Source organism: Myxine glutinosa, chromosome 1, assembly GCF_964187855.1.
Source record: "Myxine glutinosa chromosome 1, kmMyxGlut1.1, whole genome shotgun sequence".
Classification (NCBI taxonomy): domain Eukaryota; kingdom Metazoa; phylum Chordata; class Myxini; order Myxiniformes; family Myxinidae; genus Myxine; species Myxine glutinosa.
Window position 1 is genome coordinate 210,145,718 of NC_136261.1, and position 144,179 is coordinate 210,289,896.

Consider the following 144,179-nt stretch of genomic DNA (forward strand, 5'->3'; position numbering starts at 1 on the left):
ACTGACTGTTTTAAAGGACGTTATAAAGGATACAAACAACAGGGACGAAGAACTAATGTAATGTGTTAAATAAGTTGGTGTAAAAGAAGCTGCATCAATGGTGGTAAAGTTAACAAAAGTTTATTTTTAACAAACTTTAAAATCTTTATTTCATTTCAAATTAATTATATACATGAACACGTGGAACACAAATCACCTTATTGGCACTTTCAAAAACTCTCCGTTTAGCAGTACTGGCCAACATAATACGGAATTTTAAATCATCACGATCAATCAAATTTTCCACTTGCAGGCTGGAACACAACAAAATGTGAAAAAAAATCAAGGGGTGTGAATACTTTCTCAAGGCACTTTTTATGAGTCTCACTCCTAATCTTTCCTTTCCAAATTCTTCCTTCATTAAACCAAATTTCACTTCCTCTATCTATATTACAATCTCCAACTAGAGCGGCACTCGGTAGACAGCATACCTCCCCCAGGTGAACAGTTTACATTTTGTATCCCAGAGTAGAACAGAGAATCGCAATACACAATCACATTTAATCAAAATCATCCGTCCACAACTTTTTGAGATATCCTGCTATATTTATAGGTATATTTTATTTATATATATATATATATATATATATATATATACATACATATATATATATATATATATATATATATATATATATATATATATATATATATATATATATATATATATATATATATATATATTGTTACGGACCGCGGATAAGATGTTCGTTTTGCCGAGCGGAGGCTCCGCGGTCGTACAGTTACCCCGACTAACCCGATTCCCGAGCGTTGGCCAGATCGCGCCACAGCTATTCAATAGGGAAAAGACTAAGGCGACACGGATGTGAAGAAGAAGCAGACAAAAAGGTTGGAAATACGAATATAATTTATTTGCTATTTACAAGCTCAAAATAACCAAGGAAGAAGGAAAGATAAGAAAATAATATACAGAAGATATTAGAGACACAGTGAAAATACTAGCTTATCTAACAGGCTTAACTTATTCCCAGGGACAAGACAAAAGACAGACTACGAACACACTTACACGGGGGATGATGATAGGAATGGCAGGAGGTGGATGGCTGGGGGGAGAGGGAGGTCCAACGGGTCCTGCAGCACGACCGGCGCATTGGGCAGCCGCCGTTCCTTCGCGGCCCTGCTCCAAACTGCCGTCCAGGCCCCAAGCTGCTGTGGCTGCAGTTTCGGTGGCTCAAGCTGCTGTGGATGCAGTTTCGGTGGCTCAAGCTGCTGTGGATGCAGCCGCCACTCTTGTCATGGACCTCTCTTTGTCATGGACCTCTCTTTGTCATGGACCTCTCTTTGTCATGGACCTCTCTTTGTCATGGACCTCTCTACGCAACTTGCGCACTTCTTGCGCGGGCGCCTTTATAGCGCCTCCGGCGATTAAGCCGCCGGCCTTCAGGACACGCCCATCGGTGTGCTCACCTTGGCCATGGTTGGTCGCGCGACCCTCTGGCTCCGCCCTTGATGACGACGGGCGGGCACGCCTTTCTTCCCTGACCCGAGCACATGTTCAATGGTGGTTTTGGAGGGGATGTAATTGGCAAATTGAGGCTTGGCCATGGAAGTGTTGGGAGTGGGAATGAAGAATGACGGGAATCTATCTTATTTCACTTGGTGCAATGGAGTATTTCAATTAATGGGAGACACAGCCTTACCCTAACACACATAATAAGGATATAAGCTACTGAACAAGGGTATTATAGTGTCCTTCAATGTATGCTTTATGGAATTAACTACCGGAACGCCCTTTGACCTTTATACACACTGGAGCAAGGAGGGCTCAGACTAAACAATAATTCATAACAATTTACAATACAATACAACACAATCAAAAAAACACAATCCTCATTTCAGCAACACTGCACCCCCCTCCTCTTAGGCACGTCCCGGGCCTATAACTTTAATTTAGTGTGACACGTAGGTGTAGTTCCCTCTACTTTTAACCTGACCCTGAGTGCGACAGTTTTAAAACATAAATAAATATGTCCCGCTGCTCCATTGCACCCTACCTAACAGACTCACGCCCACAGCTAACCGAATTGCAGAATGGTCTTCAAACTATACACTTACGGTGGGGAGCATTATTTACAATGACGCTACTTTTATTTACAAAACACAACCCAGGACCTGTGCTTGTTCTTTCTGGGGGGGGAGACAGTCTGCTCTGCATCAATGCACCCTGGAAGCACCCAAAAACGCACCAAAGCACCCTCAAGCACCAATTGGTGCACAGTCATCACTGGTCGTCAATAAAAATAAAAACAACAACCCCTAACCCTGCAGGTGGTCTCTTGCTCTTCGGCTCCCTCTGCTGGCTATTATTATTTTCCTGGTGTTGTCATCTTCCTTTGCTGGCGGCCTATTTGCACTATTAAAATGCACCCAACGTGTCCATTTTTATTTATTTTATTTATGGCCCACAGGGGCCGACTATGTATGGTTCACCTGTGGGGCATCGGTGCCCTGTGGCCAAGGTCCGCCAGCAAGATTTCGGGCCTTCATGGCCGGTTCCAGCAGAGGGGCCATGCCCCAACCCATGGGGTCCATCAGTGGTGCTCAGCCACAAACATGTGGTCCATAATGTGGTGCATCGATGCAGACAGCTGGTTCTGGGAGTTCCGGGCGCACAATGGCGGACTCACGCACGCCCCCTCGGCGCCCAGTGGCGCACAGGTCCTCATGTGGGAGACAAAGGGGGGGAAGGACAGATGAGCGAGGGGTAAGGTCACAAGGGTACACATCAATAAGGCAATGCAAGGTGAAGTGCGTACAGAGAGCGAAGTGAGAAAGCTCGTCCCTACCGTACGTCACCCCCCCCCCCCCCCTGTCACCTACACTACCCTTGCCCTTACCCCATATGTACAAAATCGACACATTTACAAATTCGTCACTACTGTCGCGTCTTCCCCCTATTTCCCCTATACCAAATTCGTCACCACTCCCTCTATCCAAAATTTGCCATCACCAATTCATCATCAATCCTCATAAGGAGGAAGAGATGGAACAACAAAGCACAATGTCACACCCACGTCATGATGCGTCTCACATTCCAAACATTTGCATCATAAAAATAACAAAAACCACCTGGCATGGTGTGGAGGTACGTCATCTCAGGTGAGTGGATGCAGATGGTGCGAGGAGACTTCAATCCTAACTATCCTCTAAATGACTTTAACACACTTTACACTACCCGGGGTCTTTCCCTGCAAATCCATTGGCCTCTTACACTATGGGTTCTAAAAACCAATTCCCATTGCCCAAACTTTGGTGCTTCTCAATTTGGGGTCTCACTCCCCCGATTCATCTCCCGGTGCCCTTGCACAATTTCTGGGCTGAGACGTGTAGCTCTCCCAGCAGGTCTACCCACCTGCACACCTCCACCACTGCAGTTGCCACCCGAGCTTACCTAGCTCCTCACCCTAACCTATCTAATTGGGGGAAGGCCCCTCCTGGCTCTGTCACCCCCTGGTGCCCTCTGGCACTGGGCTACCCGGGTCCGTCCTCCGGATCCTCGGGCCCCATCCACAACAACTCTACCGGCTCCCAGAGCCCACCTGCGGCCTCATCTGGCCGACATCCTCACAGTGGTGGAGTGCCCAAACCAACTACACACACTAACAGGCTACACGCCCAGCCATTTCCACAACACTAATGCACCCATCCAATCACCATTCTTCCACCCGCACCACAGATGCCAATATCCATCCACAATTTACCTGTACCCTCTACCTAACTCTTATACTACCCTCCCGGGTATTCGTGATGGGGTCCATCCTTCCCCCACTCACACCTTCGCACCATCCACTCCACTCCATAGTTTCCACCATACTCACTCCACGACCATCCATTCCAATACTCCATATACTCCAGACCATTTATTCCACACAACCATTCTTCATGCACCTGTATTTGCACACCTGTGCCATCACTCCTGGTGCTGCCTGCACCCTCCTTCCTCCCAGGCTTCTTCATTCAATACAATGCACTCACCCACACTTTTCACAATACGCTACTGAATACACTTTTACACACACACACAGCATCATCTGATCTAACTACTCCCCTCTGAAACTTGCGCTTCCCAGTCGCCCCTTATACCATTGCGCTCCCTCGTTGATATAATCCAAACTAATCTACCTACGTCCCCACTACAGGTGGAATGTCGCTACTTACCGCTACCGTTACCTATGGTCATCTTCTGTAGATCCCGATCATTTTATCCTAACCCTGCCTCGGCGAGTTTACACTGCCATAATCCCCATAAAACTATAGCTCATGTGCCCTTTTATGCGAGGGATGGTGGATTTGCCATCCCACCACATCGGGCATCTTCTGCTATCAATTTGGCCCATCCAATTTCCTGCAAATCTAAATTTGCCAATCACTGCCAATCATTCCACCAATCATTTGCCAATCATCAAATTTTGCCAATCACTTCTGCCAATCCTATTCACTATTCTAAATTTCGGATCAAAACACTATTATCATCACAGTCCGCTATATCTGAGCCTCGGTGCGTCGTTACATCATTAAAACTCGGCTTCGCAAAGCCGAGCAATGAATTCGGGTGGTTTGGTCGCCTGCAGGTTGAATCCGTCCAGCATTCGGTTCAGGGGAGGCGGTTTGGTCGGGCCGAGATTCCACGCACCATCTCGGCGCGGATCCTTTCGGTCTCTGGCCCGATGGCTCAATCTCGCCCGGTCGGAAACCCGCCCCCGCCAGGGGGGACCGGTCCGCTTCCTCCTACCTGCCCTTGAACCGGACCGGTCGCCTTGCCCGGCAAGGCCCGGACTCGACCGTGCAGGGCGGGGCCAGGCCCGAATCGGCAACGACGCTTCGAAGAGAAGCGACGCAATACCGACCCGCGCCGGGCCTCGCATCCAACAAAGCGCACCGCGCGCCGAGTGTTCGCGTCGGCTATCTGTCGCCCTAAACGCTGCCCCGTTTAACGTCGATGCCTTACTCGCATGCTCATACGCATACGCGACCCTTTTCACACTCCCAAAACCCATCGTCTCGGCACCTCCAGTGCATCCCACACACTCCGTCCATTCCACCACCGCACTCCCTGTTACACACCACACCTCTCGCGCACCCTCTTGCACACACTCGTCGTTCGCACACTTCTCCTCCGTTACGTCCTCCGTAACACTCCCCATGGGCGTTCACTCTCGCAGCCACCCACTCACGCGCTTCAATGGGCTCTCCCACACCCGCGCCACAACCAACTCAGGTGTGCTTTCTCGCACATTCTCGCCGTTCATCCCAGGTGTGCATTCTCGCACCCGCTCCTCCACCAACTCACTCTCCGGGTCACTCTCACCCTCGCACGTACACTCCGTATCGCTCTCACTCTCTGTGTCACACTCCGTACACTCTGACGTGCATTCCCGCTCGCACTCGGTTTTACTCCCACACTTTATAACACACCCACTCGCCGACGCACACTTTTTCCTCACAAGCGCGCCATTTCCACTCACACCACTCCCAACGGGCCTTCCACAAACGCCCGGGTGCCATATCGACCCCAATCGCGCGACAATTCTCTTCGCGCCAAACACTTTGCCGAAAAACCTCTTAGCACCATATACAGCGCGACTCACCTTTGGGGTCCTCCTCTCCACGCGCACCTGCAAATCTTTATAAGGATTAGCAAGTACGGCATCAGGATGTGTATTCAGACTTTGTACATTATCCATTCCCTCCTCCAACTGTTGCTCTTCTAAGTCCCCGGTCTCTACAAGCCCGATTTTAACTATTGCTTTTTCTTTGACGCCCGCTGGCTTTATTAAAATTCCCTCTACTTCAGCGGCCGCTGGCTGCCCCATACCCTGGGTCGCGATCTCCATACCCGTCATTTTACCCACGCTTTTCTCCGCCTCGCTCAACCAGCGCTTCTCGACCCGCTTTACCTCGTTGTGCACCCTTGGGACCCTCTCGCCCAACATGCGATCCATGGTCTCCCCACATTTTTGTGCGCTCTCCCCACATTTTTGTATGCGGTCACCCATTCTGTCCCCAACTTTACCGATTCGCTCCAATTTGCTTCCTAGCCCCCCGATTCGATTTCCCATATTACTTAACCCGTCTCTCAATCCCCCGATTTGGTTTCCCATGTCATTCCTCAATTCCCCAATTTGGGCACTAGTACCCCTTGCTTCATCCCTCATTGCTCCCATTTGGTCGCCCATTTGCTGCCCCATTCCCCTGAAATTATTGTCTGTCTTTAACATAAAGGCTATCATCTGCTTCATAAACAGGTCCAAATTCATTGGTGGTGCGGGCTCAGCTGCCGCAACCACGTGCGAGCCGCCATTTTGTGCGCCTGAAACCTCGTGCGCGAGGGCGCCATCTTGTGCACCTGCAACCCCCGCAACCACATGCTCATTGCTCTCCTCTCTCTCCCCCATATACATTTCCCTGGGGTCCTGGGTCGCTTCTAAACCCTCTTCTATCTCCCCCACCGGCACCCGATCGCCTTGATTATCCATGGCATGATTTTAAAATTTGGATGTTAAATAAAATTTCGACCACTCGTAATTTTGAGTGCGCTAAGCGCACTTCAGGTCCAAATGTCGCTCCTGACACCAATTTGTTATGGATCTCAACGTCGGCCCCTTTTCCCCTTACCAAGGGGGGATTAATCCCCTTGTCCGTGACTGACCGACGTGAGTCCTGGGGGTCCCAACGCTCCTTCCGGTCGGGAGCAGCCAGGGTATTTGGTCTACGAAAAGTCCCAAGGACCTGAGTGCCACTCCTGACCGCGAAGCAGGGGAGGGACTCCCCTGCTCGAACCACAGTTTTAGATGGTCTAGTTGCCGAGCGGTTTTTAGCAACCCGAAGTTCAAGTCATTAGCATTCACGAACCAGATTCCGAAACGTTGGCCAAAATCGCGCCACAGGTACTCAATCGAGAAATCACTAAGACGAAACGGATGTAAAGGAAAGAAGGCAAGGTAGGAAGAACAGGGATTTATTACTAATATTTACAAGACCAAAGAAACCAAGGAAGAAGGAAGAATATGAAAATAATGACAGAAGCAGAAGGAGACACAGTGCAATACTAGCTTACCTATATAGTCTTACCTCTTCCCAGGGACAACACAAAAGACAGACGACAATCAGACTTACACGGGGAATGAAGCAGAAATGAATGGCAGGAGGTGGATGGCTGGACGGACGAGAAGGTGGGATCACAGGGCGGGAAGGATGCGGGCCCGGTTGGTGTGATGGCGTGGCTCGAGGTGAGCAGCCGCCGACCCTCCTCAATCATGTTCGCACGGCGGCGTTGCTTCGTGGCCACAACTGCCGTCAAAGCTCAAGGCTGCGGTGGTCAAAGCTGCGGTGGATTCAAAGCTGTGGTGGATTCAAAGCTGCGGTGGACTCAAAGCTGCGATGGACTCAAAGCTCATCGGAGGTCTCTCGCTTATCTGTGGTTCATCTGCCGCATCTCCCGCATCTCACTCCACAGTCCTTCCCCACCTCCTTTTATGAGGCGCGTCGCGATCAAGCCGCCGGCCTGTTGGAAACGCCAATCGGTGAGCTCGCCTCGGCCTTGATTGGTCGCGAGGGCTCACCGATCCCGCCCCTTGAGGAGGTGTTGGCAAAGCCACGCCTTGTTCCTGGTGCTTTGCTGACTCCTCCCACCTTCTGCTCCGAGATGATCTCGTGTTCAATGGAGTCTTGGGGTGAAGGTGATGCCAATAACCCCACCCAAAGGGCAGCGAACGCTGCCGGCAATTGCGTTTTATGGTGGCAATTGAAAGGGGATTCTATCTTATCTGATTCGGTGCAATGCAGTGTCAATTAATGGGAGACAGAGCCTTAACTGATACACATAATAAGGAAATAACTATTTAGAAGGGTATATGATTTTCTACGTGCATGCGATGGACTAACTAAGGGGACGACCTTTGATCTTTACACGTAACGGAGGTATTTGCAAGGATCATTACACTATTTACAGAGGGTGATATTTACAACAATTACAGGATTCTCAAATCCGCAACAATATATATATATTTGAGATATCCTGCTATTGGCCCTATCTCCCAATGGTGAAGAATCACTTTAAAAATTCTACGAGCTGGATCCGGATCAGGATCTTCACAAAATTGAATCGATTCGTTCTTGTCACAAACACAACCTGTCCAACAAGTTTCGTCCAAATCTGTCCATAACTTTTTGAGATATCCCGCTATGTATAATTTTTGGCCAAACCACTCAATGGTGAAGAATCATCTAAATTAAATAAATCTCATATCCGAATCCATTTTCAGATCTTCACCAAAATCGAATCGAATCGTCCTTGTCAGACACCCAACTGGTCCACCAAGTGTCGTCCAAATCCGTCCATAACTTTCCGAATCTTCACCAAAATCTAATCATTTCGTCCTTGTCACATACGCTACCTCTCTGAACAATTTCGTCTGAATCCATCCACAACTTTTGAGATATTGTGTTGACAAGCAAGCAAGCAAACAAACAAACAAGAAGACGTCATGCAGAGCACGATACTTGCAAAATACGCCCCCCCCCCCAAAGTTTTCCATTGATACAGCAAATTGTCCATTTCATTAAGAAAAAAAATTTTTTTACATTTACAATGAAGATTAAAATTTACAATCTTGATCAAAGCTCGGGTCAACAGGATGAAAAGTGACGATTTTTCAGATGAAAAATGATGATTTTGGAAGGTTGACCTTGAGTTGACCTTTGACCTTTTGACCTCAAAAATAGTTAGTTTCCCTATTTAGTGACTCAATGTGCAAATGCTGTTCAATTTTCAAGTCAATCGGATGAAAATTTAGGATATTAAAAATTTGGCCTATGTTGCCCTTTTGGCCTATGTTGACCTCAAAAATAGATGGTGGTTGAATTCAGTGACCATCTATCTATAATTCCAGTAATCTCTGTCTGTACGTTTGTACGTTTGTCTGTCTGTGACCGCTGTTTCTCGACAACCACGGGTCCGATATACTTTTAACTTGCCAGGTATATTGCTGGGGACCCGAGGATGTGCCTTTTCAAGGTTTCATATTAATCGGACAATTACTTACCGAGCTATGTCCAAAAAACGATTCAACCAATCAGAGAGCAGCGAACGATCGCGTGTGCCGGCGTTGCGAATGGACCAAACCATTCCATGTAAATAGAGGGGGGGGTTCTGTGGTCGTTGCGAATGGACGAAACCATTTCATGTAAATAGAGGGGGGGGATTGTCACTGTACTCGCAAGCCGTTCGCCGTTCGCTTTGGCGTTGCGAATGGACCAAACCATTTCATGTAAATAGAGGGGGGGGATATAATTTTAGATAGATATATAGTACGGGCATATATATAGTACGGGCATGCCCTAGTATATATAAATCCTCTTAGAAGTTCAAGTCAATCAAATGAAAATTGGTGATTTTAGAAATGTGGCCTATGTTGACCTTTTGGCCTATGTTGACCTCAAGAATACTTGGGGTTTGAATTCAGTGACCAGATATGCAAGTCCTCTTCAAATTTCAAGTCAATTGGATGAAAATTGAGGATTTTAGAAATCTGGCTTATGTTGACCATTTGGCCTATGTTGACCTCAAAAATACTTGGTCGTTGAATTCAGTGACCAGATATGCAAGTCATCTTCAAATTTCAAGTCAATTGGATGAAAATTGAGGATTTTAGAAATTTGGCCTATGTTGACCATTTGGCCTATGTTGACCTCAAAAATACTTGGTGGTTGAATTCAGTGATCAGATATGCAAGTCCTCTTCAAATTTCAAGTCAATCGGATGAAAATTGAGGATTTTAGAAATTTAGCAAAGTTGGTGACCTTTTGGCCTATGTTGACCTCAAAAATACTTGGTGGTTGAATTCAGTGACCAGATATGCAAGTCATCTTCAAATTTCAAGTCAATTGGATGAAAATTGAGGATTTTAGAAATCTGGCCTATGTTGACCATTTGGCCTATGTTGACCTCAAAAATACTTGGTGGTTGAATTCAGTGACCAGATATGCAAGTCCTCTTCAAATTTCAAGTCAATTGGATGAAAATTGAGGGTTTTAGAAATCTGGCTTATGTTGACCATTTGGCCGAAGTTGACCTCAAAAATACTTGGTGGTTGAATTCAGTGACCAGATATGCAAGTCATCTTCAAATTTCAAGTCAATTGGATGAAAATTGAGGATTTTAGAAATTTGGCCTATGTTGACCATTTGGCCTATGTTGACCTCAAAAATACTTGGTGGTTGAATTCAGTGATCAGATATGCAAGTCCTCTTCAAATTTCAAGTCAATCGGATGAAAATTGAGGATTTTAGAAATTTAGCAAAGTTGGTGACCTTTTGGCCTATGTTGACCTCAAAAATACTTGGTGGTTGAATTCAGTGACCAGATATGCAAGTCATCTTCAAATTTCAAGTCAATTGGATGAAAATTGAGGATTTTAGAAATCTGGCCTATGTTGACCATTTGGCCTATGTTGACCTCAAAAATACTTGGTGGTTGAATTCAGTGACCAGATATGCAAGTCATCTTCAAATTTCAAGTCAATTGGATGAAAATTGAGGATTTTAGAAATTCGGCCTATGTTGACCATTTGGCCTATGTTGACCTCAAAAATACTTGGTGGTTGAATTCAGTGACCAGATATGCAAGTCCTCTTGAAATTTCAAGTCAATTGGATGAAAATTGAGGATTTTCGAAATTTGGCCTATGTTGACCTTTTGGCCTATGTTGACCTCAAAAATACTTGGTGGTTGAATTTAATGACCAGATATACAAGTCCTCTTCAAATTTCAAGTCAATCGGATGAAAATTGAGGATTTTAGAAATTTAGCAAAGTTGGTGACCTTTGGCCTTTGTTGACCTTTTGACCTATTGACCCCAAAACAGTAGGCTTCTTGCTTTTGACCAACTCTACCATTTGGTGAAGTTTCGTGAAGATTGGTTGAAAATTGTGACCTGTGGGCCGGTGACAAACAAACAGACAAACAGACAAACAGACAAACAGACAAACAGACAGACAAACAAACAGACAGACAGAACCACACACACAACCGACCAATATACTTGAAAAATCTTCGATTTTGCAAGTAACAAACAGTGAGACTCCCATTTATACATTTGCTGTTGGTATAGAATACATTTAAATCTATCCTTCCCACAATTATTTTTCCTTCATCCTGTCGCTTGTCGTTTTTTTTTTTTGTGGTTTCCTTTTGTAATTTTTATCTTGCATCTTTTAGCCCAAAAAGCCTTTATTCCCCTTTCCTCCCCCACCAATCAATCCACACTGCCTTCCTGCACCTCGTTTGTTTACACGAAGTCTATCCTTTGGAAAACACTCCTTTTGGCCAGAAATGTTTCCCACTGTTTCCCAAATGCAAAACCGAGTTTATTACTTTCATAAATCGAAGATTTTTCAAGTATATTGGTCGGTTGTGTTTGTGGTTCTGTCTGTCTGTCTGTCTGTCTGTCTGTTTGTTTGTTACTTGCAAAATCGAAGATTTTACAAGTATATTGGTCGGTTGTGTTTGTGGTTCTGTCTGTTTTTTTATTTATCTGTTTGTTACTTGCAAAATCGAAGATTTTACAAGTATATTGGTCGGTTGTGTTTGTGGTTCTGTCTGTCTGTGTTTGTTTGTCTGTCTGTTTGTTTGTCACCGGCCTACAGGTCACAATTATCAACAGATCTTCACGAAACTTCACCAAATGGTAGAGTTGGTCAAAAGCCAGAAGCCTATTGTTTTGGGGTCAATAGGTCAAAAGGTCAACATAGGCCAAAGGTCACCAACTTTGCTAAATTTATTAAATCCTCAATTTTCATCCAATTGACTTGAAATTTGAAGAGGACTTGCATATCTGGTCAATGAATTTAACCACCCAGTATTTTTGAGGTCAACATAGGCCGAATTTCTAAAATCCTCAATTTTCATCCAATTGACTTGAAATTTGAAGAAGACTTGCATATCTGCTCACTGAATTCAACCACCAAGTATTCTTGAGGTCAACATCGGCCAAAAGGTCAACATAGGCCAAATTTTTTAAATCCTCAATTTTCATCCATTGACTTGAAATTTGAAGAGGACTTGCATATCTGGTCACTGAATTCAACAACAAATTATATTTTAGGTGAACATAGGCCAAAAGGTCAACATAAGCCAAAAGGTCAACATAGGCCAAATTTCTAAAATCCTCAATTTTCATCCAATTGACTTGAAATTTGAAGAGGAGTTGCATATCTGGTCACTGAATTCAACCACCGAGTATATTTGAGGTCAACATAGGCCAAAAGGTCAACATGGGCCACATTTCTAAAATCCTCAATTTTCATCTCATTGACTTGAAATTTGAAGAGGACTTGCATATCTGCTCACTGAATTCAACCACAAATTATATTTTAGGTGAACATAGGCCAAAAGGTCAACATAGGCCAAATATCTCTAATCCTCAATTTTCATCCAATTGACTTGAAATTTGAAGAGGAGTTGCATATCTGGTCACTGAATTCAACCACCAAGTATATTTGAGGTCAACATAGGCCAAAAGGTCAACATGGGCCACATTTCTAAAATCCTCAATTTTCATCTGATTGACTTGAAATTTGAAGAGGACTTGCATAACTGGTCACTGAATTCAACCACGTATTATATTTTAGGTAAACACAGGACAAAAGGTCAACATAGGCCAAATTTCTAAAATCACCAATTTTCATTTGATTGACTTGAACTTCTAAGAGGATTTATATATATGGTCACTGAATTCAACCACCATCTATTTTTGAGGTCAACATAGGCCAAAAGGTCAACATAGGCCAAATTTTTAATATCCTCAATTTTCATCCGATTGACTTGAAAATTTAACAGCATTTGCATATTGAGTCACTAAATAGGGAAACTAACTATTTTTGAGGTCAAAAGGTCAACTCAAGGTCACCCTTCCAAAATCATCATTTTTCATCTGAAAAATCATCACTTTTCATCCTGTTGACACGAGCTTTGATCAAGATTGTAAATTTTAATCTTCATGAAATGGACAATTTGCTGTATAAATGGAAAACTTTTGGGGGGGGGGCGGATTTTGCAAGTATCGTGCTCCGCATGACGTCTTCTCGTTTGTGTATTTGTGGTATCCTCGTCTATCATAAATCTATTTTCTTCCTTTCCAGCCCTGAATAAAAACATGTTAATTTCTGATAAACATGGCCGGCATGCTCTCTATTTCCGCAACGTGACTAATTTTCACTGAATCTAGTTGCAAATTCCAGCACAAAATTGCTAACCTAGCGGTCTGAATTTGCTGCCCAAGGTAATGAAAATATGGTTGAGTTACCTGTCTAAAGGATCACAAGGTGCTGATGTTCTGTAGCTTTACTCTTCATCAGAGCAAAAGAAGAAAAGAGTAAAAAGGGCACATGACGTGTTACCAGCGAAAGAATATTTTAATAGTTCGAAATACAAGAGAAGAAAAGAATATGGTTTTGCATTGGGGATGATCTGAGATGGTTGAGAATAAGTGTCTTGAAGACCTGGAGGGAAGAATGAAATTGAAAAGAATGTAGAAGTTGGTTCCATAGGCAGGCAAAAGAGGAACAAATGAATGTAGGTGAGCAGTGATCCTGGATTTAGGTAGTTTCACCAGAAGGGGGTTGATGGTGGACCATGTGAGCCCTGTAGTAACCTGGGAGAGGGGGGGGGGGGGGGACAAAGCATGGAGAGAGAAAAGGGTACAAGACCAGAAAGAAGGCGGTAGACGACACAGAGACCACCGGCCAGTCTGCGATGGTGAAGTGGGAGGCCCATAGCCTCAGCTTCATCCACAGGAGATTCCAATAATCCTGAGGGCCTTGGTTTCCACGATGTGAAGCTGAGCAAGATGTGAGGCAGGGCAGCCATCCCAGAGGGACTCTCAGAGCCAGAGTCAGAGTCATCAGAGCCAGAGAGACAGCCAGGGCAGTCATCCAGAGCAGGACTACATCATGCTGCAGATGAAGGCCTTGCATGTGGATCAAAGTTCAGGAGTGCCAAGGAAGGACTGTGTACGATGGAGGATGATGCCCAGTCAGCGGCTGGCTTTGGAGGCCAACTTAGAAAAGACATATTCCAAGTGTTTGACAAGTTTGGGATTTTGGGAAGAATCACATTGGGAAGTGATTTTGGGAGTCTGAAAAGACGGGAGAAGCTGCAGCCTGTCTTTCTGAAGGATGAGGGACGTCACGGTAGAGGGTGGAGTCATCAGAAAATAGATAAAGGGAATTTTTCAGAATAAGAGAGATCATTTACGAAGACCAGGAATGGGAATGGGCCCAGAAAACTGCATTGGGGCACCCCAGCCTTGACACGGAGAAGCGATGAAAGGATTCCAACAGAGGCATGGAATTATTTGCTGCGCTACAACACAAATTGTCATGGATTGAGTTGCACAATTCCACAACTTTCACTCCCAGGTCATTGAGAATTTTTTTTTTTTTTTTTGAGAAAAACAAAACGAGAATTTTTGGCCTTTGTTTGAACAATTTATTCTTCCAAAGGTCCCCAGAAAACATAATCACATGGATTTAATGCAACAAGTAAGCAGAAATCAGTGATTTATCTTTGTGTCAATGTTTGATGCAGATTACTCGTCAATAAAAACAGTTTTACAGGCTCTTCCTGTCATTTATGTTGTACAGGAAATAGCAATGGAATGAGTAAGACTGTGCCAGTCAGGCTAATCTGCAGATAGACCACAATCAGCATAGTGGTGTAAAAATGAAGGGCACAGTGCAAATCCAATGCCAACAACTATTCCGAAACCATGAGATGGTTGAGTGCTTGGAGCCATGACATTCTATAGCTGAGAGTTTTTGATGCTCTGAAGTTGTAGATGGTCCTCATCAGTAGCAGTGAGTGAGGAGCTTCGTTGTCAAATAGACTGGCATTCTGGAAGTTTCATCGAAAACCTTCTTAAAACTTCCTTGTCTTGTTTTGTCTGATGTCAGACACTTACATTTCTTTGGGGCGGTTATATCAAATTATTTTAGGTCACCTTCCATTTGGTCACCTTCCATCCATCATCGCAGGTCTTTCTTTCCCCAAACTGCCTGATCTCGAACCATCAGTTTGGATTTGGTCCCTGACACTCAACGTTGAATATGCTGCTGCTTCTCTCGAAGGTCTTGACAATGCATAGAGACAATGAATCTCAAACAAGTGGTCGGGGATAAGTCTCTGGACAGATCTTAAGCATTTGGCGCAGCCGAGAACCCTGTTTTGCTTGCCAAGCCATCTGCCCATGGAATAAAAGGCTGCCTTCTTTCCTGGCTTCCTGATTTCCTCCACTCACACAGACAGTGTGTAACTCTCAAGTAAATTATCTCATCTCCTTCCTTCTCTGCTGACCTGCAAAGGATTGATTATAATGCTTGGGACAAGTCTTTTTTTGACGGTTTTGAGGGAGTTCATGGGGGTTACGCATATGGTGTGAGGAATGGAGAAGGTGAAAGGATTTTGGAGTTTGCTGATGGAGCTGATTTGTTGATTTGTAATACTCAGTTCCAGAAAGAGGATAATAAGCTTGTTACATACACGTCAGGTGGGTCGACGACAACCGTTGACTCCCTGATGGTGCGTAAGCGAGATAGAGGGCACCTCCGGGACACAAAGGTGATTCCGGGGGAGGAGGCTGTTTCACAGCACCACTTGGTTGTCTGCGACGTAAGGGTGAAAGGTGCGAGGAGAGCTCGGCGGGTGAAGTACCAACCGAGAATGAAGGTGTGGAGGTTGAAAGAGGTGACAGTAATGGAGGCATTAAAAGAGAGGCTGAGTCGCGTAGAGGATGATGTCGTTGAGCTTGAAAGTGGTTGGATGTCAATGAAAGATAGTCTGTTGGGAGCCGTTGGTGAGGTATGTGGATGGACAAAAGGACCACCGAGGCACTCGGAAACATGGTGGTGGGATGATGAAGTTGGAAAGAGGATTGACGAGAAGAGGAAGAAGTTCAAGGAGTGGCAGAAGACGAAGGGTACGTGGGCAGAAAAGGCAGAGCATGAAAGTTATAAGGCAGCCAGGAAGGCTGCAAAGAAAGAGGTAGCAAAGGCACAGGAGGCATCCAGGAAAATGTTCGGAGAACGCTTGGATTCGGAAGAGGGTCAGAGAACGGTATTCAGGATTGCAAAGCAGATAGCGAAAGAGAGGTGTGATGTGATGGGGGTGAGTTGCTTGAAGGATGAAGTGGGACAAATCGTTGTGGACCCAGATGGAAAATAAAGGAAGATGGAAAAGATATATGGAAATGCTTTTGAATGCAGAGAATGAATTGGACGGAAACATGTATTGACATGGGCATTGAGGAGGTTAGGAGTGGAGGAATGGTTGATCAGAGTAGTGATGGCAATGTACAAAAGAGCGCACACAGCTGTAAGGACGAAGGACGGGAACAGTGGTGAGTTTGAGGTGAAGGTGGGAGTGCATCAGGGGTCGGTCCACTACTATTTGTAGCTGTGATGGAGGTGCTGGCTCAGAACGTAAAGGAAGGTTTACCGTGGGAGTTGTTTTATGCAGATGATCTGGTGTTATTGCGGAGAGTATGGATGGACTGAAGGAGAAGATGAACAAGTGGAAGGAATGTATGGAGACAAAAGGTCTGAAGGTGAATATCGGAAAGACGAAGGTGATGGCAAGTGGTAAAGCATGTGGTGAGGTGGAAAGAACTGGGAAGTGGCCATGTGCTGTGTGTAGGAATGGTGTCGGAGTGAACTCCATTCAATGTACAATGTGCGCTGAGTGGGTTCATCAAAAATGTAGTGGTCTGAGAGGGTCATTAACCAGTGTGGCAGCTACATTCAAATGTAAGGTGTGCACAGAGGGAGCTGCAGATGGAGGAAATGTTGAGTTGGATCTTGGAGACGGAGTGAAGCTGGAAGGTGTGAAAACATGTTGCTACCTCTGAGACATGCTGAATGGAGAAGGTGGATCAGACTCGGCAACGGTTGCTCGAGTGAGATGTGCATGGAAGAAGTTTCGGGAACTGAGTGGCGTGCTGATGAGGAGGGGAGTGTCGTTGAAGCTGAAGGGAAAGGTGTATGCTGCATGTGTGAGAAGTGTTATGATTTATGGGAGCGAGACATGGGTAATGAACGTAGAGCAGCAACGAAGGCTGGAAAGGGTGGAAATGCGAATGGTTCGGTGGATGTGTGGAGTATCGTTGAGAGAGAGGAAGACAAATGATGAATTGCAAAAGATGATGGGAATATTGCCTGTGATTGATGCTGTGAAGAGGAACAGGTTGAGATGGTTTGGTCATGTGTTGAGGAAGGATGAAAGTGACTGGTGGAGAAGAGTGATGGAAATGAATGTAGAAGGAAGTAGAGGACGGGGAAGACCGAGAAAGACTTGGCTAAAGATGGTGGAAGAAGAAATGCGGGCAAGGGGGTTAACAAGGGGAGATGCAGAAAATAGGGCAAAATGGAGAAGATTGTCATGGGGCCCGCAAGGCTAACCCCCGCTCTCGCAGCGAAAATGGCCTTAAAATGCCTGTTGTTGTAGTTGTTGTTGAACAAATCTTTTAATCCATACGTATCTTTCATTCTTACCCTATATCCGAAGAAGGACCTTTAAGTCAACACAAGTATTTCTTTATTTTCACAAACAACCTTTCAAAAAGGTTCAGCCTCTCAAACTTCTCGGCGTCATCAACTACAACTATTCACAACTATTTAAAAGGCAGCCACAGACTGGGCATTCAATTCAATTCATGATTTTGTTGTCAAATCATCACATACAGTGGCTGAATTGTGAATGACGTACAATATAAAATAAAAAAACATAGGGGCAATACCCCTGGTGCTCACCTGGTGGAATAAATAGTATACTACACTGATTTATACTATACTATACTACTGTATTTTATAGAAAAACAAAAAAATACCTATTTTGGGGGGCAACCCCCCCTCCCACCCCGTATACCTCCTCAGACCCCAATTTTTCTAATGCTTTGAAAAAGCATTGGTACATCACGGGCTATTAAGGTTGTCGTGAAGTTTCATTGAAATCGTGTATGTCGTTTCAGAGAAAAGAGCAAATACCTATTTTGGTACATCACGGCTGCTGAATGGAATGTTGTGGTCAAGTTTCATCGGAATTGTATGTGCAGTTTCTTGGAAGAAAGCGAATACCTATTTTGGGGGGCAACCCCCCTGTAGACCACTCACGGCCCAATTTTTTTTTTAATGCCGTGAACAAACTTTGGTACAACACGGGTGATGAAGGTGGTGGTCAAGTTTCATCGAAATTGTGTGTGAAGTTTCAGAAAAGAAAGCAAATATCTATTTTGGGGGATCAAACCTGGACCCACTTTGACCCCCCATCAACACCCTTGGACTTCGATTTTCTTCGTGCCATGAACAATCTTCGGTACATCACGGGTGGTGGTGGTGGTTCGTGTGCAGCCACCCAGCTGCTGGTTGCATCATTTTTCTGTTGATGCGTCTGCCGCTGATGCAATGCCTCTCTATAACCAGTTGTCTGGTACTCATTTTGCCTACCTCGGAAGGATGAACAGGCTGAGTCAACCCCACCCGGTGTTAATTCAACGGGCTTCGTACTCAGGACCTTAGGATCCCAAGCCCGCCGCCCTAACCATTAGGCCAACACCAGGTAACATCGCAGGTAATGAAGGTCTCGGTGAAGTTTTTTGTTTTTTTGGATAAAGTAAAGGCTCGTGTAAGAGCTAATTAGTCAGGTTCACTATGTTAACAAATATACTGTAATTTCGTTCAAAATTTTGGGATTAGCAAACCTGTACATTTTTGGAATCTTCAGAGCATCGAGAATCTGAAAATCAATGTTGGCATTTGCACAGACACCTGCATGGCCGCCATTTTGGATTTTCAAAATGGCCGCCATAAAATACATATTTTGCGCGATCTCGGCTTCTCGTCAACCTAGAGACTTAATTAAATATGCTAATCCTATGTTTTATGGGTCAAGGAATCCAATAAAGGCCTCAAAATAGTGCTCAGGATTATAGAAAAGCAACAAACAAAGGTAATTGAAAACCATTGTCTTTATATTTGTGATATAACTGTATTACATAATACATGATATTGCAAGTCCTTTGAAGTTATAGGTATGGGTTTATAAAGCAAGAAAGCAGCCTTGTTAGTATCAGATTGAACTATAAGTCCTATACACAGGATCTACTAGGTCTATAGCGTTTAGGAATATGCTTTGACAGATCTTCATCACTGTCCTGAGTGTCACATTCGCAAAGGTGTTTACGCAAATGCCAATATTAATTTTTGGATTCCTCATGCTCTGAATATTCCAAAAATGTATAGTTTTGCTCATCTTCAAAATTTTTTAACGAAAAAACATAGTGAACCTGACTATAATACATTACACACGAGAACAAGCACGGACCCATAAAACATACCATAAATAAAGGAAGCGGGAGACAGGAGGGGGAGAGAGAGGAAAACAAACAAGTACAACAGCAGTAGATAACTGTGGACGGGAGTGGTCCGGTGAGGGGGGAGGCGTTGGAGGGGGTGCTGGAGGGAAAGGGTACATGGTATAAAGCCAATGAACACGACTAGGAATTTCAGGACAGATTGAAAGAGGTGGATTTGAGGTGTTTAAACAGGGATAGAAAAGATCAAGGTTTTGGATGGGGGAAGATAAGAGATGGTGGTGAACAGCTGTTTTAAAGACCTGGAGGGAGGAGTGGGACTGAAGAGAGTGAGGGAGTTTGTTCCTGAGGTGGGAGAAAAGAGGAATGAAGGAGTGAAGGTGAGCAGAGAGTCTAGATTTTGGCAGTTTAACCATAAGAGGGTTGCAGGCAGATCTTGTGCGACCTGTAGGAATATTTGGGGGACAGAGCACAGAGAGAGAGCTGGGGGAGCAAGGCCGGAGAGGAGTCTGTAGAAGACAGAAAGACCATTAACCTGCCTGCGGTGAGTAAGTGAAAGGCCCTCTGAATCAGGTTCATCGCAGGAGATTCCAATAATTCTGAAAGCTTTGGTTTCTACAGCGTGAAGCCGAGCTAGGTGTGAAGCAGGAGCACCGGCCCAGAGCAGAGAGCAGTATTCCATTGAGCTGCAGATGAAAGCTTTGTATGTGGTGAGGAGCTCAGGTGTGCCAAGGAAGGACTTCACACGACGGAGGATGCCCAGTCGGCAACTGGCTTTGGAGGCCAGATTTGAAATGTGTTTTTTTTCAGGAAAGTTTTATTGAAATATTGTGTGTATTTTCAGAGGAAAAAGCAAATTCCTATTTTGAGGGGTCAAACCTGGATCCACTTTGACCCCGGTAAATCCCCTTAGACCCCAATTTTTAAAATGCCGTGAACAAACTTTAGTCACAACACAACAAATATCATTTGAGCCAAATTTGGTCGCAATCCCATCAGCGGTTTCCGAGAAGAAGTTTCAAGTGTTTACGAACAGACTGACGGAGGGACTGATGGACGGACGACGCACCATCGCATAAGCTCCCCTGAACTTTGTTCCAGGTGAGCTAATAAAGATAATGAAAAATTAATTGCAATGACTGTAATAACATCTACAAATAAGTAAAATAAAATAAAAAGTACCACCTATTTAAAAAGAAAAATACAAGTTACAAGTTAATTACACTAGAGTGACTCGGCGCGCTCCGCGCGCCTCACCACACGTCGTTTCAGAGGGTTAGGCATCTTTGACCATTTCGGTGTCTTTTGAGTCTTCATGGTGTTTTAGGTCTTCATGGCCATTTGGGTCTTCACGGTCTTTTGGATCCTCTGGGCCTTTAAGGGTATTTTGGGTCTTTGAGGTGTTTTGGGTCTTCAGTGTCTTTTGGGTATTTGGTGTCTTCAGAGGCTTTTGGGTCTTAAGGGTTTTTGGTGTCTTTTGAGTCTTTGTGGTCTTCAGGGGCTTTTGGGTCTTAAGGGCCTTTTGGTTCTTCTTGGTCTTTAAGGGTCATTTTGGGTCTTTGGGGTCTATTGGGTTTTCGGGGTATTTTTGGTCTTCGGGGTCTTTTGGGTTTTCTGGGTGTTTTGGGTCTTCAGGGTGTTTTGGGTCTTCGGGGTGTTTTGAGTCTTCGGGATGTTTTGGGTCTTCTGGGTGTTTTGGGTCTTCAGGGTGTTTTGGGTCTTCTGGGTGTTTTGGGTCTTCAGGGTGTTTTGGGTCTTCTGGGTGTTTTGGGTCTTCAGGGTGTTTTGGGTCTTCATGGCCATTTGGGTCTTCATGGTCTTTTGGATCCTCTGGGCCTTTAAGGGTATTTTGGGTATTTGAGGTGTTTTGGGTCTTCAGTGTCTTTTGGGTATTTGGTGTCTTCAGAGGCTTTTGGGTCTTAAGGGTTTTTGGTGTCTTTTGAGTCTTTGTGGTCTTCAGGGGCTTTTGGGTCTTAAGGGCCTTTTGGGTTTTCTGGGTGTTTTGGGTCTTCGGGGTGTTTTGGGTCTTCGGGGTGTTTTGGGTCTTCTGGGTGTTTTGGGTCTTCAGGGTGTTTTGGGTATTTGGGGTGTTTTGGGTATTCGGAGTGTTTTCAGTCTTCAAGGGTGATTTGGGTCTTCAGGGGTCTTGTTGGTCTTAAGGGTCTTGGGGGAATTAAAAGGCCGTCAAAGGTCTGAGGGGTCAAAGCAGTCTTAACGCAATTAAAAGGGTTAATTATTAATTAAGAGGGTGGTAATTTTATTTGAAGAAGAAGAAGACGTTTTCGTCGCATATAAACATAGCGACATACATAACCATATACGCTTGCTCTATTATAATAAGATTATAATAAGATATGCAGACAAGTATAACATGTGGAAAATAAGGATCGATACAATAATATGAGGTTATTACAAGTTACAAGTTATATGGGGTTATGATGTGGGTTACAACAATAATAATTATTATAAATCAAGATATAATAAGATGCAAGTTATGAAATGTATAAACCAATATCAAGTTATGTCAACATAAACAAGACCGAAATTCTAACAGCGGCTTGTTTGATACTTTAGTGTCCTATTGCATGCACTGCCATTGGTGGCACTGTGTTAGAGAGGTGTAGGGTATTTCTGAACTTCATTCCACTGACATGAAGCCTGTTTGGGTCTAATTTTGATGATTGTTCGCTCTTTGCATTCCAGGGAGATGGGGTGTTGAAAGTGGTCTGAGAAATGACACTGCAATGAACATTAAACTGGGAAGCAACAACAGTCTGAATCATTCCTTTGATCTTCCTGATAGCATGAGTCATCAACTCATTTGGTGTGAAACCATTCCAAAATGGACCTGAACCACATCGGTAGAAAATTTATAGAGCACATTGATGTGGGTCGTGTGCAGATGCATGAAGGTTTGTATGAAGAGATGTGATTTGCACATGAATTTCCATGAATACTCAGTTCAAGTGGTTATAATTACCTCCGCCGCCAAAGGTAGACGAAGTTACCTTTTTACCCCTGTCTATTTGTCCTTCCGATTGTGAGCGGGATACCTCCAAATGTTAGGGATGGATTCAGACGATATTTGGTGGACAGGTTGGGTGTGTGATAAGGACGAATTGATTCGATTTTGGTGAAGTATTGGATCCGGGTCCAGATACTAAAATTTAAAAGTGATTCTTCACCATTGAGAGATACGGCCAAAAGCATGATTTCTTAAAAAGTGTCGGATGCATTATGATACAACTTGGTGAGGAATTGGGTGGGTGATAATAACAAGCTGATTATATTTTGGTTAATGTCCGAATGAAGATCAGTGGGATACAAAACGTGGACTGTTCAGCCTGGTGGAGGTATGGAGCAGGAGACACCTTGACTGACCTTTCCACATAGGAACATGTTGTCTCCACCTTTAATCTATTAGAAATGTAAGAGGCAATTGTAAAGCTGAATTTTCAAGTAGATTCATTCATTAAACTAGAACGCCACTCAGTAGAGCGCATACTCCCGCCGTTGGTCAAGTTGGAATAGTACGATTTCACAAAAGTTTGAGGGAGTAGTTCAGTGACAACACAAGACAAGACAACACAAGACAGACACTGCACAGATATATATTTAGAATATATAGAAGATAATGTAAAAAAAAAACAAGGCAATTTCACTTACATCTTCGGATTCAGCGTTCAATTCTATATAAGTGAGTGTATTTTGAGGCATGTGTGACTTCAAATAAAATTGTAAGCCAGGAAAACGTTCGTTTCATTCCTTAGGGATACAACATGTAAAACTGGCCCAAACGTCAAAACAAAACTCGCTCATTTTAAGTCGTACAAGCTAAATGCGACCACTCATTCTTCTGGGAAGAATCCCGTGCACATGCTTCTCACACTTATAACTCACCTAAGTCTTTATAAGTTCATCAAATACTGACACCGCGATTGACATTCGCTGAGGTAAATGTTGATATCTCTTCTGAGGTAAAAAAAAAACAAAAAAAAACAGTTTTAAAGCATTATACGTATCAAACGATACAATTTATGAAACGGGGAAACCTAATACACACTTTGGTGGTTTTAAAATGACAGAATATGTCTTTATTAGAAAAAAAAAAGAACCTTGAAGACGACGCTGCTAACAAAATACACCGCTCTAACGCATAACCAGGAGTTTAAACTACATTTACAACAAATATGAAAACTATTTTCATATCACAATGTTAAATATAGAATATATAGAAGATAATGTTAAAAAAAAATGAGCCCTATCTTCCAATGGTAAACAATCCTTCAAAAGATTCCTGGATCCGGAATAATATCCTGAGCTTCACCAAAAACTAATCAATTCTTTACTTATCCCAAGGGCAATCATCCCACCAACTTTCATCCAAATCCGTTAGGAACTTTTCCAGATATCTTGTTCACAAACACACACGCACATACACATGCACATGATCGAAGGCATTACTCCCTGGCGGGAGTAACTACAAGTCTAGAACGGTACTTGGTAGAGTTCACATCTCCACCAGGCTGCACAGTTTACGTTTTGTATCCCACTGATGGGCTGGATCTGGATTCAGACCTGATCCAAAATCTAATCGGCTTGTTCTTATCACCCAACAAACTCGTCCACCAAGTTTAGTCATAACTCGTCCATAACTTTTTGAGATATCATGCTTTTCCCGATCTCTCAATGGTGAGGAATCACTTAAAAATCAAATAATTCTCATATCCGAATCCATAATCAGATCTTCACCAAAATCGAATCTATTTGACCTTGTCACAACCACAACCGGTCCGCCATGTTTCGTCCGAATCCCTCCATAACTTTTGGAGATATCCTGCTTTGTATCGTTTTTGGCCCTATATCTACCAATGGTGAAGAATCACTTTAAAATTCTACGAGCCGAATCCGAATCTGGATCTTCACCAAAATCTAATCATTTCGTCCTTGTGACGTACACAACCTCTCCACCAAATTTCGTCCGAATCCGTCCACAACTTTTTGAGATATCTTGTTCACAGACAAAGAAACAGCGAAACAAACAGACAGGGGTGAAAACATAACCTCCATCCACCTTCTTTTTTTTTTGGTATACAAGATCGAGGCTCGTGTAAGAGCTAACATTAATGACAAAAAAACATAAACGGATACATAAGACAAAATAAAGGGAGCGGGAGACAAGATGGGGAGAGAGGGGGAAGCACACAAACACAACATTTGAAGGCAGGGACATCGGGAGATCTGTGGGAGGGAGAGGGCTTGTGGTGAGGAGGCGTGGGAAGGGGGTGGGGGTGGGAGAGGTAAAAAAAACAAAAAAAACACATGGACAGAGCTAGGACTTCCAGGAAAGAAGTCGGTATAAAGGAAGCCACCTTCGCTGGCGTAGGTAAAGTTAAGCATCAAACTTGCTTAAATTTTTTTATATACTTACATTTTTGAATACTATATATGACCTTTTAGAAGCCTGGTGTTGGCTTAGCGGTTCGGGTGCTTGTGATCCTGGGTTCGAATCCCGGTCGATCACTGAATTAACACCACGGGTTGACTCAGCCTGTTCATCCTTCCGAGGTCGGCAAATTGAGTACCAGTTCACTGGTAATTCCCTGTGTGTCGCAAGAGGCGACCAACAGGGTTGGTGGCAGGAAGGGCATCCGGCCATAAAACATTGCTTCAAAAAGGGGACCAAGGTGCCCGAAAAAGGCCAACCCCTGCTCTGTGGGGGAAAAATGGCCTCTAAAGGTGGTTCTATATATGACCTTTTAATTCATTTTTGCTAATCTGTTCACTTAAAAGCATGCCATTCCTATAGCACCTGCTTTTTGCCTAACTTTTGGCCATGCATCAAACTCTAGTCCAATCGTATGAAGGTAATCAATTGATATATTTCTCTGGTAGTTCTGATACTCCTTAAATAATTTCGTACAGTCTTTGCAGTTTGACCATACATTAAAATGCAGTGTAGTGTCAAGAATGAAAGAAAGTATACCTGTATTGCTTCCAAGTAAAGTTTTAATCATTTTCTAATTCTTCAGAGATGCATATAAAAGGCATGCAACAAGCTGGATATGACTGTGTAAAGCTACCACAAAGCAAAGTTGCATATAAACCATCCCTATGATGCAGTTAGACATACTGATTATGATGTAACAAAATCATTTGCGTAACTTCCACCTACAAAATCAGAATAAAATTCAGAAACAAAGGTCAAGAAACTGATTAAGGGTCATTACAGAGGAATGGGGTGCAAATTGAAAAGAAAAATCATCATATTCATACTTTGACTAACATCCTAAAAGACAAGTTTGTAAAAGCAAAAATGACGGAGCCTTTGTGCTTCTCCCTTTGCATGGATATACGATGTGTGGCATCACTGCTCAACCACCTCGGACGACTCGGACACGACGTGTCCATCTTTTGTTTCAATTGTCTTGATCACGACTGTCTTCTTGGACTGGGCAGAGTGCGGACTTTGCACTGCTTGAGCGAAAGAGCTGCCGTGACTGCCGAACGCATTGCCTGCCAAGGTACAAAGAGAGCACATGAGCTTAAAAGGAGCACAATGAGTCATTTTCCCCAAGTATTCCATCTTATTCAGCATGATTTGAAATTTATTCTGAAGCTGCTAGAGAGACGTTTGACCATCTGATATCAAAAACGATAAATTGGGAGTAGAATGGCCTTGTGGTTCATTATGTCATTATGTGCTCATCCAACTAAAAGATGGATGACAACCTACGTATAAAGTCAAATAATCTGACGAATAGACCCAGAGAAACAAGCATTCTGAGTATTGCGCTGCAATACCTGTCCCCTACCAAAGTTCAAAGTGCCATAACTTTGTCAAAAATGATCGAATATGCAAATTTATGCACGGTTGATGCTGGTTTTCAAACTTGATCTGAGGTATGCTGAGACACGTGTGTCACGCCTCGCCTCATTGATAAGCCCGCAAGGTCGCTCCGTGGAGCGGCCTGCACGTATTGCACTGTGTGAATTATATAAATTATTACCAACTCACGGTCTGAGGTACTAGCGATTCAAGAGATATCCATTTTTTTATGGCACATTGGAGAAGCCAATGTGAGGTTTCTTCTTCCTCAGCTTGTCACAACTCTGTCAAATGCGATCGAGTTAAAAAAGTCAGAATTTGACCAAATCTGTTTTATTCGTTTGTTAATATACCTCAGCTATTGACAAATCTTAAATTAGAATTTTATTTGAGGTTAAAATGACCGCGACAGGTCGTGTCCAACGATGCTTTCAGTTTCTACATGTGATAAATAATTAAATCCGCACACTTGATGCCTCTTCTTCTTCACGCAATAACAAGTTCTAGCTTCCAGACCGTACATCCAATCATCTTGAAATTTTGCACACTTGTTACTCTTCATGACTTCTACTATAGTATGAAGTTTCACGTCGATCAATAAAGCGATTCAAGAGATATCCATTTTTAAAATATTTTCGTTTAATTAACGATATCTGCCAAACCACGTGAGCTAGCACAAATTCCAAAAGGACATTTTAGTAGACTGACATGCGGAACAGATCTGTGAAGCTTCCCCTCGATTGGATCAAAAATGAGGGAGGGGCTCGGTTTTAAAGGTTCATTCTTAAAAACGTCATAACTCTGAAACCATGTGACGCATGACGTCATGCTCGCTGACTTTTTTGTTCGTCATGGGTATGCGATTTTGCCTGCAAGGTTTGGCCTCGATCTGTTCAGCCGTTGCAGAGAAAAAGGGGTTTTCGTGTTTTCACGAAAAACAATATGGCGCCAGAACCACGTGACCTGTGACGTCATAATTACCATTAAAATATTCTACAGACCGAGTCCCTCCTATGGTGAAAATTTTATCTCAATCGGTCCTATTATTGGAGAGAAAATCTTTTTTAAAGGATATTAAAACTTAAAATGGCACTGAGTTAAGGATCATCAGAATTATCAGAATTCCCAAAGTTCAAAGTGCCATAACTTTGTCAAAAATGATCGAAACGTCGTGAAGTTCGAACTTGATCTGTAACTTATCATGAGGAAACGATGTGCCAAGTTTGAAATCATTAACACTAAGCGTTTAGAAAAAAAGTCCGGAAAACTGTTCTTTGCGTGACGGACTGACGGACTGACAGACTGACAGACTGACAGACTGACGGACGGAGGGACGGCGTGCAAACCTATAGTCCCCTCCGGTGTACACCGGTAGGGGACTAATAAGTGACGGAGCTAAAATACAGTAAACTCAAAGCATATTCAACAAACTTATTCAACAAACTTTCATGATTGGTTGTCCAGTAAATTGATTTGATATTAAACACAAATCAACTTTATAATGAACATAAACATACCTGCATAATATTTTACCAATCTCAACTGATTATTTCGTTTATCTATCTATAATTCCAGTAATCTCTGTCTGTCTGTCTGTCTGTACGTTTGTTTGTCTGTGACCGCTGTTTCTCGACAACCACGGGTCCGATATACTTGAAACTTGCCAGGTATATTGCTGGGGACCCGAGGATGTGCCTTTTCAAGGTTTCATATTAATCGGACAATTACTTACCGAGCTATGTCCAAAAAACGATTCAACCAATCAGAGAGCAGCGAACGATCGCGTGTGCCGAACGTGGCGGGCACACTCTGCCTCGGATGGCACATTTGAGAGCGTATTCATTTATTTCACGTTTGCAAACTATGTTGGCGTTAAACTATGTTTTACAACTAATAAAAACGAATTTGCGATTCATTCGCTTTCCTGCGCGTTTGTGTACGCGATGGCGATTTCTTTACCAAACTCCGGAAGCCGTTCGCTTTGGACCGAACCATTTCATGTAAATAGAGGGGGGGGATTGTCACCACTCGCAAGCCGTTCGCTTTGGACCAAACCATTTCATGTAAATAGAGGGGGGGGGATATAATTTTAGATATATATATAGTACGGGCATGCCCTAGTCTATCTATAATTCCAGTAATCTCTGTCTGTCTGTCTGTACGTTTGTTTGTTTGTCTGTGACCGCTGTTTCTCGACAACCACGGGTCCGATATACTTTTAACTTGCCAGGTATATTGCTGGGGACCCGAGGATGTGCCTTTTCAAGGTTTCATATTAATCGGACAATTACTTACCGAGCTATGTCCAAAAAACGATTCAACCAATCAGAGAGCAGCGAACGATCGCGTGTGCCGAACGTGGCGGGCACACTCTGCCTCGGATGGCACATTTGAGAGCGTATTCATTTATTTCACGTTTGCAAACTATGTTGGCGTTAAACTATGTTTTACAACTAATAAAAACGAATTTGCGATTCATTCGCTTTCCTGCGCGTTTGTGTACGCGATGGCGATTTCTTTACCAAACTCCGGAAGCCGTTCGCTTTGGACCAAACCATTGCATGTAAATAGAGGGGGGGGGATTGTCACCACTCGCAAGCCGTTCGCTTTGGACCAAACCATTTCATGTAAATAGAGGGGGGGGATATAATTTTAGATATAGATATAGTACGGGCATGCCCTAGTAGTTATAATCCAACAATTTTTTATGATCTCTACCCTGTGCTCACGAAGCAAAAAGCAGGGTTAGACATTCGGTTACGTACGTGTGGCGTGTCTGCATTTAAAAAATTCATTTTATTGGTAACCGTTGGTCCGATTGAAACAAAATTTCACCATAGGAGCACCTCTTCCTGTAGATTTTTTAAAATCATAGTTATGACGTCATAGGTCACATGGTATGGCCGCCATCTTGGAAAACGTTACACCTATTATATTATCTGATAATATGGACCAACTTCTATCTACCCATCCCAACTCTCTCTTCCTCATATGTGGTGATTTCAACTGTCACCATGCCAGTTGGCTGGGGGTGGGTACCTCTCTCACCAGCCATGGCTCTTCAGCAAAGGACTTCTGTGACTCACTGGGACTGACACAATCTGTCAATTTCCCAACCCGGATCTCAGTCAACGGAGAATCTTCTCTTCTGGACTTGGTTATGACTAACTTCCCTGAAAATGTCTGCTGCTCTTCTTCTGCTCCAATCGGCTCTTCTGATCATGTGCTTGTTAAAGTGGACATCTCTCTGACCATTTTCAGAGAGCCTCCTCAGCGTCGACGAGTCTGGCATTTCACTCAGGCCAACTGGCACGGTCTTCAAGCAGCCATCAATCGTCTGGATTGGTCTCCCATCTCCACTGCCTCTGACATCAACTCATCCTGGGAATTCTTCCAAAGTAAATTGCTGTCTCTCATGCACAGATTTATCCCTTCTCGTCTTCAGTTGTCATACCCTTCCTCCCGTCCATGGTACACGGAATCTTGTGGTGAGGCTATTGCCCAGAAACAACTTGCTTTCGTCTCCTGGAAACCAAATCCAACGGAAGGAAATCTCATTTCCTTTCACAAAGCCCGAAACAAGTGTGTGTCCACCCTCAGGAGAGCCAGGAAACAATATCTCTCCGTCCTCAGGACCGAACTCTCTTATCTGTCTCCCTCTTCCAAATCCTGGTGGCGTCTGGTAAAATCTGTTTCTGGTGTTTGTTCCCCCTCCATCCCCTCCCTCACCTTAAATGGCCACACGGCTGACTCCGCATGTGAAAAAGCTGAATGCCTCAACTCTGTGTTTGCCTCTAAATCTTGTGTCCCAAACCCATCCCTCTCTGTACCCACCGTACCCAGTCGTACCCAGCTGCTCCTGGACTCTGTGTCCTTTCCTCCTGACAAGGTGGAAAAGTTTCTGTCAACCCTCGACTCTGATTCTGCAACTGGACCTGACGGCATCAGCCCACGGGTCCTAAAATCATGTTCTTCCGCTCTTTCACTCCCTCTCTCTGTTCTCTTCACCCTCTCTTTTGCTCAAGGTCATCTTCCATCTGCTTGGAAATCTGCCAACATCACCGCTTTGCACAAAAAAGGTGCAAAAACAGATCCCAGCAACTACAGACCAACCAGCCTTCTCCCAATTATCAGCAAAGTCATGGAATCCATCATTGCTTCAGATATGAAATCTTTGCTCTTCTCCAATGGCTTGATCTCTGATCATCAATTTGGTTTCAGACCTGGACACTCCACTCTGGACATGCTGCTTCTGCTTTCTCAACAATGGATGGAGGTCCTCAATGCCAAACAGGAAATTAGAGCAGTCTCCCTTGACATATCACGTGCCTTCGATACGGTCTGGCACCCCGCTCTGCTCACCAAACTCTCCTCTTTTGGTATTCATGGAAATCTCCACGCATGGCTGGCGGACTTCCTCTCTAGTCGTAGTCAACGTGTGGCCCTGAATGGGTTTCTCTCATCTCCTCTTCCTGTTCAGGCTGGAGTTCCCCAAGGCAGTGTTCTGGGCCCTGTGCTTTTTCTGGTCTTCATCAATGATCTCTCTGACTCTCTTGAAAATCCTCTCTATCTCTTTGCTGACGACTCTACTCTCTGTCGCTCCATTCTTCATCCCTCAGATCGGCAGTCTGCAGCCTCCTCACTCTCTGCAGACCTTGACAAAATCACAGACTGGGCAAACAAGTGGAACATGTCTTTCAATCCTGACAAATCTCACACTCTTACGATGTCTCTCCGAAAAGACCGACTGGACAACCCTCCCATCCACTTTCTGAATAATCCTCTCCAAGAAGTTCTGTCACTCAAGCTTTTGGGTCTCACTATCTGCCATGATCTTTCCTGGAAAAACCACATTTCAAATCTGGCCTCCAAAGCCAGTCGCCGACTGGGCATCCTCCGTCGTGCGAAGTCCTTCCTTGGCACACCTGAGCTCCTCACCACATACAAGGCTTTCATCTGCAGCTCAATGGAATACTGCTCTCCCCTCTGGGCTGGTGCTCCTGCCTCACACCTAGCTCGCCTTCACGCTGTTGAAACCAAAGCATTCAGAATCATTGGAATCTCCCGCGATGAAGCTAACTCCAAGGGCCTCTCACTCACTCACCGCAGGCAGGTTGGTGGTCTTTCCGTCTTCTACCGACTCCTCTCTGGCCTTGCCCCCCCAGCTCTCTCTGGGCTCTGTCCCGCAAATATTCCTACAGGTCGCACAAGATCTGCCTGCAACCCTCTTTTGGTTAAACTGCCAAAATCAAGACTCTCTGCTCACCTTCACTCCTTCATTCGTCTTTTCTCCCGCCTCTGGAACAAACTCCCTCACTCTCTTCAATCCCACTCCACCCTCCAAGTCTTTAAAACAGCTGTTCACCACCATCTCTTATCTTCCCCCATCCAAAACCTTGATCCTTTCTACCCCCGCTAATTTCACCCCAATTCCACTTTTTGAAATACCAACTTCTGTCCTGGAAGTCCTTGGTGTCCTTGTGCTTTATACTTCTCCCTCCCCCCCCCCCCCCCCTTCCCATGCCTCCTCCCCCCGGGCCCTCTCCCTTCCACACATCTCCCTGCTCTCGGATGTTGTGTTTGTGTGCTTCCCCTTTTCTCCCTATCTTGTCTTCCGCTCCCTCTTTTTGTGTATTTTGTTTGTCTGGTCGATTTGTTTGTGAAGTAAATGTTAGCTCTTTCACGAGCCTCGATTCAGTATACAAAAAAAAAAAACAAACAAAAAAAAAACAACCTATATATCTCCCAAACTGCTCAATGGCAAAAGTTGAAATAAGGCTCATTGTGAAGTACTCCCCATGGGGAAAAAGATATGTTAATTATGACGTCATTGGTGCCGTCATTATGACGTCATAATTCGACAAGAATAATGCTTCATCCTATCAGTATGATTTTTTTTCTCTGCAACTGTTAATCTACTGGACACTAAATTTTCACCATAGGAGCACCTTCTCCTGTATAATTTTTATGGCATAGCCCATAGGGCAAAGCCGTCTCGAACAGTGTTTGTACATATGTATGTATTTATGTATGTAAGTATGTATGTATGTATGTATGTATGTATGTATATATGTCCCTCAAACGTATACCAATCAGAGCGGAGGATCTGATCACATGACAGGGTGATGTGATTACGTCTGATGTCATTATGGTGGTACGGCGGCTGACTCTCCACACTCTGCATTTTGATTCCAATTTCGTTCAGGCCGAACATATCGTCGAACCTGTCATATATCACAATCGCCATGCTCTACCTTTACGTTTTTCATTCAGTGTGAAGCACAAACAAACCGATTGTTAAAATGACCATCAAATATTGAAAGCATCGGCGTTACGTCTCTTCTCTTCCAAAATACCGAAAAAAGTTGCACCTATATATCTCCAAAAACACTCCATGCTAAAAATTGAAACGTGGCTCATTGTAAAGAACTCCATATGGGGAAGAGATGTTGTTAACGATGACGTCATTGGTGCCTTATTTATAACGTCATAATTCGACAGAGACAACGCTTAGACTGATCAGTTAAAAATTTATTGAGGGTGATCTATGCAACAATTATATTAGAGAATATTAATTTATGATGTCATCACTCACGTGGTCTGGCAGCCATATTGGATCAAATTTTTAAAAAACTTTAAAAACAGAAGCGTTGGCTCACACCAAGTTGACTGCACAGGGTAAGTATTCTATGAATACCATGTAGTTGTTTAATTTTTTTTACCTTGATGTTTGGCCATGAACGTACTTTATCTATCGACTATCATAAGCAAAAATAACATGATTGCAGACTTAAAGATATGTTATTTCCTCTTTATAACAGTAAAGACAAGTCAAATAATCAATAGCTACCTTGTATTTTGCAATGAATACTGAATAGTAAAATGATTGACTTGAAAATTGTAATTTAGTAAAAGGAAAATGAATGACGTCAAAATGAGTGACATCATGTTTTTGTTATTCGAAAATTTAAATGTAATCATCTGGAATGTAATATAATGATCAATAATTTTTTTTACTCAATCTAATGCAGCTTTTAAACTAATTTAACCCAGGAAGTATTGACACATAAAGAATAGTTAACTCATGAAGAATAGTAGACGAGTCAATGTCCAAAATAAAATATAGAACCCTGTGACACATGAATTGTGACCTCCAAAGTAGAATGTCTTCTCATCTCTCAATTTTGTTACATAAATATGAATTAAACATTAGACATGCTTACAATGCAGATTGGGTGAATAACAGTCCCTAAAGCAGCAGCAAACAGGTTTGTCTTTCTTTGGCAAATTGTGGAGAGTTTTGTTTCTAAAGGACCATTTGTTGACTGTGCAGAGATAGTGCTAACTTTTTTAAATGCATATCACAATACATGTGAGATAGATTTACTCACCAACTACCATTGATTCAATACTCCACCAGTGCACTCAAGCTGGTTTCAGAGGTGGCAATGTAGGGTTTCACAGTTGTGCATTCATGCCGTGTTTGTGTGTGTGTGTTTTTCACACAGCTTGCCACTGAGTGTGACCCCCTCATCATACTAAAATACACAATTTGGTGTCTGTCTGTCTGTCTGTCTGACGATTTTTGACCACGATACATTTGGTCGTTACTTATACAGTCTCAACCAAACTTGACAGTCAGACTAAGGATCACACAATGAAGGTTGTAGCACATTAATTTGCCTCCCCCGCCCCAAGGTTTAAAAACAAAAATCTTCCAAGGCGGTTTCCGCCACAAATGGGGTTGCATGTTGAGGTGTATATCCATGTTAAGTTAGCTTTATCGTGGCGTTTTTCCAAGGATGCTTCTAATAACAAAACTAATGATAATAGCATAATATTAATGTTATTACAAAACAATATTAATACTAATAATATCCCACCTCCCCAATGGGGTTTTCCTCCTTGAACAAACGCTGTGTTAACGTGTATAAACAGCTTATCGTGCCGTTTTGGGGGGAGCACCCCTACCAGAAGCAAAAATATTATAAACCACAAACATGTATGATTACCTTTTCAAACAGTTGCACATGCTGTTTAACACCAAACTTAAATACATGTGGAGGAATCTGGACAGCAGTCAATGCGTATCACGTCGACAAATGCACCTGATCATAGATCTACTGTAGTCTATATATCCCACAAGTGTTAATAGCACGACCATTCCTGCCGTGAACGTGGAGTTCTTCCAAGGAGTTTTTCATGGCGTTTTTCCAAAGCCGCTTCTCATTACAAAAGTAATAACACACTTATGATAATAGCATAATATTAATGATATTACAAAACAATTTTCGCACTCCCCAAGGGGTTTTGTGAATTGCGATATTGCGCTCTCCCCCAACACCCATGCGAACGTAAATTTTATTTTCGGGAATTTAGAATGGTGAGGCATGGTCTGATCTTTTCAATAACCTGATCTGATATAAGTAACAGTAATAATAATTGGAAGTGAAAATAAAGATAAGAACATGACACCCCCTAGCAGGGCCGTAGTGAGCGGGTGTACTAGTTGCACAAAAATACACAATTTTTTTGTTTGACTGCGATATACTCGGTCGTTATTTATCCAATCTCAACCAAACTTGACAAGAGGACCAAGGGTCACACGATGGAGGTTGTAGCAATTTCATTTGTCCCCATTCCCCAAGGGGATTTTCCACCTTGGGCAAAATCCGTGTTAAGGTATATACTGTATATATTGTATATCCGTGTTATGTAGCTAATCGTGGTATTTTTCCAAGGCTACTTCTAATAACAAAAGTTTCCTCCTTGGACAAAACGCCATGTTAACGTGCATAATTAGGCAAATAGCTTGTCGTGGCGTTATGAGCCGAGATCTACTGTAATCTAAATACCCCACAGATGATAATAACACGACCCTTCCTGCCACTCCTGGGGGGAACGGGTGTACTAGTACTGTAGATGAAAAACATAATTTAGAACATGTATTTTAAGTGCTAAATTTTTTAGCCCTTTTTGATTTCTGCGCAAAGCTGCGTAGTTGTGACATTAATTAAAACAACTTAAAATTAATGATTATAAATTACAGAAGATGTAGGTGCAAACAAACATACCCTGGGGAACGAGAATGGCGAACTTGAGGATACAGTAATCCACACTCAACGTTTAAAATCAACTTGTGGTTAAATTTAACAAGATAGTCGAAGTGTTCCTAAGGCCATGCAGGCACATTCGTCGAGGCCATAATCTGAGCTGCAGTGCAGGCAGGAGAGAAATGTTGTCAATGATATATTGAAACACAACATTCTGTGACCGCAGATGCACCAAAAAAAACTGTGCATTCTTTAATCATGGTTAAATTAGACAACTTTATTCCAATTTCGTTATTTAAAAAAAAATAATTATAGAGTTTCGTTGGAATGCATAGAATATGTTTACATCGGAAAATCGGAGCTCTATCACTAAAATAAGGTTCCTGGTGTCACAGAAAAAAGAAAAAAATCGCACCTGTGCCCGAAGGAAGCGGTTCAGTTTGGCATTTTTAATATGAAATAGGCAAAGCCGAGAAACGAATGAAACCCCATTTAGAATTACCCTTATAATTACCCTTTAGAACCCCTTAGAATTAACCTGTAGAACCCCTTAATATTAACCTTTAGAACCCTTTAGAATTATGCTGTAGAATTACCCTTTAGAACCCATTACAATTACCATTTATAACCCTTTAGAACCCCTTAGAATTACCCTTTAGAACCCCTTAGAATTACCCTTTAGAACCCCTTAGAATTAACCTTTAGAACCCTTTAGGATTACGCTGTAGAATTACCCTTTAGAACCCATTACAATTACCATTTAGAACCCTTTAGAATGACTCTTTAGAACCCATTACAATTACCCTTTAGAAACCTTCAGATTTACCCTTTAGAATCCAATACAATTACCATTTAGAACCCTTTAGAACCCTTCAGAATTACCCTTTGGAACCCCTTAGAATTAACCTTTAGAACCCCTTAGAATTAACCTTTAGAAACCTTGAGAATTACTCTGTAGAATTACCCTTTAGAACCCATTACAATTACCATTTAGAACCCTTTAGAACCCTTTAGAATTACTCTTTAGAACCCATTACAATTACCCTTTAGAACCCTTCAGAATTACACTTTAGAACCCATTACAATTAGCATTTAGAACCCTTTAGAACCCTTCAGAATTACCATTTGGAACCTTTAGAATTACCCTTTAGAACCGCTTAGCATTAACCTTTAGAACCCCTTACAATTAACCTTTAGAAACCTTGAGAATTACGCTGTAGAATTACCCTTTAGAAACCATTACAATTACCATTTAGAACCCTTTAGAACCCTTTAGAATTACTCTTTAGAACCCATTACAATTACCCTTTAGCACCCTTCATAATTACCCTTTAGAACCCATTACAATTACCATTTAGAACCCATCAGCATTACCCTTTAGAACCCATCAGCATTACCCTTTAGAACCCTTTAAAATTAAAATTTAGAACTATTTAGAATTACCCTTTAAATCCCTTTAGAATTACAATTTAGAACTATTTAGAATTACCCTTTCGAACCCTTTACAACCCTATAAAATTAAACACCGACTGCTGGAAAGGTTCTTCTTTTTCATTTTTGATGGACGGACAGAGCAAAATATATCAATATATTGTTGCGGTTTTGTAATAAAGGTTCATTTCCCCTCTTAGTTAGTTACACTACAACATGTAGCCTCGCTTAAGTTCAGTTATTTCTTTGTAAATGTAAGCGTAGTCCTTTCCTGTGTTAGTTTTGCGTTGAGTAGGCCAGTGAAAATGAGGTGTCCCTATGGCGCTTTGGTTTGGTATTGGCGCTGAAATACCACGCGGCAGGCCTGAACATGTCGACCGAGGCTGAAGGCAGGAGGAGTAGGAGCCATCAGTAAGCCCGAGCCGCCAATCAGGGCTCGAGGGGAGTGACTTACCACTGCGGCAAGAGGCGGGGTTTGGAACATTCGAGTCGGGCTGGGGCGGGGCCATATAACCCTGCTTTGAGCCCCCCGCCACAGTTGAGTTCCGAGTCAGATGAGTTGCGCAGCCCATGAGAGGAGTAGAGAACACGCACGAGATTGCTTCGTATTGAGTCATATCGCCTATGAACTGAATTATCTCGTGTATATGAACTTTCCCCTGTTCCCCGCGCTCTGCGCAGTATTAATCGCACGCTGTAAAGAAGTATATGGAGAAGAGGAAGAAGTTGTTTCTTGGGTTTGTTGATCTGGAGAAAGCATTCGATAGGGTTCCACGCGAAGTATTGACATGGGCATTGAGGAAGTTAGGAGTGGAGGAATGGTTGATCAGAGTAGTGATGGCAATGTACAAAAGAGCGCGCACAGCTGTAAGGACGAAGGACGGGAACAGTGGTGAGTTTGAGGTGAAGGTGGGAGTGCATCAGGGGTCGGTACTAAGTGCACTACTATTTGTAGCTGTGATGGAGGTGCTGGCTCAGAACGTAAGGGAAGGTTTACCGTGGGAGTTGTTGTATGCAGATGATCTGGTGTTGATTGCGGAAAGTATGGATGGACTGAAGGAAAAGATGAACAAGTGGAAGGAATGTATGGAGACAAAAGGTCTGAAGGTGAATATAGGAAAGACGAAGGTAATGGCAAGTGATAAAGCATGTGGTGAGGTGGAAAGAACTGGGAAGTGGCCATGTGCTGTGTGCAGGAAGGGTGTCGGAGTGAACTCCATTCAATGTACAATGTGCGCTGAGTGGGTTCATCAAAAATGTAGTGGTCTGAGAGGGTCATTAACCAGTGTGGCAGCTACATTCAAATGTAGGGTGTGCACAGAGGGAGCTGCAGATGGAGGAAATGTTGAGGTGGATCTTGGAGACGGCGTGAAGCTGGAAGGTGTGAAAACATTTTGCTACTTCGGAGACATGCTGAATGGAGAAGGTGGATCAGACTCGGCAACGGTTGCAAGAGTGAGATGTACATGGAAGAAGTTTCGGGAACTGAGTGGCGTGCTGATGAGGACGGGAGTGTCGTTGAAGCTGAAGGGAAAGGTATATGCTGCATGTGTGAGAAGTGTTATGATTTATGGGAGCGAGACATGGGTAATGAACGTAGAGCAGCAACGAAGGCTGGAAAGGGTGGAAATGCGAATGGTTCGGTGGATGTGCAGAGTATCGTTGAGAGAGAGGAAGACAAATGATGAATTGTGAAAGATGATGGGAATAGAGCCTGTGATTGATGCTGTGAAGAGGAACAGGTTGAGATGGTTTGGTCATGTGTTGAAGAAGAATGAGAGTGACTGGTTGAGAAGAGTGATGGAAATGAATGTAGAAGGAAGTAGAGGACGGGGAAGACCGAGAAAGCCTTGGCTAAAGATGGTGGAAGAAGAAATGCGGGCAAGGGGGTTAACAAGGAGAGATGCAGAAAATAGGGCAAAATGGAGAAGATTGTCATGGGGACGGCAAGACTAACCCCCGCTCTAGCAGGGAAAATGGCCTTAAAATGCATGTTGTTGTTGTTGTTGTTGCTGTAAAGAACGCCCCGCGCTGGGCCACAGACGCGCGATTTCCTGCTGCCTGCCTTTGCCTGCATACGCGCCATGAGGATTTCCTACCATGCTTTCGCCGGGATACGTGCTGTGACCGCCAGAGGGCTACACGCCAGGTGAGCTGTTCCAGGAGCGACCGAAGCCGGCACGTTTGGCACGTGAACATCCTTCCTCCATCTCCCCGTGTGTGTAAGTGGGCCCATTGTCTGGGGATAAGTAAGAATTACTAAGTTCTGCCCTGTGTCCCTTTCCTTCTACCAATCCTTGTAAATAGTGTAAATAAATCTGTTCTTTCTTCCGATTCAACCGTCCTGTCTTTTCGATCATTGGCCTAGCACGGTACGAATAGATTCGCTCTAATTGGGTTCTAATAGAAAAGTAACAGCACGAGTCACGTGGTACGCATTCCGCTCGGGCGTACTCAATCACGCGTGGTTCGTGCGAGACTCGATCCCCGCTTCCGCTGTGGCGTGGGTACCAAAGGTACGTGTTAATTTGTCCTGAAACCCTTTTCCACGTTTGCCCGGGAGTGGTGACTCGGTCTTGCGGTTTCGAAGACCCAGAGAACAAAAGGGGCTTAATCTTCCCCTTTGTAACGGGAACGGGCTTCGAAGATCTGCAACAATATTATGAATAATACTTTTGCCACATTAAAAGCATGATTACTGAACATTTTGCATTGAATGAATTGCAGCAAATAAATATAAATTGTGATCCACACGAAGCCTTTAAAAGTGTAAAACCAGGCAATAACATGAAGTAAAACCTAATCATATTAAAAAAGATATATTTTACAATGGATTATTTAATAAGACTATTGAGTGTTAGGTGATTAAAGACAACAATGAGGATTATTTGTAATTGTGACAAACATAATTACGTGAAATTCCAAAAATACATAAAATTTTGGATGAAATGTAACTTAATATCCTCCTTTAATTTCTCGACTGTTCATTAACAAAAAAATATGATGATGAATGATCTCAAAAACAAGACAACACAAGGTCAGATACATTCAAAGTACACCACCCTAATACCAGATAATTAAATATCCTCCAGCGCGGCATTGCCGGGGCGCCTCGGGTGCCCGGAAATACCGCCATGCAGCTCAAAGAGACTGACTTTGGAGGGAGAGGTGCACAATATTTGATTGATTAATTGCATAATTAAAATCAATAAAAGACTGTCATAAAATATTTTCTTAATCAATTGGCTAATAACATAACTAAACCACTAGTACTTCATCCGAAGATGTAACTTTTAGAAATTTAATTAAATAAGTCATTAATTAAAAAATTTAACACTTAATTTATTAATCAATGAATAATTAATCGATTAATTGATTAATCAATAAATCAAAAATATCCTTTATAGTCACATCACTTGGTCACTGTCATGTCCAAATATTAGCTTCCTAGCTCCAAAGGTGACTGAGATATTGCCCAGATGAGAAAGAAAATAAATAAATGATTAATAATGAAAATAAATAAATAACAATCATAAAAAAATTAAATAGTTAATCAATTGGATAATAGAATACATAAACCACCACCATTTCATCCGAACCTGCAACGTAAATTTTTATTTTTAAATTAAGTCATTCATCAAAAAATTAAACAATTAATCAATTAATTAATTAAACAATAAATCAAAAATACCCTTTACAGCCAAATCACTTGGTCATTGTCATGTCCAAATATCAGCTTCCTAGCTGAAAAGGTGCCTGAGATATTGCCCAGATGAGAAAGAAAATAAATAAATGATTAATAATGAAAATATATAAATAACAATCATAAAAAAATTAAATAGTTAATCAATTGGATAATAGAATACATAAACCACCACCATTTCATCCGAACCTGCAACGTAAATTTTTTTTATTTTAAATTAAGTCATTCATCGAAAAATTAAATAATTAATCAATTAATTAATTAATCAATAAATCAAAAATAGCCTTTGCAGCCAAATCACTTGGTCATTGGCATGTCCAAATATCTACTTCCTAACTCAAAAGGTGCCTGAGATAATGGCCAGAAGAGAAAGGAAATGTATAAGTACTTAATTAATCGCTAATAATAACATCATCAATAACCCTGGTGTTGGGCTAGCGGCGAGGGTGCCGGCTTAGGATCCTAGGATCCTGGGTTCGAATCCCGGTCGATCGCTGAATTAACGCCAGGGGGGTTGACTCAGCCTGTCATCCTTCCGAGGTCGGCTAATTGAGTACCAGTTCATTGGTAATTCCCTGTTTGTCGTTAAAGGCGGCAAAAAGGGTTGGCGTCAGGAAGGGCATCCGGCCGTAAAACATTGCTTCAAAAAGGGGCCCAAAAAAAAAACAAAAAAAACAACAACAACAACCACGGTTCCCGAAAAAGGACAACCCCCGCTTTGCGGGGAAAAATGGCCTCTAAGGGTGGTTATTTTTTATTTTTTTTATCAATTAATTGATTAATCAAAAAACAAAAAATATCATTTTTGACAAAGTACTTGCTCACTACTGCGCCGAAATTTCAGCTTTCTAGCTCAAAGGATGGCTGAGATATCGCCCGGACAAATAAACAAACAAGAAAACAAACAAACAAGCACAGATACATTCAAAGTAAACCGCCCCCATGCCAAATAATTAAATATCCTGCAGCGCAGCATATCCGGGGCACCTCAGGCGCCCGGCAATACCGCAGTGCAGCTCATAGAGACTGCATTGGGAGGGAGAGGTGTACAATAATTGATTGATTAATTGTATAATTAAAATCAATAAAAGATTGTCACAAAATATTTTCTTAATCAATTGGCTAATAGCATAACTAAACCACTCGTGCTTCATCCGAAGATGTATCTTTTAGAAATTTAATTAAATAAGTCATTAATAAAAAATTAAATAATTAATTGATTAATCAATAAATAATTAATCGATTAAATGATTAATCAATAAATCAAAAATATCCTTGATAGCCACATCAATTGGTCACTGTCATGTCCAAATATTAGCTTCCCAGCTCAAAAGGTGCCTGAGATATTGGCCAAATGAGAAAGAAAATAAATAAATGATTAATAATGAAAATAAATAAATAATAAACATTAAAAAATGTAATTATTAATCAATTCGGTCACAGAACACATAAACCACCACCATTTCATCAGAATCTGCAACTGAATTTATTTATTTTTAGTAAATAATCGAATAATTAAATAATTAATCGAATCATTGATTAATTGATTAATCAATAAATCAAAAATATCCTTGATAGCCACATCACTTGGTTACTCATGTCCAAATATTAGCTTCCGAGCTCAAAAGGTGCCTGAGATATTGGCCAAATGAGAAAGAAAATAAATAAATGATTAATAATAAAAATAAAGAAATAATAATCATAAAAAAATTAAATTATTAATCAATTTGGTCAGAGAACACATAAACTACCACTATTTCATCAGAATCTGTAACTTAAAAAAAAAATTTTTTTTAGTCATTAATCGAATAATTAAATAATTAATCGATTAATTGATTAATTAATAAATAAAAAATAGCCTTTGCAGCCAAATCACCTGGTCATTGGCATGTCCAAATATCAGCTTCCTAACTCAAAAGGTGCCTGAGTTAATGGTCAGAAGAGAAAGGAAATTTGATTAATTAAATAAGTACTTAATTAATCGCTCATAATTAAATAACTCCTCGATTTATTGATTAATCAAAAAACAAAAAATACCGTTTTTGACAAAGGACTTGCTCACTATTGTGCCGAAATTTCAGCTTCCCAGCTCAAAGGATGGCTGAGATATCGTCCGGACAAACAAACAAACAAACAAGCAAGCAAGAAAACAAACAACGAGAGTGAAAACTGAGTACTCTCTTTCAGCGTGCGTCACTGCCGAGCCCCCTTCGGTGCCCGGCAATGACGATTTGCAATGCCTGGAGACGGCATAGGAAAGGTGCGGTGTACAACAAGTACACATACATTCAAAGTACACCGCCCCCATGCCAAATAATTAAATATCCTACAGCGCGGCATTGCCAGGGCGCCTTTGGCGCCCGTCGATACCGCAGTGCAGCTCATCGAGGCTGCATTGGGAGGGAGAGGTGTACGCTAATTGATCAATTAATTGTATAATTAAAATCAATAAAAGATTATCACAAAATATTTTCTTAATCAATTGGCTAATAGCATAACTAAACCACTAGTGCTTCATACGAAGACCTATCTTTTAGAAATTTAATTAAATAAGTCATTAATAAAAAATTAAATAATTAATTGATTAATCAATAAATAATTAATCAATTAATCAATAAATAATTAAGCAATTAAATGATTAATCAATAAATCAAAAATATCCTTGATAGCCACATCACTTGGTCACTGTCATGTCCAAATATTAGCTTCCCAGCTCAAAAGGTGCCTGAGATATTGGCCAAATGAGAAAGAAAATAAATGAATGATTAATAATGAAAATAAATAAATAATAATCATTAAAAACTTAAATTATTAATCAATTTGGTCACAGAACACAAAAACCACCACCATTTCATCAGAATATGTAACTGAAAAAAAATTTTTTTTTTGGAGTAATTAATCGAATAATTAAATAATTAATCGATTAATTCATCAATTGATTAATCAATAAATCAAAAATATCCTTGATAGCCACATCACTTGGTCACTCATGTCCAAATATTAGCTTCCGAGCTCAAAAGGTGCCTGAGATATTGGCCAAATGAGAAAGAAAATAAATAAATGATTAATAATGAAAATAAATAAATAGTAATCATAATTTTTTTTAATTATTAATCAATTTGGTCAGAGAACACATAAACCACCACCATTTCATCAGAATCTGTAACTTTAAAAAAAAACATTTTTTTGTCATTAATCGAATAATTAAATAATTAATCGATTAATTGATTAATTAATAAATCAAACAAGTACAGATACATTCAAAGTACACCGCCCCATGCCAAATAATTAAATATGCTGCAGCGCGGCATTGCCAGGGCGCCTCAGGCGCCCGGCAATACCGCAGTGCAGCTCATTGAGGCTGCATTGGGAGGGAGAGGTGTACACTATTTGATTGATTAATTGTATAATTAAAATCAATAAAAGTTTATCACAAAATATTTTCATAATCAATTGGCTAATCGCATAACTAAACCACTAGTGCTTCATCCGAAGATGTATCTTTTAGAAATTTAATTAAATAAGTCATTTATAAAAAATTAAATAATTAATTGATTACTCAATAAATAATTAATCGATTAATCAATAAATAATTAATAGATGAAATGATTAATCAATAAATCAAAAATATCCTTGATAGCCACATCACTTGGTCACTCATGTCCAAATATTAGCTTCCCAGCTCAAAAGGTGCCTGAGATATTGGCCAAATGAGAAAGAAAATAAATAAATGATTAATAATGAAAATAAATAAATAATAATCATAAAAAAATTAAATTATTAATCAATTTGGTCAGAGAACACATAAACTACCACTATTTCATCAGAATCTGTAACTTAAAAAAAAATTTTTTTTTTGTCATTAATCGAATAATTAAATAATTAATCGATAAATTGATTAATTAATAAATCAAAAATATCCTTTGCAGCCAAATCACCTGGTCATTGGCATGTCCAAATGTCAGCTTCCTAACTCAAAAGGTGCCTGAGTTAATGGTCAGAAGAGAAAGGAAATTTGATTAATTAAATAAGTACTTAATTAATCGCTAATAATTAAATAACTCCTCAATTTATTGATTAATCAAAAAAAAAAATACCGTTTTTGACAAAGGACTTGCTCACTATTGTGCCGAAATTTCAGCTTCCTAGCTCAAAGGATGGCTGAGATATCGTCCGGACAACCAAGAAACAAACAAACAAACAAACAAGAAACAAGTACACATACATTCAAAGTACACCGCCCCATGCCAAATAATTAAATATGCTGCAGCGCGGCATTGCCGGGGCGCCTCCGGCGCCCGGCAATACCGCAGTGCAGCTCATTGAGGCTGCATTGGGAGGGAGAGGTGTACACTAATTGATTGATTAATTGTATAATTAAAATCAATAAAAGATTATCACAAAATATTTTCTTAATCAATTGGCTAATAGCATACCTAAAGCACTAGTGCTTCATCCGAAGATGTATCTTTTAGAAATTTAATTAAATAAGTCATTTATAAAAAATTAAATAATTAATTGATTACTCAATAAATAATTAATCGATTAATCAATAAATACTTAATAGATGAAATGATTAATCAATAAATCAAAAATATCCTTGATAGCCACATCACTTGGTCACTCATGTCCAAATATTAGCTTCCCAGCTCAAAAGGTGCCTGAGATATTGGCCAAATGAGAAAGAAAATAAATAAATGATTAATAATGAAAATAAATAAATAATAATCATAAAAAAATTAAATTATTAATCAATTTGGTCAGAGAACACATAAACTACCACTATTTCATCAGAATCTGTAACTTAAAAAAAAAAAAATTTTTTGTCATTAATCGAATAATTAAATAATTAATCGATTAATTGATTAATTAATAAATCAAAAATATCCTTTGCAGCCAAATCACCTGGTCATTGGCATGTCCAAATATCAGCTTCCTAACTCAAAAGGTGCCTGAGTTAATAATGGTCAGAAGAGAAATGAAATTTAATTAATTAAATAAGTACTTAATTAAACGCTAATAATTAAATAACTCCTCAATTAATTGATTATTCAAAAAACAAAAAATACCGTTTTTGACAAAGGATGTGCTCACTACTGTGCCGAAATTTCAGCTTACTAGCTCAAAGGATGGCTGAGATATCGTCCGGACAAACAAGAAAACAAACAAGTACACAAACATTCAAAGTACACCGCCCCATGCCAAATAATTAAATATGCTGCAGCGCGGCATTGCCGTGGCGCCTCCGGCGCCCGGCAATACCGCAGTGCAGCTCATTGAGGCTGCATTGGGAGGGAGAGGTGTACACTAATTGATTGATTAATTGTATAATTAAAATCAATAAAAGATTATCACAAAATATTTTCTTAATCAATTGGCTAATAGCATACCTAAAGCACTAGTGCTTCATCCGAAGATGTATCTTTTAGAAATTTAATTAAATAAGTCATTTATAAAAAATTAAATAATTAATTGATTACTCAATAAATAATTAATCGATTAATCAATAAATACTTAATAGATGAAATGATTAATCAATAAATCAAAAATATCCTTGATAGCCACATCACTTGGTCACTCATGTCCAAATATTAGCTTCCCAGCTCAAAAGGTGCCTGAGATATTGGCCAAATGAGAAAGAAAATAAATAAATGATTAATAATGAAAATAAATAAATAATAATCATAAAAAAATTAAATTATTAATCAATTTGGTCAGAGAACACATAAACTACCACTATTTCATCAGAATCTGTAACTTAAAAAAAAAAAATTTTTTTGTCATTAATCGAATAATTAAATAATTAATCGATTAATTGATTAATTAATAAATCAAAAATATCCTTTGCAGCCAAATCACCTGGTCATTGGCATGTCCAAATATCAGCTTCCTAACTCAAAAGGTGCCTGAGTTAATAATGGTCAGAAGAGAAATGAAATTTAATTAATTAAATAAGTACTTAATTAAACGCTAATAATTAAATAACTCCTCAATTAATTGATTATTCAAAAAACAAAAAATACCGTATTTGACAAAGGACTTGCTCACTACTGTGCCGAAATTTCAGCTTCCTAGCTCAAAGGATGGCTGAGATATCGTCCGGACAACCAAGAAAGAAAACAAACAAACAACCAGAGTGAAAACTGAGTACTCTCTTTCAGCGTGCGTCACTGCCGAGCCCCCTTTGGTGCCCGGCAATGACGATTTGCAATGCCTGGAGATGGCATAGGAAAGGAGCGGTGTACAAGAAAGCAAGAAAACAAACAACCAGAGTGAAAACTGAGTACTCTCTTTCAGCGTGCGTCACTGCCGAGCCCCCTACAGTGCCCGGCAATGACGTTTTGCAATGCCTGGAGATGGCATAGGAAAGGAGCGGTGTACAACAAACAACCCGAGCGAAAACTGAGTACTCCCTTTCAGCGTGCGTCACTGCCGAGCCCCCTTCGGTGCCCGGCAATGACGTTTTGCAGTGCCTGGAGATGGCATAGGAAAGGAGCGGTGTACAAAAAAATACCCTTTACAGCCAAATCACTTGGTCATTGTCACGTCCAAATATCAGCCTCCCAGCTCAAAAGGTGCCTGAGATATTGCCCAGATGAGAAATAAAATAAATAAATTATAATTAATAATGAAAATAAATAAATAATAATCATTAAAAAATGAAATAATTAATCAATTCGCTAATAGAACACATAAACCACCACCATTTCATCAGAATCTGTAACTTAAAAAAAAAAAGTCATTAATGGCATAATTAAATAATTAATCGATTAATTGATTAATCAATAAATCAAAAATATCCTTTGCAGCCAAATCACTTGAGCATTGGCATGTCCAAATATCATCTTCCTAACTCAAAAGGTGCCTGAGATAATGGCCAGACGAGAAAGGAAATGTATAAGTCCGTAATAAATCGCTAATAATTAAATAACTCATCAATTAATTCATTCATCAAAAAACAAAAAATACTGTTTTTGACAAAGTACCTGCTCACTATTGTGCCGAAATTTCAGCTTCCGAGCTCAAAGGATGGCTGAGATATCGCCCGGACAAACAAGAACGAAAACAATAAAACAAGAAAACATACAACCAGAGTGAAAACTGAGTACTCCTTTTCAGCGTGCGTCATTGCCGAGCCCCCTTCGGTGCCCGGCAATGACGTTATGCAGTGCCTGTAGATGGCATAGGAAAGGAGTGGTGTACAATAATTGAGAGAGGAATTTTCCAATCTCTGTTGATCAGTGTTATATGTGTTCTACAAAACCAATTATTAACTTTCGGATGATTTAGGTTAAAAGAAAGAGCTGCTTTTTTACTGGCATCCAATCACAAGATGACTCTGCAATTTGGTTATGTATGTTCAATCTCCAAGTTGCTGCAACATATTTAGACGTGAAAACTTTTGATCATTTTCAGATTGGCGTAACCATGTCTTCGAAGGCTTTGATGAATGATCCAAATTTGTTACTTGGTCATTTTCATGTGCCAATGCCCTATGGAGACCTCCCCCAATGGAGAAGGTTCTACCTGACGAGTGAAAGCCCAAGGCTTTGGAATGGCTTGCTTCCTGTGAAAAGTACCCTCCAGAAGGATTGTGGCTTGATGTTCCATGGGTTAAGCCTCCACTGATGAAGGCTGAATGAAGGACTCCGAGTCTGAAGAGGAAACAAAACAAGATACGGAGGATGAAACCTGTGAGAGAAATTATGTCATTTTTATGTACCATCACATGTGCTGATATTCATGTAGTACTTTATATTACCATGTTACACCAATTAGAAATCTATTATACAAGTTTTGCCACCTCTGTCTGGTCTGTCTGATCTGTCTATCTGTTTGTCATCTATGCGATCCTAAACCGCTGGAAGGAATGAGTTAAAACTTCGTGGTTGTACTCGGCGGAGTGTGCAGTGATTTTTAAAAGAAAGTTGTGATGGATACGCTCAACCTATGTACATAAATATATATATATATTTATTAATTGACATATATGGGAACTTCTACACCACCAGTCGTGTTTGTAATAGTCGACATTGATTTGTCCCCCCATTGGAGGAAGACCCTCTCGTGAGCAGGCCGTTGGTGTTCCTATGGTAGGCAGCGAGTGCCCCGGAAGCAGTGACGGAAAGAGATTGGCAATTATAGGTTTATATGTGTGGGAAAATTGCGTGTTTGATCAGGGTCGCCCAGATAGCTCAGACGGCAGACCACTGGTACCAGAAGACCTGGGTTTGATTTCTGGTCTGGGCGTGTAATTTTCCCACATATGTCAATATATATATATATATATATATATATATATATATATATATATATATATATATATATATATATATATATATATATATATATATATATATATTGTTACAGACGCGGTTGTGGATGTTAGTTTACCGAGCGGTTTGGTATGACCGCGTCTGCACAGTTTGGTGTCGAGGAGTGGAATTCGGACCTGGGACTAAATTCAGTTAGGCCCAAATTTTGGGACACCAATTGTACCATTAGGGTAACATTTTGGTGTCGGGAAGTAGAATTCGATCCGGAGCGCGTTTCCCGCGCTCGAAATTATAACGGCGAAATTTGATTGTGTTTTACAAAAAAAAAATAAAAACCCGAATTTTGAAAGTCGCGCTATGGCAAACCAAGACGGCTGGGTTGCGGTAGAGAGTGAGGTAGGGTCGATCCAGGACCAAATTGAGGGACAAGAGGAGAGCGAAGCAGTGAGGGTAGCAGATTCGCAAAATAGCGCCGTCAAGCACGAAGTAGCGGGCGCGCAAAATGGCGCCTCGCAGATGGCCACGGCGTCCACGCCCGCGACCGTGGTAGCGCCACCGGTGGATTTGAACCTTTTTTTTATGCAAATGACGGCCCTTATGGAAAAGAATAGTGAGCAATTGGGAGACCAAATTAGAGGTTTGAAAAGCAGTATGGGACAAATGGGGAACCGGATGGATGCTCAGGGTGAGCGATTGGAGGGCCAAATGGGGGTAATGAGGGACGAAGCGAGGGGTACCAGTGAGGGGTTAGACAATAATTTTAAGGAGTTAGACAAGAAATTTGGGAAGTTAGACAATAATTTTGAGGGGTTAGACAACGGGATAAAAGAGGTGAGAAATGGGTTAATGGGGGTAGAAAACAGAATGGCCGCTCAAGAGAATCAAATGGAAGGGATGCAAAAGGGGTTAGAGGGGTTAGAAAACAGGATGGAAGGCAAATTGAGGGACATGAGGGACCAAGCGGAAAGGGAAGTTAAACAAATGGGGCAGCTGATAGAGGGGGTCAGAATGGGGGTAGAAACCAAACTGGATGCTCACAGGGAGGAAATGGAGCAGATGAGGGTGGCATCTGGGCAGGAGATGCAAGTGATGGGAGAGGAGATCAGAAGAGGTGTGAGTGAGGAGGTCGGAGGAGTGCGCGAGGAGGTGAGGCACTGTGAGGAGCACATGGAGAAGGAGGTGAGAAAGGGGACTGTAAAATTACAAGGGGGCATAGAGGACCTGACGCAGGAGGTGGAACAGCTGACGGAGGGACAAAAAGGACTAACGGAGCAGGTTCAAAGGAACACTGCGGTATTAGGAGGGTTAAAAGCAACACAGAAAGAACTAAAAGACGACTTGATAGCGACGAAGAGGGAATGTCAGATGGTACGTGAGGGACTGACAACGAGGTTGGACGAGGTGATAGAGGTAATGGAGACGAAGGACCGGCAGGTGAGGACGCACATGGAAACGGTCAAGGTAGCCTTGGAGGACGAGCTTGAGGAGACGTACCGGGGAATAAAAGAGGTGAAGCAGAAATTAGAAGAAGTGGAAGAAGGGGTGAGCGAAATTAAGAAGCGACGGAGAGGGGATAACAAAGAGATAAAAGAGGAGATAAAAGAATTGGTCCAAAGGCTGTGTTTGGATCGTGATGATGTGCTCAGTAACCGGATGAGGGATTCGCAGGTGATGGAGGAGAAGCGAAGAGGAAGAGGACCCGGTGTAAGTGGTGACCAATATGGTCGTGCGTATGATGCGCCAGGGGATTTAAGAAGCTTGGGGGTCGAGATGGACCCGGGTGTTCGTGAGAGGCCGTTGGTGAAGTGTGCGACAGGTCTGGTGTGCGAAAGAGGAGGTGTGCGAGAAAGTCCGACTCTGGGGTGTGTGAGGAAAAAGTGCGTGCCAAGGAGTGAGGGTGCTGGCGAGAGTGAGTCGGTCGTAGCGCGTGTGCGAGGGAGCACATGGAAGCGCGGTGTGGTAAGTGTTACAGAGGGTGTGACGGGAGAGTGTGCGCAGGAGTGTGCGCGAGAAAGGTGTGTGACGGACAGGTGCATGAGGAAAGAGTGCGCTGTCAAGAGTAAGGGTGAGTGCGCTGTCAAGAGTGGAGGTGAGAGTAGTAAGAGTGACACGGAGCGTGAGTTGGTTGTGACAGGTGAGAAAGGATGCACACCTGGAATGGTAGAGCGTGAGTGGGAATGCACGCTGGAATTGGTAGTGAGGCACGTGGTTGGGTGTGCGAATGAGAGCACACCTGTGATTGTCACAGAGGAGGTGACAGAAGAGGGGGCGCGAAGAGGTGTGTTGGTGAGGTGTGCGACCAACGAATGTGTGCCAAAGTGTTCGGTGGTCAGGTGTGTGACCAAGGCTGTGAGTGGAATGAGGGTACCTGGGTGTGTAAGGAAAGGTACGAGGAGCATGGGAACGGCTGGATGTGTGAGCAAGGAACGGGCTGCGGGGTGTAAGCATGCAGGTGAAGCATCGACGTTAAACGGAGCAGCGGTTAGAGCGACTTATAGCCGAATCGGGCCCTTGGTGCGTGCTGGGCCTCGCGTGGAACGGCCGCGTCCAGGCTCCACTAGGTGGAGCGGGCAGCTGGATAGGAAGGGTCGTCATGGCGACCACTTTTTGTTGAGGCATTCCGGCAGGTCGAGATCGAGCCATGGGATGGCTCCGTGCCGAGAAGGTGCGTGGGATCTCGGCCCGGGTAAACCCCCGTCCCTGCACCGAGTGCCGGACGCGTCCAGCCGCTGGCACAACACAACCCGCATTCATGGCTTGGCTTTACAAAGCCGAGCTTTAGAAGTGAATTGGCGCACCGAGAGATGCGCCCCCAGCTTGGAGAAAGAACGTCACCTTCCAACGCTGACGCTGAGAGAGACCTCCCGCATCTCTGGACCGGACCGTGTGGATCCTGCCCCTGAGCCAAGGTGCACCTTGAGCTATCAACTACCTGCCCCTCCTTGCCATCAATCCTTGTGTGAGTCAGTTTTGTCCTGTTTATCTGTGGTCTGTCGGGGCTAATATAAGACCGTGTTTAAGTGCCCACCTTACTATGCTGTACCTCTGGTCGGTGTAATCTAACGTTCCGATATATTATAACCTCCTCCGGAGGTCTTGAGAACTGTACCCTTGGTGTCGTGTCATTTTAACCCAGCCGTTGTGTCCTTTTCCTCAATTGATTTAGCGTAGCGCGACTCGGCCAACGTTCGAGTATAATCGGGTAAACTGTGCAGACGCGGCCATACCAAACCGCTCGGTAAACTAACATCCACAACCGCGTCTGTAACAATATATAGTGTTGTGGATATGAGAATGCTTTTTTTTTTTTGTTGTTGTTGTGTAAATAGTTGTAAAAATATCGCCCTCCTTACTCCAGTGTTATATAAAGGTCAAAGGGCGTTCCCGTAGTTAATTCCATAAAGCATACACGAAGGTCACCATATATCCATGTTCAGTTGTTATATCCTTATTATGTGTACTCGGGCATGCCCGTACTATATATATATCTAAAATTATATCCCCCCCCCTCTATTTACATGAAATGGTTTGGTCCAAAGCGAACGGCTTGCGAGTACGGTGACAATCCCCCCCCTCTATTTACATGAAATGGTTTGGTCCAAAGCGAACGGCTTGCGAGTACGGTGACAATCCCCCCCCTCTATTTACATGAAATGGTTTGGTCCAAAGCGAACGGCTTGCGGAGTTTGGTAAAGAAATCGCCATAGCGTGCACAAACGCGCAGGAAAGCGAAAGAATCGCAAATTAGTTTTAATTAGTTTTAAAACATAGTTTAACGCCAACATAGCGGCAACATAGTTTGCCAACGTGAAATAAATGAATACGCTCTCAAATGTGCCATCCGAGGCAGAGTCTGTTCGCCACGTTCGGCACACGTGATAGCTCACTGCTCTCTGATTGGTTGAATCGTTTTTTGGACATAGCTCGGTAACTACTTGTCCGATTAATATGAAACCTTGAAAAGGCACATCCTCAGGTCCCCAGCAATATACCTGGCAAGTTTAAAGTATATCGGACCCGTGGGTGTCGAGAAACAGCGGTCACAGACATACACACACACATACACACACACATACACACACACACACACAGAGAGATTACTGGAATTATAGATAGATTAGGCTAAGGATTTGTCTTCCATTAATTTGACACTCCATTGCACTGCATTAAATAAAGTAGATCCCTCCGTCATGGCATCTTCCAAGTGCCAGGTTTAGCCACTTTGCTGCATTTCATCTGCCGTCCACTTTGCTGCAATTGCCAACTGCATCTTGGGTGGTTTTCTTCATTGCCATTGCTGCCCTTTGGCTGGGGCTAGCACGAATCGCCCCCAAAACCACCATTGGCCACGAGGCAAGGTCGGGGAAGAAGGGCGTGTCTCCACCTCGTCATAGAGGGGAGGAGTGAACCAGCCCTTGCCGACCAACCCAGAACGAGGGGTTGGCTTTAGAGGGCGGAGAGAGAACGTTTGGGGGAGGTTCGCAAAAGGGTCAAGGGTGGGGCTTATATAACCCGAGGCAGAGGCCCCCAGAGAGAGTCGAGGAGAGAGGAGATCAGAACACCGAAAAGCCTGGAAGTTGTTGTTGGACTAAGCAAGAGAGGAAGTTGTTGGACTGGGTTGGACTAAGAAAGAGAGAGAGAGAGAACCCGTCACGCCAGACCCCCCACCAGCAGCGTTGGCTCCACCAAGCAGCTCCGACCCGTTACCCCGCGCACACGACAGGATCGGTGGCATCGGCGGCCGTCGAGGTCCAGCCCGACGTCCCGTGCGGGGTCAAGCTCCAGCCAGCTCCGTGCCTTCCTCCCCCTCCAGCCACCCACCTCATTCCAGCCAATCCACTCTGCAATCCCCCGTGTGAGTCCGTCTTGTTTGTTCTGTCCTGGGTTAAGTTAAGCCTGTTTAGATAAGCTAGCGATTTTCACTGTGTCTCTGAGTTCTTCTGTAAATTATTTTATTATCCTTCCTTCTTCCTTGGTTACTTTTGGTTGTAAATAGTAAATAAATTATATTCGTATTCCCTACTTCTGTCTTCTTCTCCTTCACATCCGTGTCGCTTTTGTCTTTTCCATATTGAATATCTGTGGCGCGATTTTGGCCAACGTTCAGGAATCGGGTTAGTCGGGGTAACTGTGCGGGCGCGGCGGCCATCCGCTCGGCAAACAACATCCTAGCCGTGTCCGTAACAATATATATATATATATATATATATATATATATATATATATATATATATATATATATATATACAGTAGTGACCCCTAATTCCGAACGCCCCTCATCTCGAACTACTCTAATTCCGAACCGTAAATTCGAGAAAATTTTGTCCCTAATTCCGAATGTATTTCTATAACCGAACCGCCAACATAGCGTTAGCGTCGTTCATATTTCCCGCCGCGAGCGTCGTTCATATTTCCAGTGCTGAAATTAGAGAACTGTGCTTCCATTGGTCTAAAACACAGGCCATTGTTGAAAAGTGGCACCCTAATAAAGCAGTGGTTAACAGGAGCATTAACTTGAAAAGTTAAGAAAAGTCGCCAACACCAGGCAACTTTGGAGAGGTGGTTCTCTAAAGAAAGCAAGCCTTGTGAGCCCCAACCCTCTACAAGTGGTGTTAAGAGACAAAGAGAGCAAACACCAGAAGCACAGTCATCTGATGTTAGCTTGGAAGGTGCCTCACCTTCCAAGCAATAAAACCCTCTCCCTCCTTCCTCCTCTCCAGCTTCCACATGCACCATCAGAACTCTCCACTAAGGTAAATGCAGTTATTTTCATGTTAGTACATTTATTTCTTTTTTTTATTATTATTATTATTAGATATTTAGGGCAATTACTCATCTTATTTTACCTTGAATCATGTGTATTTGCAGTTAACAGTGTCTTGATAATGGGTTTTTGGGGTCCAGGAACGGATTAATTCACTTTCCATTATTTCTTATGAGGAAAATAGTTTCTAATTCCGAACTTTTCCCAATCCGAACTGCCGCTGGAACGAATTAAATTCGGATTTAGAGGTCCCACTGTATATATATATATATATATATATATTTGCGGTTTTGAGAACCCACACAGGTAACATCATTAAAGGTTAAAGGTTGCACCCCATAGATAGGCCACAAGCAACACGTAAGTCACCTTAGGACGTTAGTTATTTCATAGTATGTGTTTAGGATAAGGCCATATCCAATAGTTGCATCTGCGTTGTGTAGAACAAATAAGAGTAGGCCCCCTTCGTCCATTTTGCAGCCCTCCCTTCAATCGACGCCATTAAGCGCTATCCTGTCTGCATCCCCATGGCCCCTCGCAGTTTGTTACACTTCCTTTGCCAGCCGCGTTCGATGCTGCTGGGATTCCGCTCAAACCAGCCCAAAAGCCACGAGGTAAGGCCCAAAAAGGGGGCGGAGCGCAAGGGTGGGGGTGTGGCCACGTCAAGCAGCCATCAAGGCGGAGCCGGTAAGCCCTCACCAGCCAATCAGGGCTGAGGCGACATCGCCTGACAGGGTGTGGCTGGACATTCCAGAGGGTTCGCTGGGCATGGCAATATAACCCTTCGTGCGAGGCCCCCACCTCAGAGATGAGACGTGAGTTCGCTTGTGCAGATGAGAAGGGAGAGGCGCTTGGTTCGTGTGCAGAGTTATGAGAGGGAGAGACGCGCGGTGACAAGCCTTGATTGATTGATTGCGCTTTACAAAGGGCTGGCGCGTGGCACGCATTGCAGAGGACTGCAGTGTTGAGAAGGGAACGGCGTATTGTACCCCGCGATACCGGGCGCGCGGATAAAGGCGCCGGTACAAGTATTACATACGCCATATAATCGCCAACCGACCTTTCCCCGATATATAACTGTCTGCCTCGCGCCAACGCCACGCGGAGAGCTGCCTGCCGTCTTCCATCATCTGCACGGTACGAGTCGGGGACCGGACGAGCTGTGGACGCCATCGTTGGACCCTCAACCCGACCATTTTCAAACCCCGTGTGAGTGAGTCTGAGAGTGAACGGGCCTGTGTCCAGGGATAAGTATAAGACTGTATAAGGCTGCCCTGTGTTCCTGCTTCTTCCTCTTCCCTGTACATTCTTTCTTTTCCTTCCTATTATTATTTGTACAAATTGTAATAAATCACCTGTTCTTCCTGGTTTCCTCTCAATTCGACCGTATCAGTCTTTTCCTCAATTGTGTAAGCGTGGCACGATCATAACCGCTCCAATCGGGTTAGTTCCTGATAACGGCCCGAATCGCGGCTCGCTTCGCTCGGCGTGTCCACTAACGCCGTGGTTTGGGTGGGGTTATTTCCTTGCTTCACGGCCGGTATTAGTACTTAGGTAATAGGACTAATTCGACCAACAACCCTATTTAACACCGACCGGAAGGAACGTGATAGCCCCAGGATCGCGTCGGCCAGTAAAAGGACAAGGGGATTAATCCCCCCTTGATAAGGGGAAGGCCGACGTTTGAGATCCGCAACAATTGGTAGTCAGGAGTGGGGATTTGGAACCTGGGACTAAATTTTTTAGACCAAATTTTGGACACCAATTTGCACATTGGCCGCAACAATTGGTGTCGGGGAGTGGGATTTGGACCCGAAGTGCGCCTAACGCACTCCAAATTACGAGAGGCCGAAATTTATTTAATTAACATTTAAATTAAATCGTGCCATGGATAGCCAAGGCGGTCGGATGCCGGTGGGGGTAGATGGGGAGGAATTAGAATCGACCCAGGACCCACTGGAGGAATTGGGACAATTGGAAGAAACGGAGGATGCAGTTAATGAGGGTGCAGCAGTAGGGGTTGCAGGCGAACAAAATGGCGGCGCCTCGCACATGGCAGCGAGAGCCGAGCTCGCGGTGCCAACGGACTGGGGCCTATTTATGGCACAAATGAGGGCCTTTATGGCCAAGACGGGTGAAGACATGAAAATAGAGGAGGACAAATCAAGGACAGAAATGAGAGAATTGGGGGACAAATTCACCCGGGAAATAAAAGGGTTGGAAAACAAAATGGGAGAGCAATTGGGAAACCGAATTTTAAAAATGGGGGAGAACATTGAACGCATGTTGAGCGAGGAGGTCGCATTTGTACACGACGGGGTAGCGCGACTTGAGGAACGCGGGGAAAGCGAGCTGGAGCCAAGCACAGCCGGGTGGACCGGGGTAGAAATCGCGACTCGGGGTATAGAAGAGCCGACGGCTGCTGAATTGGAAAATCTTATTTTATGTGCACCAGCAGTCGTTGTCGAGCTTAATAAAGAAAAAGACATAATTACAATGGAAATCGGGGTTAAGGAGACGGCAGACTTAGAAAAGCAATAACGGAAGGAAAAGTTGGAATTTGCACAAAGTCCGTGTTCACATTGTGATGCCGTACTTTCTAACCCCAATGGAAGTTTGCAGTTGGTGCAGGAGAGGAGGATCCCGAAGGTAAGCAGGATTGTGTATGGCGCGAAAAGGTTTGGCGCGAAAGTGTTTGGCGTGAAAGGATTTTTCACGCGCTTGGGATCCCGATGTCACCCGGGCGCTTGTGGAAGGTCCGTGATGCGCTGTATGAAAGTGAATGGCGCGCGTGTGCGAACGGCGCCGGAGCGCGAGTGTGGAACGGAGTGTGAGATTGATGGAGAGAGTGTGCGAGAATGCACACCAGAGTTGGTTGTGGAGAGTGTGTGAGGATGCACACCAGAGATGGATGGAGAGAGTGTGTGGGGATGCACACCGGAGCGGGTGATTGGGTATGTGCAAGAGTGCACACCCATGGTGGTTACGGAGTACGTAACGGGGGAGAGTGCATGAGAGGAGTGCGGGAAGAAAGGTGTATAACAGAGTGTGTGAATGGTAGGTGTGCGCAAGAATGTGTGTGAGAGTGTGTAGTAATGGAGTGTGTGGAAGGAATGAGTGCACCTGAGTGGTGTGCACCTGAGTGTGGAGTGGAGGAGTGTGCACGAGAGCGAGCGGTGGCAGAGTTAACGGAGTGTATGGGATGTGCGAGTGAGAAAAGGGTCGCGTGTGGATGTGAGAATGCGATCCAAGCATCGACGCAGACCGGGGCAGCGTTTAGGCCGGCGGATAGCCGACGCGAGTCCTCAGTGCGCGGGGTCCTTTGTGTGCTGCGGGAGCCGGCGGGGATCGTTGCCGCGGCGCTCTCGCAAGGAGCGCCGTGCACGATCCGGGCCGGGCCGGGCCGGGTCCCGCCCTGTATGGTCGGTGCCGCGTCATAAAGGCGATCGGCATGGTTTGGGGGGAGATAGGCCAGGTCGAACCTTCGCCCCCTGGCGGGTGCGGTGCTCCGACCAGGGGGAGGTTGGGTCATCGTGCCGGAGACCGAAAGGCTCCGCGCAGGGATGGCGCCTGGAACCTCGGACCGAGTATGCCTCCTCCCCAGAATCGAAAATACTATAACTGTATAAGGCTGTATAAGCCAGAAAACTGTATAAGGCTGCCCTGTGTACCTGCTTCTTCCTCTTCCCTGTACATTCTTTCTTTTCTTTCCTCTTCTTATTTGTACAAATTGTAATAAATCACCTGTTCTTCCTGGTTTCCTCTCAATTCGACCGTATCAGTCTTTTCCTCAATTGGGTAAGCGTGGTCACGATCATAACCGCTCCAATCGGGTTAGTTCCTGATAAGGCCAGAATCGCGGCTCGCTTTGCTCGGCGTGTCCACTGACGCCGTGGTTCGGGTGGGGTTATTTCCTTGCTTCACGGCCGGTGTTAGTACTTAGGTAATAGGACTCATTTGACCAACAACCCTATTTAACACCGACCGGAAGGAACGTGATAGCCCCGGGATCGGGTCGGCCAGTAAAAGGACAAGGGGATTAATCCCCCCTTGATAAGGGGAAGGCCGACGTTTGAGATCCGAAACAATATATATATTTATATATATATATATATATATATATATATATATATATATATATATATATATACATACATACATACATATATATATATATATATATATATATATATATATATATATATATAGATATATATATATATAGATATATATATATATAGATATATATATATATATATATATATATATATATATATATATATATATATATATATATATATACTGAAACGCAAAAGAAACTTACCACCTTTGAAACCTTTAAATATCAACAATAACACTGCGTGTATTAAATGTGTGAACTTATTTGTGGACAATAGTGTCCTCACCGTCAGACAAAACGGTCACGGATGGTCACTTGAACCTTCAAAGGTCACTTCATAGCACAGCTGTTGAACAGCCGTTTTGACTGTCAGTGATTAGCCAAGGGGTACGGGATGATTTTAATGAGCTGCACGTGATGTCTTGATATTGGCTTTTAAAAGGCCAGTGCAAAATGGGCATTTCAATCAACATGCCACGATTGTCAAGGGATCAACGGCAGCGTGCCCTGGGCATGCTGCAAGGTGGACTGAGCTACCGTGAGGTGGCACGTCGACTTGGCTGTTCACACCAGACGATATCGGCCCTGGTGGACAGAGACACCCTCCACAACTCTGCAGATGACAGACCTCGATCAGGGAGGCCAAGAGTCACCACTGCAAGGCAGGACAGGCAGATGGTCTGTCCGAAGTCACCTGCGGGATCGATTCCGTCCAGCATCCCGCACTGCGGCAGAAACTCCGGGGCGTGCAAACCCACGGATCTCCAATGATACTGCACGAAGACGACTGTATGACTATGGTCTGACTGCCAGAAGACCATACAGAGGCCCCGTGATGACGGCTGCCCATCGCCGCAACCGACAGAGATGGTGCCAGCAGCATCAGCGGTGGACCTTGGCGCAGTGGAACGAGGTCGCTTTCAGCGATGAGTCAAGGTTCTGTGTGGACAGTCCTGATGGGCGTGAGCGTGTCTGGAGAAGAACTGGCGAGCGATATGCCGATTGTTGCGTGCGTCAAGCCAACAGGTGGGGTGGCCCAAGTGTGATGGTGTGGGCCGCCATATCAGGCCGGTACAGGACGCCACTGGTGGTTGTGGATGGGAATCTTAACGCCCAGCGGTATGTGGATAACATCCTGCGACCTCATCTGCTGCCATTCCTGCTAGACCACCCAGAATTGAGAACCTTTCAGCATGACAACGCTCGTCCCCATGCTGCTCGCTTTACCACTGCATTTCTCCAAGGCGAGAACATCAACACCATGCAGTGGCCTGCGCTCTCCCCTGACCTGAATCCCATAGAGCACCTGTGGGATGAGCTTGGGAGACACGTAGTTGGCAGGGCCAGGACACGGGCAGAGCTGCTTCAGACATTGAGGACTGAGTGGGACAGAATCCAGCAGCAATCCATCCAAAGACTGGTAGGCAGTATACGCCGACGATGCACTGCCTGTATCCAAAACAATGGTGGCCACACACGCTATTGAAAGGGGACTGACATTGCACCCTGTGCTGTTCTGTACTGTAGAACAAACCTCACGGTAGCTCAGTCCGCCTTGCAGCATGCCCAGGGCATGCTGCCGTTGATCCCTTGACAATCGTGGCATGTTGATTGAAATGCCCATTTTGCACTGGCCTTTTTAAAGCCAATATGAAGACATCACGTGCAGCTCATTAAAATCATCCCGTACCCCTTGGCTAATCACTGACAGTCAAAACGGCTGTTCAACAGCTGTGCTATGAAGTGACCATTGAAGGTTCAAGTGACCATCCGTGACCGTTTTGTCTGACAGTGAGGACACTATTGTCCACAAATAAGTTCACACATTTACTACACGCAGTGTTATTGTTGATATTTAAAGGTTTCAAAGGTGGTAAGTTTCTTTTGCGTTTCAGTATATATATATATATATATATATATATATATATATATATATATATATATATATATATATATATATATATATATATATATATATATATATATATATATATATATATATATACATATATATATATATATATATATATATATATATATATATGTATATATGTATATATATATATATAGTGCATTCAGAAAGTATTCAGACCCCTACACTTTTTTCACATTTTGTTATGTTGCAGCCTTATGCTGAAATTGTTTAAATTCATTTTTCTCTCTCATAAATCGACACAATACCCCATAATGACAAAGACAAAACAGGGTTTTAGAAAGTTTTGAAAATTTATTAAAAAGAAAAAACTGAAATATCATATTGACATAAGTATTCATACCCTTTGCTATGACACTTGAAATTTAGCTCAGTTGCCTCCCATTTCTCTTGATCATCTTTGAGATGTTTCTACAGCTTGATTGGAGTCCACCTGTGGTAAATTCAATTGATTGGACATGATTTGGAAAGGCACACACCTGTCTATATAATGTCTCACAACTGACAATTCATATCAGAGCAAAAAACAAGCCATGAGGTCGAAGGAACTGCCTGCAGAGCTCAGAGACAGGATTGTGTCGAGGCACAGATCTGGGGAAGCCTAGAAAAAAAATCTCTGCTGCATTGAAGCTTCCCAAGAGTACAATGGCCTCCATAATTCTTAAATGGAAGAAGTTTGGAACAACCAGGACTCTTCCTAGAGCTGGCCGCCCGGCCAAACTGAGCAATCGTGGGAGAAGGGCCTTGGTAAGAGAGGTGACCAAGAACCCGATGGTCACTCTGGCTGAGCTCCAGAGATCCTGTGTGGAGATGGGAGAAACCTCCAGAAGGACAACCATCACTGCCGATCACATCACGACAACCATCACATCACATCACGACCCCACCGATCTGGGCTTTATGGCAGAGTGGCCAGACGAATGCCAAACAGTTCAATCTTGGTTTCATCAGACCACAGAATCTTGTTTCTCACAGTCTGAGAGTCCTTTATGTGCTTTTTTGCAAACTCCAAGCAGGCTTTCATGTGTCTTTCACTGAGGAGAGGCTTCCCTCATGGTCGGTGCATTGGATTGCGTGTACCCTAGAAACTAAAATATTATGTCCTCCCTGTGGCCTTGCCGCCCACTCAGGCTCCTCACTTTCTGGGCCACCTCTTTGATCCCCGTATGAGATGAGGGTAGGGGGACGTGGTGAGAACTATGTATAGGACCCACTGGACGGCTGGAATTCTAATGTTTTCAGTGTATGGCCTCGGGGCGCTTCCTTGTGCATTGTACGCATCGTGACTTGCTACTTGCTAATATGGGGTCGCGCTGTCGTGTACCGGGCACCGCCGTATCGGTGCATAGACTGGAAATATTCCGTGCATGTAACAGGCTCTTGTAATAAACACCATGTGAACAGTTCTGAGTGCTTCCCGGGTCTCACTCTGGGTGGAGGGGGTTCGGAGACGTGGGAAGCAGACTGCTGCTACCACAGCTGGCAGGTGGGACATATCTAGTGTTAAAACTGTCGCACTCAGGGTAGTAGGTTAAATGTAGAGGGTAACCACACCTAAGTGTCACACTAATTTAAAAGGTAATCCTGCCCCAGGTATCGAAGCCGGCTGTCCTCACTGGTATGTAGGTCGGCTTGACCAGATTGACCAATGTGGTACGACCTGGGGGGCCTCCGCCAAGACCCTACGAATATCCACGCAAGCCCTGGTCTTCTCTGCAGCCGAATACTGTGCCCCAGCCTGGAGCAGAAGCCCACACGTGAGAAAGGTTGATGTTGCCATTAACAACGCCCTCCGCATTGTAGCTGGTTGCTTGAAGCCCACCCCGGCATTCCACCTGCCAGTCCTAGCGGGAATCGCCCCGGCCGGCCTCCGACGGGAGGCTGCTACCCTCGCCCAGGCAAGGAATGCCCAGAAACACGACTGGCACATCATGCACAACACCACAATGATAGTGGCGCCTCCAAGCAGACTCAAGTCCCGCCATCCCTACAACAAGATGGCACAGGAGATGCTCAGTTCTATCCCTGAGGACCTGTCTAGAAGCGCATGGCTGGCGGCATCTTGGAAGCAGGTGTGGGAAACGGCCGGGCCCACCCGCATCCACCGCTACATCTGGGACCCAGGAGGTGGCGTCGTAGGAGAAGACCTACCACGCCTGCAATGGACCTTGCTGAACCGTCTACGTACAGGGGTCGGCCGCTTCAAATCATCACTGAAGATGTGGGGCCTGGCAGACAGCGCCGCGTGCGAGTGCGGCGAGCCTGAGCAGACTGCCGAACACATAATTACCACCTGCCCCCGATACAGACCACCTTCAGAAGCCGGCCTCTTCGACGTAGGACCAGAGACGAGGGCATGGCTGCATGACACTGAGCTGGCCATCTGATGATACACGAAAGAAGAAGAAGAGAGGCTTCCGTCTGGCCACTCTGCCATAAAGCCCAGATCGATGGAGTGTTGCAGTGATGGTTGTCCTTCTGGAAGTTTCTCCCATCTCCACACAGGATCTCTGGAGCTCAGCCAGAGTGACCATCGGGTTCTTGGTCACCTCTCTTACCAAGGCCCTTCTCCCCCGATTGCTCAGTTTGGCCGGGCGGCCAGCTCTAGGAAGAGTCCTGCTTGTTCCAAACTTCTTCCATTTAAGAATTATGGAGGCCACTGTGCTCTTGGGAACCTTCAATGCAGCAGAGATTTTTTTGTCGGCTTCCCCAGATCCGTGCCTCGACACAATCCTGTCTCTGAGCTCTGCAGGCAGTTCCTTCAACCTCATGGCTTGGTTTTTGCTCTGATATGTATTGTCAGTTGTGAGGCCTTATATAGACAGGTGTGTGCCTTTCCAAATCATGTCCAATCAATTGAATTTACCACAGGTGGACTCCAATCAAGCTGTAGAAACATCTCAAAGATGATCAAGAGAAATGGGAGGCACCTGAGCTAAATTTCAAGTGTCATAGCAAAGGGTATGAATACTTATGTCAATGTGATATTTCAGTTTTTTATTTTTCTTAAATTTGCAAAACTTTCTGAAATCCTGTTTTCTCGTTGTCATTATGGGGGTATTTAGTGTAGATTGATGCGGGAAAAAAATGAATTTAAACGATTTCAGCATAAGGCTGCAACATATCAAAATGTGAAAAGAGTGAAGGGGTCTGAATACTTTCTGAATGCACTGTACATACATATAGTCCTTGAGCCAACCGGCCATTTTTTGAAGTGAATGCTCCGGGGGGGGGGAGTAATTCTCATTATGATTTTCCATTAGACCAATGTCTCAAGTGTCAGAAAAGGTGTGATGGACATCTGAGAACGGTAGCTTAGTGCCCGGATGGACGCCATCTTTGAAACCACCCAGCTCGAAAATGCCCATTTGGTGGGGTACATTGTTGCACGTGTATCTGGACTTCTATACTAGCTATCGATGTGCGGTTGACGACTAAATATACGTCCGATGTGTACCGTCTAAATAAAAAATAATATGAAGCATTTTGTTTTAGATTAATTATTATAAAAATCAATTATCGAAAAAAATCATATATTTTTCAATATTTTATTATTAGACTTGTACTTTTTTTAGTGAAACAACACTGGTATGATTTTCCAAATTATGCATTGTGCTACACCGTTTATCTGTCTATAAAAATAACTCAAAAACTAAAACATATCATCCACCACGAGTGTACACAAAAAATATATGAAAAAGCATGCACTTTCCACAAACCGAAACTATGTCAGTTGGAATTTCCCGCCGATAATCAACCCACAGAACCCAGTGCCGAAAGTGACGTCAGTCTATTCTATATCTATATTCTATATTCTATATCTCAGTCTGAGATTTGTTGCGGTGACCTGATTAATTTCTGAGGGGGGGGGGGGGTGGGGGTGGGTGGCTTAAGAACTAAAAGTGAACATGTTAGATGGCGCCACATACAACTCTATTATAGAGTTGTATTGTGGCGCCATCTAACATGTTCACTGACTTGGATGAGATTGAGTATGTCTATGTAAGCTGGCGAGCTTTTCGGATATCGGAGTAATCTAACGTCAGTCTTTTTGTTCTTTCAGCTGAGATGGCCGGTGTCGAGGCGAAACGGGCGAAGATTGAACCTGAGTCCGGAACGTGCATCCTGTGCAGCAAGAAGTCGCCACTCTCTGAACTAAGCAAGGCAGCGGGCAACAGTTCTTGGAAGACATTGTGTGACGCAGCCGCAGTTAGAAACTTTTATCCAATTCTAAAGCTAGTCCAAGAAGGCGCAGTTGAACTTCCTAATATTCCAATATTATACCATAGGGCTTGTAGATCAGACTTCACTCACAAAAACCACCTAGCTACTTTGACCAATGCAGCTAGAAGTTCTTCAGTTGATACTGGCGATGCGGTGCGACGGCGATCATCACGGGAAGAGACAGGATCAACTTCAACGGTCTACGATGATAAATGCATTTTTTGCCAGCGTGCTTCAAAATTCATAAAAGGCAGTCGTACCCATGAAACAGTTGTCTTGGCTGTTGAACTTCGAGCAGATAAGACAATAAGAGATGCTGCGACAGCTCGCAATGATGAGAGAGTTTTGGCATTGACTACACGAGATATGGTTGCAGCTGAGGCTCACTACCACTTCTCCTGCTATAGAAACTACACACGGCCCCAAAAACCTCAAGTCGAAACTGACATTGAAGATAATATCGAGAAAAAAGAAATGATACGATGTATATTCAATTTCATTCGCACTGACTTGTTCTTGAACCCGAGGATTGTTCCAATAGTTGATGTTGCAACAGATATCCTGTCTTCAGATACATTTTCAGTTGATGTTCGTTACTCCATCAAGAAGAATCTGCAGCGCACATTACAAAGAGAGTTTGGAGAATCGCTCATCTTCTTCAATGTGAAACACCGTGTATACTTGATGCCCGATAATCTGACAAAGCGAGAGATTGCTGCAGAGTGCGTAAACCTGAAAGCAGAAGTGAAAGCATTTGAACGAACGGACGGTGAAAGTAACATTGTGCGTGCAGCTACTTCACTGCGACACCAGATCAAAGATGCTCATTACAATGAACGTTGGCCGCCTCAGCCAGCAGAACTCACTTCAGATTACGTGAAGATACCAGATTCTCTTCGTGCATTTCTGCATACTTTGATTTGCGGGAGTGGGGGTAGCTCTGCGCGTGCCGACACACTGGTATGGTCGATGGCTCAAGATATCATCAATGCTGTACACCGGGGTACCATCAGAACATCGAAGCATGTCCTACTTCCGTGGGTCATGAAAACGCTCACCGGTAATACAGAGGTCATCAGAATATTGAATCGACTCGGGCACGGATGTTCGTACACAGTTCTGGAAGAAATCGAGACAGCGCTATGCATAGACAAATTAGCAAGTGTGGAGAAAGATACAGTACCACTTCCGTTACATGTGCACCCTTCGGTCCCGACTGTATTAGCATTCGATAACATCGACAGGCTAGAGGAATCGCTGAGTGGTGGCGGAACATCGCATCGCGTCAACGGTATCATCGTCCAACCGAAGTCGCAGTCGTGTTTGCCGCCCCAACCTCCATCGGCAGTATCCAAAGCAGATAAGAAGCGATCTATCCCGTCATCCAGCGATTTAGTTCCAATATACAGCGGTGGGAAACGAGAGGGCCCACCTGCAATCAAGCCTGCAGATCTTTCTGACACTCTTGCAGGCGCAACATCCCTTGCGCAGCGCCGAAATCACGTATGGATTATGACTCGCATGCTGGAACCATGCGACCAGACAATCAGTTCGTGGACTGGTTTCAACATCATGACTAGAGATCGTGTTCAGGTGACGGAAGATGTAGTTGGCTACCTGCCGACTATAAACGCGCCTGCCACAGATATGGCAACAGTGCAAGAAATCCTCAGAGAAGCTCTGAACATCATGTCATCACTTCAGCTTGAGCGTATACCGGTGGTGCTAGACCAGGCACTATTTGCTAAGGCGACCGAAATAGCATGGAAAGATGTCGATCGATATGGAAGAATCGTGCTCATGATGGGGAACTTCCATACCATCTGTAACTTCATGTCGAGCATTGGGAAAATGTTTGGAGATGCAGGCCTTCGGGATGTAGCTGTTGAGTCAGGAGTAATCGCTGAAGGTTCCATCAACAGGGTTCTGGAAGGCAAGCAATACAACCGTGCTGTGCGACTCCACAAGTTGATGTACGAGGCACTAATGCGCATCATTTGGAAGGGCTTCCAGGTGTGGATAGAAAGCAATCATCCTGACAAGGAACCCCAGATTCGAAGCACTGACCTCAAAATTCGCAGCATCAAGGAGGATGTTTGCCACGAGACTCTCGCTGCTGCTCTCGATGATGATTCATGTGTACAGAGCTTTGACATGTTCGCGAAATACCTACATTTTCTGCGAACCAAACATGGAGACCTGGCTCGCTTCTGGATGATGTATATTGATATGGTAGAGACCCTGCTGGGGTTGATTCGTGCGGATAGAGAAGGCGACTGGATGCTTCACTTGGCTTGTGTCAGAAGAGTGATCCCTTGGTGTTTCGCAATGAACAAGGTGAACTATGCTAGATATCTACCAGTGTACTATGCACAGATGACGCAACTCCACGAAACATGCCCCGAGTTGTACAGGCATTTCAATCAAGGCTACTTCTCCGTACAGCTTAGACCAGGGAATCCATTTGCCAGAATCGCTGTTGATCAGGCAACAGAAGAAACAGTAAACAAAGATACGCAAACAGCTGGAGGAACACGAGGTTTTAGTCTTCGACAAGGGGCTGTGTCACGATACTATCTAACTGCAGAAAATCGGGCTACTGCACTGAGGCAACTACGAGAAACTATCCTTGTGAATGGCAGTGACACATCTCACGCCAAGCACCCTGACTTGTCTACTTCTCGCATCAAACGTGATGAGTCTGGCGTCACAGCTATCTGTGATCTACTGGAAAATGACTGGACCAATCCATTCGCCGATGATCCGTCATGTCTTCTCAGTATATCTACCGGAGCGGCTGCGAGGGAGGACGTTTCTAATGACCTACTCAACACCCTGCAAAAGGGGGAAGCGGCGTATCAAAGCTTCCAGAAACGTCTTGAAGAGGGAACAGGCTTTCATGACACATTGAACAAGCTAAACTTGAAGACCTTTGGTAAGATCAAGCAGAAAGTTGTGAAGGGCACAAACAAGGAGATCGTCCTGAGAGCTGACAGACAACTGTTTGCCACCATGATACTCATCGCCAAGACAAGGAACCTCGACATGCAACTTGTCCTTTGTCACCCACTAGGGCCGTTACCATGGTCTTTGGCAAACGTTGATGGGTCAATGAAAAAAACGAACAAAGCTGCACTTGCGAAACACATGGAAGGTCTTGTGGAACCAGCCGAGAACGTTGACAAGCGAAGTGCAACAATAATTGATGCGATGGCTCTCATACAAAAGATGCATGGCGAGAACGACACGTTCGAAGAACTATCTGACCGCATCCTTGCTGCAGCGCTTCACGCTGGTCAAGGCAGTGAGCGCATCGATGTTGTCTTTGACACATACACAGAAGAATCCATCAAAGCAGCTGAGCGTGTGAACCGCGGTTCAAATGAAGGCATCAGTTTCAGAGAGATCAGACCCGCACACAAAATCATGAACTGGCGGCGTCTCCTTGCTTGCAGCCAGACAAAGGAGAAACTGGTTGTGTTTCTGGCGGAGTCGTGGAAACATGAAACAAATCGTGAAAAGCTAGGCAACAGAACACTGTATGTCACCTGTGGTGAAAAATGTCTGGTACTGACCCGCGATAGGTGGAACTTGGTGCAAGCACTCGAATGTAGCCACGAGGAAGCAGACACGCGTATGTTTCTCCACGCAAAGCACGCCGCTACCCACTACAAGACGATCATCTTAGTGGCAGATGACACCGACGTTCTGATCATCAGTCTTCATCTCAGCAGAACCATCGATAGTCAGCTCTTCATCAGACGAGGAACAAAGGTTCGAGTCAGAATGATCGACGTTGGAAAGTTGGCTGCGGTATTGGGGTCTGGAGTTTGCAGTGCATTGCCAGGGCTTCATGCATGGAGCGGGTGTGACACTGTGAGTGCTCTGGCTAGCCAAGGAAAGATAAAGGCTTTGAAGCTTGTGCAAGCGAATGAGCTGTATCTTCAAGCATTCACAGATCTGGGATCTTCGTGGAATGTACCAACAGACGTCTTCAACAGCATTCAGGCCTTCACGTGTCAGCTGTACGCCAAGAACACGAAGATCGTCGGTGTTAATTCGCTCCATTATCACATGTTCTGTGCAAAGAAGGGCCAGATCGAATCTGGACAATTGCCGCCTTGTGAAGACTCCTTGATGCAGCATACGCTTAGGGCCAACTATCAGGCGGCTATCTGGCGACGCAGCCTTGAAAACCTACCAGACGTCCCAACACCATCAGCAGGACATGGTTGGGAACTCGATGATGGCGGTTCGCTCACAATCCGATGGATGGCGGGTCTACCAGCTCCAGATGTCGTCTTGAATCTCATCTCATGCACATGCAGAAGGACGTGTCGACCGTCAGATTGCTCCTGCATACTGAATGGGTTGAAGTGCACTGTTGTGTGTAAGCTGCAGGGATGCTCCAACATGGTGCAGGATGATGCTATCGTGGCTCAGGATGCCAATGACTCTGATGGCGACTCTGATGATTAACTTTGTGTGCAATGTATATTGTATAGCATATGTTGTTCTCTATTATAATGCAGGCCAAATTGCCTGAAAATCTTTATAGACAGATAAACGGTTTAGCAAAATGTATAATTTGGAAGATCATACCGGTGTTATTTGACTAAAACATGACATGTTCAATGATACCTCCGCTTGCTTATTAGGAATATACATCGTATGGTGTTAAAATCAGCTCCATACGTCTTTCCAAACTCTAGTAATGAATAATTAATATAATTGGCGGCCATTTTGAAATCCAAGATGGCCACCAAAGTGCAGATTTCCTATGTAACAATTTCCGCCTGCTTATTAGATATCGTATGGTGTTAAAATCCTCTCCGTACGACATTCCTAACTTGCGTTATCGTCAGAATAGATAATGCCAGCGGCGGCCTAAGTCATTTTATGCCTCTTTACATTTATTTGTTGTAAACTCGTGGTGGATGATATGTTTTAGTTTTTGAGTTATTTTTATAGACAGATAAACGGTGTAGCACAATGCATAATTTGGAAAATCATACCAGTGTTGTTTCACTAAAAAAAGTACAAGTCTAATAATAAAATATTGAAAAATATATGATTTTTTTTCGATAATTGATTTTTATAATAATTAATCTAAAACAAAATGCTTCATATTATTTTTTATTTAGACGGTACACATCGGACGTATATTTAGTCGTCAACCGCACATCGATAGCTAGTATAGAAGTCCAGATACACGTGCAACAATGTACCCCACCAAATGGGCATTTTCGAGCTGGGTGGTTTCAAAGATGGCGTCCATCCGGGCACTAAGCTACCGTTCTCAGATGTCCATCACACCTTTTCTGACACTTGAGACATTGGTCTAATGGAAAATCATAATGAGAATTACTCCCCCCGCCGGAGCATTACTTTTGGTCTGGCTCAAGGACTAATACATATGGGTCCTGAGTTCAAATGCCAGCCAGTCGTTGAATTAACACCGGGTGGAGTTGACTCAGCCTGTCATCCTTCCGAGGTCAGCAGAATGAGTACCAGCTTACTGGGATAAATGAGCCATTTGAGTATCCTGTGTAGGAGTGACTCCCTGACCAGGATTGTGCCAAATAGTCAAGAAACTACTTTGGCAGCCATAAGCATCTGATGATGCAGGAGTGGAGTATATTGTTACGTATTCGTCACTTCCGCTGTTGTGGTTTTCACCCACTTGACATGTTTCTGATATCATGTATTATTATTATTCTCAAAAGGTTTAGTATTCAGGAACAGCTATCTAAAGTTAAAAAGGTTAACGTAAAATGATACAGGAAACCGACCCGGAAGAAAAAGGCAGTGAAGAAGAGGAGGTCTTGAGGCAAAGGTCGAAGAAGAAACGTGTCTTGAAGCTCCGTTGCGAGCGTGGTCGAGCGAACGGCGTTGAGGGAACTTTGACTCTGGGAAAATAATCTCAGGCGATTGGTGATATCGCCGGAGTATTGTGGAGCCTGCGTAGTCGGGTATCGGCATTGAGATTCCGGAGAATCCTTGCCTAGAAGCTCCGGCTCGAGTGAGAGCCATCCGCCATTTAGCCCCACGCGCTGCCTTCATCGGAAAAGGTTTTTGTCGCGTCGGCTGGGCTTATCCTCCGGTGGTTTGCCGGGGACGGCTGTGCAATAAAGCGGCGTTTGAGGAATACACGGCGATTCGCCGATTGAACGGCAAACGCGTACGTCGGCGCGCGTCTTTGGAGATTTTCCATTCTACCGTGAGTTTGCTGGGTGTTGGACCATGTGACTTCTGTGTCGCTTCGACCATCTACGCCTCGATTGCTCTTGATCGGACATTGTTCCAACGATCGCCGGGGCGAATCAACTTCGTCTTGAAGGTTATAGAGACATTGAAGAGGTTCTTTCCATGTACTGGGAACAGTGAGTTTGATTACTTTAACAGATGGTACCATCTTAAGATAGTGATTGTATGGTGGCTGGCTATTAGGGTTGTATCATAATTCCTGTGTGATTTTTAATGTATTCTTTTTGTTGATAACCATTGGTGTGGTTTCGATCTTGATTTTGACACGGAGTAATAAATTTCATTTCTGCCGGGGTTCGGGGGTAAGTGACCAGGGGGTCGGGGAGGAGCACGTAACAGAAATTGGGGGCTCGTCCAATTGACTCGTGGGCTCGAAATTGGGTCTGCGTCCGGGATCTAAAAATACCCTAAATTTAGTCCGGGAAAGAATTCCCTAACATTTCCAGAATTCCCAAATTTGGAACTTGTTCCAACATTCCTAAATTTTTCCAAAAACAAACAAACAAAAAAAATATTTTGTTTTTTAAATTTCTTGTGTGAAGGTTAACAGGTGTTAACAATAGTCAGCATGGAGTTTGATGCAGAGAAGTTTGCAGTGACCCCTAGTGAAGCACAGTTCAGAGCGTTAGTAAAATCGGAACTCTTGAAATTGGCCAAACATTTTAGCTTGGAGGTCCGAACTAATATGAGGAAGGCAGAGATGCAGACAGTGGTGATACAATCTATGGTGGGATTAGGAACATGGGAAGAGGTAGCCTGGGATTGGTTACCCGAGGACCCAGAAGATGCGGAGCTCCGGAAACTGGAGTTGCAATTGCAGAGCCAGGAAAGGTTAAAAGCAGAGGAAAGGAAAGCAGAAAAGGAAAGAGCAGAACAGAAACGAGAACTCCAGGAAAGGTTAAAAGCATAGGAAAGGAAAGCAGAAGAGAGAAGAGAAGAGAAACAAGCAGAGGAAAGGAGAGAGGAAAGAGAACTCCAGGAAAGGGTAGAAAAGGAAAAAGCAGAGGAAAGGAGAGTTGAAAGAGAACTCGAGGAAAGAAGAGCAGCATAGGAAAGAGAACTCCAGGAAAGGTTAGAAAGGATGAAAGCAGAGGAAAGGAGAGTTGCAAGGGAACTCGAAGCAGAGGAGAAAAAAGCTGAAAGGGAGTTAAAGGCACACGAAATGGCGCTTCAGCAGGAAATTAAAGCCAAGGAGCTGGATTTAATGAGCGAACGGGGAGAGGTACCATCCATGCCGACTGGTTCGACACCTAGTCAGAACACCTGGGATGTTGGCAGACATGTGAGGCTGGTTCCACCCTTCAATGAAAAGGAGGTAGCCAATTTTTTTTTCACACTTTGAGAAGGTGGCTCAACTGCTAAACTGGCCTGAGGAGTCCTGGACCATATTAGTGCAAAGTGTTCTGGTGGGTAAAGCTCAAGATATTTATTCGGCTTTACCGATTGACCAATGTGCAGATTATGAGGTATTGAAGAAAAACATTCTCAAAGCCTATGAATTGGTCCCGGAGGCTTACCGACAAAAATTCCGGAATGCCAGGAAGAGGGAGAGTGAGACCCATGTGGAGTTGGCCAGAATGAAAGAATCCATGTTTGATAGGTGGTGTGATTCAAAAGGGGTTGGGAAAGACTTCGAACTATTGCGACAATTGATCCTGGTGGAGGAATTCCAGCAGTGTGTCCACGAGGACATTAAAGTACATCTGGAGGAAAGGAAAGTACCAAAGTTGTATGAGGCAGCAACCATGGCAGATGACGATGCCTTAACCCACAGGATGGGGTTCCACAAGCCTAACTTCTCGCCTAGACCGAGCCAGGGGAGCTATGGTACATCAGGGGCGGAGAACGAAAATTCATGGGGGCGGCCTCAAGATGACTATGAGGACCACTCTGATACCACGACTTCGAGAAATCAGAAGACAACAGTTCCAAGGCAGACGTATCCTCCGGGGGTGCCGAGGCAGACCACGAGTTTTTCCTCTGGGCCTACTTGCGCTTTTTGCAAGAAACCTGGACATTTGATGTCCCAATGTTATGCCCTGAAAAGGGAAAATCAGGAGCGGAGTTCGACTAGTACAACTCCAAATGCAATGGCCATTGTGAGAAATCGCCCTCAAAAGGGTTACCAAGCATTTATTTCAGAGGGGTTTGTGTCACTGGATGGAGCCTCGACTAACCGGAGACCTGTTAGGGTATTGAGGGACACAGGAGCACATCAATCTTTAATGCTGGAAGGCATCTTGCCATTGTCAGAGGAGACGGCAACTGGTGAAAGTGTTCGTTTACAGGGGATTGGTGGCTGTGTTAGTGCTCCACTTCATGTCATCCATTTGGAGTCCGATTTGGTGTCAGGACCGGTCACCGTCGGTTTACAAACCACTCTTCCTGTAGAAGGAGTATCTTTTGTTATCGGGAATGATTTGGCCGGTGGTCAAGTTTCTGGTAACCCGAGGTTTGTTGAAAAGCCTAGTAATAAGCGCCCTGAAGAGAAGAGGAAATACCCTGAAACCAAGTGTCAGCACACGCACGTCAGGGATGGAGGCAATATTAGCAAGCTCTTTGTAGGGGGACTGAACTTCAAAACAAAGGAAGATGTTCTGGAGTCTGCTTTCAGCAAATATGGACCGCTTTTGGAAGTGCTGCTGATAAAAGACAGGGAGACACAAAAGTCAAGAGGGTTTGGCTTTGTCACGTTTGAAAACTCAAAGGACGCCAGAGTTGCAGAAAAGGATCTGAATAGCAAGGAGTTGGAGGGTCGGACCGTAACAGTAGGGAATGCATTTCCTAGGTGTCGAGGGGGCTACAGAGGAGGACCACGGAGTAGTAGTGGTGGTGGCCGCAATCGATATTATTATGGAGGCTTCCAGAGTTATGGCAGCTCCCGAAGGAAGGATTATCAGAGCAGTGGCCGAGAAGGAGACCGCTATTCATGTGACTGCAGTGACAAGTGGTCCAACCGTGATTGTTAGGAAAGTTAGAAAGAGTTGAAGCACTGAATGCTGCGGAGCAGCCGAGCCCAGATTCCTACACGGATTAACCGTGGACGCCACGTTCCTAAAGGCGTCCATGTCATGAACTTTCTTACACGGACTAACTGTGAACTCCACATTCCTAAAGGCGTCCATGTAGTGAATATGTCCAGGCCTCACCACCTAACCACCATGGAACCTGGCCCTCAGCTCGGCCTCCCGGGAAAAAGTGCTATCGATTTGCTTGACTTTGGGATTTTTGGTCAACCCCTTAACCTTCATTCAAAAGAAGCTAAAAGTAAAAGTCAGAGGTTGATGAGATGGAGTTTGGCGTTGCAGGGGTTCCACTTGGAAATTGAACATGTAAAGGGCAGGGACAATGTCGTTGCTGATGCTTTGTCCAGAGTGAATTAATGTTGGAAATCTCTGTGGGTTGTTCGAAGTTTGTTGCTTTATTTTTGGGAGATATTAATTGCTGCTCACGGGAATGGGTGATTTGGGGTTGTGAGTTTATTTTTGTTTGTTTAAAGAGTTTGCATTTCAAAGAAAGTTTTCACTGTGTTCAAACTTTCTTTCTTGAGGGGAGGAAGTGTTACGGATTCGTCACTTCCGCTGTTGTGGTTTTCACCCACTTGACATGTTTCTGATATCATGTATTATTATTATTATTCTCAAAAGGTTTAGTATTCAGGAACAGCTATCTAAAGTTAAAAAGGTTAACGTAAAACGATACAGGAAACCGACCCGGAAGAAAAATGTGGTGAAGAAGAGGAGGTCTTGAGGCAAAGGTCGAAGAAGAAACGTGTCTTGAAGCTCCATTGCGAGCGTGGTCGAGCGAACGGCGTCGAGGGAACTTTGAGTCCGGGAAAAGAATCTCAGGCGATTGGTGATATCGCCGGAGTATTGTGGAGCCTGCGTAGTCGGGTATCGGCATTGAGATTCCGGAGAATCCTTGCCGATAAGCTCCGGCTCGAGTGAGAGCCGTCCGCCATTTCGCCCCACGCGCTGCCTTCATTGGAAAAGGTTTTTGTCGTGTCGGCTGGGCTTATCCTCCGGTGGTTTGCCGGCGATGGCTGTGCAATAAAGCGGGGTTTGAGGAGTACACGGCGATTCACCGATTGAACGGCAAACGCGTACGTCGGCGCGCGTCTTTGGAGATTTTCCATTCCACCGCGAGTTTGCTGGGTGTTGGACCACGTGACTTCTGTGTCGCTTCGACCGTCTACACCTCGATTGCTCTTGATCGGACATTGTTCCAATGATCGCCGGAGCGAATCAACTTCGTCTTGAAGGTTATAGAGACATTGAAGAGGTTCTTTCCATGTACTGGGAACAGTGAGTTTGATTACTTTAACAGATGGTACCATCCTAAGATAGTGATTGTATGGTGGCTGGCTATCAGGGTTGTATCATAATTCCTGTGTGATTTTTTATATATTATTTTTGTTGATAACCATTGGTGTGGTTTCGATCTTGATTTTGACACGGAGTAATAAATTTATTTTCTGCCGTGGCTCCACCCGGGGTTCGGGGGTATACCGATACCAGGGGGTCGGGGAGGAGCACGTAACAATATGTATGTATGTATGTCTGTATATGTGTGTGTGTGTGTATATACGCATTTGCATATTGAATCACTGAATTGGGAAACCTACTATTTTTGAGGTCAAAGGTCAACTCAAGGTCAAACTACAAAAATCATCAATTTTCATCTGCTTGACTTGAAAATTAAACAGAAACTGCACAGTGTCTCACTAACTTGGGAAAGCAACTATTTTTGATGTGAAAAGGTCAAAGGTCAACTCAAGGACAACTTGTAAAATCATCAATTTTCATCTGAAAAATCGCTAATTTTCATCCTATTAACTTGCAAATTAAATAGCAATTGCATAGTACATCACTGATTTGGGAAAGCAACTATCTTTGATGTGAAAAGGTCAAAGGTCAACTCAAGGACAACTTGTAAAATCATCAATTTTCATCTGAAAAATCGCTAATTTTCATCCTATTAACTTGCAAATTAAATAGCAATTGCATAGTACATCACTGATTTGGGAAAGCAACTATCTTTGATGTGAAAAGGTCAAAGGTCAACTCAAGGACAACTTGTAAAATCATCAATTTTCATCTGAAAAATCGCCAATTTTCATCCTATTAACTTGCAAATTAAATAGCAATTGCAAGTAGCAAATTAAATAGCAATTGCATAGTACATCACTGATTTGGGAAAGCAACTATTTTTGAGGTCAAAATGTCAAAGGTCAATTCAAGGCTAAACTTCTAAAATCATCAATTTTAATGTCAAAAAGAATCCATTTTCATCCGACTCACCCGAGCTATGATCAAGATCACCAATTTGAATCGTAATGAAATGGACATTTTGATGCCTCCATGGGCACTTTTTTCTGGGGGGATGGAGGGGGGGGGGGGATGTGGATTTGGCAAGTATTGTGTGGAACTCTGCACGACGTCTTTCTTGGTTGTCTGTTTATCTGTAGTCAATCGTCTACAGCTCACAGCTTTACACCAAACGTCACGGGACTTCACCAAATGGTAGACTTAGTCATAAGGAAGATGCCTATTGATTTTGAGGTCAAAAGGTCAACCTAGGCCAAAGGTCAACAACTTTGTCAAATATATAAAATCTTCAATTTTCATCCGATTTACTTGAAATTTAAACAGTATTTGCATATCAGATCACTGAATTCAATCACCAATTGTCTTTGAGGTGAACATTGGCCAAAGGTCAACAACTTCGGTGAAGTTTCTAAAATCCTCAATTTTCATCTGATTGATGACTTGTATGACTTGGTGGATGAGTTGGGTAAGTGACAAAAACAAGCTGATTCAATTTTTGGTTCAAGTCCGGACCCAGATCTGGTCTATAGGGAGACAAAACGTAAACTGTTCAGCCTGGCGAAGGTATGTTCTCTACCCAGTGCCATTCTAGTCTTCATAATATAATGGAACCTTCTCAAAATTATGATATGGATTATGATGCGTTGTGAATTGTGATCAATTAAATTTCTTTCAAAAATGACAATTACAAAGTGCATTTCCAAGAATGTGCCGCAGCACATTGCCCACCGATGGTGGGCCAAGAAGGGTACTCCCACTGGGAGGGTGGGAGTGCTCGCTAGTAACATTAATGCACAACTGTGAGGAATTATTCCTTGTGCACTATCTTGTGCATAAAGACCAGCCACAACATGCTGAAAGTTTTCTTATGAATTACCTGCACTCCTCTCCCTCTAGGAGCTTTCTGTAGGTAGCAATCTCGATGTCCAGTGCCAACTTAACATTCATGAGCTCCTGGTAGTCACGCACGTGCTTGGCCATCTCTTGCTTGGTGCACTGCAGCTCGTTCTCCAGATGTGACATGGTTTCTTTGGCTCCTCTAATATCCATTTCACCTCGTTCCTCTGTCTCAGCGATTGCCATTTCCAAGTGAGCTTGCTGTGTTAAAGTGCAAGATGACATTCATAGCTACAGTAAAGGCCTCGTATAAAAAAACAAAAAAAACCAGAATACAATGGTAAATTATACAAAGGAAGAACTTATATATATATGAGAGGTTTCACAAAATAAATCATGACAAATCGTATTTCCAAAATCATATCTATTTTTATGTTTCTACATATAACACTTACCTTTAAACTGTCTAGTCTGGGTTTGATTCTCAACAAGACTATTAGTTGTTGGATTTGTGCTTTTCAGGCAGGGAATTGTATTACAAATGTCCCATCTCTTGGGTGGACATGAAGCTGAGTGTCCCATCTGTTAGTATTAGTTTGTGGATGTTGAAGATCAAGCTGTAACACCAGTGAGGTTATTGGCATTACCCTGGCAAAATTTAGAATTCCTGCCCAAACCAGTTCCATTTGAACATGAAGCTTGTACAGCCAGTTTAATGAAAAACTTGGCCTAAGCTTCAACCAAAGCCATCCCACAAGAAGTTGGGATTCAATGTGCCATTAAAGCAGCAGTAACACCAATGCCCGCTTTTAAGGTGTGTTGCTGTGCGTAGCCATTTTGAATCATTGCTTCGATGCTACTCTTGACCCCATCCCCTCCAGCTTTGTCAAAGCCTCCCTCCCTGCTCTCTCTCCACTTATCATTGCAACAATAAACTCCTCCCTGTCTACAGGCATCGTCCCACCTTCCCTCAAAATTGCTGCTGTTACCCCCATTCTAAAAAAACCTGGTCTAAACCCTGACACCCTAAACAACTTCAGACCCATCTCCAACCTACCCTTTCTGTCAAAAGTTTTGGAACGCGCTGTAGCCACTCAACTCAAACATCATCTCTCTGCCAATAACTTGTATGAAACATTCCAATCCGGATTCCGCTCCAACCACAGTACTGAAACTGCTCTCCTCAAAATCACCAACGACCTTCTCCTCTCCTCTGACGCTGGCAACCTCAACATTCTCGTCCTCCTCGACCTCAGCGCTGCCTTTGACACCATCGATCACACTATCCTCCTCACCCGACTTGAATCCACCTTTAACGTCACCGGCACTGCCCTCTCTTGGATTAAATCATACCTCTCTGACAGATGCCAGTTCATCTCCATCAATAACTGCAAATCCCCCACTGCTCCCCTCCCCCAAGGTGTCCCCCAAGGTTCAGTTCTTGGCCCCCTCCTCTTCATCCTTTACCTGTCCCCGCTCGGTCACTTAATCCGCCGTCATGGTCTCCAATTCCACTGCTTCGCCGATGACATCCAGCTTTTCATCTCCACCAAGTCCGTCTCCACCGACACCCACTCTATCCTGACAAACTGCATCACTGAAATAAAATCCTGGCTTCAAATCAACTTCCTCAAGCTTAACTGTGATAAATCTGAAATAATCATCATTGGCCCAAAAACGCTCACAAAATCCACCCATAACTTTGCCCTCAACATCGACGGTATCCCAGTATCCACCTCCCCTCACATCCGGAATCTTGGCGTCATCTTTGACCAAACCCTTTCCTTCGACAAATACACTAAACAGATCACAAAGTCAGCCTTCTTTCACCTGAAAAACATTGCCCGTCTCCGCTCATCCCTCTCCTCCACGGCTGCAGAAACCCTCATCCACGCCTTCATCACCTCCCGTCTGGACTACTGCAATAGCCTCCTCTATGGTTCACCCTCAAAAATCACCAATAAACTCCAATACATTCAGAACTCCGCTGCCCGTCTACTCACTCATTCCCGGACCCGTGACCACATCACCCCCGTCCTTTACAAGCTTCACTGGCTCCCCATCCCCCAGAGAATCCAGTACAAAATCCTCCTCTTGACATACAAAGCCCTCCATAACCTGGCCCCATCCTACCTGGCTGACCTCCTCTCCAGACACACTCCCACCCGCAACCTCCGCTCTGCTGGTACCAACCTCCTGACCCCCTCCATCCGGACCAAATTCAGATCCTGGGGGGACAGGGCCTTCTCCATCGCTGCTCCCACCCTCTGGAACTCACTACCTCACACCATCAGAGACTCCTCCTCACTCACCACATTCAAAACATCACTAAAGACCCACCTGTTCAACGCTGCATTCAACATTCAACCCACAGCATTTAACCCCTGACTATCTCTTCTCCTTCTCCCTCCTTTTGCTTTAAATATTTCCCTATTGATTCTTGTCTTGTCTTTTTGATTCTTGTCTTATATATATGCCGTATATCGCTGCTGTTTGTTTTCTTGATTCTTGTCTTTTTGCAATTGTTGTTTTCATGTATTGTTATGCATTATGTTTTCCACTCTGTCAAAGCGCCTTTGGGCTTCTGGAAAAGCGCTATACAAAATAAATGAATTATTATTATTATTATTATTAAATAAATAGTCTTTGAGATTATTTTTAAAAACAAAAATACATTATTAAATAATCTGTAGCATTTGAAAAGGCAGTTGAACAAAACCAACTTGAAGTTATACAAGTCAAATCTAAATTGCATGTTCACTATATACTGATAATATGTGGTGTATTAGCAAATAGTTTCTTGATTTCCAGATACTTTATGTATAATTTCTAGCAAAGTACATTGCTTTGAAAACATTGCATTATAATTAAATAGTGCTTTAAAATGAGGACCAACTCCAAGGTTTTGAAAGCCATTTGCTAAAAGCTATTCGACCTGGAAGGGAGGGGAAGGGAAAACAACCTGTCAATCTCCACTTCAAACATAAACCACACAAAATGCCACCAATATTAATCTTACCGATGCGTATGAATTGTTTTATCCACACCTGCTTCTTCAGTGCCTCAATCTCTGCCTTCACTCGCTGAAGCTGCCGCAGTGATTCATTGATCTCGTGCTTAATGAGGCGCAGTTCTTCTTCGTTCCTCCCAGCAGATGCATTAATACTGACAAACTACATCAATTGTAAGAAATAGAAAGGCAAGGAATAACTTCGATCATTGAAAAGACATGGCTGCTAGCCATCGAAATATTAGTTTGTAAAGCATGAATACTATATGGATAATTGCATCCTTACCTTTTCCTTGTAGAACTCTTCTGCCTCAGCCTTGCTTTTTGCAGCAATGGTCTCGTATTGGGCACGGACGTCAGCGATGAGGCCACCAATGTCCAGGTTGCGCCTGGTGTCCACTTCTATGTACAGAGACGTGTCCCGGATCTGGGACTCCAGTTGATGCATTTCCTTTGTTTAAAATAGTACAAAGTTAATTAGTGAGGACAACTCGAGACCTTTCCAGAAAATTAAATCCACAGAGACTTGCAGGTATTCAAGTAAAAAAAGCCAATTTCAGGAATTTATCACAGGCTGGTTTTCAGGTGTTTTTAACGTTAAAAATAAATAAATTAAAAACTGCACGAACAGAGCAGACCTCTGAAAAAAGGTCTTTGTAGAAGCTGATGTCTTCTGTCAGACCATCCAGAATTCCTTCTAATTCCACCTTCATCAAGTACGATTCATCAACCTCCTATGAAGAAACATTGTATAGAAATCGCTTGCAGATTCTTACCTTGCGGTTGCATCAATTCACATTTTAAAAAAACTCTAACACAATGATTACATTTCCCGTATATTGAAAATGCTCAAATATAGTCGATATTAAAATGAGGCAATCAGATATTTACCTTCTTCACGACGACAAATTCATTTTCCATCTGGGAATGTGTGGTGATTTCTCCTTCATACCTGCATGAAATAGACCATGCATTTTATCATCAATCGTGAAAAAAAGTTTTTGGGGTTTCATTAGTTGGAGATAATCTCGTGGAGGTGAAAAGAGAAAATGTAAGGAAGATGATAACGGAAGCTGCAATAATTTAAATAAGGATGGTTGGGATATGCAAAGTAGAGGTTGGAAGAAATGTGCTCGGGTTTAACTGTATGTATGTATGTATGTGTGTATGTGTGTATGTATGTATGTATGTATGTGTCTCTATGTATGGATTAATGCGGGCACCCTGAGGTTAGTTATGCAGCTGCAAGTTTCGTTTGATTCCATCAAATTTATGAGAAAAAAAAATTCGCCCATTTTGCCATTTTCTTCTCCTTGGGGATGGGGGGGGGGGGGGAGGGGTTGTGCAATTGTAGGGAGGGTGGGTGCAATTGGAATTATTCGACTTCTATAACCACAATGTATTATATATGCACATAAGCAGTACGCATGTTTTGGGCTTCATATATGTAAGCCTGGTTAATTTTAGTTTTGGGAGCGATCGAGGCAGCGGTCTGTTGCCTATACACCACCTTTAAAAAATGTATGTGTCAGACGAGTGTGTTGCATTCTTGGAACAAGATCACATATAGGGTGGGTAATCTGCTATAGTATTAATAATCATAAAGATAATAACTTGACTCCCCCAGACAGCTCCCATAGGAGGGCATGTGCTTCTAGTCTAAATAATGGAAACCAGGACTATTTATAGCAATCGGTTATGGAGGTACTGTTATGAAGGTCTATGGTCATGCCACATAGTGCTTGATGTGCAGCGCACTTGCAACGCAGGTCTTCCACAGCTCCCTGCATCTGTTGCAGCTCACTCTCCAGGCGTGGTTGTCCCAACGCAAGTTCGTCCAAATGTTGGCGGAGCAGTGCCACATATGGCTCGAACAGGTTGTCCAAATGCAGTGAAGCAGATCCACGTTCTTGCAGCGCCTTCCACTGTGCCTCCAGCACTGTCTTCTGCTGCTCCAGAAAACGAACCTGCATGCCAACGAAGGTGTTTTTAAACTAATATTTAAGGACAATATTGTATTAAATACAGATGTTCCATCTACTGTAAATGCAAGGTATTTATAAGTTATCATTTTTGGAGCAGAACAGAACAGTCAGGTACTTTAGATGTGTAGCAAGCAATTGAAATTCTAGCCAACTATATGACACGAATTCCATCCTAAAAAATTCACTATATAATCAGTGTGTGTGTGTGTGCGTGTGTGTGTGTGTATGTGTGTGTTTGTGTGTTCGTGCATTACAATACTCCTGCAAAGGATTTTACAGTACTAGTAAAAAGCCTGTCAACAATGGCGGGTTGGAGCAGTTTATTCGATGGTGCAACCTCGTGAGCGTGCCAAAGTCTGAAGCCTCAGCCTAGTGTCAAGAGTGCTTTTAAAAACTATTTATTAGACATCCTACGGATGTAAATGAACACTATGAAAAAAGGGTAAAGTGTGGTTAAGCAATCGGTTGGTGTGGACGTGTGGCGTGTCTGCATTTTTTAAAATTCATTTTCTTGGCAAACGTTGGTCCAATTGACACTAAATTTTCACCATAGGAGCCTGTATAATTTTATTTTATCTATAATTATGATGTAATGGTCACGTGGTCCAGTCCGGACGCCATCTTGGAAAAAACGTTGCACCAGACCAAGAATCCCCTAAACCACTCAATGGAAAAAAAATTGAAACATGGCTGGCTCATTGTCAAGTACTCCTTATGGGAAATAAGATATGTTAATGACGATGTTATCGGTACCTTCATTATGACATCATAATTCGACAAGTGCAACGCTTGATGAGATCAGTATGAAAAAAAAAATTCTCTGCAACTGTTAGTCCGATGGACATGAAATTTTCACCATCGGAGTGCCTCCTCCTGTAGAAGTTTTTGTGATAATTTTGACGACATAGGTCACGTGGTACAGGCACCATCTTGGAAAAAACGAAAAATGTTGCATCGCTATATCTCTGAAACCGCTCCATGGAAAAATTGAAACGTGGCTCATTGTAAAGACCTCCACATGGGGAATAAGTGGTTGTTAACAATGATGCCATTGGTGCCTTAATTATGACATCATAATTTGACAGGGACAATGCTTACCTTAGTCTGATCAGTTTGAAATTTCTTGAGCGTGGATCTACGCAACAATTATATTAGAGAATGTAAATTTATGATGTAATCGCTCACGTGGATATTGGATCAAAGAAAAAAAATGTTCAAAAACAGAAGAGTTCGCTCGCAACAAGTTGACTGCGTAGGGTAAGTATTCTATGAATACCATCTAGTTTTACTATCCGTGTGTTGTACATCACTTGCAGCGAATTTAATCTCCCTTTGCCTTGTATTTATTGTTATTTTGAAAATAAAAACGCTTCTGTACACCACCCTTGAGGCTCGGTTTGCAAGCCACCGTCTACAATTCCAACAGAAGAGACATAATTACTCTTTTGTGGAAAATGTTTTTCTAGTTTATTTTATCCTCAAAAATAGACCGTTGTGAACACACATTCGTGTTAAAAGATTGAACTTTAAAACCTACCCTTATGAAGGGGGACAGACATCTGTACAAATACACAAACTGACATTGTGTTTTATATGGTAGACAAGAAATGCCTCTGAGAAGGAATAATATCAATGAATAATATAATGAGAATGAATAATATCAATATGCTATTCATAAAATGCTGATAATAGTTTTTTTGTTATTTAGATATTGTTCCGTCTTCTGAAAACACAGTACTTTCATGAGAAAATCCAGGAGAAATTATTGTGAAGGATTTGAAAGAGGAAGCAGATGCAATGTAAGTATGAATAAGGAGACATTTCCATATTATGTATACAAAATGGTAGCATTATTTGACCCTGTACCTCCCCTATTAGTCATCTTACTATAATTCACCAAATGTCCGTCCGTCCGTTCGAAGGTACCGCAAAAACGGCTCAACCGATCGCAACGATATTTTGGGTGGGTATTCCTGGGACCCCTTGGAGTAAAATAGGCTATATTGTTTTTCCAATTTTTCCCCAATTTTCCAGTTTTACCAAACACTATGGAATAATATTTACCGATATGAACAGTGATGTGGCTTTTGTTGAAATTCTACGTACTGGGAGAGAGTAGATCGACTCCTGACGAACTCTTCCTATAGAAACGTGCGGCTCCGAAGTAACTCGGCAGCGTGTGCAAAGCGACTGAGAAACAGATGTAGTGGCCGCTTCCGTGTTACAGATTCGGCGCGCACTCTTCACACATAAACGGGCGACTGAGAAAGACGTGTCGCGGCCGCTTCCGTTTTGCAGAATTCAATCTTTTTTCAAAATGGGCGCCATGTACTGTTTAGATTTTGATGATTTGTGTGTGATATGATTCATCGGATGTTTATATGAATCGTTTAAAATAAAAAAAGCCTTCAATTTCTGATATTTTGCCTTTTCATTTGGGCCTCCCAATTGAAGCCCCGCCCGTAGGGCGGGTACCGTTGCTAGTAGAAAAAAATTTACGAATGGTATTTGGCTTAAAATGGAAGCAGAAAAACACAAGAGGGGTGGTTGTTTTGAGATAAATGTTTAAAATGTTGTAAAAGGATTATATAAAAAATTATAGTGATAATTTTGATTTTTGATAGAGGAGGATTGATGGAGGCAATGATTTTTGTGTCAGATTATTTTGATCACTATAATTAATTATTTATTATTATTGTTTTTTTTTTGGCAGGTTATTTATTAATGTTTTGATTATATGGTCTCCCACCTATGCAATAGCAGGTGAAGTGGTCACACAAGAAAGGTGGGCACGTAATGAGATTAATGAATCAAACGCTGATTTTTGTAATCTAGTTACATGAGATAAATGTCAGCACAACGGCGTAATCACAATTATAACTGGTTTACGCCATAAGTTATCGATATTCTATACGATAAGAGAGCCATTTGTCCGTCCGTCTGTGTATCGCAATTTTTCTCAAAGATGGCTGAACGGATCTTCATCAAACTTTCAGGGGTTTATCAATGAGTGTTTTGGCAAAAGAAAATTGAAAAGGCAAAAAAAAAAAAAAAAAGTTGGATTTTGTTTTGGATATTTTTTTTTTATCGCTCTATATAAATGCCTAAGCCGTTGCAGCTATGTGAAAGGTAATATTAAATTATCCCTAATTCGTGTGTGTTTGTGTAATATAATATGAAATATAAATTTTACTTAGTGAGTGTAGAGAAGTGTTTTAGGCATCCATAAAAATAGAAAAAAACCCCAAATTGATTTCTTCAAAATGCCAACGGGATTAGGACATCACCAGGCAACGCCGGGTACTCCCCCCTTGTATGTAATATATAAATCTGGTATAAACCCATGAGTTATGTAGAAGTTTTAAAACCACAAGTTCTGATGGCGTGTCGACTCGATGACCGCATTGCACGGGATTGGCGGCGACAGAGCGAGACTCCTGCACTTATTGCCCGCATGTGAACCACCAGGGAAAGCCAATCTCACGTCACTCCATTAGGCTCTTTCACCTTCGGCCAAGTCGAACCGACCAACCCGCGCGGCCCGTATTCGGATCAGGGACCTTGGCGGGCAAACCTTGTCGATGAAAGAGGCGAAGCGATCGTTCAGCTTCTTGATGGCTTCTTTCTCCTGCGTTCGTGTGGGCAACATCGTTGGGTCGATGTCCACCTTGACGGCCCCTCCTTGAAACAGCAGCGTACCTCCAAAAAGAGTCCCGGCCGAGGCGGATCCCGGGCGCAGGGACGCGCGTCCATAACCCGCGGGGGTATATCCCCGAACCCCCGCACCGTGCGAGCGGCTGCTGAAGCTCGAACGGGACGAAGAGCGTTTGTTTTTGCTGGACATGCCTGCAGAGGATGTGTGCATGGCTGCGCAAGGTGCGGGGGTCCCGTGGACTCGCATCGGTTTTAAAGCCCCCCCGGATCAGCACGCACTTTGTCAATCACAGACATATTCCTTTGCAATTGGTGCGAAGCGACCAACAAAGGACCCGAAAACCCCTCCACCCCCAAGACGACCTGAATGCATAAACAATTATAACCCTCGTTAGTGGTTATCTTTCATTACCCACGCTTTGCTGTAATTTTCAGAATCCGCGGTGCCACCAAACGGTCTCCGGAGAGACCCATTATGACTTCCTGGAGATACTTAGAGGGAATCGTTATCTCCGCGCAGGGAATTACATTTAATTCCCCTCAAAGGGTTAAAAGTGCTGGAATTATGATGATGGTATATGAAATGGTGAGATCATTCAGTCCTATAACGGTCTTGTAACGGTGAAGTCCAGCACTGCAGGCGCCACCACCAGCACAATACCATTACACATAGTAGCATTAATGTAGTTGCTCTCAAAACCAGAAAAGTTGAAAAAAATTGATAAAAGAACGAAATAGTGGAGGCCCAACTACTCTTGACAGGGCATTGACACTCAAGGAGAAGAAGTTAGGAACATTTCTGTAGGTGCAACCCAAGTATTGGTGCATACAATTCCCACTGACCATCCATGAGAATCCAACTTCCCTCAGTGAAAACAATGCAATAGCCTTCACCCACTCCACCACAAAACCACTCACAACAACAACAAAAATTGGCTACTGTTGTTAGTGACATGATTACTTGTAACTGTAGGTCTTGCAACAAGGTAGCAGAGGGATGTTTATTCATTTTTGGCAAAATACCAGAACAAATTCTGAATATGTGAGCAGATACTGGCGAATATAATCAGATGAGAGAATGTACAAGTTTGGTGTTAAAAGAATGGCACAACATTCGGAATCGAAGTCAGAGATAAATTGATGGACATGACCTCTACAAATAGGGAGAGCTCAGGTTGCTAATGTTGAGATATCAGAACCCATTTAAACACACACAGACACAAACACACACACACACACCTACACACACACACACCTACACACACACACACGTATATGGTTACGTGTATATATTGTTATGGATCTCGGGGGTCGGCGCTCCCCTTATCAAGGGGGGATTAATCCCCTTGTCCATCAAGCAGGCCGTCCCGAGTCCTGGGAAGCTATAACGTCCTTCCCGGCGTGGCGTTAGGTAGGGTTTGCTAGGCCTATGGGTTCGCTGCTACCTAAGTACTAATGCCAGCCCGAAACGGGGGAATAACTCCCGCTCGAACCACGGATATGACGGATAATGCCGAGCGGTTAGCAATCCACGGCCCGAGCCATTAACAAAGACTAAACCCGATTCTAGCAGTTCCGAATCGTGCCACAGGTACTCAATTGAAAGAAAGGACGGATGCGATCGGATTAGGGAAAAACCAAGAAAGAACAAGGTGTTTTATTTACAACCAAAAAGGAGAGGAAAGGAAAGAATGTACAGGAAGAAGAAGAAAAATAAGCGGGACACAGGGCAGGCTTAACTACAGTCTTAACTTACGACCCCAGACAAACATACACACTCACACGGGATTGTAGCTGGTAGGGTGGAAGGTCCAGATAGATGGGGTCCAAGCTCCAGGTGAGGCTCCGGTTCCATGGGCGAAAACCCGGCAGGCAGCTTCGCGCGTATCGTTCACCCGCGAGCGGACCTTACATATGGCTGGGGGGGGGGGGGGGGTGGTGGGAGGCTCGTGTCCTTTAGTGTATGTAACAGATTCGTTGTTCTTATTTGTTCGTTTGTTCTTCGACCACGTTGTTCGTGATCACTAAAAATGTTTAAACTTTCCCCTGAAGAACTGTATTCGGTCGTATATTATAACACCTTTTTCTTCTTCTTCTATAAAAGGATGCTTTCGACTTACTCACCAAATCTATTCATTCCAAAAAAAAATTACATCTCTTACAGTGCCTCTTTCATACATTCCCTAAACTCTCCTGCTCTCCACCCCCCCCCCCCCCCCCCTCCAGCGTCCTCAAACGTATTTTTGACTCGAAGGTCTCAAGAAACTCATTTTGCAATAAATGCTCGTTTCCCATTAATCATACACTTTTCAAAATCCAATCTCACCCCTCCCCTCCAAATCTTCCCCATCACCCCTTCCCTCCAAATCTACCCCCTTGCCCCTCCCCTCCAAATCTTCCCCATCACCCATCCCTTTCAAATCTCCCCCCTTGCCTCTCCCCTCCAAATCTTCCCCATCCCCCCTTCCCTCCAAAACTTCCCCATCACCCCTCCCCTCCAAATCTTCCCCATCACCCATCTCTTTCAAATATTCCCCCTTGCCCCTCCCCTCCAAATCTTCCCCATCCCCCATCCCTTTCAAATCTCCCCCCTTGCCCCTCCCCTCCAAATCTTCCCCATCACCCATCTCTTTCAAATATTCCCCCTTGCCCCTCCCCTCCAAATCTTCCCCATCACCCATCCCTTTCAAATCTCCCCCCTTGCCCCTCCCCTCCAAATCTTCCCAATCCCCCCCTTCCCTCCAAAACTTCCCCATTACCCCTCCCCTCCAAAACTTCCCCATCACCCCTCCCCTCCAAATCTACCCCCTTGCCCCTCCCCTCCAAATCTTCCCCATCACCCATCTCTTTCAAATCTTCCCCCTTGCCCCTCCCCTCCAAATCATCCCCATCACCCATCCCTTTCAAATCTCCCCCCTTTCCCCTTCCCTCCTAAACTCCCCCCACAACCCTCCCCTCCGAGACTCTCCCTCGCTCCTCCCCTCCGCGACTCTCCCTCGCTCCTCTCCTCCTAGACTCCCCTCTCACCCCTCCTCCTCAAAGCGTCCTCCCCGCTTCTTCCCCCTTCCAACTTTCACCTTCATCTCCCCCAACCTTCTGCCTCGCGCTTCCCCCTCCTCAAATAACACCTCACTGTGCCTCACCCAATCACCATCAAACCTTTTGTCCGCCACATTCTTCCCTTTCTCCAAGCTTTTCTGAAATCTCTGACACACCTTCAACAGCTCTCCCTACCTCTTCCTCCTCTTCCACATCTTACCCTACCCCTCCCCCCCCCCCCCCTGTTCTGTATCCGATGCTCCCCCTTCCTCTTCATTAACGGTATGGACCTCAAACATCCGGGGCCTTCGCTCAAACTTGACTGATCTCTCCATACAGGTTGCTTCTGACAAACCAGACGTGATCTGCTTAACAGAAACTTTCCTCCTTCATGATGTCTCTGATTCCTTGGTATCTCTCCCAGGTTACTCCCTTCTCCGGTATGATAGACCTGAGCCTCGTCCTGGAGGTGGGGTTGCTATCTTTATAAAACAAGTACAAAAAGTTTTAATTAAAACAAAAGCCGCGTCGATGTTACACAATGCCTAGATGCAGCTGTGCCTATAACGTCGATGTTATAGGCACAGGACATTCCTATTGATTCGATTACTTGATGTTATTTTTGTGCAAAGTGAAAATATATCTCGGCAATTTCCCGTGTGTGGCGACGAATTTTTAATATATCTCGGCATTTTCCCGTCTGTTATTTCAGGCGGTGTATGACTGACCATGCCGTGATAAAAAAAAAAAAATCTCGGCAATTTCCCGTGTGTGGCGACACGTGAACGAAGCTATGCTCCTCTCTCCACATTATTGTGACTACGTATAAATTAAATATTTCATCGTGACGATTGTCATCAAATAGACGAATTTTTAATATATCTCGGCATTTTCCCGTCTGTTATTTCGGGCGGTGTATGAATGACCATGCTGCGATTTAAAAAAAATATATCTCAATGGACTTGTTACAGGCCTTTGAGAATTCATTTCGTTCTATAAAGGGCAACTTTCATCGGATTTTCTTCCCGTTTTTTTTCAACCGAGTCTAAAACTATGTTAGCGACTGTGAAAAATGAAATGATATATCGAATTTGAATTGAAAGAAAACTGTGTGAGAGAGCAAGACACCACGGGCCTACAAAACAGGCCTCAAAGCTATGCGAGTTAATAAAATGGTGGATATTTGTTTATATGAAGACTCTCCCACAATGGGTGGAGCTATGGTTCCCAGAATGGGTGGAGCTTTGAGGTTTTGTCTTCTCTGCAAGAACAACAAGAACAAGAAGAAGAAGAAGAAGAAGCAGAAGAACAAGAACAACAGCAGAGGGCACTCTATGACCAGCGTCTGCGACGCGGCTAAAAACTATCTTCCTCACTCGCCCTGCACTGCCCTCTCTCCACCTCACCCCCAGGAATACCTTTGGCTGCGGCTTCCCCTTCGCTCTCACCTTTTGTTCATATGTGTGTTGTACCGTCCACCAAACAGTGATGACTCCATCTTCATCTCGCTGTCTGATAAGATGGACTAACTTCTATCTACCCATCCCAACTCTCTCTTCCTCATATGTGGTGATTTCAATTGTCACCATGCCAGTTGGCTAGGTGTGGGTACCTCTCTCATCAGCCATGGCTCTTCAGCAAAGGACTTCTGCGACTCACTGGGACTGACACAATCTGTCAATTTCCCGACCCGGATCTCAGTCAACGGACCATCTTCTCTTCTGGACTTGGTTATGACTAACTTCCCTGAAAATGTCTGCGGCTCTTCTTCTGCTCCAATCGGCTCATCTGATCATGTGCTTGTTAAAGTGGACATCTCTCTGACCATTCTCAGAGAGCCTCCTCAGCGTCGACGAGTCTGGCATTTCACTCAGGCCAACTGGCACGGTCTTCAAGCAGCCATCAATCATCTGGACTGGTCTCCCATCTCTACCGCCTCTGACATCAACTCATCCTGGGAATTCTTCCAAAGTAAATTGCTCTCTCTCATGCACAGACGTATCCCATCTCGTCTTCAGTTGTCATACCCTTCCTCCCGTCCATGGCACACGGAATCTTGTGGTGAGGCTGTTGCCCAGAAACAACTTGCTTTCGTCTCCTGGAAAGCAAATCCAACGGAAGGAAATCTCATTTCCTTTCACAAAGCCCGAAACAAGTGTGTGTCCACCCTCAGGAGAGCCAGGAAACAATACCTCTCCATTCTTAAGACCGAACTCTCTTATCTGTCTCCCTCTTCCAAATCCTGGTAGCGTCTGGTCAAATCTGTTTCTGGTGTTTGTTCCCCCTCCATCCCCTCCCTCACCTCAAACGGCTACACGGCTGACTCCGCATGTGAAAAAGCTGAATGCCTCAACTCTGTGTTTGCCTCTAAATCTTGTGTCCCAAACCCATCCCTCTCTGTATCCACCGTACCCAGTCGTACCCAGCTGCTCCTGGACTCTGTGTCCTTTCCTCCTGACAAGGTGGAAAAGTTTCTGTCAACCCTCGACTCTGATTCTGCAACTGGACCTGGTGGCATCAGCCCACGGGTCCTAAAATCCTGTTCTTCCGCTCTTTCACTCCCTCTCTCTGTTCTCTTCACCCTCTCTTTTGCTCAAGGTCATCTGCCATCTGCTTGGAAATCTGCCAACATCACCGCTTTGCACAAAAAAGGTGCAAAACCATATCCTAGCAACTACAGACCAATCAGCCTTCTCCCAATTATCAGCAAAGTCATGGAATCCATCATTGCTTCATATATGAAATCTTTCCTCTTCTTCAATGGCTTGATCTCTGATCATCAATTTGATTTCAGACCTGGTCACGCTGCTTCTGCTTTCTCAACAATGGATGGAGGTCCTCAATGCCAAACAGGAAATTAGAGCTGTCTCCCTTGACATATCACGTGCCTTCGATTCGGTCTGGCACCCCGCTCTGCTCACCAAACTCTCCTCCTTTGGTATCCATGGAAATCTCCACGCATGGCTGGCGGACTTCCTCTCTAGTCGTAGTCAACGTGTGGCCCTGAATGGGTTTCTCTCATCTCCTCTTCCTGTTCAGGCTGGAGTTCCCCAAGGCAGTGTTCTGGGCCCTGTGCTTTTTCTGGTCTTCATCAATGATCTCTCTGACTCTCTTGAAAATCCTCTCTATCTCTTTGCTAGTGACTCTACTCTCTGTCGCTCCATTCCTGATCCCTCAGATCGGCAGTCTGCAGCCTCCTCACTCTCTGCAGACCTGGACAAAATCACAGACTGGGCAAACAAGTGGAACATGTCTTTCAATCCTTACAAATCTCACACTCTTACGATGTCTCTCCGAAAATACCGACTGGACAACCCTCCCATCCACTTTCTGAATAATCCTCTCCAAGAAGTTCTGTCACTCAAGCTTTTGGGTCTCACTATCTGCCATGATCTTTCCTGGGAAAACCACATTTCAAATCTGGCCTCCAAAGCCAGTCGCCGACTGGGCATTCTCCGTCGTGCGAAGTCCTTCCTTGGCACACCTGAGCTCCTCACCACATACAAGGCTTTCATCCACAGCTCAATGGAATACTGCTCTCCCCTCTGGGCTGGTGCTCCTGCCTCACACCTAGCTCGTCTTCACGCTGTTGAAACCAAAGCGTTCAGAATCATTGGAATCTCCCGCGATGAAGCTAACTCCAAGGGCCTTTCACTCACTCACCGCAGGCAGGTGGGTGGTCTTTCCGTCTTCTCCCGACTCCTCTCTGGCCTTACCCCCCCCCAGCTCTCTCTGGGCTCTGTCCCCCAAATATTCCTACAGGTCGCACAAGATCTGCCTGCAACCCTCTTATGGTTAAACTGCCAAAATCAAGACTCTCTGCTCACCTTCACCCCTTCATTCCTCTTTTCTCCCGCCCCTGGAACAAACTCCCTCACTCTCTTCAATCCCACTCCACCCTCCAGGTCTTTAAAACAGCTGTTCACCACCATCTCTTATCTTCCCCCATCCAAAACCTTGATCTTTTCTACCCCCGCTAATTTCACCCCAAATCCACTTTTTTGAAATACCAACTTCTGTCCTGGAAGTCCTTGGTGTCCTTGTGTTTTATACTTCTCCCACCCCCCCCCCCCCTTCCCACGCCTCCTCCCCCCAAGCCCTCTCCCTCCCACACATCTCCCTGCTCTCAAATGTTATGTTTGTGTGCTTCCCCTTCTCTCCCCATCTTGTCTTCCGCTCCCTCTTTTTATATATTTTGTTTGTCTGGTTGATTTGTTTGTGAAATAAATGTTAGCTCTTTCACGAGCCTCGATTCAGTATACAAAAAAATAAAATAAAAAATAAATAAAAAATAAACAGGTTTATTTTACGGAACCCGAGACAAAGGAAACGCGACAGAACTAATTCTAAATTGGGACGTCCCCACAGATTTCCAATATGACACAAATGTAAAATTAATAAAATTAATGTCCCGTTGTGTATTTGTGAATGCGAGCTTATCTGTCTGGCAGTGTGAGGGATCGATGCTCGAGCGCGTCGCCCGACGCAGCTCAGGTTGGCGTGAACTGCCTGGTCCTTGGCGCGGAGCGTCCCTCGGTGCGCTCGCTCGTCAGCGCTCGAACGCAGGCCCCGCTCGTCGTTCGCACACCAACGCAAGGCAGAGAATCGACAGCGTTCCTTCTCTCCACAGTCTTTCGAACTGCTCGTTCCTCCACCAGGTCCGAAGCAAGAGAAGGCCCAACCCGAAGGGACAGTCAGGAGAAAGAGGCCAAGGGAAGAGAAGCGAGGGAAGAGTGCGAGGGAAGAGAGAGAGAGAGAGAGAGAGAGAGAGAGAGAGAGAGAGAGAGCTAAGAGCCAGCCAGCTAAAAGAGACAGCCAAGAGTGCAAAATGCCGACGAGCGAGTCGTTTTGTCACTCGCGGTGTGACGTCAGCCCTCCTCTCTCCCAACCAGTGCCTCGTTTCTTTGTGGTCTTTCGCGCCTTCTGACATCACCGGCGCTTGTCCTCCAACCAGCGACCTGCTTCTAAGTAGTCGTTTTGCGCCTTCCGCACTGATTGGCCGAGGTGTCACCGGTCGGTGGCCAATCAGTGTGTCGCTCCTTTACCTTTCTCACCCTACAATCAGTGGCCAGGTTCTTTCCCCAACCAATCACATGTTCTCCTGGGCGTGGGTATTGCTTGTTGGTTCTTCCAGTCATTGAGGCGGCGGGGAATTATTTAATGAGTGGTGCGCTAATGGGCCTATCTAATGTCTATGGGATGTATTGCCATAAGGGACACTGGGATGCTCACCGAAGGGAACAACACACAAGGGAATTTTACCCATAATCCCTGTACTAATTAGCATGCCCCGCCCCCTCATGGCGGGGACAAAGATACAAGCTTAATCCGACATTCGCGCGACAGTACTTATTACATCTAGATTCCCAATCACAACAGTCGAGCACCTACCGATGCAGATCTACCTGGATCTAGATATTCCTCTACCCATAATTCATAACAATATATATACACTGCCTTGGATATATATTGTTGTGGATATGAGAATTGTGTTTTTTTTGTGTTGTAAAATATCACCCTCCTTCCTCCAGTTGTTGTGTATAAAGGTCAAAGGGCGTCCCTTAGTTAGGTCATATACAATCACGTAGCCAAATCATAGATCTCCCTGTTCAGTAGTTATCTCCTTATTGTGTGTATTAGATTAAGGCTGTGTCTTCCATAAATTGACACTCCATTGCACCGAATCCAGACAAGGTAGTATCCCCTTTCAATTTCCCCAGAACCTCCATTGGATTCCCCTTTCCTCAATTGCCAACTGCATTGAGCGGTTCGCTGAATTCTGCTGCAGCTGTGGGTTGTTGTTTTCGCTGCAAGACTCCATTAGCCACGAGGTCATCTCGGAGCCGAAGGTGGGAGGAGTCGGCCCAGCGCCGGGAACAAGGCGTGGCCTTGCCAACGCCTCCTCTAAGGGCGGGATCGGTGAGTCCTCGCGACCAATCAGGGCCGAGGCGACCTCACCGATGGGCGTGTCCTGGAGGCCGGCGGCTTGATCGCCCGAGGGAGATATAAGCGCGCGCGGAAGCCTTTGGAAGAGTTGCGTCAGAGATACGGCAGATGCGTGACCCAGCTGATTTCTGCAGAGAGCCGCCTCAACCAGCCCCGTTTCAACCAGCCGCGTGAAGCCCTGACGGGACAGCGAGTGACCCTGCCGGTGTGCGGTGTAAAGCCGAATACAAGGAACTGCCGGCTCCTCGCTTCCCGCCCGGAGTGGACCTGCTCGCTGTGCCCTGTGATTCCACCTGCTCATCCCTCCAAACCATTCCTGCCATTCCATCCTTTTGTGTACATGAGTTTGTTTTGTGTGTTCTGTCCTGGGTTATAAGTAAGTCTGTATAAGCTAGAAATTGCACTGTGTCCTTCTGGTCCGTCCCCCTTTCTACATTATTTTATTATCCTTCCTTCTTCCTTGGTTTCTTTCATTGTGTAAGTAGTAATAATAAATAATTGTCGTATTTCCAACCTTTTGCCTTCGTCTTCTTCTTCTTCTTCACATCCATCGTCTTTGTCTTTTCCCCATTGAATACCTGTGGCACGATATGGCCAACGTTCAGGATCGGGTTAGTCTTTGTTAACGGTTCGTGCCGCGGCTGCCATCCGCTCGGCAAATTAACATCTTATCCGCGGTCGCGAACTAAGCTGCTCACCTGCCTCTGGAGGGACCACGTCGGTCAGTCACAAACGAGGGGACTAATCCCCCCTCGAGAAGGGATCCGAGGCCGACGTTGGGTTCCGTAACAATATACACACACACACATACACACAAAATATATGCAGTATATATATATATATATATATATATATATATATATATATATATATATATATACAACACACACGACATGAATTTTAAAGGCCATTTTCCCTGCTAGAGCGGGGGTTAGCCTTGCGGTCCCCATGACAATCTTCTCCATTTTGCCCTATTTTCTGCATCTCTCCTTGTTAACCCCCTTTCCCGCATTTCTTCTTCCACCATCTTTAGCCAAGTCTTTCTCGGTCTTCCCCATCCTCTGCTTCCTTCTACATTCATTTCCACCACTCTTCTCAACCAGTCACTTTCATCCTTCCTCAACACATGACCAAACCATCTCAACCTGTTCCTCTTCACAGCATCAATCACAGGCTCTATTCCCATCATCTTTCGCAATTCATCATTTGTCTTCCTCTCTCTCAACGATACTCCGCACATCCGTCGAACCATTCGCATTTCCACCCTTTCCAACCTTCGTTGCTGCTCTACGTTCATTACCCATGTCTCGCTCCCATAAATCATAACACTTCTCACACATGCAGCATACACCTTTCCCTTCAGCTTCAACGACACTCCCTTCATCATCAGCACGCCACTCAGTTCCCGAAACTTCTTCCATGCACATCTCACTCGAGCAACCGTTGCCGAGTCTGATCCATCTTCTCCATTCAGCATGTCTCCGAGGTAGCAAAATGTTTTCACACCTTCCAGCTTCACGCCGTCTCCAAGATCCAACTCAACATTTCCTCCATCTGCAGCTCCCTCTGTGCACACCTTACATTTGAATGTAGCTGCCACACTGGTTAATGACCCTCTCAGACCACTACATTTTTGATGAACCCACTCAGCGCACATTGTACATTGAATGGAGTTCACTCCGACACCATTCCTACACACAGCACAGGGCAACTTCCCAGTTCTTTCCACCTCACCACATGCTTTACCACTTGCCATCACCTTCGTCTTTCCGATATTCACCTTCAGACCATTTGTCTCCATACATTCCTTCCACGTGTTCATCTTTTCCTTCAGTCCATCCATACTTTCCGCAATCAACACCAGATCATCTGCATACAACAACTCCCACGGTAAACCCTCCTTTACGTTCTGAGCCAGCACCTCCATCACAGCTACAAATAGTAGTGGACTTAGTACCGACCCCTGATGCACTCCCACCTTCACCTCAAACTCACCACTGTTCCCGTCCTTCGTCCTTACAGCTGTGCGCGCTCTTTTGTACATTGCCATCACTACTCTGATCAACCATTCCTCCACTCCTAACTTCCTCAATGCCCATGTCAATACTTTGCGTGGTACCCTATCGAATGCTTTCTCCAGATCAACAAACCCAAGAAACAACTTCTTCCTCTTCTCCATGTACTTCTCCTGCAACTGCCTCACAATGAAAAGCGCGTCTGTCGTTCCTCTTCCTGGCATGAATCCAAACTGCATTTCGTCGATCTTCACTTTCTTCCTTATCCTCCTCTCCAACACCCTTTCCAATACCTTCATTCCATGCTCCAATAACTTTATCGCTCGGTACGAGCCACACTCCAGAGGGTCCCCTTTCCCCTTGTATAGAGGGACGAGGGTACTCAGTTCCGAAACCACTGGAATGCGGCCTTCTTTCACCACCAGATTACAGATCTCTGTCACTCTCTTCACACCCCAACTTCCTGCTGCCTTCAACATATCTCCCACAACTCCCGTCGGCCCTCCCGCTTTTCTACCCTTCATTGCTTTTATCGCTTCCTCAACTTCCTTCTCAGTTATCTTCTCTGCCGGTCCTAAAACTGGGTTACTCTCTATGTTGCCATCCCATTCATTCTCTGTATTCAACAGCATTTCCATATATCTTTTCCATCTTCCTTTAATTCCATCTGGGTCGACAACGATTTGTCCCACTTCATCCTTCAAGCAACTCACCCCCATCACATCACACCTCTCTTTCGCTATCTGCTTTGCATTCCTGAATACTGCTTTCTGACCCTCTTCCGAATCCAAGCGTTCTCCGAACATTTTCCTACATGCCTCCTGCGCCTTTGCTACCTCTTTCTTCGCAGCCTTCCTGGCTGCCTTATAACTTTCATGCTCTGCTGTTTCTGCTCCCGTACCCTTCGCCTTCTGCCTCTCCTTGAACTTCTTCCTCTTCTCGTCAATCCTCTTTCCAACTTCATCATCCCACCACCATGTTTCCGAGTGCCTCGGTGGTCCTTTTGTCCATCCACATACCTCACCAACGGCTCCCAACAGACTAGCTTTCATCGACATCCAACCACTTTCAAGCTCAACCACATCATCCTCGACCCTACTCAGCCTCTCTTTTAATGCCTCCCTTACTGTCACCTCTTTCAACCTCCACACCTTCATTCTCGGTTGGTACTTCACCCGCCGAGCTCTCCTCGCACCTTTCACCCTTACGTCGCAGACAACCAAGTGGTGCTGTGAAACAGCCTCCTCCCCCGGGATCACCTTTGTGTCCCGGAGGTGCCCCCTATCTCGCCTACGCACCATCAGGTAGTCAACGGTTGTCGTCGACCCACCTGACGTGTATGTAACAAGCTTATTATCCTCTTTCTGGAACTGAGTATTACAAATCAACAAATCAGCTCCATCAGCAAACTCCAAAATCCTTTCACCTTCTCCATTTTTCACACCATATCCGTAACCCCCATGAACTCCGTCAAAACCATCCATACTCCTTCCCACGTGTCCATTTAGGTCTCCTCCTACCACAACAACTTCCTCATCTTTCACGTTTTCCATCAGCTTCTCTATCGCACACCAGAACTTGTCCTTCTCTTCATGGCTTCGACCAACCTGCGGAGCATATCCCGAGATGACGTTCACCAAGAGCTTTCCAATCATCATTTTCACCATCATCAACCTATCACTCACTCTCGTCACACTCACCACACTGTCTACAAACTCCTCAGAAAACAGGACACCAACACCATTCACGCCCTCCAGGCACCCTTGCCACACAAACTTGTATTTCTGTCCCTGCCTACCCTTCACCATTCTCACACCACTTCCCTTCCATCTCGTCTCTTGCACACAACATATGTCCACTCTTCTTCTGACCAATACTTAGAAATATATATATATATATATATTTACACACACACACACACACACACACACACACACACACACACACACACACACACACACACACACACACACACAGTAAGACTACAGAAAGTCTACACCCCCTTTCAAAGCTTTCACCTTTTGTTACCTTACAGCCTAGAAATCAAAATGCATTAAATCAGACTTTTCCACCTTTATTTAATCATCGTAACCCACAACCTCCAAGTGAAAAGCAAATTCTCCAAATTTCAGAAAATTTTAAAATACAAAACTAGATTATCTTGGTTGGATACGTGTCCACCCCCCTGAGTTAATATTTGGTGGAAGCACCTTTAACAGCAATTACAGTTGTGAGTCTGTTGGGATAGGTCTCTACCAACTTTTCACACCTTGATTGGGCAATATTTGCCCATTCTTCTGTACAAAACTGTTCAAGCTCAGTAAAGTTGCATGGGGAGCGCTGATTGACAGCAATCTTTAAATCAAGCCACATATTTTCAATTGGATTTAGCTCGGGTCTCTGACTGGGCCACTCAAGGATATCTATTACTTGCAAAATTGAAGATCATCGAAATTGTGTGTGTAGTTCTATTTTGGGGGACCACTTTTACACCCAGTGGACCCCTTAGACCCCAACCATTTTAATGCCGGGAACAAACTTGAGTTCCAACGTACCAAAAATGAGGCAGGGGAGTTATGTAGAAGTACTACATAACTTTACATGGGGTGTACGAACTTTATAGGGAGAGCACAAAGGCTCTTTGTTTTGCCTCGGGCAACCTTTTGCCAAGGTTTGCCTCGGGCAAACAGGACGGTGGACACCGGTGAGGAAATGAACAGCCGAACTCGATTCACTCTGCAACGGAGCAGGGGTTGGCGCGGACTTTTTAGCCAAGTCACGATCCCATCAGCAGTTTCGGAGAAAAAGTTGCAAATGTTTCCGGACGAATTGACAAATTGTTTCCTGACTGACTGACTGACAGACGGACGACTGGCCATCCCATAAGCTCCCTGGAACTACACTCCAGGTGAGCTAAAAAATAGCGGAAACGCCCCTGGTCTCACCTGGTAGAACCAGCGAGCCACTGCTAGGCATGGATGTCCCACAAAAGATGTAAATTATCCGATGGTTTGAACAAACTTGTGAAAGCACGATGCAGCGATAATTCCTTCCAAGTTACATCAAAATCGGCTGAATACATTTGGAAAAGTCAGAAGTAGCGATCCAGGCATCGTAATGACATTTGACCTTTAAATTGTCCTAGTTATTCGCATTTTTGATGGGATTTGCAAGGCATCAGGAGGCCTTGGTCCTCCGAAGTTCTGCAAATTTTCTCAAAATAGGTTTAGCATCATGGGTAATGAAGATTGTGGTGTGGTCAAGTTTCATCTAAATCATGCTTGTATTTTCAGAGAAGAAAGCAAATGCCTATTTAGGGAAGTAAAGCGTAACCCACTTTGACCCCCTGTAAACCCCCCAGACCCAGATATTTAATGCCATTTTGTTATGATCACAAAACGTTTCTCTACATTCCGGCAGTATCATCAAGATGGTGTTTTTTCACAAACGCCATATGAGCTTTTAGATGCATCTTTTTCAGTAATGGCTTCTTTCTTGCCAACTGTCCATAGCGGTCAGCTTTGTGAAAGGAACGGGATATCGTTGATTGATGAACACTGACCCCCATCTCAGACATAGAGCCTTGTAGATCTTTCAAAGTCATTAATGGATTTACAGTGACATCCTGAACCAGTTTCCTGCTTGCCCAGATGCTGAGTTTGGTTGGGCGACCTGATATGGGTAGAGTCTGGGTGGTATGATATGTTTTCCACTTCTTAATAATGGATTTCACCATACCAGTACTCAAAGGGATAATGAGTGACTTTGAAATCTCCGTATAACCCTCTCCTGAACGGTGCTTCTCCACCACATTATGTCTGACTTCTTTTGAAAGCTCCTTGATCTTCATGTTTTCCTTAATTTTTAACCGTCAGTTGCACCTTAAAACTCCTTAGATACGTAAGTGGGGGAGTTCAATTTTAAGTTAAACCACTGATTACATACAGGTGAAAACTATTGCACTTATTTTGCAACTTTTGAAACAAATAATTTGCTCCTGAAGTGATTTAGGGTGGATTAAGCAAAGGGTTTGAATAGTTTTGCAACTGAGAATCATCTGATTTACTGCATCAAAGTTGGCCTCCAAAGCCAGTCGCCGACTGGGCATCCTCCATCGTACAAAGTCCTTCCTTGGCACACCTGAACTCCTATAAACAAACCTTCATCCACAGCTTAATGGAGTACTGCTCTACCCGCTGGGTTGGCTCCCCTGCCTCACATCTTGCTCAGCTTGACGCTGTGGAAACCAAGGCCTTCAAGGTCAACGGAATCTCCCGTGCTCAGGCTGATTCTAATCGTCTTTCACTTCACCATTGCAGACAGGTCGGTGGTCCCTTTTTCAATTTTACGGCCTCCTTTTTGGTCTTGCACCCTTTGCTCTTTCTGTGCTTTGTCCCCCTATGTTTCTGTAGTGCTCACACAGTCCACCATCAACCACCTGGTGAAACTACCTAAATCCTGTATTACTGCTCATCTCCACTCATTTGTTCCTCTTTTTTTCCTTCATGTGGAATCAATTTCCACCTCCTCTTCAGTCTCATTCTTCCCTCCAAATATTCAAGACAGCTCTTCACCACCATCTCAGATCGTCCCCAGTCTAAAACCATGATCTTTTCTACCCTCATTAACCTCACCTCGAGCCCTCCTAATTTTCCAGTTTTTTTCTCCTTAAAGTTTCCTTCTTCACTCCCCCAAAGAGGATAGGAAGTCCTTTGCATCCTGTTTTTGTCTGTTACGTCCTGATCCATTCAGTGTGCTAGCTCTTCCACAAGCCTCGACTATATACACAAAAAGGTGTTCCTTTGGTGGAGCTCCTTATTTGGGGAAATTATATTGAGTTGGCACCATATTAATTGAAATAACAAGCAGACATTCCAGCAGTTGTGCATGCCACACGAGAACCACCTTTCGAGGCAATTTTTTCCCCGCAGAGCAGGGGTTGGCCTTTTTCGGGCACCATGGTCCCCTTTTTGAAGCAATGTTTTATGGCCAGATGCCCTTCCTACCGCCAACCTTATTAGTCGCCTCTTGCGACACACAGGGAATTACCAGTGAACGGGTACTCAATTTGCCGACCTCGGAAGGAAGGCTGTGTCAACCCCCTGGCGTTAATTCAGCGATCCACCGGGATTCAAACCCAGGATCCCAAGCCGGCACCCTAACCGCTAAGCCAACACCAGGCTCAGTTGTGCATGCCACACAAAGCCTATCTATTTATTCTTCTGATTTTGGATTCTCTGGGAATATTTCAATGATGAGATATTCGCAGAAAGAGAACAAGGCTCTTATCTTACTGAGCACATTGCACCGCAATGCCATTCTGGTAACAAATTGCAAGGGGAAACCAGATATCATCATCACACATGACAATCAAACTAAAGGAATAGCTGAAGTCATAGATCAAAATATTCGAATCTACTCCTGCAAATGACTTACAGACAAATGGATAGTTATAAAATGTAGAAAAATGTTGAAGATTTTTCATTGAATGCGCACCTCGTTTTTTGCAGGTTGCATCCAGACAGCTACTCGTGTGTATCATATAATAGGTGTTTGTTATTCACAAACATAGTGAATATAAGATTGACACTGAACATTCAATTCAGGGCTGTATAAACCCTAAACTCCGAGGGCCGAATTTATGAAAGGCATTTAAGAGTTAGATGTGTGTAGAATCGCAAATCGCTGCTCAAAGTTAATTACCAATCACCGAAGAGTGATGATCTAATGCGCAATCAAAACCTAAGCACAAGCGTTTAAATAACAAGTAAACTTTTACACATCAGTGAGGGCATGTTTAAGAGTATGTTTAAGACTGAAACAAGCATTGCATGGCTTAAAAATTGGTAGTTTACATGGGTCATTTGCTTGAATTAGTTCAACAGGAGGCAGAAAGGGATAGGAATCGGGCAGTTCACCGATGTACATTGAGCATCTTTAGGGATATATGCAATGAAGAAGTATGACAATATCAAATTTGTCCTGAGTTAGACTCTTGAAGGAATTATTTCATTGGCTGCTGAATCTAATGCAAGATGACCTGGTTCAACCTACGAGAGGAGCAATATGCTGAATCCCCTCCAACAATTGTCCATGGTGCTGTGATTCGATGCAAGTGCATTATTATTGGATGTTGGAGATATGGTGCGGTGTTTCACAGGCTAACCGGCTGTTTATATGCGCACAACTAAAAACTTGGATTGGGTTTTTAAAAATTAATTTAAATTTGATTTTTTTTTAGCTTTAAATTGAGATGAAATTTAATTTGATTTCACTTCAAATAAGATGCAGCATTTATATTTAACTTGTATAAAAACCCATCAAAATGACGAGCTGGAACAGTTTATTACCTTCGCCAGAGGAGAGGGTATTGCATTTGAGTCCGTTTGTTTGTTTGTTTGTCCGCACAGAATAAATATGATTTTCCCTGCAACAGTTCGATTGACAGGAAAGTTTAAACATAGGTGCAGCTCCACCTGGAAAATTTTTTAATGATGATTATGACGTCATGGGTCACGTGGTTCGGCCGCCATCTTGGAAAAACCGAAAAACTTTGCACCTCTATATCTCCGAAAGCGCTGAATAGAAAAATTGAGAAATAGCTCATTGCAAAGAACTCTCCATGGTGAATAAAATATGTTAATGATGATGTCATAGGTACCTCCATTATGACGCCATAATTCGACAAGTACAAAACTTCATCCGATCAAGATGAAATTTCTTGAGCATCATGTAGGCATAAATTGGTGGAGAGAAAAAATAATGACATGTTCGGTCATGTGGTTCGGCCGCCATCTTGGAAAAGCCGAAAAATTTTGCACCTCTATATCTCCAAAACTGCTGCACAGAAAAATTGAGACATGGCCCATTGTAAAGAACTCTCCAAGTGGAATAACATCTGTTAATGATGATGTCCTAGGTGCCTCCATTATGATGCCAGAATTTGACAAGTACAAAAATTCATCCAATCAAGATGAAATTTCTTGAGCATAATCTAGGGATAAATTGGTGGAGAAAAAAAAAAAAGATGACGTCATCGGTCACGTGGTTCGGCCGCCATATTTGTTTCAACACAAAAGCCTGAAACAACACTGAAACATCCTGGAGAGGGTCTGTAATCTCTGATTGCTCTTTCTTGTTTATGGTGCAGCCTTGTGAGTGTGCCAAAGTCTGAAGCCTTGGCCTAGTGTCAGATGTGCTTCCAGTCACGTGAAAAAGTAAGTACACCCCATGTAAAGTTTTGACTTTTTCAACATATTTCAACATACAGCTATTTGATCTTCATTTCAACAATATTGACAGATAAAGGTGATATAATACAACAAATATCATGAAACATTTACATTTTGTAGTCCATTGTATAATTTAAATAAACATAAATGCAAATATTGCATGTGGAAAAAGTAAGTACACCCCTACATTTATCTCTACTTCAAATACCTAAAATTAGAATCAGGTGCACCAGCTCAGGTGCAAATGATTAGAACATCATCAGAGAGGATCTTGGAGGAACCTGTCTTATTTAAACCTCAGACATTTAGTTTGGTTTGCTCTTTGTTGTTGAAGTGTGCGGCATCACCATGCCTAGATCAAAAGGGCTCTCTGAGGCCTTCAGAAAGAAGGTTATAGATGCCTACGAGTCTGGGAAGGGATTTAAAAAGATCTCCAAACAATTTGAAATCAATCATTCGACTGTCCGGAAGATCATCTACAAGTGGAGAAGATTCCAAACAACTGCCAACTTGTTCAGGCCAGGCCGCCCCAGCAAGTTCAGCCCGAGAGCAGACCGCAAGATGCTGAAAGAAGTCTCTACGAACCCCAGAATGTCATCACGGGACCTACAGGTAGCTCTTGCCACTGTTGATGTCAAAGTGCATGAGTCTACCATTAGAAAGAGGCTGCACAAATTTGATCTACATGGGAGGTGTGCCAGGAGGAAACCTTTGCTGTCCAGAAAGAACATCAGGGCAAGACTAAAGTTTGCCAATGAACACCTAGGCAAAGACCAGCACTTCTGCAACAATGTGCTCTGGACAGATGAGTCAAAGGTAGAGCTATTTGGCCACAGTACCAGAAGACATGTTTTGCGAAAGCCAATATAGCATTTGACCACAAGAACCTGATACCAACTGTAAAGCATGGTGGTGGAAATATTATGGTTTGGGGCAGCTTTGCTGCATCAGGGCCTGGGCAGCTCACCATCATAGAATCCACTATGAATTCTTCATTGTACCAGAGAGTGCTTGAGGATAATGTGAGGCCATCTGTCGGAAAGTTGAAGCTCAACCAAAGGTGGACCTTGCAACATGACAATGACCCTAAACATACCAGTAAATCCACCAAGGAATGGCTGAAATGAAAGAAATGGAGGGTTCTGGAATGGCCAAGTCAAAGCCCGGATCTAAATCCCATCGAGATGTTGTGGGGGGATTTGAAAAGAGCTGTGCATGCAAGAAACCCCTCAAACATCGCACAACTGAAAGAATTCTGCATGGAGGAGTGGGCAATAATTTCTCCCAGTTGATGTCAGAGACTGGTAGACTTATAAGAAACGCCTACTTGAGGTTGTTTCTGCCAAAGGGGGCAATACCACCTATTAGAGCGAAGGGTGTACTTACTTTTTCCACATGCGAAATTTGCATTTATGTTTATTTAAATTATACAATGGACTACAAAATGAAAATGTTTCATGATATTTGTTATATTATATCACCCTTATCTATCAATATTGTTGAAATTAAGATCAAATAGCTGTATGTTGAAATATGTTGAAAAAGTCAAAACTTTACATGGGGTGTACTTACTTTTTCATTTATTAGACATCATACGGATGCAAATGAACACTCGCTCACTTTACTCTGCACGCTTTGTACGTCACGTGCAGTGAATTTCACCTCCCTGTACCTTGTATTTATTGTAAAAAAAAATTAAACCGCTTTTATACACTGCCCTTGAGGTTCGGTTTGCAAGCCACCGTCGACAACTGCATTATTGTTGAGGGAAAGAATGCAGATGCTACTACAACATTTTTTACTATGATTTTGCCTTTTCTTCACCTTTATTAGCCCCCGTTAGACTTAGTCCAAAATGGGGGCTTATGGATTGGGTCTCATCTGTCCGTCTGTCTGCAACCATATCTCAGAGATGTATTGATCGATTTTGTTCATACTTGGCACAAAGCCAATACATGATGGAATACATATGAACATAATTTTGTTTCGTGACGCGATCAAAGATGGCGGGCTAGCGGCCATTTAAGTTGTAAAAAGCAGATGTTGAACACATCCCCAGCAATTTCTCGGACATGCATGGTCCGATTTTGTTCAAACTTGGTACAACCACAGTACATGATGGCATACACGTGCACCTCACTTTATTTTGTTATCCGATTAAAGATGGCCGAATGGTAGACTGGCGGCCATTTTAGTTGTAAAAAAAAACCTGGTATTGCACACATCCTCAAGCATTTCTCGGACATGCATTTACCAATCTTGTTCAAACTTGGCACACAGATAATGAATGATGGTTTACATATGCACGTCATTTTCTTTCGAGATCAGATCTAAGATGGCCGAGTCGTGGCCATTTTGTTAAACGTGTCCCCAACCATTTTGTGAACATGCATGGTCCGATTTTGTTCAAACTTGGCACAAGCAGAGTACATGATGGCATACATGTGCACCTCACTTTATTTTGCAATCTGATTATAGATGGTAGACTGGTGGCCATTTTAGTTGTAAAAAAACCGATATTGAAAACGTCACCAACCATTTCTCAGACATGAATTTACTGATCTTGTTCAATCTTGGCACACAGCTAACTAATGATGGCTTCCATATTGTTATGAATTTTGGGTAGGGGGATATATAGATTCAGGTAGATCTGCATCGGTAGGTGCTCTGATATCATGAAGAACCATTATCACCATGAAGAACCATATCATGGATGAAGAACCATTTCAATGTACAGTAAGTCGGGGACCTGTCTAGCCCGGTTTGTCGGATTAAGTGTATATCTGTGATCATACAAGGATGATCGTGTGATAGGTAGAGTAGGGATTATGCTAATTCCCCGGCGTGTCAAACCTGTGATCATTCCATTGCCCCATATGGCAACGCAATATACATTAGTTAGGCCCAATAGTTACACCACACAAACACTACTTAAATTCCCCCTCCGCCATGATAATAATAAAACTTACTGGAAGAACAGTCAGGACGTGGCCGCGCATTACGACACCATGGCGATGGAACATCGATCAGGCAGGCTGAGGCCACGCTCACCTCGCGACGGATTGGTCGAAGGGTTTGATGGGCAGATGACATCAGTGGAAGGGTCAATCGGCACGTAGCTGAAGCCCAGTGACAATAAGGAGCCAGCTGATTGGCCAAAGGTGATCAATAAAAGTGGAGAGAAGCCGACATTTTCTCTCTTGTTCGGGATGTGATAGCAAATGGTCGGAGACCGACATTTGCTCTCTCGCTTTGGAACTGTCTCTTGCGTTTGGACCTTCTCTTGTCTTTGGACTTTGGTGGAGAGACGGAGCGCCGCCGATTCTCCTCCCGTGCGTTCACGTACGACAGGCGAGCGTACGAGCGAGGCTTGCCGCTGGAGCGTGACGAGCCAGGCGCGAGCGAGGCGCTCGGTGAGGCCTAATGGCACGCGAACAAGGATGCATCGAGGCCTGCTTCCCACCAACATCGGAGCTGTGGCGGGCTTGTGCGCTTGGAGCCGACGATCGGCAACGATCCCTGACATCCGGCAAGACAGAGATAAGCTCACACCACACGGTGCGGTTCCTTTTGTAAATTCTCCTTTGTGTTGTTTTGGAAGTCTGGTGTGGGGACATCCAGAATTAGGAGCATTATTTATTTATCGTCGTGTTCTTTGTTCTCGGGGTCCGGCAATAAAGCCGTGTTATTTTTGTACATGAATTCGATTTCGTGTGATTTATTACTTTGCAGGTTTTAAGACTGCGTGCGGGACCGACAGGTAAATCTCCCACTTCTTCTTCCTCTATCTTTCCTCCCCCGCGCATATATATATATATTGTTACGGTACGCGGTTAAAGATGGTATGTTTGCCGAGCGGAGGCTCCGCGACCGAACAGTGCTTCCCTGACTAAAACCCGATTTACCCCAAACTTTGGCCGTATCGCGCCGCAGCTGCTCAATCTGGAAAACTCTAAAGCGACCGAATGCAAAGAGGAAGAAGACGTACAGAAGAGTAACTGGGTTTATTATTATTCACATATATAAGCAAGAAGAAAGCAGTCACGTTTATTTACAGGGACATGAGACGCAGGTGACACAGTGAAATCTTTAGCTTATCTAACAGGCTTACTTACTACCCAGGGACAAGACAAAAGACAGACTACGAACACACTTACACGGGGAATGATGATAGGGATGGCAGGTGGATGGCTGGCGGGATAGGGAGGTCCAACTGGTCCTGCAGCACGATCGGCTCGTTGGGCAGCCGCCGTTCCTTCGCGGCCCTGCTCCAAACTGCCGTCCAGGCCCCACGCTGCTGTGGCTGCAGTTTCGGTGGCTCGAGCTGCTGTAGAGGCAGTTTCGGTGGCTCAAGCTGCTGTAGATGCAGTTTCGGTGGCTCAAGCTGCTGTAGATGCAGTTTCGGTGGCTCAAGCTGCTGTAGATGCAGTTTCGGTGGCTCAAGCACGCAGCTCAGCTCTGACGCCCCAGCTCTTGTCTCCTCCCTCCTTGTCTCAACTCTGTCAAAGCTCATCTCCTCGGGGAACGCCCCGCCGTGGGTTATATAGGCCCCGCCCCTCAACCTTTGCGAACCTCCCCCAAACGTTCTCTCTCCGCCCTCTCAAGCCGCCCCTTGTTCATGGTTGGTCGAGTGGGGCTGGCTCACTCCTCCCCTCTCTGACGAGGTGGGGACCCGCCTTTCTTCCCCAACCCTGCCTCGTGGCCATTGGTGGTTGAAGAGAAAACCGCCCAAAATGCAGTTGGCCATCGAAATGAAATGAAAGGGGACCTATTCTTATTTCACTTGGTACAATGGAGTATTTAAGTTAATGGGAGACACAGCCTTACCCTAAGACACATAATAAGATATAAGCTATCGAACAGGGGTATTCTATGATTGGCTGACGTGGATGCTTTATGGACTAATTACCGAGACGCCATTTTTACCTTTACACAACTCCGGAGGCAGGAGGCGCAGAATAAACAATAATAATAATAAAGCACACAATAAAAAAAACACAATCCTCATATCCGCAACAATATATATATATATATATATATATATATATATATATATATATATATATATATAGTCAAATCCGCCATTGATCGTCGCCTCATTAACGCTCGATTGCCATTCGTGATTTCCTGGTATTAACCGAGGGGGAGTCACGCAACAATATGCATGTGATTTTGTTTCGAGATCAGGTACAAACAATATGGCCTATTGGTGGCCATTTTGTTACTTGAACATGTCTCCAAGAATTTCTCGGACATGTATGGACCGATTTTGTACAAACTTTGCACAAAGGCAATACATGAGAGTATACATATGCAGAAGATTTTGTTTTGTAATCCGAGCACAGATGGCCGACTTGCAGCCTTTAACTCCGTAAAGCAAAATTACTAAAACTATGGGGGCTACGACATTTTGTCATTTTCTACTTGCTTTTCTATGACTAAAACTTGTGGATGAGCTTTTTGGGAGATTGTATGAATGACAAGGACATTGATGACACACATGGAACTAAAATGTGACACAGGAATTAAATGTTTTTCCTTGTCACATTTATTATCATTATTTCTTTATTATCATTGATTAGGAAATTATTTATTATTATAATTACTTATTATTTATTATTACTATTATTATTATTTTTAATTATTTGTCATTATTATTTATTATTATTATATTATTTACTATTATTATTTATTATTATTACTGATTTATTATTTATTTCATTTATTATCATTATTATTTATCACATTCATTTGTCACGTTTTCCCGAAATTTTGTTTTATGTCAACCTTTGTAGAATGTTAGTGGCCTCAGGTACCTAACCTTGGTTCTCATACAATGTCTTCCAACACAAGTAAAGTTTAGAGCACACCTTCTCACACACAGGTTTACATGAGTTCCCCCTCAACTCCTCTCCACCCCCTCCTTCTACCCACCATATTGTGGAATCCAAGGCACTGAGGATAATTTGTGTCACTTGACAGAAGACAGTTTTAAAAGAAGCAATGATGCAGTTGAGAAAGCCTGCTTGAAATTTAACCCTGGTAGGTGTGTTTTATTCAGGACAATGGTCACGAGACTGGGTCATACCATCAGCCAAGTGGGAAGAAATGGCTGCTGATCGCACCAAAATGAAAGCTGTACAGTGCAAGAATGGCCAGAGCCTGAGCATCTAAAACAGGTGAGAGACCCTTTGTGTCTGTGCTAATATCAGACATTTTGTGACAAACGCTGCTGAAATAACTAAGCCATTTGACGTGCTTACAGAGAAAGGTGTGGTTTTCAATTGGACGCCTGATTGTTCAGGGGCCTTTCATAAAAATAAAGCAATGGATGATCGAGGCAGCATTTTAGGCTGTTTTTATTGGTGATGGAAAACTTCTAATGGATAGAGATGTCAATCAAGAAGGATTAGGCGCAATGTTGGCTCAGGACACAATAAGGTGAGTGGCGAGTCACTGCCTATTAGAGTAGGCCTGAACAAAATTACTGCATGACTAGGAAGGAGCTTTTTGGCACTTGTGCCTGTGATGGCTCAGTTCCGCTGGTATTTTTATGGGCCACAATATTTGATGAGAGCTGACCATGCCTCCTTGCAATGGCTCCATCTTTAAAGAGACCTGGAGAAGCTAATTGCAAGGTTGCTGGAAAAATTACTACAGTAATTATGAAGTGACTGGTCAGGCTGGCAAAACACATGCAACTGCTGATATATTGTCAAGTCAGCATTGCTGCAGGTGTTGTGAAGAAAATAAGAAATAGATTAAATTTGTACAAGTCAGCCAGAATCTGAGGAATTTTGAACTTGGACTCTGTTGAGCCGAATCAAGAAGACCATGTGTTGAACTGCCTCAGAGATTGGTTGTCAGCTGCAGGAAAAACAGATTCGGCGGAAGTAGCACCACTTGGGGCTCACATAAAGGTTTATTGGGTACTCTGGTAAACTTTGGAAATTCAAAATGTCATTTTTTATTTCAAATTATTTGGAGTCCTCCACTGTAGCAGTTTTATTATGGTTGATGGCAATATTGGCTAGGCTAAAGGAAATAGAAATGTAACAATTGCATGGCTTATAGAGACCATAGGTCACTTGAACATAACAAAACATTGGCCAAATTGAGAGAGACTGAAAGAGAGGAGAGAGAGAGGGAGAGAGAGAACAGGAGATGTAAAATTGGATGAATTAATGTGACAACAATATAAGGTCAAAAAGGACCTAAATAAACGGAAAGGACTTATTTGATACAATTGAGTGTAATACCGGTAAGTGTGACTTTGAAGAGGGTATAGAAGACATCAATGTCTTGGTCTGTTTTCTACATCGTGGTACCGGTATATAATTAGGTGTTATTTTGCAAAATTATATTTACCATCTTCCCAATCAGGAAGCAAGGTCTGTTGCAAATGCTGAGGGTAAAATTATTTAGCTGCATAGTTGCAATGGTTCCTTCTATTCGTGCTTCCGAACGCACGCTAACTGTGATGGCCTGTCTCGATTTCCGTCTACAAAGGCCGGTGCCGAACCTGCGGATGAGGTCGAGGTGTTTATGTTGGAACAGATTGAATCTGGTCCGGTAATCGCTGCGGAAGTGGCTGCTGCCATTCGTCGTTGTGATCCTGTGCTGCACGTTGTTTTGTCAAGTTATTGGCGCGAGTTGCCCTCGATGTCAGAATATGCTCCATATGTATCACGGGTGTCCGAGCTGTCTTTAGCTATCTCATGATCTACACAAACACCAATAAATAAATTTTGAAGCACAACATTTCCAGGGAGTGTCTTACTCACTGAATCCCTAAACATGAAACTAACCAAAAAAGTTTTTCCGAGGCTTACAGTAAGACACATAAACCAGGTGATCGTCCGTCCGTACGTGCGTCCGCAACCATATCTCAGAGATGTATCGACCGATTTTGTTCATATTTGACACAACGACAATACATGACAGTAAAGCGCGGCGTTACGCGCGCTGCTTGTGAGCAAGGAGGAAGCGGACAAGCGGTAACATATAAATGTCTTTATTGTAAGACTACACTGTAAAGTTGGACTGGACACGAGGCGGAACGGACGCCATTTGGAAGAGCTGAGAGGACTCAGCGTGATAGAGTGAGCCTGAGTGAGTATATCAAGACAAGATCAAGATCTAGAAGGAGGTATGTACGGTGCGATTCATATAATATATTGTTTAGTTATCGTCGATGAGGAATTTGGGGTCGGAATCGGTGGTAGGCCGGGATGACTTGGTCTCGACTAGATGCTAGGCCGCACCTCATTTTGTTAAATAAAGTGGTCACAAAATATTTTTTGATGGTTCTTATGCTCACCGTTAGATGCATAACATAAATAGCTATGGGGAACATGATGGATTGTCAATGGATGTTAAGGGATGGAGATTTAAGAGTTCCGTACATTCTTGCAGAGGAAAAATAATCCTAGTTCTTTTTGAATCCTTCCAGGGCCAACGATAGGTCGGATTTTAATTCTGTTTCCAGATTTCGCAGTCGCTAGATTAGCTTAACACTCGATAGAACTGGCCCCGCGAAATGTCGATGATCTTTGGTAAAATTACTTCAGGGTAAATTTACATAGGAAACCCCATGCTAAATTTTCGTTGCCGAAGGACTTTATTTTTTTTTTGCGAAATTCATCCTGACTTCGCCTCTAGGAGGATACAGGGGTATCTGTGGATAACGGGAACCTTTATTTGGCGAAATTCGGACTGATATTGACCGAGTTATTCAAAATATTAACTTATATCAAATAAATCTTTTGTGATTTTGTATTTTGCGCACCTGTATCGTTGGAGGTATTGACTTATATAGGGTTGGTTTTCTAAAGCTAATATCAGAATATTAACTTATATCAAATGGGTCTTTTGAGGGGAAAGTGTGATGACGTCACCACGTCACGCGGCACGAATGCGCGCCTGTGTCGTGGGAGATACTGACTTCTATAGGGAGGCCCCATCACCCTCCCCCATCACCCTCTGCCATCACCCTCTGCCATCACCCTCTGCCATCACCCTCCCATCACCCTGCCATCACCCTCCCCCATCACCCTGCCATCACCCTCCCATCACCCTCCCCCGTCACCCTCCCCCGTCACCCTCTGCCATCACCCTCTGCCATCACCCTCTGCCATCACCCTCCCATCACCCTGCCATCACCCTCCCATCACCCTGCCCCATCACCCTGCCCCATCACCCTCCCCCATCTCCCTCCCATCACCCTGCCATCACCCTCCCATCACCCTCCCATCACCCTGCCATCACCCTCCCACCACCCTCTCGTTGGAGGTATTGACTGATATAGGATTAGTTTTCTAAGGCTGTAGGCCGCACCTCATTTTGTCAAATAAAGTGGTATTCGGGTGGTTCCGGTATTTGGGACCGCAGGGACGGAAAGTGCAGGTACGGGGTGCTTGGCACTCCCCAGCCGGCCCGCTCTGAAGGTTCGGATCGGGACACCGGGATTCATTCCGGTCGCCCGGTCGGCCCTGAGGTGGGGGTGCGGGGCCTGTCACGGAACGTCAAAACAAACGGCCTGCCGGGGCCGCCCAAAAGTCGGGCGTGAGGGGCGCGTCCACTAATGGAACGCCTCTCGCTTCCCAGATCGAGGGCCACGTGGTCAGGAGAACCTCGTCCCTTCTGGTTGCCCTGCCGTCCCACCGGGAGCGCTGGCAGGGTGTACTTCAAACTAAGCTTAAGTGTCAAGTGTTAAGTTCCTCCTTGCCCTCGCAAGGGAAAGGCTAGGGTCAAGCTCTTCCAAATTTCCAAACACTAGAAATCGGACGTCTCAAATTAATTAATTATTTGTTAAAACATCTCAGTCGCCCGCGACCTCTCTAGCGCGGGCGTCGAACCAGTTCATTTCCGGTGCGACCGGGCCGAGTATCGGCCCGGCCGTGGCCGAAGCCGTTGATTCCGCCGTAGCACGCTAACGCGTAGGCTCGCGCGCCCCTGGTCCGCCGGGGCTCCGCGGGTGTCCTACCGTGCCTGGCTTGCCGGTGCCCGGGGACGGATCTCGCTGTCTAAACATGGTAGCGCTAGGCCAGTGGGACCGCCGGGACCCACGTGCACTCACATGGTGTTCTGCGCGTGGGCGGCAGTATCAGACCGGGGCGCCCAAAGGCGCCACGCACCCAAACGCTCCCCGGCTAAAGTTCATCCTGAAAGCGCCCACATTGTGCGGACAAACCAAGTCAAGGGCCACGTGGTCAGGAGAACCTCGTGCCTATCGGCCGGCCTCAAAGACCGAAATTGTGACGGTGTCACCCGTAATCATGCAGCGAAAATGAATGAACTCATTCATTTCGTCATCTAAACAGTGACGCGCATGAAGGGATGAACGAGATCCTCACTGTCCCTATCTACTATCCAGCGATCCCACAGCCAAGGGAACGGGCTTGGCGGAATCAGCGGGGAAAGAAAACCCTTTTGAGCTTGACTCTAGCCCGACTCTGTGAAGGGACTTGAGAGGCCGCAGGCACTCAATAGGGCTGGACCCGTGAAATTTCGGGGATTTTTGGTAAAATTACCTCAGGGTAAAGTTACATAGGAAAACACCGTGTTAAATTTCCGTCGCCGAAGGACTCTATTTCTTATTGCGAAATTCTCTAAGACTTCGCCTCTAGGAGTTATTGAAAATATTAACTTATATAAAAATTAGTTTTCTAAGACTGAAGCGCAGTGACGTCATCACGCCCTTAGTTTTCTAAGACTGAAGCGCAGTGACGTCATCACGCCCCCGCCATGAGGCATGAGGCTGAGGGTCAAAGGTCTTTCGAAGAAGAGGAACTCGGAGTTGGACTGGACACGAGGCGGAACGGACGCCATTTGGAAGAGCTGAGAGGACTCAGCGTGATAGAGTGAGCCTGAGTGAGTATATCAAGACAAGATCAAGATCTAGAAGGAGGTATGTACGGTGCGATTCATATAATATATTGTTTAGTTATCGTCGATGAGGAATTTGGGGTCGGAATCGGTGGTAGGCCGGGATGACTTGGTCTCGACTAGATGCTAGGCCGCACCTCATTTTGTTAAATAAAGTGGTCACAAAATATTTTTTGATGGTTCTTATGCTCACCGTTAGATGCATAACATAAATAGCTATGGGGAACATGATGGATTGTCAATGGATGTTAAGGGATGGAGATTTAAGAGCTCCGTACATTCTTGCAGAGGAAAAATAATCCTAGTTCTTTTTGAATCCTTCCAGGGCCAACGATAGGTCGGATTTTAATTCTGTTTCCAGATTTCGCAGTCGCTAGATTAGCTTAACACTCGATAGAACTGGCCCCGCGAAATGTCGATGAGCTTTGGTAAAATTACTTCAGGGTAAATTTACATAGGAAACCCCATGCTAAATTTTCGTTGCCGAAGGACTTTATTTTTTTTTGCGAAATTCATCCTGACTTCGCCTCTAGGAGGATACAGGGGTATCTGTGGATAACGGGAACCTTTATTTGGCGAAATTCGGACTGATATTGACCGAGTTATTCAAAATATTAACTTATATCAAATAAATCTTTTGTGATTTTGTATTTTGCGCACCTGTATCGTTGGAGGTATTGACTTATATAGGGTTGGTTTTCTAAAGCTAATATCAGAATATTAACTTATATCAAATGGGTCTTTTGAGGGGAAAGTGTGATGACGTCACCACGTCACGCGGCACGAATGCGCGCCTGTGTCGTGGGAGATACTGACTTCTATAGGGAGGCCCCATCACCCTCCCCCATCACCCTCCCATCACCCTGCCATCACCCTCCCCCGTCACCCTCCCCCGTCACCCTCTGCCATCACCCTCTGCCATCACCCTCTGCCATCACCCTGCCATCACCCTCCCATCACCCTGCCCCATCACCCTGCCCCATCACCCTCCCCCATCTCCCTCCCATCACCCTGCCATCACCCTCCCATCACCCTGCCATCACCCTCCCACCACCCTCTCGTTGGAGGTATTGACTGATATAGGATTAGTTTTCTAAGGCTGTAGGCCGCACCTCATTTTGTCAAATAAAGTGGTATTCGGGTGGTTCCGGTATTTAGGACCGCAGGGACGGAAAGTGCAGGTACGGGGTGCTTGGCACTCCCCAGCCGGCCCGCTCTGAAGGTTCGGATCGGGACACCGGGATTCATTCCGGTCGCCCGGTCGGCCCTGAGGTGGGGGTGCGGGGCCTGTCACGGAACGTCAAAACAAACGGCCTGCCGGGGCCGCCCAAAAGTCGGGCGTGAGGGGCGCGTCCACTAATGGAACGCCTCTCGCTTCCCAGATCGAGGGCCACGTGGTCAGGAGAACCTCGTCCCTTCTGGTTGCCCTGCCGTCCCACCGGGAGCGCTGGCAGGGTGTACTTCAAACTAAGCTTAAGTGTCAAGTGTTAAGTTCCTCCTTGCCCTCGCAAGGGAAAGGCTAGGGTCAAGCTCTTCCAAATTTCCAAACACTAGAAATCGGACGTCTCAAATTAATTAATTATTTGTTAAAACATCTCAGTCGCCCGCGACCTCTCTAGCGCGGGCGTCGAACCAGTTCATTTCCGGTGCGACCGGGCCGAATATCGGCCCGGCCGTGGCCGAAGCCGTTGATTCCGCCGTAGCACGCTAACGCGTAGGCTCGCGCGCCCCTGGTCCGCCGGGGCTCCGCGGGTGTCCTACCGTGCCTGGCTTGCCGGTGCCCGGGGACGGATCTCGCTGTCTAAACATGGTAGCGCTAGGCCAGTGGGACCGCCGGGACCCACGTGCACTCACATGGTGTTCTGCGCGTGGGCGGCAGTATCAGACCGGGGCGCCCAAAGGCGCCACGCACCCAAACGCTCCCCGGCTAAAGTTCATCCTGAAAGCGCCCACATTGTGCGGACAAACCAAGTCAAGGGCCACGTGGTCAGGAGAACCTCGTGCCTATCGGCCGGCCTCAAAGACCGAAATTGTGACGGTGTCACTGTACTGTCCCGGGCTGGGCGCCCGGTGTATATCATGAGGCCACGCCTACCCCTGGTGCGTGGCCACCGCCCGCTTGGTGCGCGGAATGATGTCACCACGCCAGTGGGCTTTTGTGTCCGCCACACGCGCCCCCCCAGAATTCCCGCGCACCTGGAGGGCCAGTTTGCGGGGCAGACGAATGACCCGGCCGAAGCGCCCCCTGGCGATCGGCGGCGTCCGGGGTGCAGGGATGCCAGGTGGGATGCCCCTGGCTGCCCCTGGGATGGGTGCAGGACCGGGGGCGGCGTGGCGGCGGGGCTGGGCGGTGCCGGGGGTCCGCCCGCAGGAGGTCGGCCCCGACGTGGGGGTCGGGCCACTGGCGGTGGATGGTCCACATCGAGGTGGGCCGGCTTGAGGCGGTCTACCGAAACGCGGTCAGGAGTACCGCCGATGTCCAGGGTGAAGTGCTTCGCCCCGGTCTCCAGCACGCGGAAAGGCCCGTCGTATGGGGGCCGCAGTGGTGTCCGATGGGCATCGTGGCGGACGAAGACGTACTCCGCCGTGCGAAGCTCCGGGGCGACGTGCGTCGGTGGGTGCCCGTGGCATGCCGTTGGCACCGGGGCGAACCTCTGGGCGGTCTCTTGCAGAGCGGAGCGCTGCTGTGCCGCGGACCATGGTGCCGTGGAGTCGGGGAGGAACTCGCCCGGCACCCGCAGCGGTTGCCCGAAGACCAACTCCGCCGCGGATGCGCGCAGGTCCTCCTTGGGCGCCGTCCGGAGGCCCAGCAGGACCCAAGGGAGCCTGTCGACCCAGCCGCCGTCGCGGAGGGTGGCCCGGAGCGCGGCCTTCAATGAGCGGTGAAATCGCTCACACAGGCCGTTAGCCTGGGGGTGGTAGGCCGTGGTTCGGTGCAGCCGGACCCCGAGCCCCTGCGCAACCGCCCCCCAGAGCTCCGAGGTGAACTGGGGGCCGCGGTCGGATGAGATGTCTGAGGGGGCGCCGAACCGGGCGACCCAGGTGGCGATGAAAGCCTGCGCGACATCGGCCGCCGTTGTCGATGCCAAGGGCACGGCCTCCGGCCACCGGGTGGTGCGGTCCACCATGGTGAGGACGTAGGTGAAACCCCGCGAGGGGGGCAGAGGTCCCACCAGGTCCACGTGGACGTGGTCAAACCGGCGTTCTGGCACCGTGAACGGGGCCAACGGGGCCTGGGTGTGCCGGTGCACCTTGGCGCGCTGGCACGCGAGGCACGTCCTGGCCCAGCCGCGGACGGCCTTCCGGAGGCCATGCCAGACGAACTTGTCGGCGATCAGCCTTTGGGAGGCCCTCGCGCCCGGGTGGGACAAGCCGTGGATGGCGTCAAACACCTGGCGCTGCCAGCCCGCGGGCACGATGGGGCGAGGACGCCCGAGAGAGACGTCGCACAAGAGGGCCGCGCCCGCGCCGTCGAACGGCACCTCGGTGACGCGGAGGCCCGTGACGGCGGTCCGCAAGGCCTGGACGTCGGGGTCAGCGGCCTGGTCCGCTGCCATCCGGGCATAGTCGATGCCGAGGTGGACGCCGGGTGCGCGAGCATGGTGGCGTTAGCTAAGGCGAGCTTCGCGCCCGTGAACGCCGTGTCCATCTGCTCGGTCCAGGTAACGTCGCCTTTGCCCGGCTTACCTCGGAGAGCTTCGTGCAGGGGGCGCAGGAGCTGGGCGATACGGGGCAGGAACCGATGGTAAAAGTTCACCATGCCCAGGAACTCCTGCAGCCCTCTGATCGTGCGGGGGCGCGGAAACCCCTTCACCGCCTCCACCTTGGCCGGCAGGGGGACGGCTCCGTGCCTGGTGACACGGTGCCCCAGAAAATCGATTGTGGTGGCGCCGAACCGGCACTTTGCGGGGTTCACAATTAGGCCATGCTGGCCCAGGCGTTCGAAGAGCGTGCGGAGGTGGCGTAGGTGCTCTTCGCGGGACGCACTGGCGACGAGGATATCGTCCAGGTAGACAAAGACAAAATCCAAGTCGCGCAGGACGCTGTCCATCAGTCGCTGGAACGCCTGAGCCGCATTCTTCAGACCGAAGGGCATGCGCAGGAACTCGAAGAGTCCGAATGGCGTGATGACCGCCGTCTTCGGGACGTCCTCCGGCCTGACGGGGACCTGATGGTAGCCGCGTATGAGGTCCACCTTCGAGAAGAAGGACCTGCCCGCCAAACGGGCGGAAAAGTCCTGAATGTGGGGGACGGGGTAGCGGTCGGGAGTCGTAGCGTCATTGAGACGGCGATAGTCCCCGCACGGTCGCCATCCCCCGCCGGGCTTCGGCACGATGTGCAGCGGCGACGCCCAAGCGCTCTCTGAGCGCCGCACGATGCCGAGTCGCTCCAGGGTAGCGAACTCCGCTTTTGCCACCGCCAGCTTCGTCGGCTCGAGGCGGCGTGCCCGGGCGTAGACCGGTGGCCCGACGGTGGGGATGTGATGGGCCACCCCGTGCTTGACGGCCCCCGCCGAGAAGGTGGGCCGCGTGAGGGCCGGGAAGCCGGCGAGGAGGCGGGTGAATGCGTCCGCTGCCGGAAGCGTACAGCCCAACGTGGCCGGAACCGAATCGTTCGGCAAGCCGCTTGGCAAGCCGCTCGTTGAGCTGGGCAACGCGCAAGCGAGCGAGCTGAACGTCTCGGCCTGGACAAGCCGTCTGCGCTTGACGTCGACCAGGAGCCCATTAGCGCACAGGAAGTCCGCGCCAAGCAGTGCCATGGGCACGTCGGCAGTGACGAACGTCCATCGGAAAACCTGCCCTCCAAACCGCAGAGAGAGGCAGCGTTTTCCGTACGTACGGATGGGCGTCCCGTTCGCGGCAAGCAGCGCGGGGCCCCCACCCGCGGCGTGCTTGTCTGACGTGCCGGCGGGAATGACACTCACCTGCGCTCCCGTGTCGCACAGGTAACGTAGCCCGGAGAAGGTGTCCGTTATGAACAGCAGGCTGTTCGAACGGCCGGCGCTCATCGCCACTATTGAGCGCCGGCCCGGGCGTTTCCCGACCCGTGGAAGGAGCACGGCGGATGACACCGCCGAGCTTCGTGGCCAAACTTGGTGTGGAACCAGCACCAGGTGGTGGAGCTGGAGGAGCGTGGCTGGCTCCGCCAGGCCGGTGGAGTTGGCGGGTTTCCCCGCGGTGGCGGTTTTCGCCGCGGCGGTGGGCGGGGCGTGGCGGCGCTCACGAGGCGCGTATCAGCGTGCTGCTGAACATCAGCGTGCTGCTGAACATCAGCGTGCTGCTGAACATCAGCGTCGAGGGCCGTGAAGACCACGCCGACGCTCGCCCGCGTGTCCGAAGCGGCGAAATACCTGTCCGCCTCGGCTGCCAATGCTCGGGGTTCCGTTAGCTCGGTCCCGGCCAACGCAAGGCGAACCTGCGCTGGAAGTTGGCGCCGGAAAAGCGCCCGGAATAGCGAACCGGGGGCTTCGTCGCCCAACAGTGACAGCATATGGTCCATTCGGACCGACGGGCGCGTCTCACCGAGCTCGGGGAGATCCAGGAGGCGATCGGCGCGTGCGTCGTCCGTGAGGCCGAACGTGGCTAGGAGTAGCCGCTTGAGTGTCTCGTACTTGTGGCCGTCCGGTGGGTGGCGAAGGACGGACACAACTCGAGCGGCCGTGCCGGGCCCGAGGGAGGCGACGACATGGCAGTAGCGCAGGTCGTCGTTGGTGAGGCGCCGAAGCTGAAACTGGGCTTCGGCTTGAACGAACCAGACCTCGGCCTGGGCCTCCCAAAACTCGGGAAGTTTAATCGCCAATGCCATGGCGTCGTGTTCGGAAGGATCGCTTCGGCGGATCCAACGTCGAGGGTCACCAGTAAAGCGCGGCGTTACGCGCGCTGCTTGTGAGCAAGGAGGAAGCGGACAAGCGGTAACATATAAATGTCTTTATTGTAAGACTACACTGTAACACTGTACTGTCCCGGGCTGGGCGCCCGGTGTATATCATGAGGCCACGCCTACCCCTGGTGCGTGGCCACCGCCCGCTTGGTGCGCGGAATGATGTCACCACGCCAGTGGGCTTTTGTGTCCGCCACAACAGTATACATAAGCACATCCTTTTGTTTAAAGAGGTGATCAAAGATGTCCGACTGGCGGCCATTTAGGTTGGAAAAAAAACTTAATGTCAAACACGTCCTCATCCATTTCCTGGACATACCGATGTCGTTCAAACTATGGAGACAGATAATGAATGATGGTTTACATATGCACGTCATTTTTTTCCGCGATCAAATCCAAGATGGCCGACTGGTAACCATTTTGTAGCTTAAACTATTCCCAACCATTTCTCGGACATGCATGGACCGATTTTGTTCAAACTGCACAAAGACAATACATGAGTACACATTTGCAGAAAATTTTGTTTTGTAATTGTAATGTATGTTATAAAGATGCGTACACACAGAGAGGATCAAGCACCATCTTTTATTCCAGGCAACACAGGCCTTGTTCGGCCCCACCCACAACGGCCTCACTTGGCCCCGCCCACAGCGGCCGTACACAGCATTACACTCCTTCCCCCTTAAGTCACATAGTCTTTCAAATATGCTGGTCGCACAATGCGTCTGGAAGAAACACGAGGGCATTGAGCCATGGACACGACCAGCGACAGTGAGGCATTGAAAACAGAGGACGGCTCCCCACCAGACACCAAACTAGGCTCAACCGAAACCAGAGGAACATTCACACTACTCTCACTGCCATGAACATCCAGCTCCACAGTTGGATGGGCAGCTGGCTGAAACGTGGTCACCGGCACCTCAATGTATGAGGACACATTGCATGGCGGAACGGAATTGGTTGTGTGTGAATGACCGGACCGCGAACCAACAATTGATTCACATGACGTTTCCAGATAAGCCCAGCCAAAGTACAAACAAGGTAGTTAGTGTAATAAGATGAATCCAAGTCTCAACTTAGGAGATGACCAGTTTTAATGAACAGCACAGCAAGCAACGTCACTCGGCCTCATATATCCCATCTGGCCTCTCCAGCCCCCGCTCCCTCCGCTCACATATTCATATGACATCCCCCTTTCTCCAAAAAAAAATAGAAACGTTCATACAGAGCATCAAATGGGCTGTAAACATAAGGAGAGAGAGAAACAAAACAAAAAAAAATCACAGCATTACCGGGTGAAATGCAATGCAGTTCAGGATGGCTATCCACACACATATTTACATTACTAGACCACTGGGAATCAAATGTCCAGCCTGACAGGCCGTCTGACCATGCAACCAGATCGAGTTTGGGATGCTGGTGGTGTGGTAGGTGCTTGGGTATGTGGAGATGATGGTGGTTCCTAGTCAGCACCCAGTTGTCCCTTGGCAATGGCACGGTCAACTTCGGTATCCTCGAGGGAATTCTGGAACATCTCGGGCTCCGGCCGCCTTGGCTGAGTCTGTTGAGCGGGTCGGATGTGGTGGCGATTCCGCCTCAGGATGTTTCCTGTTTCCATGACGACTTCGTACGACCTGGGCTATGTATACTGTCAGCGGGTGGTGGACACAATTACTGATTCCCAAGTGTGGGACCGCCCAGCCTCCTCAATAACACGAACTCATTGGCCTGGTTGAAGTGGCCCAAGATTGGGGCAAGCCCAGCAGTCAAAGTATTATTTTTGGGTTGCTTGCCGACGTTCAAGTGCCTCTAGGGTTGCGTCCCACATTCGGTGCTACGTTTGGCACCTTGGTAGGCAGGTTGCATTTCATTTTCCTCTGATGCAGTAGCTCAGCAGGTGATGTGAGGTGGCTGTCGATGGGCGTGGTCCTCAAAATGAGAAGGGCCATGTGTGGGTCAGCACCAGAGAACTTTGTTTTGAGTAGAGTGTTCTTTATGGTTTGCACTTGGCGTTCTATGAAGCCGTTTGATTGCGGATAATGTGGGCTTGAAGTACGTAGGTTGAAGCTCCAGTCCTCATCAATTTTTTTTTAAGTGTGACTGTTAAAATAGCCTCCATTGTCTCTCATGAGAGTCTCTGGAATGCCCTGCTCTGAAAATACCAGCCGCAGAATACCAATTACGTTACTCGTTGCCCCTGTTGGAAGTTTTCGAACACTGGGGAACCTGGAGTACACATCAGCGAGCAGGAGGTAGTCATGTCCTTCCAGGTGGAATAAGTCTGCAGGCAGTGTTTGCCATGGCCATGTCGGGATCTCATGTGGGATCATTGGTTCCTGGGACTGCCAACGCTGATGGGTCTGGCAGATGTGGCAGGAGCCAATCCAGTTTTCAATGTCCTCATTCACCTTGGGCCAGAACACGCAATTGCATGCGCTGAGCTGGGTTTTGAGGATCCTGAGGTGGCCCTCATGTAGCTTCCAGAGGGTTTCATGTTGTAAACTGGCAGGGATAAGGAGCCGGCCCCCCTTCCACATGACACCATCTTCAACACTCAGCTCTTTGCGATAATTCCAGTGTGGCCTCAGTTCACTGGGCAGATCCTGGCGCCTTTCCGGCCATCCAGTCATGATGACTCTCCTGAGCGTGGTTAGGAGGACATCCGCGTCTGCGGCTTGCTGCATTTGCTGTGTCTTCTGATGGTGGAATTGGAGGTGCTCCACTTTCACGTCAAGCTGGATAGTTGGTGTTTGCGTTGGTGCCAGCAAGCGAGACAGTCCATCGGCTAGGAGCATGTCTTTGCTAGCTTTGTACTTGATGCGTGTGTCATACCCCAGAAGCCGCAGTAGCTTCCGTTGCAGTCGGGGTGGGCAGCAGTGAGGTTTTTCAAGCTGATCATTTCCAGCGGCTTGTGGTCACTCTCGACAACGAAGGGCTGACCGTATACGTAAGTGTGGAAGCGTTCGCACCCGAACACGACGGCTGGCATCTCGCGCTCAATGTTGGCATACCGTTGCTCCACCTCGGAAAGGCTCTTTGACGCGAAGGCGATGGGCTTGTTATCTTGCATTAGGCAAGCCCCAAGGCCTTTTGTGGAGGCATTGACCTGTAGTATTGTGGATTTGTGTGGGTCAAAGGAGGTTAAGCAGGTCTCCTGGCAGATAGCATCCTTGACCTTGTGGAAAGCCTGGCTGTGGCTGGCTGTCCATTCTAGTTGCTCTGATTTCCCCAGTTCCCGAAGGGGGGCTGTTAGGTCACACAGCTTTAGTATAAAGGGGCCCATCTTACTATAATTCACCAAATGTCCGTCCATCTGTCTGTCTGTCTGTCTGTCCGTTCGTTCGTTCGTTCGAAGGTACCGTAAAAACTGCTGAACCGATTGCAACGATATTTTGGGTGGATAATCCTGGGATCTCCAGGAGTAAAATAGGCTATTTAGTTTTCCCAATTTCAGCTTTAGTCTCCAGCATTCTCAGGTTTGGACTCCCGCATAACATTCGTGTTCGCATAACGTTCATTGTGACGATGTTTTCATTGCCGTGACGATGTGATTGTGACGATGTTGTTTTCCCGGGTGCCGCACAAACGGCTGCACCGATCGGACTCGGTGACTTCGGACAAAGACCTTTTATAAGGACACGGGTTGAATCCCTGCTTGAGAGAATTCTAACCAATTTCAACTGAAGGAAACACGTATCGGGAGTACATACGACAAAGCGATTGTGAACACGATTATCGATCACGATTCACGATCACGATCTTCACGATCATAGTGTATCGATCACTGTGGGACATTTGGTGAATATTTCAGATTTGGTCTCCAGCATTCTCAGGTTTGGACTCCCGCATAACATTCGCGTTCCCATAACGTTCATTGTGACGATGTTTTCATTGTGATGATGTTGTTTTCCAGGGTGCCGCACAAACGGCTGCACCGATCGCTGCACAGCTGCACCGATCGAACTCGGTGACCTCGGACAAAGACCTTTTATAAGGACACAGGTTGAATCCCTGCTTGAGAGAATTCTAACCCATTTCAACTGAAGGAAACACGTTTTGGGAGTACATACGACATAGCGATTGTGAACACGATTATCGATCACGATTCACGATCACGATCATCACGATCATAGTGTATCGATCACTGTGGGACATTTGGTGAATTGGATTTGAATTGAATAAGATACTGTTTAGATTTTGATGATTTGCATGTGATATGATTTAACGGATGTTTATATGAATCGTTTGAAATAAAAAAAAGCCTTCAATTTCTGATATTTTACCTTTTCATTTGGACCTCCCAATTGAAGCCCTGTCCATAGGGCGGGTACCGTTGCTAGTGTATGTAATGATACCAAGTGCCTTGCGAAATTTGCAGAGGTTTTTCGGGTCCGGTAAGCTCTGGATTGCGTCCACTTTTCCTGGGTCTGGGTGGGCACCTTATTGGTCAAAGATGAGACCAAAAAAATGAATCTGTGGCTTTTTGATGCTGCACTTGTCGCTGTTGAACTGCAGGCCGAATCTGGCAGCTGTTTTCATGAGGTGGTGAAGGTTTCGGTCATGTTCTTGCTCCGTTTTGCCGTAAACAGCAACATCATCAGCAATGCCGATGACACCTGGGCATTGCTCAAGCATTTGGTCCATCTTGGCTTGGAAGACATCCTGGGACATCACCAGTCCAAACGGCATTCGCCGGAAGCAGTAACGACCATATGGCGAGTTGAAAGTCGTGAGCAACTGGGAGGGATGATCAAGCTTGATTGACCAGTACCCATTTTTGGCATCCAGCTTGGAGAAAACCATTGAGCCTGCAAACTTGGGCGTCAGCTCTTCAAGCGTGGGAGTACGGTGGTGGCACCTCTTGATGGCATGGTTCAAGTCCATCGGGTCCAGGCAGAGCCTAAGTTTTCCGTTTGCTTTCCGCATGTAGGTGAGGCTACTGACCCAGTCTGTAGGCTCGTCGACCTTCCTTATGATGCCCTGTCTCAGCATTATGTCCAGTTCTGACCTTACTTCGTCTATCATCTATATGGGGCATTGACGTGGTGCATGTATTACAGGGGGCACATTGGGATCTACCACGATGTGATACTGGCCTGGAAAGTTTCCAATGTTGTCAAATTGGTCCTGATACATGCCGAGCAGGTCGCCCAATGTGTTAACTGGCTCGTCACCCATGCAGTTATCCTTCATCGAGCAGTGCAGGGTGAGGAGTTCAAGGTCCCTCCAGGTGGGCAGGCCGAGGATTGCGGGGCCAGCGGCCTTGACTATGAAGAACTCAGCATCTACCCACTGGGTATTCCTTTTCTTGCAGGGGACCACAAGGGTGCCAAATTGCCAAATTTGCAAGCCATTGTAGGCCATTAGCATTGTCTGAGGTTTCTCCGGAATACGGCCAGGTAGCGGCAGCCCAGAGGAGTCGACATTTTGGGGATACATTTGTCTGTATATCCAAAGGGGCAAGGTATTGCCCTCTGCCCCAGTATCAACTTTGACTTTCAGGGAGTGAACCCCAGCTCGGTCAGGTAGTGAAATGGCCAAGTCGGTGAAAATCTCTCGCCGGGAATCCATGGTCTGGCTGTGGATTTTGATGGTGGTGAAGCTCAACGTGTCGCAGTCCCTGTCGGGCTCTTCATCTCTCCCCAGGGTGTGGATGGACTTTCGGGCAAAGGATTTGTGCCCTCTGGTGTCTAGGCGGGTTGTCTGCTAGCATTGTTCTTGCCTCGATCTTGAGAGACAGACGGCCTTCCAGTGGTTTTGCTTTCCGCATGCCTCACAGGTTGAGCCCCATGCTGGGCATCGGTGACGGGGCTGGGATGTCTTCAGGCTGAAGATGTTGTCTTCCACAGAAACGGCACTCTTTTGGGTGGTACCCAATGGTGTGGACAAAATTGGTTGCCTGCTGGGTCTGGGTAAACTGCTGCATGTGATTGACAGAGACCTCATGTGCCCGACTTATTTCCAGGGCTTGATCCAGCATGAGAGAGTCATCCTTCGCAAGGAGCTCTTTATGTAGCTCCTGATACCGTGTCCCCGCAATAAGCTGTTCTATTATGCGCTCGTCCTCCTCGGGGGTCTTGAACTTGCATTTGCTCGCTTGCTGGCGGCATCTGGAGATGAAATTGTCCATAGTTTAATCGTCGCCCTGCTTAAATCGTTGAAAGCAGAAATGAGCCACACGGTAATTTGCCTGGGGTTTCAGCTCAGCTTCAAAACAATCGCTGACGTCACAGTGTTAGGCCTTGTGCCGTCGGCATTCTCAAGGCCCCATGAACTGTAACGTCACAGGCCTTCCTCACCTGATAGCAGGAGAATGTGGTCGACTTGTTTGTCACCTGCTACATCCTTCACAAAAAAGTGCAGCTGGGTACGCTTTCTGAACAGCTCCAAGGCTTCACCGAGGTTGGCGCTGGTCCAATCCATGCGCGGCATCATGGGTGTGTCCGCCATTGTGAGCTTGGCTACGAATCCATAGATGGGGTTCCAATCGGGTTTGTAGGTTCGCCTTTCGCTGCCACCATGTAATAAGATGAATCCAAGTCTCAACTTAGGAGATGACCAGTTTTAATGAACAGAACAGCATGCAACGTCACTCGGCCTCGTATATCCCATCCGGCCTCTCCAGCCCCCACTCCCTCGTCTCGGCCATGCCCTCCGCTCACATATTCATATGACAGTTAGCCAGACCGAAAACTCGGACCACAACAGCCGGCACCCATTTCTGTTGGTGTGCATAGTCCCATGCCAAAACTGGCTGGTTCACCGTGAATGAACGGACATTGGTCGCCGTAACAACTTCAGGTGCACCAGGTCGAAGCAAATCCAGGTGCGACCACAACTGTCGGCCATACATGCGGAATGCAGGCGTTTCCTGTGCAGTAGAATGTACTGAATTACGATAGGAATGCAAAAACACATCAACCCTACTCTGCACAGATCGAACCGCTTGGCCTCTATACGAGGCATGTTTCAACGCTTTGACAAATGACTCAGCCTGACCATTTGTAGCTGGGTGGTAAGGCACCGACCTTCGGTGTTTGATACCGTTAGCATGCATGAACACAGCACCTCAGACACAAACTGCGAACCATTATCCGAAAGTAAAATCTTCAGAATCCTCTTGTTCACAAAAATACTCCACAAATGCTCCATTGTGTTCTCTGCTGAGGTGGACTGCATTACAGCTATTTCTGGCCACTTTGAGTAAGCGTTGATCACCACAAGAAACATGCGGCCCATGACAGGCCTGGAAAATCTACATGAACGCGCTGCCACGTTCTATCAGCAGGCGGCCATAACAACGACACACGTGAGGGATTATCAGCATCAGTTTGACACGTATCACATGTTTTTACCGTCTGCACGATGTCCGCATCAATCCTGGGCCACCACAACAAACTCCAGGCTAAACCCTTTGTTTTTACCACACCCAAATGACCCTCATGCAACTCATTGAGACAGCGCTGACGTAAAGCAGCAGGAATGACCACCATCATGCCCCCACATTACACAACCTTGAGCTAAAGACAGCTCAGATGCACACGACACATATGGAGCATATTGTTATGAATTTTGGGGTAGAGTGATATATAGATCAGGTAGATCTGTGTAGGTATCATGCTCCTACACATGATAGGGAACCCCACATGTGGGGTTCCCTATATCGTGATAGGGAACCCCACATGTAATCTGTTTGTTTAGGCGGTTTGTTCGCGTAAATGTATCTTTGTGATCATACAAGGATGATCCTTGTGTTAACTAGATTATGCTAATTCCCCTGTGTGTGAGACCTTGTGATCTAACCATTGTCCCGTATGGCACTACACCATAGACACTAGGTAGGCCCAATAGCAGCGCACACACTAATTAAATCCCCCCAACAATAAAACTAATCAGAACCCAGATGAAGCACTTGGGCTGACAACCCCGACTTGGCAGACACACATTGCTCAGGCAGGCTGAGGCCACGCACACCTTACGACGGATTGGTAGAAGGGTTTGATGGGGAGATCACATCATTGGTAGGGAGGGCCAATCGGCACGCAGCTGAAGCCCAGAGACAAGAAGGAGCCAGCTGATTGCCAAGGGGAGATTATAATAAGGTGAAGAGAAACCGACATTTTCCTCTCCTTCTTCCTTCTCGTTTTGGATCCCTTAGTGGTCGGACCTTGTTCCCTGCTGCCCTCGTCATTCCTCTTTCCGATCTCTGTGGCTCTGGCCCTTGCTTATTGCTCTTCACACCGACATCTTCCTCTGCTTGTTGGGATCGGACTTTGGTGGAGAAACGAAGTGATCAGAGACGCCATCGGGGGACGTGCAGAGTTTTGCAGGCGGAAACGAATCGTGACTTGCCGCTGCGGCGTGACGAGGCCTGGTGCGAATGCTGTGGCGCGAACGGGAGCAGCAAGGCCTAGTTCCCACCAATGCGCGCGCACGCCGGCCGGATCCTATCACAGACCCTGGAGAGACCCTCACAAGCCACTCACAGCTAAGTCACACATAAAATCCAAACCCCCTATTTATTTCGTTAGTTTATCCCCTGTGCGTGTATGTGTCTGTAATAGGAGCGCTCCAATTAGAGGGATTAGTCCACCGCATTTGCCTCGTTGTTGCCAGCCTTTCATTTCAATAAAGCCGGCGTTTATTTTTGGACATAAAATCCAGTTGGTTTGGGTTTATTTCATGCAGGTTTTGAAGAGTGCCCCTGTGAGATAACATCAGGTAAAAGCTTCCACCTTCTTCTTCTTCCCTCTTCCTGCCGCGTGTAGATAATAAATCCGCTATTGAACAGCGCCTCAAATTAACGCTCGATTTGATATCCGTGATTTCCCCGGTATTAACCAAGGGGGAGTCACGCGACAATATTCTGACTCGCGCCATAAACCTGACAAAACAACCTGCACAACACGTGACAGCACAGGATCATGACGAATGGCAGCAGCCACTTCCGCAGCAATGAACGGACCAGATTCAATATGTTCCAACATGAACACCTCAACCTCATCTGCAGGTTCGGCACCGGCCTTTGTAGACGGCAATCGAGACAGGCCATCACAGTTAGCATGCGTTCGGAAGCACGAAATTTGATTTCATAGTCGTACGCACTGAAGACAAGACACCATCTCTGTAGTCGAGCAGCGGTAGTGACTGGAATGCCTTTCTGTGGATTAAACAAGAACTGAAGCGGCTGATGATCAGTTTGTAGGAGAAAATGCCAACCTATGAAGTCCTGACGAAATTTCAACACGCCCTATACCAAACTCGGTGCTTCACGCTCAATCTGAGCATATTTCTACTCTGTATCTATCAGAGCATGTCACGCAAAACACACCGGACGCTCAGCATCGTCACTCATTACCCGAGACAAGATGGCACCGATTCCGTACAAAGAGCTGTCATACGCCAGAATGAGAGGATGTGCAGGTTCGTAATGTTTGAGTACCATATCTGCAGTAAGGCGAGCTTTGACTCGTTTGAATGCTGCTTGTTCCACCGAACTCCACCTCCAACGAACATCTCAACGCAGCATGAGTCAGCGGGGCAAGCTCAGTGCTTAGGTTGCTGACATACCTCTGGTAATACTGAGCAAGCCCAATGAAGGAATGAAGCCTAACTTTGTCCCTTGGGCTGGACATGTTGGCTATAGCGTCGACTTTCTGGGGGGCTTTCTACAGCCCCTCTGGGGTGATGAAATGCTCCAGGTACTCCACTCGCTTCTGAAAGAATAAGCATTTGCCCTTGTTCAAGCGAAGGCCATGAGCAGATAACGTAGACATCACCTTGTCAATGTTCTCAAGATGTTGTTCGGCTGTGGCGCCCGCAATGAGGACATCATCCAAGTAGCATTGTGCTGGTAAGTCAGTACAAAGACGATCCATCACCTTCTGCCACATTGCTGGAGCTGAAGCGATCCCAAAACAAAGGCGGGTACACTGGTACATACCCTGACATGTATTGACGGTAAGGAGGTGACGATCCTCTGGCGTGATCTCAAGATGAAAGTATACATCGCGCAAGTCCAACTTCGTGAAGTACCGACTCACCGCCAACTTTGAAAAGAGGCGTCAATGGATGGCAGTGGATACTGCTCCACGCAGAGGTTGGGGTTAAAAGTCACTTTAAAATCACCACACAGGCAAATACCTTCATTCCGCCTAAGCACTGTGACCACGGGCGTTGCCCACTCAGAGTGTTCCACTGGTTCAATGACTCCAATCTTCTCCAATTAATCAAGCTCCGCTTTGACCCAATCGTGAAGGGCATACGGCACCCGTCGAGGTTTACAGAATCGCGGACTGACACCCTCCTTCAGGTGCAGGTGACCTTGATCACCATTGAGCTTCCCAAGTTCAGGCCCGAATAGAACTTGGTGTTTTTCCAAGATCCCCTCCAAGCGCAAAGGAGACGGAAATGACGTATGCACACTCTAAATGTGTGCCCAATCCAGACGAATGGTGTGAAACCAATCACGACCAAGAATAGATGGTCAAGAACGATCAACCACATGCAGGGGCAACACTGCTTGCTGGTCCCAATAACAAACAATACATCCATCAAGCCTAATGGCTTTATCATCTCTGTGTAAGTATGAAGGGTAGTGTGTATCGAGGCTAACACCGGACAACCCAACTGACGCCAGATCTGTTGACTCACGAGACTGACTTATGCCCCGGTATCCACTGTGAAGTTCACTGACCTGCCATTCACACTGACAGCCACCACAAAGGGGTGATTCGCAGCTTACATCATTGGAAACACACCCTGTTGATCAAACTCACTGCCAGCCCCGACCACATCAACCGATGACGGTGCCCAGCCCCGACAGACCCTCCGCACATGGCCCGTCTTACCACACCAGTAACGCACCGCATTCCGAAATGGACAGCTCCCACGAGAATGTAAACCACCACATCCCTGACAAGGCTGCTGTGGTAGTTGTCCCTGTAACGCACTGCTTGCATGTACCTGGGAAGAAGAAGAAGAAGAACCCTGATCCGCCGACCCAGTTGGAGAATTGTGAGCACGTGACCCTCCCGCAGCTATGGCATTAACAGTCGAGTCCTCCCCAACAATGGCGCAAACATCCTTTCTAGCTTGTTCCACAACAGCTGCAGCTTCAACAACTTTAGCAAACATAATCTCTTCAAACGTCATCCATAAAATTGACGCGAGTATCTTCTCATCTCGCAACCCCATGATAAAACGATCCTTCAATCTTTCCATGCCGAGTCGGGAAACACAAGACGAGGTCACCTGCACCTGAAGGAGGGTGTCAGTCCGCGATACAATATCCATGCCGAGTCAATATACAATATCCATGCCTGGTCAATATACTGTCGTGTGACTGCTCTCAGTTAACACCGGGAGCGTCACGGATAGCAAATCGAGCGTTAATTTGATGCGTTGTTCAAATACGGATTTTATATCGATGTGCAGGAAGAAGAGAGAAGAAGAAACTGGCAGCTTTTACCTGTCGCGATCTCCGAGCAGTCTTCAATCCTGTGGAAATTAAACTCACATGAACCGGATTTTATGTACAAAAATAAACAAGGCTTTATTGCCACGGATGCCGATTATACAAAATAAAACACGCCGTTCACTAACTATGGTTCCAATTCGGAGCGCTCCCACACCAGATGAATCAAACACACAAGGGAATATACAGACTTGGCATTTAATATGGCATTTTTTTTTGTGGGGGTGAACTTACTTTTCAAGATGTCTTAGAACCAAAAGTTCATTGGAATTATGTTGAAATTATTCTAGATTTTGTTAATGTGACCTTTAAAAGAAACAAAAACCACATTTGACATTTCGAAACAAATAAATTGATCCTTGAAAGTGATGGAAACTGATATCGAACTCAATTCATGGACAGTACTGTGTTAAACTTCTGTACGTTTTCCAGAAGTATCTCTTAATTGTGCACATTAGCCAAATTTTTTTTTAACAAAAACAAAAGTTAAATTACGACTGGGATTACGGACAGTAAAATTACAGTTCAGTACTTCGTGTAACCCCCACGAGTATTCAGGAGAGCACGTACACGTTGAGGCATGCTGTTCACGAGATTTGCCAAGGTTTGGACAGGAATCGCTTGCCATGCAGTGACAATAGCCTGCTGCAATTCACGCACAGAGGTCGGCTGCTGGTCCAAGTGGTCGATTTGACGCGTTAATTCTGCCCACAAGTTCTCTATCGGATTCATATCCGGGGACATGGCAGGCCACTCCATATGCGCTACACCACGATCAGCAAGAAAGTGTTGGATCATGCGAGCACGATGAGGCCGTGCATTGTCATCTTGGAAGACAAAGTTTCCTTGAAAGGCTGCACGAGCAAATGGAAGCAATGTTTCTTCCACAATGGCCCTGTACTTGAACGGGTTCAGGTTTCCATTCAGAACAACCAGGTCAGTTTTGCCCCCTGCATGAAAAGCAGCCCAAACAGTCACTCCAACACCTCCAGCTTGGACTCTTGGCACTATACAATCTTTGTTGTAGGCTTCATGCACTTGTCTGCGCACTCGGACACGGCCATCTTGACCATAGACCAGAAATCTAGACTCGTCACTGAAGGTCACGTGATTCCAGTTTCCTGGCTGCCATTGACGGTGCTCTCTGGCCCACTGCATTCGGCGCTGGCTGTGTTGTCTGGTCAGGCGTGGCTTTCTCAGGGGATGCCTCAGGGGAAGTTCCGTTTCCGGTCCGGTCGTGAGAGGACGCTGGCGTCACTTGCTCGCCGCTTCTCTGACTGGACCATTGTCCGTATCTTGCTTTCCTGGTGGTCGTGGCGGATTTTTGGCCATTGAGTCTTCCTCTGCACGGTCCCGGCTCTGCTCTGCTGCTCCTGGCTTCACCTGCTCGGCTCCTTCGCTGTTTCCTCGGGCTCACTCTCGTGGGTTGTGCCGCCCATTGTTTGCAGCGGCGGTGGTGGCGGTTTGCCGCCGTGATCTTGATTAGCGGCGGCGGTCGTTTGCCGCTGCATTTGCCGCTTTGCCTCCTCAACCTTGGCCTCGTGCTCGTCTCTTCGCTCCTGTCTGCCCTCTGCATGGTCCCGGCTCTGCTCCTGGCTTCACCTGCTCGGCTCCTTCGCTGTTTCCTCGGGCCCACTCCCGTGGGTTGTGTCGATTGTTTCGCCTCCTCACCCTTGGCCTCGTGCTCGTCCCTTCGCTCCTGCTGGCATGGCTCTGCGGTACTCCGCCGCAAGGCTTCTCCTGCTTAAAACCCGCTCCACCCCATCATGCATCTCTGCAATCAAATCAAATGGACTCCTGCGTCGACCCAGGTACATTCACCGTGGCTCCGGTCGTAAGTTTGTTTATTTACAATCAGGTCACTCCATCCCCATCCTCTGGTCGGCTCAGCGCACTCCCACTCATCGTCCCAACACACCTGGTCACAACAACGCACAAAATCGCACCTCCTGTCTGCGAACCCTGGCCAAATCACCTGGATTCATACCCGCCGTACAAAACAACATCAAGCTCACCCTGTTCAATACCCGGTCCCTCAACAACAAATGCCTCATCCTGAACGACTACATCCTGGAAAATAAACTGGACTTTCTCTGTCTCACTGAGACCTGGCAACAACCACTGGACTACTACACGCTCAACCTCACCACACCCAATGGATATTCTTACATCAATAAACCACGCTCGGAGGGCCGAGGTGGTGGAATTGCCGTTATTCACCGACAAGACATCAAGACCAACCTCATCTCCATCTCATCTGCTCCATCATTTGAACACCTGGCTTTTAAACTCTCTGGTCACACACAGTCAGTCATGGCTGTTGTCTACCGCCCTCCCAAACCACACCCATCATTCCTGTCTGACTTCTCCTACTTTCTGACCCAGCTATGTTCCCTCTCCCCCTCAATCCTCCTCCTTGGTGATTTCAATATCCACATGGACTCCACTGACTCCACGCTAACCACTGACTTCACTGATTTACTCACCTGCTTTAACCTCACTCAACATGTCAACTTTCCTACCCATAACCGTGGTCACATTTTGGACCTTGTCTGCTCTACTGGACTAATTTTGCACCATCTCTCTGGCTCCAACCTCACTCTCTCTGACCACCTAGCCATCACTCTGACCATCAACATCCCCACCCCAGCACCAAGGCATTATCGCACTATCAACTTCCGTAAGCTAAACGCTCTTTCACCTGCCTCATTCTCATCGACCCTCTCTGAAAAAATGTCCACTTCTCCCTTCGTTGACCTCCACACCCCTTCTGACCTCACTGACTACTACAACCACACTCTCTCCTCCTGCCTTGACCAACTTGCGCCTATAAAAACCAAAACAGTTTCTTTCACCCATTCTGCTCCCTGGTTTACCCCTGAACTCCGCGTGATGAAAACTCGTGCTCGCCAACTTGAAAGACTCCGCAATAAAACAGGTCTCACAGTTCACTCCCAGGCCTACAAGGACCACATACAACACTATAAAGATGCCCTCTCCCGCGCCCGCTCCGCCTACTACTCTCAAATTATCCACTCTGGCTCCGGAAACCCAAAAGCACTCTTCTCTACAATAAACAAACTCCTCAGCCCCCTGAACACCACCACCCAGTCATTCACAATAGACAACTGCATCTCCTTCCTTTCATTCTTCCAACGCAAAATTGAAAACATCTACAACAGCTTGACCACCGCCGCACCCGCTCCCCCTCAAACCACCTGCCCCCCCCCCCCTTATCCTGCCATCCCCTGTCTCAATTCTCCCCAGTCTCCCCTACTGACCTCTCTGAACTCCTCATCGGAATGAAAACTGCCACCTGCACTCTTGACCCCATCCCCTCCAGCTTTGTCAAGGCCTCCCTTCCTGCTCTCTCTCCACTTATCATTGCAACAATAAACTCCTCCCTGTCTACAGGCATCGTCCCACCATCCCTCAAAATTGCTGCTGTTACCCCCATTCTGAAAAAACCTGGACTAAACCCTGACACCCTAAATAACTTCAGACCCATCTCCAACCTACCCTTTCTGTCAAAGGTTTTGGAACGCGCTGTAGCCACTCAACTCAAACATCACCTCTCTGCCAATAACCTGTATGAAACATTCCAATCCGGATTCCGCTCCAACCACAGTACTGAAACTGCTCTCCTCAAAATCACCAACGACCTTCTCCTCTCCTCTGACGCTGGCAACCTCAACATTCTCATCCTCCTCGACCTCAGCGCCGCCTTTGACACCATCGATCACACCATCCTCCTCACCCGACTTGAAACCACCTTTAACATTACCGGCACTGCCCTCTCTTGGATTAAATCATACCTCTCTGACAGACGTCAGTTCATCTCCATCAATAACTGCAAATCCCCCACTGCTCCCCTCCCCCAAGGTGTCCCCCAAGGTTCAGTTCTTGGCCCCCTCCTCTTCATCCTTTACCTGTCCCCCCTCGGTCACTTAATCCGCCGTCATGGTCTCCAATTCCACTGCTTCGCCGATGACATCCAGCTTTTCATCTCCACCAAGTCCATCTCCACCGCCACCCACTCTATCCTGACAAACTGCATCACTGAAATAAAATCCTGGCTTCAAATCAACTTCCTCAAACTTAACTGTGATAAATCTGAAATAATCATCATTGGCCCAAAAACGCTCACCAAGTCCACCCATAACTTTGCCCTCAACATCGACGGTTTCCCAGTATCCACCTCCCCTCACATCCGGAATCTTGGCATCATCTTTGACCAAACCCTCTCCTTCGACAAATACACTAAACAGATCACAAAGACAGCCTTCTTTCACCTGAAAAACATCGCCCGTCTCCGTCCATCCCTCTCCTTCGTGGCTGCAGAAACCCTCATCCACGCCTTCATCACTTCACGTCTGGACTACTGCAATAGCCTCCTTTATGGTTCACCCTCAACAATCACCAATAAACTCCAATACATTCAGAACTCCGCTGCCCGTCTACTCACCCATTCCCGGACCCGTGACCACATCACCCCCGTCCTTTACAAGCTTCACTGGCTCCCCATCTCCCAGAGAATCCAGTACAAAATCCTCCTCTTGACCTACAAAGCCCTCCATAACCTGGCCCCATCCTACCTGGCTGACCTCCTCTCCAGACACACTCCCACCCGCAACCTCCGCTCTGCTGGTACCAACCTCCTGACCCCCCCCCCCCCCATCCGGACCAAATTTAGATCCTGGGGGGACAGGGCCTTCTCCATCGCTGCTCCCACCCTCTGGAACTCGCTACCTCACACCATCAGAGACTCCTCCTCACTCACCACATTCAAAACATCACTCAAGACCCACCTGTTCAACACTGCATTCAACATTTAACCCACAGCATCTAACCCCTGACTATCTCCTCTCCTTCTCCCTCCTTTGTGCTTTGAATATTTCCCTATTGATTCTTCTTTTTTGCAATTGTCTTTATGTTTTGCTATGCATTATGTTTTGCACTCTGTCAAAGCGTCTTTGGGCTTCCTGAAAAGCGCTATATAAAATAAATGCATTATTATTATTATTATTACTAGGGCGTGCCCGTACTATATATATATCTAAAATTATATCCCCCCCCCCCCTCTATTTACATGAAATGGTTTGGTCCATTCGCAAAGCCAAAGCGAACGGCTTGCGAGTACAGTGACAATCCCCCCCCCCCCCTCTATTTACATGAAATGGTTTGGTCCATTCGCAAAGCCAAAGCGAACGGCTTGCGAGTACGGTGACAATCCCCCCCTCTATTTACATGAAATGGTTTGGTCCAAAGCGAACGGCTTGCGGAGTTTGGTAAATAAATCGCCATAGCTCGGTAACTACTTCTCCGATTAATATGAAACCTTGAAAAGGCACATCCTCAGGTCCCCAGCAATATACCTGGCAAGTTTCAAGTATATCGGACCCGTGGTTGTCGAGAAACAGCGGTCACAGACAAACACACAGACATACACACAGACATACAGAGATTACTGGAATTATAGATAGACTAGGGCATGCCCGTACTATATATATATCTAAAATTATATCCCCCCCCCCCCTCTATTTACATGAAATGGTTTGGTCCATGAAATGTTTTGGTCCATTCGCAACGCCAAAGCGAACGGCGAACGCTTTACATGAAATGGTTTGGTTCATGAAATGTTTTGGTCCATTCGCAACGCCAAAGCGAACGGCGAACGGCTTGCGAGTACAGTGACAATCCCCCCCCCTCTATTTACATGAAATGGTTTTAATTAGTTTTAAAACATAGTTTAACGCCAACATATGGCATGCCCGTACCCGTACTATCCGTAATGGCGCACGCTCTCACAGGAGCTCCGGAAGGTCGCATATCGCAGGAAAGCGAAAGAATCGCAAATTAGTTTTAATTAGTTGTAAAACATCGTTTAACGCCAACATAGCGCCAACATAGTTTGCCGACGGGAAATAAATGAATACGCTCTCAAATGTGCCATCCGAGGCAGAGTCTGTTCGCCACGTTCGGCACACGTGATAGCTCGCTGCTCTCTGATTGGTTGAATCGTTTTTTGGACATAGCTCGGTAACTACTTCTGCGATTAATTTAAAACCTTGAAAAGGCACATCCTCGGGTCCCCAGCAATATACCTGGCAAGTTTCAAGTATATCGGACCCGTGGTTGTCGAGAAACAGCGGTCACAGACAAACAAACACACACACAGACACACACACACACAGACACACACACACACACACACACAGAGATTGCTGGAATTATAGATAGATTATGCCTGGCACGATAGCCTGCTTGAACCAGTCGTTGGTTGACTAGCCTTCTGGATACAGGCACATTTGTCAGTTGCTGCCACTCTGCCCTAAGCCGATTTGCTGACTTGTTACGGCCATTGCAGACTAACCGGTGCAGCTGGCGATCATCTCTCCTTGTGGTTCTGCGTGGATGTCCTGGCCTCGGTATTGGAGTAGGGACACCCCTCTGAGCATTTCGTTTCAGGATCTTTGACACCTGACCTTGAGTGATGCCATACTGCTGAGCAATAGCACGCTGTTTCATGCCAGAATTTCGTAAAGCCACCACTCCATGACAAACAGCATTGTCAAGTTGACGGACCATCTACAGAGGAAGCGGCAATAACTTTTGTAGACGTGCAGCAGTTGTTTTCCACTAATACAGAACGCAACAACCCTTATATACCCGATTGTGAAGCCAATCGTCAAATGTACCTGTCCTTACATTTTGTCACGCCACCTGTGATATAATCCTGTTATTGACTTCTTGCTGCGAAAGACAATCAGTGACATGGTTCTTTCAACAAAGACATCACCGAAGCATAAAAAAACTCACCAGATTGATATACTGAGTTCAGAAAGTAAACCCAAGTCAAGAACAAAAAAATATTCCATATTAAATGCCAAGTCTGTAAATGAAAAATAAAGGCCGTGCGTGTGTGTGTAGGCTTAGCTCGATCGGATGGTGTGTCAGGGATCGTCAGGCTTGAGCACGCAGTCTGGATGCGGCTCAGGTGTTGGCGGGAGGAAGGCCGCCCGGTCCTTGGCGCGAACCAGGCCTCAACGTGCCTTGTTCACGTGCTGCTAGGCCAGCGTACGCTGCAGTGGCAAGCCTCGCTTGTATGCTCGTCGCTCGCAGGTGAATACAAGGGAAGGAGAATCGTCAGCGCTCCACCCTCTCTCCACCGTCCGTCGTCGCCCAACAAGCAAGGGTCCAGGGTCAAGAACGCAAGGGAAGTCCAGGGCAAGAAGGGTCCAGAACGAGAAGAGTAAAATGCAGGCCAGCCAGTTCTTTTATTGGCCGTCTCGTGACGTCAGCTCATGATGTCCCTTCGAAAAGACCGTCTGGACAACCCTCCCATCTACTTTCTCAACAATCCCCTCCAAGAAGTTCTGTCACTAAATCTCTTGGGTCTCACAATCTGCCATGATCTTTCCTGGGAAAAACACATTTCCAAACTGGCCTCCAAAACCAGTCGCCGACTGGGCATTCACCGTCGTGCGACGTCCTTCCTTGCCACACCTGAGCTCCTCACCACATACAAGGCTTTCATCCGCAGCTCAATGGAATACTGCTCTCCCAACTGGGCTGGTGCTCCTCCCTCACACCTCGCTCGGCTTCACGCTGTTGAAACCAAAGCTTTCAGAATCAGTGGAATCTCCCGCGATGAAGCCGATTGTTAGGGCCTTTCACTCACTCACCTCAGGCAGGTTGGTGGTCTTTCTGTCTTCTACCGACTCCTCTCTGGCCTAGCCCCCCCAGCCCTGTCTGTGCTCTGTCCCCCAAGTACTCCTCCAGGTCGCACAAGATCTGCCTGCAACCCTCTTCTGGTGAAACTGCCAAAATCAAGACACTCTTCTCACATTCACTCTTTCATTCCTCTTTTCTCCCGCCTCTGGAACAAACTCCCTCACTCTCTTCAATCCCACTCATCCCTCCAGGTCTTTAAAAAAGCTGTTCTCCACCATCTCTTATCTTCCCCCATCCAAAACCTTGATCTTTTCTACCCCTGTTAATTCACCCCAGATCCACTTTTCTGAAATACCGACTTCTTTCCTGGAAGTCCGAGCAGTGTCCATGTGTTTCTTTTCCTCTCCCACCCCCACCCCCTTCCCACACCTCCTCCCCCCAAGCCCTCTACCTCCCACAGATATCCCGATGTCCCTGCTCTCAAATGTTGCACTTGTGTGCTTCCCCCTCTCTCCCCATCTTGTCTCCCGCTCCCTTTATTTCGTCTTATGTGTCCCTTTGTTTTTTTCGTTTTTTTTGTCATTAATGTTAGCTCTTACACGAGCCTCGATCTTGTATACCCCAAAAAAATAAAATAAAATAAAATAAATAAATGCTGTCCTCTACACCAATCAGTTTGCCGCTTCTTACTTGCCCCTGACGTCATCGGTGGTACCTGGCCAATCGGCACTCTGCTTCCCCCTCGGCCTTCCTTCCACCAATCAGTGGCCAGCTTCTTGCCCCTGCCTTGACCAATCACCAGTCCTTCCTTACTCTAGCCTTTGGTTGGTCGACTCCTGCCCAATAGCGAGTCCTTCTGGGCGTGGCTCCCGGCCTGCCTGTGCTATGCGTGTTGCTATACCAGTTGGTGATGTAGCTGGCTGCGGTTCCATCAGCAGTGCTCCGAACTGGCTTCCGGTGAGTTTTACTGTGGGGGGAATTAATTAGTATGTGGGTGTGTTATTAGGCCTTTCCTGCTCAACGTGTCTAGTGCATTGCCATATGGGACAAAGGATAGATCACAGGTCTCACGAACAGGGGAATTAGCATAATCCCTGCTCTAGTTATCACAAGGATCATCCTTGTATGATCACAAAGATACACTTACGTGAACAAACCACCGAAACAAACTTATTACATGTGGGGTACCCTATCACGACAATCGGAGCACGATACCCACACAGATCTATCTGATCTATATATCACTCTATCCCAAAATTCATAACAATACAATATCCATGCCTAGTCAATATATAATAGCTATGCCAAGTCAATATACAATATCCATGCCTAGTCAATATACAATATACATGCCTAGTCAATATATAATAGCTATGCCTAGTCAATATACAATATCCATGCCTTGTCAATATACAATATCCATGCCTAGTCAATATACAATATCCATGCCTAGTCAACATACAATGTCCATGCCTAATCAATACACAATATCCATGCCTAGTCAATATACAATATCCATGCCTAGTCAATATATAATAGCTATGCCTTGTCAATATACAATATCCATGCCTAGTCAATATACAGTATCCATGCCTAGTCAATATACAATACCCATGCCTAATCAATATACAATATCCATGCCTAATCAATATACAATATCCATGCCTCATCAATATACAATATCCATGCCGAGTCAATATACAATCCAAGCGTAATCAATATACAATATCCATGCCTAGTCAAGATACAATATCCATGCCAAGTCAATATACAATCCAAACATAATCAATATACAATATCCATGCCTAGTCAATATACAATATCCATGCCTAGTCAATATACAATCCAAGCCTAATCAATATACAATATCCATGCCGTCAATATATTGTTGCGGATCTCCGCGTCGGCCTTTCCCCTTACCAAGGGGGGATTAGTCCCCTTGTCTTTGACTAGCCGACGGGATCCGGGGCTATGACGTTCCTTCCGGATGGCGTTAAATAGGGTGGTAGGCCGAATTCCTATTACCTAAGTACCAACGCCGCCCAGGAAGCAATGAGATAAGCCCCGCCCGAATCACGGTTGTAGGTGGAAACGCCGAGCGATAGCGAACCGTGACCCGAGCCGTTATCAATGGCTAAACCCGATCTGAGCGGTTCTATTCATGCCACGCTTACCCAATGGGGGAAATCACTGATACGGTCGAATCAGGAAGAAACAAGGAAGAACAGATGGTTTACTTACACTATGCACGTATATACAAGGATCGGATGCAGAGACACAGTGCAGCTTAATACAGTTTTAACTTATCCCAGGACACGGGCCTGTTTCACACTCGGACACTCACACGGGGATTGCAGATGGTCAGGTTGATGGTCCAGGGATGATGGCGTCCAGGCAGTTCACTCCGGTCCCCGACTCGCACCGCGGAGAAGATGGTCAGGGCGGCAGAAGCTCCTCGCGGGTCGTTGGCGCACACGGGATTAAATGCAGGACGAAAGGTAAGGCTGGCTGGGCGGTTACTTGCGACCACGGTCGCGTACGTAATAGATGAACCGGGCTTGGCGGTTATACTTGTGGTCACGGCCGCGTACGTGATAGATGAACCGGCGCTATATGCGCTCCCAATACAGTTCAATGGCAAAGCGCCTCTCCCGCAGAAGTCCCTATACAATGCGCTCTCCCAACAAGTCCTTTCACAAAGCGTGATTCCTTGCAAGTCCTTACAAAGCCAGCCTTCCCCAGCGAGTCCTTACAAAGCCAGCCTTCCCCAGCGAGTCCTCTCGCATGAGCGCTGTTGCGTAAGACCTTTTAAGGGCTTTGTGCGCGCGCTTATATCGGCACGCCCTTACCACGCCCCTCACGCCATGTCACCCGAGCCCTGATTGGCTGGTGGCCCTTACCGTTGCTGTCTCCCCCGCTTCAACCTCGACGCCACGCTCCTCCCTCTCTCAGGCCTACCTCGTGGCCACCCGACTAGTGAGCATCCTAATACGAGGTGCCATAGCCAAAATGGGGCGCGGGATGGATGCTGCCCAACGAGGTAGATTTGGAGGGTGGAGGCAAAATGAACGGGGCCTATACTTATTTCTTTTACACAACGCAGATGATACTAGGGAAATGGCCTTATACTCACATATACTATGACATAACTAATGTTCTAAGGGGCCTACGTGTTGCTTGTGGACAAACTATGGGGGCAAACCTTTAACCTTTAATGATGTTATATTTACACTCTCAAAACCGCAACACTGCACCCCTCCTTCACCAGGCTCGCCCCCGAGCCGAACCCACACAAGTGAGTACGACCGGTTCTGATGCAAGGGTCAGGACTACTTTTTAACTTAGTGTGACACTTAGGTGTGGTTTCCCTCTACATTTACTCTAACACCCTGTGTGTGACAGTTTTAAACACTAGATATGTCCCACCTACTGCATTGTGTACTAACTATCAGACTCACACCCACAATTAACCGAATTACGGAAATAATTCGCAAACTATACATAAAGCCGGTGGGGAGCATGTTATTTACAAGACTAGCTAATTATTTACAATACTACAACCCAGGACCTGTTCTTTTGTGGGAGAGAAATAAATTTGGAGGAGAGAAACAACAATACAGAATGCACTGCACCAATACACCAATATGCACAAAAATGCATCAAAATGCACAATCATCAAGAATGCACCATAATCACATTTCAAAAATGTTTGCTGCTTGGCTGCTGGGCTGCTGGGCTGCTGCATCTTGGCTGCGTCTTGCGTCTTCGTCTTCGGTGTGCCATCATAAAAACTTAAAGTCTTCTTTCCTGACACACTAAAGGAATGAATAAAAAGGCACAAACCGTGTCCGTTTTTATTCCGGCCAGCAGGGCCAACTTAGGTGGTCCGACTGCATGGCTTTGATGCCACTTAAAACAGTGGTCCGCAGGGCACAAGGTAACGTTTGCAGTGATTGTCTGCCCCAGCAAAGGTGCCAGGCCACAGAACGTGTGGTCCATAGGTGTACTGGTGCAGGCAACAGGTAGCAGGGTGCAGCACAAGGGTAGCCACGTGCCGCAGCACAAGGGTAGCCACGTGCCGCAGCACAGCTCAGGGTACCTGCACACTCCCCTCAACAAAATATAATGGGTCCATGGGTGGGGAGGAAGACAAAGCAGAGAGTTTAGCAGGGGAAGGGCGCAAGGGTACACACAATA

General features: G+C 45.6%; 1 protein-coding gene across 1 annotated transcript; it reads right to left on the reverse strand.

The window, feature by feature from the left end:
• Positions 1-25,411: 25,411 nt before the first annotated feature.
• LOC137416371 (keratin, type II cytoskeletal 8-like) lies at positions 25,412-86,035 on the reverse strand. The gene is made up of 9 exons (XM_068101922.2): positions 85,754-86,035; positions 81,953-82,161; positions 81,086-81,146; positions 80,833-80,928; positions 80,481-80,645; positions 80,232-80,357; positions 77,225-77,445; positions 47,964-48,091; positions 25,412-25,936 (listed from the first exon to the last, which is right to left on the reverse strand). Exons 1-9 carry the CDS (start codon positions 86,021-86,023, stop codon positions 25,788-25,790), a joined length of 1,425 nt encoding a protein of 474 aa, XP_067958023.2. The 5' UTR covers positions 86,024-86,035; the 3' UTR covers positions 25,412-25,787.
• Between the last annotated feature and the right edge of the window lie 58,144 nt (positions 86,036-144,179).

Coding starts and splice junctions, on each gene's coding strand:
- LOC137416371 (XM_068101922.2), bottom strand. CDS start 86,023: ATGTCCAGCAAAAACAAACGCTCTTCGTCCCGTTCGAGCTTCAGCAGC. Junction 80,929..81,085: donor AATTTGTCGTCGTGAAGAAG/GTAAATATCTGA, acceptor GTTTCTTCATAG/GAGGTTGATGAATCGTACTT. Junction 80,646..80,832: donor ACAAAGACCTTTTTTCAGAG/GTCTGCTCTGTT, acceptor TTTTAAACAAAG/GAAATGCATCAACTGGAGTC.